A 144,179-nucleotide genomic window follows, 5' to 3' on the forward strand; every position below is an offset into this window, starting at 1 on the left:
TTCAACAAGGTGCTAATAGCATTCTTTAGAAATGTTGGCCCATATTGATAGGATAGCATCTTGCAGTTGATGGAGATTTAAGGGATGCACATCCAGGGCACGAAGCTCCCGTTCCACCACATCCCAAAGATGCTCTATTGGGTTGAGATCTGGTGACTGTGGGGGCCATTTTAGTACAGTGAACTCATTGTCATGTTCAAGAAACCATTTTTCCAGTCTTCAACAGTCCAATTTTGGTGAGCTTGTGCAAATTGTAGCCTCTTTTTCCTATTTGTACTGGAGATGAGTGGTACCCGGTGGGGTCTTCTGCTGTTGTAGCCTATCCGCCTCAAGGTTGTGCATGTTGTGGCTTCACAAATGCTTTGCTGCATACCTTGGTTGTAAAAAGTGGTTATTTCAGTCAACGTTGCTCTTCTATCAGCTTGAATCAGTCGACCCATTCTCCTCTGACCTCTAGCATCAACAAGGCATTTTCGCCCACAGGACTGCCGCATACTGGATGTTTTTCCCTTTTCACACAATTCTTCGTAAACCCTAGAAATGGTTGTGCGTGAAAATCCCAGTAACTGAACAGATTGTGAAATACTCAGACCGGCCCGTCTGGCACCAACAACCATGCCACTCTCAAAATTGCTTAAATCACCTTTGTTTCCCATTCTGACATTCAGTTTGGAGTTCAGGAGATTGTCTTGACTAGGACCACAACCCTACATGCATTGAAGCAACTGCCATGTGATTGGTTGACTAGATAATCGCATTAATGAGAAATAGAACAGGTGTTCCTAATAATTCTTTAGGTGAGTGTAAATGGGCCATACAAAAAATACAGTGAAAAGCTGTTCCATGTAAAATGCGCTCAAAAGACAAGGGGGCACCACCTCCGATTGGAGAGGAAAAAGTTCAGTCTCCGGAAGAGCAAGAACTGTGAGGCTGACGAATAGACTTCTTCAGGATGTGGTCACAGCAGGAACAGTAGACAGTTTCAAAAAGGGTTTAGACGAATTCTTAAAAGTAAAAAACATTAATGCTTATGAAAATGCTTTGGGATTCTCATCCCCACCTATCCCTTCGTTGAACTTGTTGGACGTATGTCTTTTTTCAACCGTATTAACTATGTAACTATGTACACAGACCCATTGAAATGAAATGGTCCGGATTCAGTGTGGGCGCAATGTGTTCGCATCACGCATTGTACCCGCGCTGAATACTCGCTCATGTGAAAGGGGCCTAAGTCTTTCAGTGCAATAATTTTTGGTTCCATCAAATTAAGATCTATATTTGCAATTCACTCGTAGTCACTGACCTCCTGGCCGTGAGATTCATGCTGATTCTTGTAGCCCAACTTTTCTCAAATCACAGCTTTAACAGCGAATTGAATTGGTTCCTTAGAATCAGGGTGCATTTCTCAGAAATGTATGACTTTGTCAGCATATTCACACCATTTACTGAGAAGTTCATTTAGAGGTGACACTCAATATGTCTGCACTTATTGTTGTTTGTTATCGCAAAAATGGCCACCACGACAATACAGAAATATGCCAAAAGAAACAGAACTATGATACTTTAACTACTGCTCTAAATGTACTAATATGTGTAGTAAACAATTTAGGTGGAAATTGTCTTTAAATGGGTTATCTCATGGAAGTTTAAATATGGACATCATAGAGAGGGCCTCCTACTTGGACCTCCCTCTGTTAGCCACGTGGAGAGGCAATAACATGCAGATTCTTTTGTTCTAGTTGAACCAGTTGTTTCATAGACAGCTATTTACATGTATTAGAATGTAATACTAGAGCTCCCCTGATGCGACAGTCACAGAGGAAATAAACACTGTGGTCTCTGGAGATGGACCTGCAATAGACTGTGAGAAGAAAATGCTTATATGTAAGCTCCCATGAGATTTTTCTACCATAGTAACAAAATGGCTATAAAGTCAACTGAGCTTAACGTTGCAAATTCCCCAACCTCTCCCTATTTGAAGAATATCCAAACAGATCACAAAAGGAAGTCAATTTGAATTGACAATTAAAACATCTAAATCTGGTCATGAGGACCATATATACCATCAGGACCTGACCTTCTTACTAGTATAGCGCTTTTTGATGGCAGTCATCTGGATACCTATTTGTGTTAGGTACCAGATAAACGGGACCATTAAGATCGGACCATAAGAAACTTCAGACACTATTGAAAATGCCTTTGTTTTGTTGCTCCACATTTTTAGCACAGGTTGACCAAAGTGGATCTTTAGTGTGACTTCTCGGTATACTATTACAACAGATAAATGGTTTCACAATTCACTTTGCAAAGAACTCAGGTCTCCTGTGTCTAAGTGTAATAATATTTAAGATTCCTAATGATAAGTACAATTTAGCAAAAGCTTTTATATTGCTAATTTCCGTTAATTTTTGACAACGTTTTTTTTCCATCCCTACGGAATTTCTGACACTTTATGATGAATGCTAATGAACAGATAACTACCAGTATAATTGTGTTCGGTAGTAAAAAGGGCAGTTGAATGGAATCTGGTTCTCGTGGATGCTGAAGCTCTTTAGCCAATTAACTGAAGGGCAAGATTAAAAATGTAGTGCAAAGTGGTAATATTTAATATACGTGTACTTCACAGATGAAAGCTGGCTGAATATCTTAGCATGGGGGCATTTAAAAGGTCAGCAACCAGAAATCACCCAGCTGCTTGATCTACAGCAGTGGGTCCCATTTTAAGTCCTCAAGGGCTCTTAACAGCTCAGGCGTTTTGGATATTTCTGATTGAGCACAGGTGGTAAAGTCAAATTGACATTGATTGAACCATCTGTAATTATATATGGATATGCTTAAAATCTAGACTCTGAGACCTAAGTTATATGGGCACGTATATATGAGAAAGAGAGATAAAATACTATTAATAAAGAGAATAATAGTAATTCCAATTTTTTTAAAAATAAAATTGGAATGATTGTTAATATTGGGATGATATTGCACATATTCTGTCTCAAGTGGAAATCATAACACAAGACAAGTCTGTGTCTGTCTGTCTGTCTATCTGTCTCTCTAGTATCTATAACATTTTCTATGCTTTTAAACAAACTCTGTTACAATAACAGAATATTGTGTATGTAGATAGAAAGATAGATAGGAGCCAAAAGCTTCACTGAGGACCTGTCCTCTGCATTGGGAGGTGGTGGTTACGCATTATGGCAACCTCCTTTTGTGTGAGTTGTCTGTTATATGGTAGGGATATGACATATTTATTAAAAAATACCCTTCTTTATGTATTTTTGGTGTGCCCACTTTTTTGCCTACCATCTTTTTTACTATGTTAAATGCTAAGTACGGCAGTGTAGCACCCAATCTTTGCTTTATCATTTAGGTTGTGCACCCACTATTTGGTTTTGCTATTCTTTGCATAGGTTATCAGTATCTAATCGGTGGGGGCCTAACACCAGGGATCCTGCGGATCAGCTGTTTCATAAGGACACCGGCGCTCAAAGTAGCGCTGCGGTCTTCTCCCTGCCCACCAAGCACAGCACCATCCATTTAATAGCGGCTGTACTTGGTATTGTAGCTCAGCCCCATTCAGTTCAATGAGGTTGAGCTGCGCCTAGGCCAATTAGGGTCCATTCACACGTTTGCAACTGTTTTGCGGCCCACAAATTGCGGATCCGCAAAACACGGACACCGGTCATGTGTGTTCCCCATTTTGCGGACCGCACATGGCCAGCACTATAATAGAAATGCCTTTTATTGTCCGTGTCTGCGGACAAGAATAAGACATGTTCTATTTTTTTGCGGGGGTGCGGAATGGAAGTGCGGATGCGGACAGACACTGTGTGCTGTCCACATCTTTTGCGGACCCATTGAAAATGAATAGGTGCGGACCCATTTTGCGGACGTGTGAATGGTCCCTAAATGTGAGATTACATGACCTAGGGAAAGTTGTGAGAAAGCTGTAGCTCGACTGCGAATGCCAGTGCTTTCTCAGACAAGTGATTGGCAGGGGTTCCAGGTGTCGGACCCCCAGAAATCAGATGCTGTTGACCTATCCAGAAGATAGGTCATTAGTAAAAATATTTTGGAGAACCCCTTTAAGGAATTCTATTTATCTGTGTAGGATTTAAATTGATATGAAAAATGTCTATTTTTGGTATCAGTTTGCATCCACTGCATTGCATCAAATAATGACGTTCTGGTCTAATATACAGGTAGAAACCGTACAGACAGTTTAGTAAGGAGCCATTTAGCAAATGTATTAATGGACATGTATGCATTAATTCCCCAGGTCAAAAAGAGGGACATTTAAGAATCAAAGAGGAACAGAGGGACTTGGGTCAAAAAGAGGGAAGCTTGGTAGGCATGTTTTATACCACTAGGGAGGAGGCAGGGTATTTCTAAAGTAGTTGTACATTGTCTTGTTGGTGATGTTGTAATATGGGCATATTGACTTTGCTCCAATACCTAATTTCTTATAAACTAGTATGGTGTAACAACCACAAAACCAACTAAACCTAAAACAATACACACATACTCTACATGGAGGCAGGGAGATGGTAGAATTACATGATCATTTGTTTACTTTTAAAAGATTTTTTTCTCTTTAGTTGTGCAGAAGTGGAATAAATCATTTTCCATCTTCATCGTCCAATGTCCTCACCACATAACACATTTTGATAGCACATTCCCCTAAAGGAAATCCAAATTTAGGACCTAATGTTATCAAATATAGATTCTTTCTGTCACTGTATGATGTGAAAAATGTATTGACAACGTTGGGAAGGTAGGACAACTTTTTTGTTTGTGTCCCCAAAACAACAATTTCTCCCCTGTGCTCCTGGTATTCTAAGTTGTTATTCAATTTGATCTTAAATAGTATAGTATCGTTACAAAAGAAAAATCACAACCACTCTTTAGACAGCTGGATATTTGAAGTATGTCTGTTAGGCCTCATGCATACGGCCGCTGTTTTAGTCCGCATCTGAGCCGCAGTTTTGGCTGCTTGGATGCGGACCCATTCACTTCAACGGGGCCGAAAAAGATGCGGACAGCACTCCGTGTGATATCCGTATCTGTTGCTCCGTTCCGTGATCCGCAAAAAAAATATAACCTGTCCTATTCTTGTCCGCGTTTAGCGGACAAGAATAGGCAGTTATATTAATGGCTGTCCGTGCTGTTCCGCAAATTGCGGAACGCACACGGACGCCATCCGTGTTTTGCGTTTTTCGGGTCCGCATGCGAGCCGCAGTTTTTGCGGCTCAGGTGCGGACCCATTCACTTCAATGGGGCCGCAAAAGATGTGGACAGCACGCCGTGTGCTGTCCGCATCCTTTGCTTCGTTCTGAGGCCCTGCAAAAAAAAATATAGCATGTCCTATTCTTGTCCATTTTGCAGACAAGAATAGGCATGTCTACAATGGCCCGCCCGTTCCGTTCCGCAAAATGCGGAAGGCACACGGGCGGCTTCAGTTTTTTGCGGATCTGCGGTTTGCGGACCGCAAAAAAAAAGTCACGGTCGTGTACATGTAGCCTAACTGATGGAAATAACTGATCAAATAACTGTGAACTTGGCCTTATATGTGGAAAATTTCAGCCCGCACAACCCCTAGCAGGTGCAGATTGCTATGGCGAAATAGAAATATAAATGTAAAAACACAAAATGCAATCGCACACTGCAACCAGCACTCTGCCTTGCCTTTATGCTGGATGTTGAATAAGGCATTGGTGTACATTTTGGCCTTTAAAGTGGGCTCAGCATGCATGTGAGTACTTGCATCCCTGGATCCGATGAAAGCTGTAATGGCACCGGACGGGGTTAAAAGCAGAGTGTGCTTGGCATGCATGCTGTACCTGCGCTCCCTGGACTTTATGTGGCTGTCATGGCCCATAAAAGGTAGGAACTAGTGTTAGGGACCACTCATGAAGGCAACCTTGACGCGGTGAGTGGCTTATTACGCTTTGGCCAAAATGTACACCAATGCCTTATTCAACATCCAGCATAAAGGCAAGGCAGAGTGCTGGTTGCAGTCTGCGATTGCATTTTGTGTTTTTACATTTATATTTATATTTCGCCATAGCAATCTGCACCTGCTAGGGGTTGTGCGGGCTGAAATTTTCCATATTTTTCTCTTTGTAGTACGTATTGGAGGCGTGGCGATCTCCAAGCAGTCAAGCACACCTGTCCAGAATCTGCCCCCTGGAGGCTGGTTTTAAAGTCAGTATAAAACTGAGTCTGCTTATACAGCACCTACCAGTAACCATTAGGTTTCAGTAGAAGTATAAAGTGGGCTCAGCATGCATGTGAGTACTTGCATCCCTGGATCCGATGAAAGCTGTAATGGCACCGGACGGGGTTAAAAGCAGAGTGTGCTTGGCATGCATGCTGTACCTGCGCTCCCTGGACTTTATGTGGCTGTCATGGCCCATAAAAGGTAGGAACTAGTGTTAGGGACCACTCATGAAGGCAACCTTGACGCGGTGAGTGGCTTATTACGCTTTGGCCAAAATGTACACCAATGCCTTATTCAACATCCAGCATAAAGGCAAGGCAGAGTGCTGGTTGCAGTGTGCGATTGCATTTTGTGTTTTTACATTTATATTTCTATTTCGCCATAGCAATCTGCACCTGCTAGGGGTTGTGCGGGCTGAAATTTTCCATATTTTTCTCTTTGTAGTACGTATTGGAGGCATGGCGATCTCCAAGCAGTCAAGCACACCTGTCCAGAATCTGCCCCCTGGAGGCTGGTTTTAAAGTCAGTATAAAACTGAGTCTGCTTATACAGCACCTACCAGTAACCATTAGGTTTCAGGAGAAGTATAAAGTGGGCTCAGCATGCATGTGAGTACTTGCATCCCTGGATCCGATGAAAGCTGTAATGGCACCGGACGGGGTTAAAAGCAGAGTGTGCTTGGCATGCATGCTGTACCTGCGCTCCCTGGACTTTATGTGGCTGTCATGGCCCATAAAAGGTAGGAACTAGTGTTAGGGATCACTCATGAAGGCAACCTTGACGCGGTGAGTGGCTTATTACGCTTTGGCCAAAATGTACACCAATGCCTTATTCAACATCCAGCATAAAGGCAAGGCAGAGTGCTGGTTGCAGTGTGCGATTGCATTTTGTGTTTTTACATTTATATTGGCCTTATATGTGTTGTGTCTAAATGATTGTGTATTTTTATTCAACCTTCTGCTGGTTATTGTAAATTTATATATTTTTTCTCCTCCATACTGGCTAGGTTCCTTTTGGTGTAATGTTGGATTTGTGCACCATGCCTCTTCGCTTCTTCCTCGTCCTCCACAGAATGCAGTCTCACACAGAAAATGAAAGAACGATACTTCTGCAGAATCCGACCTTCATACACTTCCTCCTTAATAGTTAGGCCTCATGCACACGACCATTACATTTTTTGCGGTCCGCGAATCCGCAAAAAACGGAAGCCGTCCGTGTGCCTTCCGCAATTTGTGGGACGGAACGGGTGACCCATTGTAGAAATGCCTTTTGCCCGCAAACGGACAAGATCAGGACATGTTATATTTTTTTTGCGGGGCCATGGAACGGAGCAACGGATGCGGACAGCACACGGAGTGCTGTCCGCATCTTTTGCGGCCCCATTGAAGTGAATGGGTCCGCACCCAAGCCGCAAAAACTGCGGCTCAGATGCGGACTAAAACAGCGGTCGTGTGCATGAGGCCTTACTGTTTTAAACTTAGAGGTTTCTGAACGTTCCCAGAGAACTAGCAGAAAATGAACAGGTACCCACAAAAATATGAGTGCAGCGAACAGGTTAGTTGTCTTTCACCAATGAAGAGTTAAGAGAAACAATATAAAATGTTGTAAATTGATACCTTTTAGTAACACCATCAATGGTCTTTAACTCAAGAGGTACACTCTTCGAATTTATAAATCACACAAAGAAAGGAGTGCAACCACATCCATTTTTTTAAAGATTAAAAAAATAACATTTTATTTATATTATGATAAAAAGACATGTATTATAGTACATAGATATGTGTACACAGGGGAAAATTCACAGATATAGATCACCCATTCAACAGACCCATAGCACTAAATTTAAGCCGAGATCTACCCCCTTGTATAGTACTCTCCGGGAACTCCCAGACAAATCACGTGAAGGGGATATGGATCAAGGCTAATAATTAAACTGCACGCATGCTATCTATATGGATAGTGTGCCTCACTTCTGCGGCCCTAATCTGCAGATTTAACAAAGCCGAAAGGTGCACTACATAACTGTTTTACATACCAAAATGCAGGGGCTGCTGAAAAGGTGAAATGGCTCCTCAACGCGCGTTTCGCGTATAGTTGCTTCCTCAGGAGGAGTTGATACCTTTTAATGGCTAACTAAAATAAATGATGTTATGAGGCAAGTTGCACATGAGAAGTAACTAACTTAGTTTATAGGACATTCTGTGATCTCTTGACATGGTCATATCTTCTTCCATGGGCTCCATCATGTGCTTATCATGGTAATGTTAAAATGATTATTAATACGTACTGTTCTCCACACAGCAGTTATTCTTGACCTTACTAACCTAGTTGAAAGCCCTAAACATGTTTCGCCACTCCAGAGGAGTCCCTACTAACTTGGTGTAGGGGAAGTATAAGGGTCCATTCACACGTCCGTTGTTTCTTTCCTGATCTGTTCCGTTTTTTGCTGAACAGATCTGGACCAGATCTGGACCCATTCATTTTCAATGGGTCCTGAAAAAAAATCTGACATTGTGCTGTCTGTTCTTTTTCAGGACCCATTGAAAATGAATGGGTCCAGATCTGGTCCACATCTGTTCAGCAAAAAACGGAACAGATCAGGAAAGAAACAACGGACGTGTGAATAGACCCTAACATTGACTTATTCTTGTCCAGAGCTCTATTCTCAGACTTGTTGACTGCTTCACCAGGAATATTTAAAGGGCATCTGTCTGCGCTTGGCAGCTAAAGGCATCTGTGTTGGTCCCATGTTCATATGTGCCCGCATTGCTGAGAATTATGTTTTTATCTTCGCAAATAAGCTTTTAGGTGCAATGTGGCGTTGCCGTTACACCTAGGGGCTTAGCTGTCTCTGCAACTGCTGCTCCCTCTGACTGGGCCAAGTGTGATGATGTTGTTCCTGCTTGGCCCTGTCAATCAAAGTGCAGAGGGTGCGGCTGTTTCAGAAAGAACTGAGCCTTTAGGTGTAATGGGAACGCCCCCATTGCTCCTAGAGGCTCATTTGCATATATTAAACCATAATTTGTCTCAGCAATTGGACAAATATGAACATGAGACCAACCCAGATGCTTTCAGCTGCCAAGTGCACATGCAACAGCTCAGTCAGTTTCAGGGGCTCACCCACAGGGGAGTCCAAAGGATATGGACCCCCCCAGAAGCAGTCTGAGATAAGTGGGGATGGCGGGGCTGTGGGAAATGAGCGCTTCCATTGTGGAAGTGCTTATCTCTCTACATTCATCTGTATCATCGTCCTCAGTTGATTGCTGCGGCGGGAGCGGTGTCTCACTGTCACGAGTTGGAGGTCCCAGGAGAGACCTCCTCATCGTCAAGCAATAAACAAACTGAACTCAGGTACAGACACACAAGAGTTTATTGCACAAACAGAATCCAAGGAGGGAAACACAGGGAAATAGAGAGCTCTATGTACCGTCCGCACAGTGGGAGGAAAACCCCCACTGCGCCACTGTCTAGTAATACTCCAGAGGGGCGTGACTAAGCAACTCCTGGTATTTACTAGAGCCCCAGATGGTAGGGTTAGGCTTTGCCGCAGGGAGCTGCCAGGGTCCACCCTGGAGCGTGAACTAGACAGTGACAACAGGAGCAAACGGACAACAGGTACCAGAAGGTACCGACGGTACATAGGCAAACATAACAAACAGGCAAATACAAGCAGGCAACTAAAAACACAAGCAGGAGTTCATAGCACGGAAACAGGAGTGACAATGAGCAGAGGAGGACTTGCTCCACCAGTAGTAAACTGCATGGCCTTGCCCATGGCACTCTGCTGTAAAGAAAGGTGCAGCAAGGGCTTGCTGAACAGAGACATATGAATGCAAACTAGGTGACTAAAACATAACTGGCAGAACAGATAACAAAAACACAGGAAAGAGGACGGGAATGAACAAGTAGGAAACCCACAGAGCACAGACAGATAGACAGACACAGATCCCATGGGTCAGCAGCATGGGAGAGTGAGTACAAACTAGGAGCAGGACAAGACAACACACGCCAGGAGAGCTGACCCAGAACTGAGGAAACCTCAGCCATATACAGGTTCCATGGGTGCAGCAGAGAGGCCACACCCATGGAGCAGACAGAGGATTAACTCCTAATAGGCACACAGGGGAGTTAACCCATAAAGAACCACAAACACACAGGAACGGAGCTGCAGCGAGAGAATAGACAGAAGGTCACAGCCAAAGGTAACGACTGTGACACTCACTTTCTTGATACTCTGATAGGCTTAAGACACTGAAGCCTATCAGAGGCTGCCGCACATGTGGCGCAATGATGTTATCATCGTCGAGCCTCATGAGCCAGGCAGCATACAGTACGGGAAACAGACTGGAGGAGGCCTTTATCGCATCACTGCCAGAAGCATGGTGGTAAGTATTGGTTTTTATCATTTTTTATTTGCCATAATGCTGTTTGTTGGGTACACTAAGGGGGGGGGGGGGGGGGTTGGTGAGGAGCATTATGGGGCACTATATAGGGGCACTATAGGGGCATATACTGAGGGCACTAAGAAGTAGTATTTTATACTGGCACATTATGGGAGACACTATGGGGATGGGGGGAGGAGCACTATGGGGGCATTTACTGGGAACACCATATAGGGGCATTTTATGCTAGCACATTATCAGGGGGGAGAGGAAAACTATGGGGGCATTTACTGGGGGCACTACATAAGGGTATTTTATACTGGTACACAATATGGGGGCACTTTGGGGACATTATCACAACTGGGTAAACCAAGAGGGGCTATTTTTGGTACTGGCACACAGAATGGGGCATTTTAAAAAAATAGGTTACATTATTAGGGGGCATTTTTTGCACTGGCACACATTAGGAGGCATTTCTAATGAGCTTTATTACTACTGGGGGATTATGGGGAACATGATTACTAGAATGGGCACTTTGGAGCACTAATGGTTCTGCCCAGGGGGAATAGAAGGTCGCGATTAGGATCTGGAAGGGGGGGGGGGGGGGCAGGAATGACCAGGTTCCAAAGAATGTCATGATTAGGAACACGTTTGTTCGAAACGTGTAGACGATTATTTGGAACACGGAGGTGATTCTGTCACTGTATGGATCTGGATCTGTGCTATTTTGAATAAAGGAACCTACAACGCTGTTTAACTTCGATGCTGGATTCATCTCTTTATCCCTACAGGTTCCAAAGAACCCTGGTCCAGCTATACTGCTTTGGGTTATTGGTTGATTACAGTATTAGATTTTCCTGTGTGACCCATCTGCTTAGACAGCACCGGAACCAGGCCCCTTGTCTTCCTGCTATTACCAAAATCCATCTTGGTAAACATCTCTGTGGAAACCTGAGATTCCCCAGAAATGAGAATCACTGAGCTAGCATATAAAGCAAATTGTATTAACTGGAATCCTCATTTTTTTTTTTTTTTTTTAAATTTTTTATTGGGAAAACTACATAACGTTTACAATAAAAAATTTATTACAATCTCTCAATTCTTAGTAACCCAAGTAATTATATGTGCGTATATTCCACTCATCTTTTCAAAATATTTAGAAAAACCCTCCCCTCCCTCCCTCCCAGTTTGTGGTGCGTCAAAGTAGGACCCCTTATAAATAAAACAACTTGATCTCAGCTAACCAGACCTCCAACCACCCCATATCCTGGTCCATTGGTATTCATTTTCCCTCCGTCTATATAAAATTTTTTCGTAGTTCTTTACCTTATCGATTAAATTTATCCATGTGTTTTTATTTGGAGTGGATCGGGCAAACCAGGTGCGGCTGATCAAAACTCTAGCCAACATGAATACTCTACTCAAGAAAATCTTTTGATAACTATGAATTTTTAATTTGGAGAGATCATTGAGAATAAATACTTGTGGTTCAAAAGGGATTAGAATTTTTAATTTACACATAATATAGTTATTGATACCGTTCCAGTAGTTTATAAGTTCTGGACAGGTCCATATTATATGGAGAAAGTCTGCTCCTACAGTGTCACATTTGGGACAATTGGACGTGTCTCTTAACCCACATTTGTTCATCCACAGTGGAGTAATATATAATCTGTGGCAGATATAAAATTGTATCAGGACATGGTTAAAGTTCTGGGATAGTGAAGATAGATTCCCAAAAATATTATCCCACCCTTCTATTTGTACATTCGGACAGTCCGCCTCCCACGCTTTTTGTCCTGGAGAGTGTATATCACTAAACCGTGCTTTAATTAATAACTTATATATATTTGAGATTTTTATTCTAGAATGTGTACCTCCTACCCAATCATTCAGAAAGGAAACATTATCTATATCCAACAGCCGCTTATCATCCAAGCTGGATAACACAGAACGCAATTGGAAATACCTAAACCATGAAAGATTTTTTAAATTTTGTGTCATTTCCATATAGGATTTAATTTCTCTATCTTTAGCTACCTGTGAAATATATAAAATTTTATTCTTCTGCCAAAATGTGTCAGCTGCAATTTCATCCAGCCTTTTTAAATACAAATTGTGCCAAAGAGGCGTAAATGTAAGTGAACCCTTAACTTTCAACCATGTCCTAGTTGTAGCCCACACCTTAAGGAGTAGTTTTATAGTCTCTCTATAGCCTTGCTCATAACTCTTCAATAGGCCAGATTCCAACAAGGAAAAAATATTATTGTGGGCATGACTAGTTACCAACTTCCCCAGAAGTGCGCTATGCTCTGATTCATAGCACCTCAAGAGCTGGGCTGCAATAAAGTATCCCTTAAAGTAGGGGAGATTTAAACCCCCACACTCCACTGATCTATACAAATACTCCAACTTAAGTCGAACTCGCTTTCTTCCCCATATTAAATCATTAATTAGACTCTCTATAAGTTTAAAATGTTTGTCTTGTATCCAAATAGGTGTATTCCTGAGCACATAGAGCAATTGTGGTAATATCACCATTTTAACTAGTGAAACTCGATCAGCTCTAGATAGGGGAAGTTTCAGCCAAATTCCTATTTTAGCTCTAATCTTTACCATGATGGGAATCAAATTAAGTTCTACAAAATTTTCGACCCGAGGCGATATCGTCAAACCCAAATATTGGAAGGTATCAACAATATCCAACTGTGTAACAGGAATCTCTTTCTGTGGTCGGGGGTCTATTGGAAGCAGACTAGTCTTGGTCCAGTTTATAAGAAGACCAGACACCTCACCAAATAATTTAACCATTTGAATAATCCTAGGGAGAGTGGTTTCCGTATGGTCTATAAAAAACAGAACATCGTCTGCATATAGTGAGATACGATCTTGTGTTCCCAGCGTACCAAATCCTTTGATCTGATCGTCCTGCCTAATGGCCATCGCAAGGGGTTCGATATATATATCAAATAGTAGGGGAGATAGTGGGCAACCCTGACGGGTGCCTCTATTTAACTCGATACTGCTACTCAAAATTCCATTAAGACTCAATTTAGCCCTTGGAGATCCATACAACAACCTAAGAGTGCGTATAAACCTCTCTCCAAAGCCCATCCTAGCAAGAACCTTCCAGAGGAAGCGCCACTCCACCCTGTCAAAGGCCTTAGAGGCATCTAATGACAGGATGGAGCGGGCGGTCCCCCCAGGGGCCTGGATATTAGAAAAGAGCCGGTGTAGATTATAATGTGTACCCTTATTTTTCATAAAACCGCTCTGATCCGGATGGACTATGGAGGAGATGACCCCAGAGAGCCTTGTAGCGAGGACCCTCGCCAAAAGTTTTACATCTGCATTAAGCAGTGAAATTGGTCTGTAAGATTCTAAATCTAGAGGGTCCTTGCCTTTTTTTGGAATTAATATCACTGTAGCCTCCATCATTGAATCCGGCAACCTCCCATCCTCCACTGATTCAGCAAAGACCTCCAGTAATCTAGGAAAAATACAGTCCCCATATTTGCTATAAAATTCATATGGAAGCCCGTCTGAACCAGGAGTAGAATTGGGTGAACATAATTTAATAGCTCCCTCAAGTTCCTTAATTGAGACCTCCAGTTCTAATGCTTTCTTTTGGTTCTCACTAATAGTTGAAAAGTTGATCCTATCTAGGTAAAGATCTATCTTATCGTCTGTAATATTAGAATCAGCCTTATACATATCAAGAAAATAATCAAAAAAGGCCTTCTCCACCGGACCCTGACCAATAGCTATTCTACCATCCCTCACTCGAACCCTCTCTATATGTTTTTTAGGTTGTTGATTGGAGATTACTCTGGAGAGTAGCCTACCGGGTCGCCCAGACTCTGTAAAATATTTTTGCCCTTTAAAGAAAAGATTCTGTTGAGCTTTATCCAGTAAAAAATTAGCATATATTTGTGTAGCTTTTTGCATATTTTCCCTATTTTTCTCCGTCTTATTTATATGAAAGGATTCTGTCGCTGTGATCACATGTTTCTCTAGATTCTTCTGTTTTTTCCCATATTCTCTTCTAAGATTCGTGATATTACTAACCATCAATCCCCTCATGTAGGCCTTAAAGGTATCCCATACCACTTGAATTTTTGCCGAGCCGTCGTTGATATCCCAGAATCGAAATTTCATTTCGAATTATTTCATGTGTCTTTATGACTGATAGCCAGTAGGGGTTTAATCTAAAGGGAGGTTTTGATATATATCTAACCTGAGAGAAACATAGTTCAAGTACTAACGGGGAGTGATCGGATATTGACCTTGTTTCATATTTCATTCGTTTTATCAATTTCATATATTTGCTATTTATCAGTACTAGGTCAATTCTAGACAATGATTTACCTGCTTTACTAGAACATGAAAAAACCCTTTTCCCCTGTCCCAGATATTCCCAAGCGTCCTCAAATCCAGCCTCCAGGCAGAATCGTGCGAGGGGGGACCCCTGAACCGTACTGTCCCCCTTAGCACTCATAGAGACCCTATCACGTAAAGGATCGATGACACAATTAAAATCCCCAATAATCAATGTTGGACATTCTGGCCATTTATCCATGAATACTAGAAGAGAATTAAGAACCAGCAGAGAAAATGGCGGAGGAATATAGACAAAGGCCAAAATACATAACTCTCCCCCTAACCTGCAGTATAGAAAAATAAATCTTCCCTGTTGGTCGACAGAGGATGCCTCGCAAACGAAGTCAATAAGTCTATGTATCAGCACCGTAACCCCTCTCGAGTAATTGGAGAGGGTAGAATGATACGTATGCACAGCCCATCCCCTGTCGACCACTCTAGTGGTCTCCTCAGTAAGATGGGTCTCGAGCAAACATATTATTGCTGGTAGATGGACCTGAGTCAAGTCAAAAACCGCTTGTCTCTTACCTCTTTCCCCCAAACCACGTACATTCCAGGAAAAAATTCTAATCATCGTCATCACCAGTGGTTAAATGGAAGATTAGGAGAGAGGGAAAAAGGAGAAGACAAGATGAAAAGGGAAAATAATAAACTGAAAAAAAGGGAACCACACCTACTTTGACGCACCACAACCCAACCCCCCCCCCCACCCCTCTCCCACAGGCAACCCACCACATATTGTAGTAGATTTCTTTCCTAAGACCAACCCTCGACCCTCCCCCCAGTCAACCACCCCCCCGCCGCCATTTTGAAGCAAAGAAGACTCATTTAGGGGTGTGAGCCCCCTATATTACTAGTTATTCCCGTCATTTCATAACCCAATTGAGTCATTGATTGTTTCGGTCAATCCAGTCCGCGGCTTCTTCTGAGGTATCAAAAAAAAAAGTTTTATCCTCAAAAATAATCCGCAGTTTGGCCGGGAATATAAGAGAATATTTAATATCCCTCTCTCTTAACTTCTTTTTAACAATCATGAATGTGCGTCTCTTTTCTTGTATTTCTTTCGAAAAGTCAGGAAAAAAGGCCAGTCTAATCCCATTATAAACAACCGGTGAGGATTCCCTCGCCCTTCTCAAGAGGACATCTCTGTCCCCTGAAGTCAGTGACTTAGCAAGAATTGTCCGAGGTTGTCTCCCTGGAATTGGTTTTCCTCCTGGGACCCGATGAGCTCTTTCAATCATGAAAAGAGGAGAAAATGATTCTTTACCAAAGTTCTCAAGAATTAATTTCTGTACGAATTCAGTTGGATTTTTTCCTTCCTCACCCTCTGGAATGCCTATTATTCTCACGTTATATCTTCGTGACCTATCTTCAAGGTCCACTACCTTTTTCTTCAGGAGATTATTTTCCACTTTAAGTATAGAAACTTCCGTATTTATTTTTTTGGATTCCTTCTGTATAAAAGTAACAGAGCTTTCAAGGGTGTTGAGTCTGACTCGCATTTTGGTCAATTCCTCTTTTATTAGTCCCACATCAACTTGAATAGATCCAAGTTGGGTTGTAACCACCTGTATCAAATCTCCGTTCTGTTTAACCGCTAGGAGTATTTCTTCCAGCGGGGACGAATTGTCATCAGGGATAACTTCCCCCATTATTCCATCCTCCTCCTCAGGGTAACTAGCGCCTTTTTGTATTTCTCGCTCAGTTACCTCCAATTCATAATTCTTTTTTTCAGAGAATTCCTTTTGTCCGCCCCTCGTATTGACCCTTGGGGATTTCAGAAACTGGTCAAGTTTTGTTGGTTCAGCCGTTCTAGACCCCTGTTTCTGACCTGATAGATCGGTCGAACGCCTTGGGGCTTTTGGGCCCATATCTTATTCCTCCTTTTTTTTTTTTTTTGTAAATTTTTTTCTTTAAATATTTTTTTCTTGGATATTTATTTGATTTTTGATTTATTTATTTTTTTTTCCCTTATTCCGCCTCCTTACTCTCCTGTACTCTCCTATACTCTCCTTACTCTCCTTCTTTCTCTTTTTCTTTTTTTTTTTTTTCTGTTCCTTTTCTTTTGCTTTTTTTTCCTTTTTTTCTTTTTTTCCTTATCCCCCCTTTTTTTTTTTTCAGTGCCTTCTTCTTAGTTCTTGTTTTTTTTTTTTTTTTTAAACCCTTTTTTTTTTTCGCTCCTCCCTATTTTTTTTTTTTTTTTTTTTTTCTTTTTATGTCCACTCTTCTTTATACTCTTTCTCCTCTTATTTCCTTTTTTTTTTTTTTCCCCTTCTCCAGCTTATATTTTAGACTTTAAAGTTAGCTTTCTTGTGATCTTATGATCAAGTGCAGCTTATAATCATATGTAACCATACATACACAACTTACTCAAAGTCCATTCAAGGTTAGTTGGAGTCAGCGGTCATGGGGAGGTTAATCACTAGAGGAGAGAAACTTATAGCTTCCTCAAAATATGAGGGAACAGCAGGTTACTCACTGACATCAGAACCAGGGGGGGTAACGGATCAGGCAGGAACCGGAGGCACACTCAATGGAGGTAGAGGAGAGAAAACCTCCAGACAGCAAACTGTTTGCAATGAAATGGAGAGCAGGAGAGGAGGCAGGAGCGGCAGCATCAGACACGGCACAGTCAAGAAGGAACCGGAGGCAGCCTGAACCCAACAGCCGATATCGGCACCGTAGCAGGCTTTGGGCAAAGAGCAGCAGCGCAGATCACGCGGTCCCGGTCACAGAGAAGGTAGATGTAGAATTCGGCACACAGACGCCGGCATACTCAAAGCGGCAGCGAGGTAGCAGAGCAGCGGGGAGAGCCGGGAGCGTGACGTCCACTACGTCATCACGTCTTCACGAACTGGAATCCTCATTAACTGTCAGCATTTCATCTTTTTTCATGAGAAGTCATAAACCAACAAAGCTGCCAAATGGATTGTCATCAAATATTCAAAATTTTCCTTTGTGATACTACATAGTTACATGTTCTTTGGCAGACATTTTTGACCTGATCTTAATGAGGATTTCTATGTGTCTTTTTATTGCCAGGATAGGATGGTCATTTTGTTTACAGGAAGAACTGTGCTAAATTGACCAGTAAATGTCTGACATAAATGATAAAGAGTAGGCTCTTCCACGCTAAAACTCAGCCTATTGATTTTGTGATTGCCCTAGTAGAACACACTCGACTTATTGGTCATTCACATCCCTCTACACCCCCTCCCCATTCTAACAGGACTATTATAAGTTGACCTTCTGAATAATATCATAAATAACTTCTAATGCAAAATGTAGTCTTGGACTAGGTGAAGAAAATGAGATGCCTGCTCCGAGCCATTTGGAAAGTATTGTTATTCATACAAGATAATGAAGTTGAAGAGTGAATTATGAATCAAATATTTGTCTAAAAACTGACAAGGGAGGTTGTTTATGACCAGGGGTGACTAAAAGCATGAGCTGGTGGTATCTTCATGGTGTTATCTTAGTTTGCTAATCAATATTAATGCATTGTATTGGAGTTTGGATGAAAATGGCTGTGTACATTTACACCGACAATGATGGCTGACCTTTTCAGTGCTTATACTTACAAATTGTAGTTCTTTACTGTCACTCCTAATTTCCCAGCTACAATAGCAGAACATCCATTTTTGTTAGTCATGGACCAACTAATATTTTCAGTAAACTGATATGAAATGAAAGTGAGTTTCCAGAGCTTAAACTTTGTTGGCCTGTCCTTAGGGTTATAGGATAAGTACCTACCTAGTACCATAGCTAAGCCCCACCAAGTAACCTATTGCATGTGCGCTTGGCTGCTGAAGGCATCTGTGTTGTTTCCATGTTCGTATGTGCCCGCATTGCTAAGAAAAATGAAGTTTTAATTTATGCAAATGAGCCTCTAGGAGCAACGGGGGCGTTGCCAGTTACACCTAGAGGCTCTGCTCTCTCTGCAACTGCGGCGCCCTCTGCACTTTGATTGACAGGACAAAGAGTGATGATGTTTTCCCTGTCTGGTCCTGTCAACCATATTGTAGGTCTTACTGTCACTCCTAATTTTCCAGCTACAGTAGCAGAGCATCTATTTTTTGTAAATCATGAACCAACTAATGTTTCCAGTAACTGATAGGAAATTAAAGAGATTTTCCAGAGTTTAAACTATGTTGGCCTGTCCTTAGGATTATAGGATAGGTACCTTCCTAGTACCACAGCCAAGAGCCATTGACTTGAATAGAGATGCAGTACCAGGCACAGCCACATGTATGGATGGCCCACTGTGCACCCCTTTCATTCTTATGACAGGTGGGGTCCTGATCAAAAACTGCTGGTCTAGGCAAACCTAGCACATTATAAATATAAGCCATGTGGGTCCTAAAATGATATTTTGTTTTACAGTGTTCACTGGTATGGGTGACTATGAAGAAGATTATGTGACATTTCCTATCTAATAATATAAGAACTTAAGGAATCAGGCGATTGCTGATGTATCAGTAGTACTGACCAACAACATTATCTGCATGGAGTTTGTATGTTCTTCCGTTGTTCCGGTGGCTTACCTCCATGTACTCTGGTTACCTCTCATTCTCCAAAAACATTTTTGGGGAATTTAGATTGCTTACTTTGATGGGGACAGTGAGTGATAACAATCTCTGCGCTGTGCTGTGGAATATGTTAGCACTATATAAAAATAAACTAAGGCCTCATGCACACGACAGTATTTTTTCACGGTCCGCAAAACGGGGTTCCGTTGTTCCGTGATCCGTGTACGTTTTTTCTTCCGTGTGTCTTCCGTGATTTTTGGAGGATCACCAGACATAAAGGAAAGTAAAAAAAAAAGTCGTTTTGGTGTCCGCCTGGCCGTGCGGAGCCAAACGGATCCATCCTGACTTACAATGCAAGTCAATGGGGACGGATCCATTTAACGTTGACACAATATGGTGCAATTGAAAATGGATTCGTCCCCCATTGTCTTTCAATGTAAAGCCAGGAGTCCCTATCGGAGTTTTCTCCAATCTGATGGTATATTTTAACTTGAAGCGTCCCCATCACCATGGGAACGCCTCTATGTTAGAATATACCATCGGTTTTGAGTTACATCGTGAAAACTCAGATCCGACAGTATACACAGAGGCGTTCCCATAGTGATGGGGACGTTTCAAGTTAGAATATACTAAGAACTGTGTACATGACTGCCCCCTGCTGCCTGGCAGCATCCGATCTCTTACAGGGGGCTGTGATCCGCACAATTAACCCCTCAGGTGCCGCACCTGAGGGGTTAATTGTGCATATCACAGCCCCCTGCAAGAGATCAGGTGCTGCCAGGCAGTAGGGGGCAGACCCCCTCCCTCCCCAGTTTTAAATTCATTGGTGGCCAGTGCGGCCTTCCCTCCCCCCCTAATTAAAATCCCCCCCATCATTGGTAGCAGCGGAGAGTTCCGATCAGAGTTCCGATCAGTAACTATGGCAACCGGGACGCTACTGCAGTTCTGGCTGCCATGGTTACTTAGCAATTTTAGAAGCATTATACTTACCTGCGCTGTCTGTGACCGGCCTGCGCTCCTCCTACTGGTAAGTGAAAGGTCTGTGCGGCGCATTGCTTATAGCACAGACGTGTCACTTACCAGTAGGAGGAGCGCCCGGCCGGCCACAGACAGCGCAGGTAAGTATAATGCATTAAAGAGGGTGTCTGGTTCATAGGAAAAGGTCAGAAATTGATAGAAACAACACCAAAATGGTTCGGGAACAGCATGAGGAGGATGTCTGGATGCATCTTGGACTCCCAGGTCGCTTCTGGGAATGATGTTGTCCGAGTAGTACGCCACTTTTACAGACTGCCAATAATACGTGCCAAACAGAAAATCAAAAAAAAAATTTGAGGAAAAATTGTTAGGAAACACTCTTTGCTGTATATTTACTTGTATATAAAGTATACGTGCTGCCAAAAATTACAAGGAAGAGGCACTCCGATTACAACCTGTATATCACATAAAGGAGGGCCTCATTCACATTGTGGTACAATTGTTCAGATAGTGGGACTCCTACACTCATAAAGCCTATGTACTAAGTGAAAGGGCTGTCAAAAATTACAAGGAACCGGTACTCCAATACACCCTTTATTAAACATAAAGGAGGGCATCATACACACCCTCGAAAAAGTATGATTGATGGCCTGCTGGTGACCCTTAAAAAAATGAGGAGCAAGGGCCTGCTGGTGACTATCTAAAACATTAGGGGCGAGGGTCTGCTGCTGATCTGACCCTCTAAAACATTAGGGGTGAGGGTCTGCTGCTGAGCTGACCCTCTACAACATTAGGGGTGAGGGTCTGCTGCTGATCTGACCCTCTAAAACATTATGGGTGAGGGCCTGCTGCTGAGCTGACCCTCTAAAACATTAGGAGCGAGGGCAGCCTAATAAGCATGTTTATATGATGGAGGAGGAGGACGAGAAAAGGAAGATAGAACCATATACCCTATTTTGTGGTGGAAGGGGTGCATGGTAATACAGTGTATTCAATACACTAGAAAAGCCACATTTAGGGTCCATTCACACGTCCGTTTTTTCTTTCCTGATCTGTTCCGTTTTTTGCGGAACAGATCAGGACCAGATCAGGACCCATTCATTTTCAATGGGTCCTGGAAAAAATCGGACAGCACAATGTGTGCTGTCCGTTTCCGTTGTTCCGTTCCGCATGTCCGTTTAAATATAAAACATGTCCTATTATGTTCCTGAAAAATCGGATCCTGGTACAATGCAAAGTCAATGGTTCCGCAAAAAACGGAAGACATTCGGATGTCATTCCGTATGTCTTCCGTTTTTTGCGGAATCCGTTCCTGGAAACATATAGCAAATATTTTTTTTTTTTTTTTTTTTTTTCTCAAAGAAATCCAAACAACTTTATTTGATTATTGAAATGTATACATGTTTCCGTTTTTTGCGGATCCGCAAAAAACGGATGACATACGGAAACATTTTCAGGTACAACGGATCCGCAAAAAACGGACCGAAATTCGGATTATAGAAAAATACTGACGTGTGAATGTAGCCTTAAAGTGCCTTTATGTTCAGCTGCTTTCCTCTGGTGGAGTAGAGAAGTCAGGGGAAATCCAGGCCTTGTTCATTTTGATAATTGTCAACCTGTCGGCATTTTCAGTTGACAGGCATATGCGCTAATCAGTTATTATGTCCCCAGCAGCACTAAATACACGCTGTGAAAAAACCCTAACGGCAGGGTAGGCCAGCAGCTACAAGGCGTAGAGCGCCAGTTCGTGCCACGTGTCCAGCTTTGACACCCAATAGTTGTAAGGCACTGAGGACGCTGACACTGTCTGCTATGTACTCCTTCACCATCTTTAAAAGCTTTTCCCTCCTTGTGACACTAGGCTGCGCATCAGGGTGAGGGTGCTGGCAGGGTGTCATGAAACTGTCCCAGGCCTTGGAGAGTGTTGCCCGGCCTCTGTTGGAACTGCTGTGTGTCCCCCTCATCTCCCCTCCTCAGTTGCCCAAGGAAACTATGTACTCTGCCGCCAGCGTTCTCGGCTGGAAATTTTTGGAGCAATTTTTCAACAAGGACTTTCTGGTATTGCACCATTTCCACCAGAGGAATGAGAGATGAGAAGTTCTCTTTGTAGTGGGGGTCGAAGGGTGAACAACCAGTAATCGGTGTTGGCCAAAATGCATATAACGCGAGGGTCACGGGAAAGGCAGCATAACATAAAGTCAGCCATGTGTGCCAGAGTCCTAACAGACAAGACTTTGCTGTCCTTATCAGGAGGATGACTCTTAATCTCCTCATCCTCTTCTTCGGCCTATTCCCATTGAACAGATGGAATAAACCTACTATGGGTACTACCCTCTGTAGTGAAGGCAACCGTCTCCTGTTCCTGCTCCTCCTCATCATCATCCAATTCGCGCTGAGAAGACGAACTGAGGGAGGTCTGGCTATCACCCTGTGTACTGTCTTCCCCAATTTCCACCTCTTCCACATGAAAAGCATCTGCCTTCATTGTGAGCAGCGAGCGTTTCAGCAGACGTAGAAGTGGGATGGTTATGCTGATAATAGCGGCATAGCCGCTTAACACCTGGGTTGATTCCTCAAAGTTGCTTAAAACCTCACAGAGGTCAGACATCCATGCCCATTCGTCGCTTGTGAAGAGCGGAAGCTGGAAAGGCGACGACCATGTTGCAGCTGGTATTCCACTACTGCCTTCTGCTGCTCACAAAGCCTGGACAACATGTGGAACGTGGAGTTCCAGCATGTGCTCAAGTCGCATAACAGTCCGTGAGCTGACAATTGCAAGCGCTGCTGCAGCGTTGCCAGACTGGCGGTAGCTGTAGCACACGCGGCGCACCTTCACCAGTAGCTCAGGAAAATTGGGGTAGGTTTTGAGAAACCGCTGAACCACTAAGTTGAACATGTGGCCTAGGCATGGTATGTGTGTGAGCTTGCGGCGATGTGCTGTTTGTCACCTACGCAAATTAGTTTCAGCACGGCTTGTTGACTCTTCCCCACTGCAGCGCTACACTGGTTCCAGCTACTGACTGGTGCTGCAAGATGAGAATTCAGAGGTGGAAGTGGAGGAGGAAATGGAGGAGGAGAAGGGGAGGTTGCAGCCACTAATGTAGGTGGTGGCGGAAATCCTGATGGAAGTAGGGCCATCGATCCTTGTCGTCGGTAGCACCTGTGCCATCCCAGGGTACGACTCGCTCCCGGCCTCCAAAACCTTCACCCAGTGGGCTGTGAAATGCAGCATCCCTAGCCAAAAGCACTTGTCCATGTGTCAGTTGTTAAGTGGACCCCCCCAATAACTGCGTTGGTCAGGGCACGGGTGATATTACAGGACACTTGCTGGTGTAAGGCGGGGACAGCACACCGGGAAAAATAGTGGCAGCTGGGGACTGAGTAACGAGGGCCGGCCGCCGCCATCAGGTTGCGGAAAGCCTCACTGTCCACAAGCCTAAATGGCAACATTTCCAGAGCCAGCAATTTGGAAAGGTGCGCATTTAGTGCTATGGCCTGTGGGTGGGTGGCTGGGTATGTGCGCTTTCGTTTAAAGGCCTGGGGTATGGACTTCTGTACGCTGCGCTGGTGTCACGGCTGTCATGGTCTGGTTGTAGTAGACCGTGACACTTTTGCGGTACATGCTTGTTGCTGGTGGCAAAGTGTTGTTAGGATGATTTTACACTTCCCCTTTAAGGCTCTGTTCCTTCCCATTTTGGTTTTTTAAGGGTTAATGGGGTGTGCAAGGTGGAGCTGGGTGTGACCTCATGGCTCTTCTTATACTGGAGTTGTGAGAATGAGGTTAGTTGTATGTCTGCCATTGTATGAGTAGGAGCTTTGGTTCTTTTCTGGATGTGTCACCTGTCCATGAGGGCCTCCTTGTGGAACATCAAGGTCTTTGGCAAAGTCATCCCGATGTTTCCCCATGTCCCCTTACCCTTCCTTACCTGTTTAAGATGTTTGGTGTGGGTTATGTACAGGGTGTTTGTTGTATGTCCTTTGGTGTTCCATGTCTGGTCTATTTGGTGTCTGTAGTCCAGCATGGTTGTTTGACAATTCCACCTGTCTGTCTGTGCCTGCGGAAGTTGGCTCCATGGTTTCCCGGAGGGGTGAACCACAAGTCAGCAACCTGTAGTTGTTCCACCCAGTCATTGTGGCAGGTAAGTGGTGGTTGTTCCAGTGGGTGTTGATTGCGCTGGGCTCTTACCTGCCTTTATGTGTTTATGCTTTCTCTCTGCTCCTTCATTGTTGCTAGGCCTGTGGGAGACTCTGATTCTTCCGTGTCTTGGAGGAACCAGTTGTCTCTTTCTCCTTACTATACCATCAGGGATTATCAGGGCGAATTAGGGTCCACGTTCCGGGAATGAGCCCTCCCTCATAAGGGTTGGCTCATACAGTCAGGAGGTCAGGAATTGTATTTAGGGTTGCATAGGGTTGACCTGATCCCTTATCCTGGCTTCCAGGCCTAGTGGCATGGTCTATATAGACATTGTGCGGTAGGGTTTTTTCCACCACTCCCCACCATGACAGCTGGGACACATCAGTGGATGTGCTAGCTGATGGTGCTTGCAAAGGTCTAGCTGCAGGGCGGGAGGCATCCGGGCCTGCATCTTGGACAGGGGATTGGCCAGCACGTAACACAGGAAAAGAGGAGGCAGTGGTGTGACCCGCAGATACTGATTGTGGACCCAGGCATTCAGCCCACCTATTAGGGTGCTTTGATACCATGTGGCGGATCATGCTGGTGGTGGTGAGGTTGTAAGTGTTCACGCCCCTGCTCATTTTGGTACAGCACAGGTTGCAAATGACAATTCTTTTATCGTCCGCATTTTCCTCAAAAAAGCGCCAGACTGCGGAACATCTACCCCTTGGCTAGGGACATTGCTGCAAGGGGGTGCTTCGGGGAACAGTTGGTGTGATTGGTGTGGCTCGCCTTCTCCATTTTGCCACCCCACTGCCTCTTCCAGCCTGTTGCGGTACTGTGGATCCCTCCCCCTCTATACTACTGTCCTCGCTCGGCTTTCCACCCTCCCAGGTTGGGTCAGTGATTTCATCGTCCACCACCTCCTCTTCCACTTCCTCTTCCTCACTCTGGTCATCCTCCTGACTTGTTGAACTAACAAGAACCTCTCTTATTGACAACTGTGTCTCATCCTTATCATCAACCTCTTGATGCACTAATTGCCTTTGACTTATTGGCAACTGTGTCTCATCATCATCATCCACCTCGTGAAAAACTAATTGCCATTCCCCACCTTCATCTTCTTCTGACTGTGGATGCTCAAGAGTTTGGGGACTTCGAGAGTGGTGCCCTGCGCTGCCCTGAAAACTGGGACATGAAGCTAGGTAGCCACTTCCCCGTCCCTTACTGCTCTGGCAGCAGGCACAGTTTCACCGCGCCCAGGGCAAAGGCCTCTGCGTGCACCATCAGCAGCACTGCCATTTCCCTGTCCCTTACTGTTCGCCTTGAGGATATTAAATGGTATATATGCTTGCAAGTATGTCACACGTACAGTAGCGCAGGTTTTGTAAGTGTATGCGCAAATAAATTACACTGAATGTCACAGATATTTAGGATGCGCAAACGTTATACAGGAGATGTAGCGCAGGTAATGTCGCTGTCACCAGCGGCGAATTTTTTTTTACTGAATGTCACAGATATTTAGGATGCGCAAACGTTATACAGGAGATGTAGCGCAGGTAATGTCGCTGTCACCAGTGGCTAAGAAAAAATGACACTGAATGTCACAGATATTTAGGATGCGCAAACGTTATACAGGAGATGTAGCTCAGGTAATGTCGCTAAAGTAAGTATAGGAAAAAAACACGGCACTCCAATCTTCAATCCAGTCATATATTTATTGACTCCGAACCAAAGCAACATTTCGACTTCACAAGTCTTTTTCAAGCTATACATACATAGTGCAAGTGAACACAATTTATACACCCATTTACACAGGGATTGGATAAACAATTATCACAAAAAAAGGTCAACCCCTCCCCCTCATCAATGTGCTCATAGTGACGTCATCATATACTCATCACATCATATACCTATCCCATTGGTGCATACTTATATCATTAACAGACACTTACATCAGAGCTGTATTGCTAGTACTCTGCAGGACCTCACGAGGAGGATGGCGTCTCCCAAACCCCATCGCGCTTGCGCGGCTTCTGTATATTGAAAGGCGGCCAGGAAACAGCCACTTCTGCTCACCTGACCGGAAACTGAGTTCTTCGTCAGGACGATGTGGCCAGCGTCTGTCAGCTGACTCACCATGCACACGCAGGCGTCCTGCTAACATAGCAACCCCTCGGTCCAAACCATCGCAAATTTATTCCAAGTGCACTCAGATCCTTTTAATAGCGTGAGTGTATTCGGAGTGCGCCACCCCCCTTGTCCAGTCCATTAACAAGAAAAATGGAATGCATATAGATACATACATATAGTCAACAGCAGATTACCCTTTCTCAGCCAAGGTCTGGCCAAATATATAGGCTCATCTAAACAATCAAGCCTACAACTGCACTGGCCCCGCTGGATATGCAAGGGGGTGCTCTATAAAGTAAGCTAATTATTGACCCTCATATGACCCCTGTCCTCTAAACCATGTGGTGTAAATGTCATAAGATATCTAAAGTGCGGAGACGCCTGGATATTTAGCCCCAAACCATGGGGTGGGGGGAATCTTTATAGGGCCTATCTATATACCCGAGGACCAACATAGAGGATCCAATTATTGACAGCGTTCTCCCCAATGGTTCCCTGCACCGGGGAGTACCATGCTAACCAACATTCACATCCGGGGACAAAATTGAGGAAATCTCCTCGTAGGGGGGTTGCCCCAATGTAGGCTCCATTTGGGTCCAAATCCATCAGAAGGACCCCACCCCATGTCCCCTTCATACATATTAGCATTCAATCCATCCACCTCCTCAGGATTACATAGTGCCCATCCCCTCATTCCGAATATCCTAAGCTTGCCTGAATAAAGGGTGTATGACCCATTATGCCCATAGACCACAAGGTAAAAAGAAGAAGGGAACATAAGTGGCACCTATATATAGTTCATTACCCCAATTGCATATAACCCACAGTCCAGCGTTGTTTTCAATCGTTCAATAAGCTGGGTCCTTGACTGCATCTGCTGACTAGTGTTGAGCGCGAATATTCGAATAGCGATTTTTTTTCGCGAATATCGGCACTTCGCTAATTCGCGAATATTTCGAATATAGTGCTATAAATTCGCTATTTCGAATATTCGTTTTTTTTTTTTTTTTTTTTTTTAATTGTTATATTTTTTCCTTTCCCACTTCCCTAAAGTTGTTCTTACCTGTCCTTTGGATTCCTGGCTTCCTGGCTGCTCCAGTCAGTGCCCGTTGCCGCTTCTGCCGCCTTCCGTGCTCATGGAGCGTCCCCATCTCCATGGGAACGTCTCCATATACTAGAATGTACTGTCGGATTTGAGAATTACGTTGAAATCGCAATTGCGATTAATATAACACTGAAATAATCGCATTTGCGATTTCAACGTAATTCTCAAATCCGACAGTACATTCTAGTATATGGAGACGTTCCCATGAGCATGGAATATAGCATTACTAAGTTAAAATCGCAAATGCGATTATTTCGTGTTATATTAATCGCATTTGCGATTTTTTTTTTTTTTTTTTTACTATGGTTGGCTTCAATGGTAGAATTAGCGAATATGACGAATATATTCGTTATATTCCACAAAACGAATATACGAATATATTCGTTATATTCCACAAAACGAAGATAACGAAGTATTCTGCATCTCAGTTATATCTACCTATTCATCAACTTCGCAAATTCTAGCAATCATATAGGAAAGTTTACTATAGAGACAGATAAGTATAATTCGCTATGCGATTATATTACTTTGCTTTTTTATATAAATAGATTATAATTATCAGGTATTATAATTATTCTATTTATATAAAAAAAAAAGCAGTCATATAATCGCATAGCGAATTATACTTAGCTGTCTCTATAGTAAACTGTCCTATATGATTGCTAGAATTAGCGAAGTTGATGAATAGGTAGATATAACTGAGATGCAGAATACTTCGTTATCTTCGTTTTGTGGAATATGACGAATACATTCGTATATTCGTTTTGTGGAATATAACGAATATATTCGTCATATTCGCTAATTCTACCATTGAAGCCAACCATATTAAAAAAAAAAAATAAAAAAAAACGCAAATGCGATTAATATAACACGAAATGATCGCATTTGCGATTTTTACTTAGTAATGCTATATTCCAGGGATCAGCAACCTCTGGCACTCCAGCTGTTGTCAAACTACGACTCCCAGCATGCTCCATTCACTTCTTTGGGAGTCCTGAGAACAGCCATGGAGGTGTGCATGCTGGGAGTTGTAGTTGCACCACAGCTGGAGTGCCGAAGGTTGCTGATCCCTGCTATATTCCATGCTCATGGAGCGTCCCCATCACCATGGTAACGTCTCCATATACTAGAATGTACTGTCGGATTTGAGAATTACGTTGAAATCGCAAATGCGATTATTTCGTGTTATATTAATCGCATTTGCGATTTCAATAGGAGAGTAGCCTTTAAGTTTAAAAAAAAAAAAAAAAAAAAATAAATTTTTTATCGCATATTATTCGCGATAACTATCATAATGACGAATATTCGATTTCGACGAATATAAAACGAATATTCTATCGAATATTCGCGAATTTCGTCGAAATCGAATATGGCACCTGCCGCTCATCACTACTGCTGACTTCTACCTATGGCTCTGACTTGTGTCATACAAAAATCTGTGAAGTGTAAAAAAAAGGAATTTAAAACAATGAACACGACTCATCGTCGGGTAACCTAACTTCTGTTACAATAAAAACACTTACTTAATCCCAATAACCTGAGTAGTATCAGAAGAGGGTGCCCACCCTGAACTCCCTGTTGAGGCCCTTGGGTTCAAAGGTATCAAGCTCGAAGATTCACTTAAGCTCCAGACGTTTCAGGAGTCGTTCCCGGTCTCCCCCTCTACAAAGCGGGGAGATTCCATCAATAATCCGGAACCTCAATTGTGCCATATTGTTTCTATACCTATAAAAGTGTTCCGGCACTGGAAGTTCCCCCTCTAGATCTCCTGTCTGTGTCTGCCTTTTAGCCAGAAGTTTCCAAATCGAATACTGGTGATGATTTAACCTAAATTTACAGGCCTGCGTAGTTTCTCCTACGTATAGTTGTCCAAAGGACACTGTAACATGTAAATAACATAATCAGAGGAACAGGTGTAAAAGTCCCTGATCTTGTATTGCTTACCAGTGCGTGGATGAGAAAAAAAATCCCCTTTCAACATACTGTTGCAATGCAACAGTTGAGACAAGGGTAACATCCCTTCCTAAGTATCTGTGTCTTCTTTGGGCTCTGCACCTCGGAATGTATAAAGCTGTCACCCAGATTCTTGGACCTCCTATAGGACATCAGAGGAGGAGACTGAAACTCCTCTATGTCCGTAAAGGACCACGCCAAGATCTGCCAATTCCGTTTAAGTATTCCCGCTATCCGTCCACTCATGGTTGAGAAAGCAGACACAAATGGTACCCTATGCTTATCAACCTTTTGACTGAGTGTACTCAGTAGTTGTGATCTTGCCTGCCATTTAACTCTATCCTGATGTCTCTTAATCAAATTCTTGGGATATTTTCTGTCAGTGAATTTGTGTGCCATCTTCTGTAATCTGTCATCTACCAACTCCTCGTCTGAGACAATACGTCTCGTCCTGAGAAGTTGGCTGTAAGGGAGAGATTCCAGCATGCCCTTGGGATGTGCACTATCAAATCTCAGCATGTTATTTCGATCCGTCGGTTTCACATATAAGTCCGTCTGTAAGCCCTCTGTTGTCACATTAACCAGAGTGTCAAGGAACTGTAAAGACTGTGTAGAGTCCACCCTCGGAAATTTAAGCTGCACATGTGTATGTCATTCGAACAGTTATGGAATGCTTGCAGATATTCTTCCGTCCCTGTCCATACCAGGAAGATGTCATCGATATACAGTTGCAAGAAAAAGTATGTGAACCCTTTGGAATGATATGGATTGACATACTTTTTCCACCTGCACTGTGAATGTTTACATGGTGTGTTCAATAAAAACATGGTAACATTTAATTCTTTGTGTGTTATTAGTTTAAGCAGACTGGGATTGTCTATTGTTGTGACTTAGATGAAGATCAGATCACATTTTATGACCAATTTGGGCAGAAATCCATATCATTCCAAAGGGTTCACATACTTTTTCTTGCAACTGTACCTCATCCGACCCCTCACAAATCGGAAAAGGGAGGATGGGTATATAGATGACTCCTCCACGTATGTCATATATATGTTTTCATAAGTTGGGGCCATATTAGACTCCATAGCGGTCCCCCGACATAGGATATAAAACTACTCCTCAAAGCGGAAATAATTACATGTCAACAAAATTTCAGGGAACACACAAACTCACATAACTCCTCCGGATGATTAGTTGATCCCAATGACCATTGTATCGCCTCTAGACCACATTCATGTTCAATGCTGGTATATAAGCTAACAACATCAAAGGACACTAGCCTGTCTCATTCACTAAATGTGATATCTCTCAATTTATTAAGGAAGTCGGTTGTGTCCCTCACATAAGACGTGGCCCCTGTCACTAATGATCTCAACAGTTTATCCAGAAAGATAGCCGCGGGAACAAATACGGAGTCCGTCCCCGCGACTATCCATTATGTTAGGTTTTTGAGAAAAGAGTTATTAAATCTTTGATTTGAGAAATTGTATCATAAATTTTGTTTACTTTGCAAGATTTGTGGCTTTCTAGACCAGGGTTGTTTCGATAACAAAATTTTGATTCGCTTTCGGTACCATAAAAAAGTATTGCAGTTCTCGATACCATTCGATACCACGCAAAAAAAATAAACCACCAAAAAAAGCTGCGTGCACTCTGCATTTTATGGAATGTCCGCCCCATAATAGAACAGTCTGATCCTATTTTTGGGGGGACAAGGTGACAAAATAAATGGCGAATAGTGCAGTTTTTATTTTATTTTTTTCTGTTTCGGCGTTCACCGCATAGCACTTTTTAAAAATATTTTAATAGTTTGGACTTTTCAGATGTGGCGATATGTAATATGTTTATTTATTGTTTATATATTTTATATGTAAAATTTGGAAAGGGGGTGATTTATACTTAATATCTTGATGTTTTTTTTTACTTTTTTTTTTTTTTACTTTTTATTTAATAAAAATTTTCCACCTTAGGGGCCAGAACCTGTGATCTTTTAATTAATTGTCCTATTCACCCTAATATAGCTCTATTAGGGTGAATAGGACTTCAGACTCTCCCTGCTGCCCTGTTCATAGTGCACACAGCAGCAGGGAGCTCACCATGGCAGCCAGGGCTTCACTGCTTGGGCTCCGATCGGAACTGCCACTACCACAATGAGAAGGAGGGGAGGGGACCCTCTGGCCACTGCCACCAATGATTTTAATACTAAGGGGGGTTGGGGGTTGCGCTGCGCCACCAATGATTTTAATATTGGGGGGTTAAGGGGAAGGGGCGCACTGCGCCAACAATGATTTTAATATTGGGGGGTTGAGGGCAGGGGGCGCACTGCGCCACTAATGATTTTAATACCGGGGAGGAGGGGGGGGGGAGGCGGGTGCGGCACCCAAAGGGGTTAATTGCCGCTAATCGCAGCTCCCTGCTAGCACCTGCCTCCAGTATTTGTATTAAAGAGGACCTTTCATCTGGCAAAAACTTCTGAACTAAGTATCATGATATGTACAGCGGCGCCCAGGGATAATAGTAAGTGCAGTGAGATCCCTGGGTGCCGCTATACATATAATGATACTTAGTTCAGAATTTTTTGCCAGATGAAAGGTCCTCTTTAATACAAATCCCAGATCTCACTGCACTTACTATTATCCCTGTGCGCCGCTCCGTTCTCCCGCTATGTCCTCCGGTGTCTTCGGGGACTTGATTATACTGGGCGGCGACTGCCCTTATTCTCCTGGGTGTCTCCTTCTCCCAGGCTGTAGCGCTGGCCAATCGCTACAGCCTGGGTAAAGGAGACGCCCAGGAGAACAAGGGCAGTCTTCGGCCAGGATAACCAAGTCCCCAAAGATACCGGAATACATAGCGGGAGAATGGAACGGCGCCCAGGGATAATAGTAAGCAGTGTGAGATCCCTGGACGCCGCTGTACAAATCATGATACTTAGTTCAGAATTTTTTGCCAGATGAAAGGTCCTCTTTAAACATTTACTTTCATTGGTGGCGCAGTGCGCTGGCCCCTCTGTCCTCATTGGTGGCGGTGGCAGTGGCAGCAGCGGTACAGGGGGAGGGAGAGACTGCTTCCTTCTCAACCTGCGCTGCTGAGGAGAACATTGTTCTCTGATACTAGGCTGGGCAATAGCGAAGCCTAGTATCGAAAAAAGGCAAATCCTGGTATTGAGGTCGATACTAGGCAAAAGTATTGATTGGGTATCGAAAATTTGATACCCGAAACAACCCTATTCTAGACACATCATAACTCAGAACCCAGATTGCCAATACACCTTTATTATGCCATTTATTAATCCTAGAGTGCTGCCTTTTTTTAAAGAGGCACATGTATGACTATTTCACAGGGAGACCAGTCATGGGATAAAGCTGTTGGGTCTAACTAGACACAGTATAAATGTGATCATTCGTAACAGATGAGTTTCAAAACAGCCTGCTGTCGTTTCCCCCTGGCTGTGTTGAAGTTGGTGGTGCAGATGATACGCTGACCGGATAAGGTGGCGGTAGAGGAGGAAGTGGAGTAGGAGGAGGAGGCAACGAGAAATGTTGTGCAATTCTCAATGGCGGTAGGACATGCACCAAACTGCTATCTGCCTCAGGCGCCACTGAATTTACCCAGTGTGCAGTTAGGGAGATATAACGTCACTGACCGTGCTTACTGGTCCATGTATCGGTGGTTATGTGGACCTTACCACAGATGGAGTTGCGCAGTGCACACCTGATTTTGTCCGCCACTTGGTTGTGCATGGTAGGGATGGCTCACCTGGAAAAGTAGTGGCGGCTTGAAACCACGTACTGTGGGACAGCCACCTCCATAAGGTTTTTAAAAGTCTCCATCTCCACCAGACAGAATGACAGCATTTCAAAGGCCAGGAATTTTGAAATGTTGGCATTCAGAGCCAAGGATCGTGGGTGGGTAGGGGGGTACTTCATCTTTCTCTCCAGTGTTTGTGGGATGGACAGCTAAACACCATGGGACAGTGTGGATATGCTTGGGATGGTGACAGTGGTGGAGGTAGTGGTGTTGCTGCCGCATCTTCTGTTTGAGGGGTGGCAGGTGCCACTGTCACCCCAGAGGGGAAGGAAGAGGCCGAGACCGCAGCAGAAGAGGGAGCAGGAGGAGCCTGAGATCTTCCGTGGTTTTTCAGGTGTGTATTCCACAGCAGCTTTTGCTTTGCATTTAGATGCCTGGTCATGCAGGTGGTGCTCAGGTTTAGAAAATGTATGCCTCGCTTCAGGCTCTGATTGCACAGCCTGCAAACCACTTGCGTCTTGTCGTCAGCACATTGTCTGAAGAAATGCCACACCAGTGAACGCCTTGGATCTGGCTTTGGTGTGCTCAGTCCCTGGGTGCAGTGGGTAGTAGCAGGCGTACTGGCTAGAGGACGGCCACTCTGCTTTTGCACCCTGCTTGCCCCTTTTCTCTGCGGCTGCCGCTGTGTGAACACCACCTCTTCCTCTGAACTGAACACATCACTCGCATGACCTTGATTCCATGTGGGGTCTAGGACCTCATTATCTTCCACCTCATCTTCCACCCACTTTTCACCCCTGCCCTCTTTGCCGGTATGCACACTGCAGAAAGCTGCAGCAGTTGGCACCTGTGTTTCGTCATCATCAGAGACGTGCTGCGGTGGCCCTCCCATGTCCACATCCGTGGACTTAATATCTTCCACTTCTGGGGCAGAGCTAGGTGGATGACCCACGGAAACCCCGCCAACAGAGTCATCAAAAAGCATAAGAGACTGCTGCATGACTTGGGGCTCAGACTGCTTGACTGATTTGCAAAGGGGGTGAGGTGAAAGACAGATGCCCATGGGCTGCAGGTGCCAACTCTGCGCTTTCAGCAGGGGACCGGGTGGGAGACAATGTGAAGGAACTGGAGGCATTGTCAGCCACCCAATCTACTACCACCTCTGCTTGTTCTGGCCTCACCATTCATACACCAGTATTCGGGCCTACAAAATGATGCTGAATGTCCTGTCGCCTACATGAACCTGAGGAAGGTGTTTCATTTGGGAGTGTAGCTGGCACAGATTGGGCACGTCCTCTCCCTGTAACAGGAGCTCCACCAACCCCAGAAGCACCACGACCAGGGCCACATCCCTTATTTGATGCTCTCCTCATTCTTTGAGGTCACCCACCGAAATAACAGACAGATTAACTACATTCATTTTCCTGTCACATATGCAGTGCAGGTGTACCTCACACTAAAAATGGGTATATGTCACCCACAGATCTAACAGACGGATTGACTATATTATTTTCCCTGTCACATATGCAGTGCAGTAGTACCTCACACCAAAAATGTGTATATGTCACCCACCGAACTAACAGCGAGATTAATTATTATATTTCTGTGTCAGGGGTGCAAAGTTGTTGTATTGCACCCACAAAAATCACTATAGGTCACCAACAGTATAAATAGCCAGATGAAATTAGTAACACTCTCCCTCACTTCAGCTGCCTGCTTCCTGTCCCTGCACTACTCAGAGCTGATGGGCGGTGCTACACGTGATCCAGCTTATATAGAGGCTTGGTCACATGATGCACTGGCCATTACTAGGCATGGCTGTGATGGCTTCTAAGTGCCCACAGCTTTAAAGCTTGTTGATTGGCTGCCCTGCAGCCTTTCAACAAGCTTTATTAAATGTCAGAACATCGAACTCAAACACAAACTTTTGCAGCAAAGTTTAGTACGGACCTGAACTTTGTATTTCGGGTTCTCTCAACACTAATGATGGGTAAACATCCAGATACAGTGCTGTCTACAGATGGAACTCTGATATGAGGTAACCAATTTTTCACATGAAGCATAGCCTGAACTCTATGAACTGCTGAGTCCCCTGCATATAAGGCATCTCATTAAGCCAGTCACTAACCTGCCCTGTACTGATGAGGGGCAAGAACCTTGAAACAGCCGTCTATAAATGGGTCTTACATATCTTTATTAATCCAAGGCTACCAGTTCTGAGTGCTCCAAGGGATACTGAAATATTTACATTATTCTATAGATAGGATGATCTGTTGGGGTCTGAGCCCCAGGAGTTCCCCCAATCACCAGAGCACAGGGGGCAGTCGGCTCTTTATTGTACTATGTCAGTTCAGCCCCGCTATGTGTCATTCACTTGAATGGCCAAAACAGTAGTATCATAAACAGCCACCTGATGAGGCCACTCTGAAGATAAGTCATCAATAAAAATTCCTAGAAAGCCTCCTTAGGCTTCATGCACACAGCCATGTCTGTATTTCCGTCCACAAACAACAGATCTGCAAAGTACAGATGCCTTCTGTCTGCATTCTGTGTTTTTCTCACTTTCGTGAGTAGAAAGGACCAATGTTGTCCATGATACAGACCACAAAAGGACATGCTCTATTATTTACAGAACGGCTACACGGATCAGCAAAATATATACAGATGTGTGCATGGTCCCATAGAAATGAATAAATCAGTGTGCTATCCACAAAAAACCGCAGATAGCATACATCTGAAAAATACAACTGTGTGCATGAAGCCCAAATCTGTGTTCATTGAATCAGGAAAAGAAAAATTGGGGGGAAAAAAACTAAATTAAGTCACTGGTAGGACTTAGATCTTTAAAATGAGTCCTTTTCATTATCTCACAGTTCTCGCATGATGTCCGCTGCTGCTGACATACAACAGCTTGTAATAAAGGCAAAGATTTATACAGAAGCAGGACCACGGAAATCATACAGCTGTCGGAGAAATCCTCCATACCCTGTAATGAAAGCTCACGACTGCCATTTCTGAACAACACGAGTTTACATTTGCTTGGAAACTGCCTGACTCACTAGAACCATAAATGAAAGACATTTTTGCATAAAAATGTAGTTGTTTTACTTTTACTTTATTATGTCGTCATGTACTGCAACATCTGGTGTGGACTGGCCCACATGAGGACAGCAGGAAACTCGGGTGGGTCCAAGTTTTGATACAATAAGGAGTCAATAAAATCAAACAAACACAACCCAAGGATCTGACAGCTCAAAGTAGATGACCATGTCCACAGTGATGCCCTGTTCTCCACCAGTTTGGATGCGCGCTGGACGGGAGGTGACTTAGTCTTGGGATAGCTGCAGTCAATTGCTATCTATATCCTCTGAGGTCAGCAACTGGCTGCAGCGGTCACAGGACAATGCCACTTTCACTCTGGCGGGGACCCAAAGCAGCCACAAATGGAGGCTAGCATGGAAATGGCAGGATTTTGGGCAGGTGAGTGTTTTTATTTTATTTTGACACAGGCTGTCCACACCACTGTATATAGAATGATCACTTACGGTGGGCAAGATTGCTCAAATTAAACTTATATAGAAGACCCTATAATCTCCTTGTTACTTTGTCCCAATTCTTGCAGGTTTGATTTGGAGTGTATCCTACAGCGGAGCACCAACCTGTTACTACCAGTAGGCCAACCTAAAATCTGCAGACATTGTTCCAATGCCGAGTGCAGGAGTGCTCACCATTGAGCCATATCATTAAAATTCAGGATGGTTCATTGCGGACTGTGCTAAGAACTGAAGCGCAGCTCTGAGATACCGATGACTTGCATTCAGCAGCATACTTTGACCCCACTGCTCATAAGTATTTTATGTATGTGTCTTTGTTCCAAGACCTTGAATTTAGCTCCATTACTTTTAACAATATACAATGAGCCTAGGAGGGGAGAGGGAAGGGAGTGGTAGTAGTGGGGTGGATGGGGGTGATAGCCCTCACGCTGGCAGTCCTCACTCTGGTGCTCCATGCTTTGGGGCCTCCTGCCTGCTGGTAGGTGGGGTGCCCTTGGTGTCACTGAGTTTTGAGCTGCAAGGCAGATCTCTCTCTTGATGTACTCCTGCAGTTTTACCACTTATTGGTCTGTAGAGATCACTTTACTGCAGTTATCTCCTTATCATTGCAGGCAGGTTTAGAGTGACTGATATCATCTCTGTGTATAGATAACTCAGGATCATCCATTCACAATAGGTCATTGTCAAAGCCTATCTACTTCTTGCTGGTAAAATGACCTCTGCTCAGGGCAAGCAGTATGCCTAGAAAACTCTCCCATAGAAGTAAATTAGGTCCCCTCCTATCCATTGTTTTCATGGTCCATATGGCTTCCATAAAGCAATTCTGCATTTGCTTTCTAAATGCTGTTAAGAACAGCTCCGTCAGTGGCCCATAATAATGTTCAGGAAATAAAATAAAAAGAAAAAATTTGAAAAAAGGATATGTTTTGCTATCTGGTTTTAACTTGCAGAAAAAAAAATTGGGCCACACATGCATTAAAATGCCGGATCTGTCTCTCCTGTGTCGTCCGGAAATACGGATACGGCATTTATTTTTTTTCATATTTTTTGCGGTCTGAGCATGCGCAGACCGCAAAAATTGATCCGTTTTGCCATGACACTCAGGGCTGGATCCCGCATTAATGTATTTCAATGGAAAAAAATGCCAGATCCAACATTCCGTCAAGTGTTCCGGAATTTTGGACGGAGATAAAACCGCAGTGGGCTGCGCCATTATCTCCATCCTGAAAAGTCAAAAATACTGAACTGAAGACATCCTGATGCATCCTGAACGGATTGCTCTCCATTCAGAATGCATTAGGATAAAACTGATCAGTTATTTTCCGGTATTGAGCTCCTAAGACGAAACTCAATGCTGGAAAAGAATAAGGCCCCTTTCACACGGGCGAGTTTTCCGTGCGGGTGCAATGCGTGAGTTGAACGCATTACACCCGCACTAAATCCGGACCTATTCATTTCTATGGGGCTGTGCACAAGAGCAGTGATTTTTATGCATCACTTGTGCGTTGCGTGAAAGTCACAGCAAGCTCTATTTTGTGCATTTTCCATGCAACGCAGGCCCCATAGAAGTGAATGAGGCTGCATGAAAATCGCAAGCATCCGCAAGCAAGTGCGGATGCGGTGCGATTTTCACGCACGGTTGCTAGGAGAAAATCGGGATGGGGACCCGATCTTTATTATTTTCCCTTATAACATGGTTATAAGGGATGGATGATGGTGATGGATCATGTGACGGACCATGTGATAAACGTAGTGACGTCATCAAAGGTCTTATTCCTCACAGAACAAGACAGAAGAGATGCCGGCTGCGCGAACAAGTGGATTAAGGTGAGTTAAACTTTTAAAAAAAAATTTAACCCCTCCAGCCCTATTGTACTATGCATTCTGTATTCAGAATGCTAGTATTTTCACTTATAACCATGTTATAAGGGAAAATAATAAAGATCGGGTCCCCATCCCGATCGTCTCCTAGCAACCGTGCGTGAAAATCTCACCGCATCTGCACTTTCTTGCGGATGCTTGCGATTTTCACGCAACCCCTATTTACTTCTATGGGGCCTGCGTTGCGTGAAAAATGCACAAAATAGAGCTTGCTGCGATTTTCACGCAACGCAGAAGTGATGCGTGAAAATCACCGCTCATCTGCACAGCCCCATAGAAATAAATGGGTCCGCATTCAGTGCAGGTGCAATGCGTTCAACTCACGCATTGCACCCGCGTGGAAAACTCGCCCGTGTGAAAGGGGCCTTAGTCCATAAAGTTTTCTAAAGAGGCATAGGTATGAGGCACACGGGCTTGCTCACTTTCCTCCTGGACCTGCTTAGCATATTGCTATTCTTTGGATCTATCATGGAATCAGAAGACATCAGTGTCAGTGTGACATACAGTGGAAGCAAGGTATGGCTGGACCTATCCCCTCTGCATTGCAGGCTTTTATTGGGCATAATCCCAACACAGTAGAAGAGGGCTGATCTTATAGAAATTGAAGGGAAATACACATCTAGTGTGACGGGTGTTGGCCCTGGGCCAGGGCCTTCAACAGCAGGTGGTTACGGTTCCTGGTGAAACCTGTCATGGCTGTCACCAGCTTCTGTTTGCGGAGTAGTACTTGCCCCGAGGTGACAGTAGCATAAGGAAGTCACAGAGTGGCACAATGACAGAGTGTGGAGGTGGCAGCAGTATAAGGAGCCACTGAGTGGCACAATGACCGAGTGTGGAGGTGGTAGCAGTATGAGTAAGCCACTGAGTGGCACAATGAGAGTCTGGAGGTGGCAGCAGCAGCAGTAGCAGAATCAGGAGAAGGCCACCGAGTGCCATATGACAGAAATGTGGAGGTGGCAGTAGTATGAGGAGGCCACCAAGTGGCACAATGACAGAGTCTGGAGGTGGCGGTAGCATGAGGAGGCCACAGAGTCATACAATGACAGAGTGTGGAGATGGCAGCAGCAGTATCAGGAGGAGGCCACAGAGTGGCACAATGAGAGAGTGTGGAGGTGGCAGCAGTATGAGGAGGCCACCAAGTGGCACAATGACCGAGTGTAGAGACGGCAGCAGTATGAGGATGCCACTGAGTGGCACAATGACCGAGTGTAGAGACGGCAGCAGTTAGTATGAGGATGCCACTGAGTGGCACAATGAATGAGTCTGGAAGTATACAGTAAATGCATACAGTAAATTTACTTCCAGCGCTGAATGCTTCAGCTCTGCTCCTCTATATCTTCCAAAGAGTTTCCAATGATAGGGAGAGGAGAGGGGTGGAAGCATTCAGCACTGACAGAAGATGATATAGGCAAGGACTCTTAATACAGAGAATAGAATCTTAAAATAAATCATAGTAAACCCCTTATTGAAATAAGTTAATTATGCATAGAGAGGAAGTGGCTGTGGCAGAGAGAGCACAGGCAGGCTGAGAAGCCAGCCGCTGCATCTTGCTGTAACCTGTATTCATGGTTGAGTATAATCATGAAGACAAATTATCCTTAGCCACGTGCAGTTAGTGCTGCTAAGGGGACACTTTAAAGGGAGGTTTTTTTTTTTCTCAATAAAATTGCTCATATTTCCCTAATAAATTATGTCTTACAAAAGTTATGAAAATCACTGTCTCTGTAATTCCTTAAAGGGATTCTGTCACCTCCCCTAACCCAAAAAACGATTTTAAAGCAGCCATGAAGCAAAGCTTACCTTGATTAGGCTGTGCTCTTTTATCTTGTAATCCATCCAGCAGTTTCTGCAAAAAACGACTTTGATTGATATGCAAATGTATCCTGAAGGTGCCCAGAGGGGCGTTTTGTTCCTCTTAGAGAGCCCAGTACCGCCCCTCTTACAGTGCCCAGCCTGCCTTCCTTGCACTGTCTAACCGCCCCCAGCCTGCCACAGCCTCTCCTCCCCCTCCCTCACGCCGAACGAACTCTCGCACAGGCGCAGTACCCACTGAGGGCTGCGCCTGTGCGATCAGCAGGAGACTGAGGGCAGGAGCTTCATCCTTGTCACTGGGCATGCGCTGAGCCCAGTGACGTCCGATGCTCGCTCTTCCCTGCTGACTGAGGGAAGAGCGAGCATCGGACGTCACTGGGCTCAGCGCATGCCCAGTGACGAGGATGAAGCTCCTGCCCTCAGTCTCCTGCTGATCGCACAGGCGCAGCCCTCAGTGGGTACTGCGCCTGTGCGAGAGTTCGTTCGGCGTGAGGGAGGGGGAGGAGAGGCTGTGGCAGGCTGGGGGCGGCGGTTAGACAGTGCAAGGAAGGCGGGCTGGGCACTGTAAGAGGGGCGGTACTGGGCTCTCTAAGAGGAACAAAACGCCCCTCTGGGCACCTTCAGGACACATTTGCATATCAATCAAAGTCGTTTTTTGCAGAAACTACTGGACGGATTACAAGATAAAAGAGCACAGCCTAATCCAGGTAAGCTGTGCTTCATGGCTGCTTTAAAATCGTTTTTTGGGTTAGGGGAGGTGACAGAATCCCTTTAAGCTGAAACAACAGTTATACTTTTAATAATTTTTATAATTAAAAAAAATATATAGAATTGGATAACGTAAAGTTTTCCAGACGGTTATGGTTTTATATGCAAGCACACTGGAGAGAACTGATATCTCTGGAAGACGACAATTTTAAACTATTTTGTTAAAGAAAAACATAAAGACAATTTTCAAGAAATTTTTCGAAATAAAACTCAGTTGGACAATTAGAGCTTTCAGATGGAGACATTTTGGTGCGAAAGCACAGTGCAGAGACTCACTTTTTTGGGAAGACAAGACAATTTCTAATAATTTTGGTGAATACCATGGAACCTTAAAACAATTTTCTGCATATTTTTAAAGAAAAAAATGCAAAATTAGACAAAATATCGCTTGCAGAAAGCAATGGTATGCAAGCACAATGGAAAGAATGGATTTTTGTAAGACAAGACAATTTTCATCAATCTTTTAAAGACAAGACAATTTAAGGAACTGTTGAAACTGTTGGCACTGTGGAAAAAAATACCACATTGGAGATTCCCACAATTCAATCTACCTAACTAACTAAATATATCTTCCCAGTCCCTAATACTGTCACTGTAAGATCTCTTTCACATGAGCGATATGGATTGTGTCAGAATCTATTCAGGAAAAAACTGATGGATTTACACACAAGTTAAATCAGTTTTTTTCTGCAATTGCGTTCAGTGTGTGCATCTTTTCCGCCTGGATTGTATCCAGATTGCACGCCTTTTTCATAGACGTGAAGAAAAACTGAAAAAGAACATCTACATCTACTGGCAACGCATTGCATCCGGATGCCTTCTGTTTTTCACGCAAATGCCATTCACTTCTTTGGAGCAAGGGCTGCGTGAAAAACGCACAATATAGAACATGCTGTGATATACCCTGAATGAAGAGATGATGCGTTAAAAACGTACACAGACTCATTGAAATGAATGGGACAGGATTCAGTCTGGATGCAATGCATTTGCTACACGTATCGCATGGAAAACTCGCCTGTGTGAAAGAATCCTAAGATGCTAAACTCACTGTATTGTGTGTTCAATTACTGTGTTTATCCAGGGGTGCGATCTCCATGCACTCAGCATCTTTTACCTCCAGGTCATGAACAAGATCCAGGGAGTAGACCGAAACGTGGGCTGAGATTTTGTTTAATTGCTGGATAGATAAATAAAGGAACAACAAAAAGTTATACACGTACTTCAGTGCGCGGTGGTTATATGAGCAATTATTCACGGAAATGTTCCTTCCACATAACACCAGCTTTGCCAAGTCGGTGTGCCAACCAGAGCATTTATAATTAATTGCCATGTTTGGGACAGACACATGGCTGAGCTCATTATGCTGTCTCTGTTTGGGACCTTACATAGTGCCTATATACAAGTCAATATCCTCCCTCCTGATAGGCTGTGACGCTGACTGCAAATTATTATGTAAAAGTAAATTTGAGGCACACAATTTTTCACGATTTGCAAAAATTAGGGTATTTATTCATTAGCATATATTGCTATCATCCGTAGGCCCAATCTTTTTCAATTTACACACATATTGGCAGAAACCGATTTCTGCCAATATGTGTGTAAATTGAAAAAGATTGGGCCTACGGATGATAGCAATATATGCTAATGAATAAATACCCTAATTTTTGCAAATCGTGAAAAATTGTGTGCCTCAAATTTACTTTTATATATATTGGCTATTTATAGCCCTTGATTGGCACCTAAACGCTAAGGGAACAGAGTGCGGTTCTCAAAACTCTTTAAATGCAAGTTTTTATGGGCATGGCATGGCCCAGGCCAGGGGCATGTGATCCTCCCTCTTCATATTTCCCACCCTGTTTCCCTAACTAGCGTACTGAATTTGATATGTAAAATGGCGTTTTGCGCAATTCATCTGAAGTAAATACCCAAAACTTTGGCTTTGTTTGGAAGTAGAATTTTGGGGAATTTCTTAACAAATTTCATACGTCTAGAATCAATTTGCTCATCTGTAACACAGAGGCATATGGAGCTTGTTCTTTATTGTTCAAGGCTACCAGAGCCAACCTGTCAATGTGCATTGGCAGCTTCTGATTAAAGGATAACTATAGAAGGTCTATCACTTTAGGCTTGGTATCTTTGGATTCTCTGGGAGCACCTCTGGGAACTGCTCCTATGTCAAGAATAGTCACCTGCCATGCATGGAGAGCACTCTGAGGCTTTCACTATTCACTGCTATGGGACTCCTGATAATAGCCAAGCCACATGTTCTAAGTGTTCTCAAAAATGTTGGAAAGGGGCTTAAAAAGGACCTTTCACTACTCTACAAACTAAAAACTAACTAGATCATTGGGCAGAGCGGCGCCCAGGGGTCCCCCTGCACTTACTAGTAAGTCTGGGCGCTGCTCCGTTCGCCCGGTATAGGCTCCGGTGTCTGCGCTCCCTCTGACTGATTTCTTGTAGGAGGCGTGTCCCTTGCTGTAGTGCTGGCCAATCGCAGCGCACAGCTCATAGCCTGGCTTACTAGTAAGTGCAGGGGGACCCCTGGGCGCCGCTCTGCCCACTGATCTAGTTAGTTTTTAGTTTGTAGAGTAGTGAAAGGTCCTCTTTAAAGGGGCTCCAGCTGCTAGTTCTTCTGTTTTTATCAGTCTTTTTTTTTTTACGTAGATAGTGATATAAAAATGTATCTCATATTTTGCTTTTGTTTTATAAGAAAGTATGCTTTGAGATAAGGTGGACATGCTTCTTCATATCTGACAGTCATTATGTATCCTCAGAGATACATGCTTTACCTTTACCTCTAACCTTCTTCCCAGTCATCTTTTTTGAAACACAGGGGAATGACAAAATAGCAGGAATAGCAAAAAACAAAAAAACTGTTAACTTTAAAAGCTGCACCTGCAAAGAGGAGTCATGGTAGGCCCAATGTCAAGAAACAAGAACAGATGAAGAAAATATTACACAAACTCTATTCAGTAAAAAAAAAGTCACAAAACCATCTCATTGCAAAATGCTTGTATCAAAAGCAAATAAAACACTGGTTAAAGTGAATCAACATTTGGACACATATGATTGTTCAACAGCTAATTCTCCCTACTCCCCCATAGATATGCAAGCTGCATGCTTCCCTTTAAGCCAGGCATGAATGTGTATGCGGGAGTAGGGAGAATTAGCTGTGAGTTGAACATCCTATGAGAACAAAGAAATTAGAACAGAAAATTTGTAATTCAACATGCCTGATGCCTTGTAGAGGAAGATTTGGGAGACACCCATATACAGGTAGTTCGCCGGTCTTACCAAAATCAGCAGGTTCAGTTGACTTTGATCTATACTGTATGTATGTTTATCTTAAAGGGATTGTCCAGGATTTTTTATTTTTTTTATAATTTCCCCCACAGCCAAAAGCACTTGAGGAAAAATCCACACATAGGTTCCAGCAACATAAGTCTAATGTGTATGACCACTTTAGTTCACTACAGAAATCAATTTGTGTTATGGTCACATAACTCACCACAAGCTCATATGGAGCTACATTGCTCATAGAAGTGTATTTGTCTCTAAGGTACTAATGTCATACCGAGGCATACGAAACTTTATACAGAATGTAATCAAAAGTAAATCCTAGCATGCTCCATCAGAAGCCCTACTAACTTCTAGGAGAGAATATCCTTGCAATATGGCACAGTTTGAACAGTACATAACAGTATACCCAACCACAAGTACTTCTCTTAGTGCAGCCTCTGTGCAGACAGTTCTGCCAATGTAAGAGGGCAACATTTGTTAAATATAAAACCTAGAGATAAGCAAATAAAGTCTGAAATCAGAGCAGATTATTTTTTTTAAACCTTCTGATACCGACAAAGCACAATTTTGTGTGAGAGAAAGAGAGAGGGAGACCTTTCCAAGCAACCTGAGCACTTTTGATTCAGGTAGCATTTCTTCAGACATGAATTGTATCGGATGGGCAATTCGGCCATTTCAGACCAGAATCAAATTTTCACAAATTCGCCTATTCCCATTAAAATCTTATGTTGTTGAATTCCGGCCAAGCTCTCAGTGTTGGACAGATGGGCATGGCACCATACACCTGCGCCACGCATTCATTAATCTTTTAACAAACGTCCCATGGAAAGAGACAACTGGTTCATGGGACAACGTGTACGACACAATGAGCCACTTCGGGCTCTGGAGCACAGATGATCATCCTCTTAACATGTACAATTTGCAATTTTGATGACATGCCTTCCCCTTGTGTCTGCGTTACATAAATAATGCATAAGATGATCACTCCATCTTTCATGCTACATGTAAGAACATTACACATCTGGCCCACTTCCATGGGCATCAACAATACACAGACCTTTACAGTGAAGGAGTCATACCATGGTGAATGAATTGATCTGCACAATTCTGACTTGTCATCCTCGGTGGCAGAGTTGCTTAGACTCACTGGAATTTGCTTTGATGCAACCATTCTACATAAATGATATGCATGGTCATTTGATTGGCTTTGGTCTGCCTGCCAACTGGCTTCTTCTGAAATCTGAGAGGATCATTATTATCAAAAACATCTTGCATGCTCTATATTAATGTTATGTTGTACTGTACTGACATCTTTCAGCTGTTTTTCTAAGGCTCTATTGAGCTCTTGAAAGTTGGCTACTACCATATTGTTTCAGAAAAATGTTGCATTTTGAAAATATTAGATGTGCTTTTTATAGAAGCAAAATATATATTAACCATAATTAGATTCATTTCAGTAAGGGCTCATGCACACAAACATATTTTTGGTCCTCATCCGATCTGCATTTTTCATGGGTCGGACCCCTTCACTTCAATGGGGCCACAAACTATGCGTGCTGTCCGCATCCGTATGTCCGTTCTGTTGCCCCCTCAAAAAAATAGAACATGTCCTATTCTTGTCCATTTTATGTGTAGAATCATCTAATGTCTTTATTTATACATAATAATTGAAGAATGGAGAGCTTGGCTCCTTTAATGTTTAAGTAAGTGATACTAACTTATGTTTTCATTGTTTAAAATAAATGGCCTATCCTTAAGATAAGCCACTAATATCTCATTGGTAGTGATTGGACTCTCAGTATTCCTGCCACCAGCTGTCTGAAGAGGCAGCAACACTCAAGTGAACACGACAGCCTCTTCATGCTTTACTTCATTTTGGGGACAGTTCATGCTCCCGATCGCTTCTCTGCCGATTATTAAAGCTTTGTCCCTTTCACTTGAATGGGATAAAGGTTCAATGCACAGTACAGCCTAACTACTAAAGAGAATCGTGATCAGGAACCCAATTTTTCATGTAGGGTATACAGTTGGGGGTTCTGGCACTCTTTTCTAATGGTGAAAAACATTAAAAGAACCTATAAATATGATATGTGTATTTATTTTCACAATTATTATAAAATGATATTTTTTCGAATTTTAAAACACTATATATTCTCCATCTCTATAAAATAAGAATGTTATAGCTTGCCTTTACCCAGTGCTTCCATCCTATGCAAACTCTAATATTTGAGCTCAAGAATGTAAGAACACCAATTGTCCTATTACATATTATACATGGTAATACTGTTTACCGTTGATATTGCATTTTGCCTCGCTGCTGGTAGGTTAATTGCATGTTTTTGTAACCTCCGAGGAATTATTTCCGCTAAAAAAAGGTATAACAAGATGTGACATCCATTCGCTGCTAATCAGTGTTCAAGAGCAACATCTACATGTATCTCACCATTTTCCCATGACACTGACCGAATTGTGAGGAGAAAAAAAATTGCTGGATATGCTTAAATTTTTATAGAAAAAAGGTAGAAGTTTGCGGAAAAAGCTTTCACGTAAACTAAAGAGGAAAAAAAATAACCAAATTATACACTTAGAGTAAATCTTTGCCTTGAGAGACAGGAGGTCTCATGTGATTTGAATGCCAACCACAAGAGACTACCAGACTAGCTGCTTTCAGCTAAATGTACTCTCATATTAATATTTTAAAATGCCATAATGTCTCTCTGAAATTCTCCGAGGACCGATGCATCAATTTGCAAGGTCTTCGCTCCAAGAAAGAGAGGCAGGCATAATCTTCCATTAGAAAAAATAGTTCATTATGTCTGGCTTCTCGTGAGCACATAAATGGTGTCCCTCGCAATCTTAAGTTGCAAATCCTCACTTTAATGTGAAGAAAAACACCATGCCCTGGAGCTTTATTGTCCTACCGTTCATTAGTACAAAAAGGTTTGTTGTGGTATGAAATCTTGAGCGTGTAGTAGTAATCAATCAGCTTTCAAACATCTTTCCTCTGAGCTAGAACCATTGCAAATAAATCAATTAAACAGAAGTTTCTATATCCATCCTGCTGCAAATGCTGGGGAATAGCCATACATCTTGGGGTAAAGCTAAGGCCGTCATTGGGGGGGCACTGTCTTAGGAAAATCATGTTTTATAGCTGCTCTGTCGATTTTACTTTGGTTTGGAAAATAATACTGTGAGTTTATATTAGTATATTATTTTATGTTAATATGGTTTATGTGTTTGCTGCATGATTTATGCCAATTATATGATCGGACTACTATGAGTAGTAATTATAATAAAACGGGTCAAAACTAGCATCAGGGTTTTAATATTATGCTCATTTCACATATGGGCCCAAATTGTGGAATTCTGTTCTTGCATGAGTACAGAATACTGGAATCCCCAGATCCGGCATATGGATATCACCAGCACCCGAAGGATACGATTCCATAATTTTGCTAGACAAAATACCACTGCAGGAAGTGGTAGTTTGCACTTTTGTTTGCTGGAATCTGTGATTTTTTACTGGTCTATTTTCAAATGGACCTCAACAAAACCAGATGGGGCCATTGACTAGTAGAAGGTGGAAACAAGACCCATCAACTTCAACTAAAGATCAGCAAATTGATTCTACACGAATCAAATGTATTATCAGTTTTGCAAAAGATTGTAATTCCAAAACTTTTGTGCTTTGTCCCGCACAAATTACTCAAAATGGCAGCTATAATTTTACAGACAAAAAGACAGAGAAGAAAGCATCTGCTACCAAGAAAATATATTTTTTAGAGGGGGGAAGTGTGTTAATAAGAAGGATGTTTATTACCACTGGCTCCCATACATTTACCCTTAGGCATGTATGTCACTGTCACTTTGACAATACTAAGGGTGTCTTGCCTTCAAAGAGAATGAAAGGGTTTGGATACAGTCCTTGGAAACCTCATAGTGTCATACATGACTTTTCAGGGCAATCAGGGCAAATCTGATGACTGATTCAACTGAATAAGACCCAAAGTTCATTCATCTCTAACTTCAACTTTTTGTACTTACAAAACCAAACAAATCTAGAGCAAAGCAAAATTAACTTTTGATTATCATGGACCTATTTGCCATAAAGTGGAAAAAAGAAATCCTTCCTGATCACCACAGTCCATCAGACAGATCCCTGGAATAACCAACCAGTAACGCTGTATATTGAGCTTATATTGGTCCTTCATGGCCTGATTTTTATTGCATTCTCTAGATAACACTATTCTTACCATCAAAAAGCAATACAAACCAGACAGAATAAAGACTAGTAGCAGTGTAGATACAGGTCAATAATAATGCTATGGAGCCTAAAGGTCCTATCTGTCTCAAAAAGACTATGAGAAACTGTATATACACTCATAAGTAGTACATGAGCTTTCTTGTTTGCTGTATGTGGCAAAAATTCTAAAAATGTATGAATTAATTGATCCATATTTCTTAATTTGGTATGGACTAGTGATGAGCAGCATAGGTAATATATTTGCCATAAATTTGCAAATTCTAGAGTTCGTGATCTACTGTCATTATTTTCTTGATTGTGAAAATCGGCAATGTAATATGCGCATATTGCGCGCGCAATACAGGCGTGGCTCAGTTTTGCTACATTTTTCAAGCTGCTAGAAGTTTCCTGAGACTGGAGAAAATGGTTGGCAGCAACTTTCGTGACTGTGAGGAGAAACTCCTAATCACTGTAAGTAATTTTACATTACAGCACTGTTTTAGATTACATTTCGCATGCACGGCAGAACAATAGCTTTATATGCAGATAGAGTGTTCCAATATATTCGCAATTGCGCAAATCAACACTAATGATGTGCATATTTTTGGCGCAATACATGAAACTTCACATTTTATCATGTCTGAGTAGATATTACTGATTGGTGCACTAAGTAACCAATCCCTATCACAGCACAGTAATTCCTATCAGCTACACTATATCACTATCTAACCTACACTGACTATCTCCCACTAACTGTCTGTATTATATATATGAGCTAACTAACTAACTATCTAATGTAATTGAATAAGGATCCAGATGATTTAGCAAAGCACAGAGCACAGAAATGTCACTGCTCTCTCTCTCAGAACTGCCAAAAAATGCAGAAAATGGCTGCTGGGGAGTTTCTTATATAGTAAGGGGTAGGCAACTTTCCTATTGGTTGCTAGGGATGCTGCCAAGCTCTGCCAAAGATATTACAACCTTCTCATTGGCCCACAAGCAAGAAGCAGGAGGGTACTGATGAAAAAATCTAGAATATTAGCGATTATGAAGATATATCACTGTATTCTAGATCTTCGCGAATTCTCAAAGTGCCGATATCCGGGATAAAAATTTGCTATTAGAATATTCACGATCAACAGTAGTTTGGACTAGAATCTGTTTTAAAATGTGCCAAAAGTCAGTACTGTATATTATAGGAGTAAATGTGCCAAAAGTCAGTACTGTACATTATAGCCGTAATATATTAGTATGTGACTTTTTGGCTTTTTTTTTATTGGAGTGTCTGGTTGGTTTGAAACCAAATTTATAAAATGTTATACGTGTTTTTTTTTTTAAGTTTATCAATTTTTCAGTCTAAAGTCTAATTATAAGTATTAAAAAAGTTCTGTCAGTTTGTACCTAGCCGGGGGGCTTGAGTACACTAGAGATATATTTTGATAGATCTGGAAAAAACCTAGACAGCCCTCCTATGCCGTATCAAATTTTTAGACCTATTTATGCTCCAAAAATAAGCTACTGCACCTCCCTCGGTGATGGGTGTTGCTTAGAGGCAAAGGGGTTATGGCTGAGCAGAAATGAGCTTGGCTTTAGATGTGACAACGTATGCCCAAAGTATGACAACTTATAGGTGGTATAAAGTTATACCAAGTACCAAAGCGGAATAATTCCTTATGGATGCCATAGGTATGGCCTGTCATGTGCCCAAGGAGATTCTGGTATTTTTAAAAGTATGAAAAGTACTGAAGACCATTTAAAAATATCAGAACCCCAATGGACAATAGACAGAGTCTAAATAGACTAAAGAACCCTTTAGGGTACTTTCACAATAGCGTATTTGTTTTTTTGGTATTGAGTTCCGTCATAGGAACTCAATACCAGAAAAAGAACTAATCAGTTTTATCTTAATGCATTCTGAATTTAGAGCATTCCTTTCAGGATGCATCAGGTTGCATCAGTTCAGGCCCTCTGACGTTTTTTTTAACGGAGAAAATACCTCAGCATGCTGCAGTTTTCTCTCCGGCCCAAAATACTGAACACTTGCCGGAATGCCGGATCTGGCATTCATTTACATTGAAGTGTATTAGTGCCGGATCCGGCATGAACTGTCCCGGCAAAACAGATTCGGCTTTCCGGTCTGCATGCGCAGACTTTTAAAAATGCAAAAAAAAATGAATACCGGATCTGTTTTTCCAAATGACACCGGAGAGACGGATCCGGTATTTCAATGCATTTGTCAGACTTATCCGCATCTGGATCCGTCTGACAAATGCCATCAGTTTGCGTGGAATCCTCTGCCGCAAGTGTGAACTTACATGGGCACACAAAGCAGGCAATTATTGGAAATTAATTATTTGTTCCTGATAATTGTCTTCATGTCATAGGAGTTGAGCGAAGTGAAGCGTCCGAAGCAAATCAGAATTTCCTTGCTCTTCGTAGTAACGAATCAGTTTTTCTAAAAATGGAAGCAGCACGTGTTAGAAAGTGAAAGCAAGTGTAGAGGAGACAATCCAGGGAACATAAGATCACCCATACTGCCAGTGCAGTCATCTAATCCGCAGGTAGCCATCCCCTGTGATTGACACAGCTAGGTAGAGCCCTAAAAATACCTGATCCAATGCGCTCGCTGCCATTTTCCTGTGAGCTGAGCATAGGGGGAAATGTAACAAGATGCTCATTCACTAGGAAAAGTGTTGCTGCAAACTCTTAACAGAGAGTGTAGGACAATATTGGATAGGGAGAGTGTAGAGAGAGTGCAGGGATAGCATAGGAGACTGCTGAATTGCAGATTCTGCTACAATTTACCACTATGTACATAGCCTTCTGTCCTGTGTGGGGGGCCTGGTTTGATCCTTGCTATGGAGCCCTTACTTCTCTATGTATGCCACTGGTGGCCAACCCCTTTAAATAAAATGCATGTTTTCCGAATGTATACAGGGGAGTAAACCACTGCCAGACACCTCTGAGAACAAAGAATTGGGCTTGTTCTTAGTTATCATAAATATGATGGACCACGCTAATACCTGCCCCTCCCACTAACCCCTGCTCTTTTGAAAAGTGGGGAAAAGCTCAAAAAAGTCCAAAATTATGGAACAATTATGGTGTTTAATCTATAATAGTACATAAAGAAATTGCAACATATGAATGGGAGTGTACTACTATATGGTGCATATGGAAGAAAACGGTAATAATTAAATGTGAATAATTGTACGGCCCTTTTTTATATATCCAGATAATTTAGTCCGGTCCAGATTTTAGATGAAGAGGTGAACTCAATTTAAAGAGTAATCCATGCCTCTTTTCAAAAATACCACTGAAGAAGAAACCAGTATAGGTTTCGAAACGCGTATGGTGACATTGGTGGCAACACATTCGAATCCAATTGGAAAAGAACCCTTGCGTTAAAGAACAAAGATACCAATATACAGCTAATTAGGCATCTCGGAACTCTCAGTCCGCATGCGCGATGAAGTAAGTGTCGAAACTAGTGCTGAAGACCAGCTAAGAGATGAAGCAGCTGTGAGAGACGTGCAGCCACGTATGCGAGACTACTATTACAAGTGACTCTTGGTGTATACTGATTGATAATACATTGTGCGAAAACCGAACATGCTTGCATACAAAGTGGCAACACTATTGGAGGAATCTAAACATCTCAAGGGACTGCATTAATCAGCCGACAACGGGACATTAAATACTCAAAAAATTTCAGGATTGTCCTTGTATATAAGACCGCCATATAAAGAGTAAAAGCAGCTGTGTGAGCTCCGCAGAAGCTAGGATAAAGGGACCGTGACTATCATTCAATGACAGGATTTTAATTGTTTTTATATGTAATCCATGCATGGTGAAACTACAGTCGTGGCCAAAAGTTTTGAGAATGACACAAATATTAGTTTTCACAAAGTTTACTGCTAAACTGCTTTTAGATCTTTGTTTCAGTTGTTTCTGTGATGTAGTGAAATATAATTACACGCACTTCATAAGTTTCAAAGGCTTTTATCGACAATTACATGACATTTATGCAAAGAGTCAGTATTTGCAGTGTTGGCCCTTCTTTTTCAGGACCTCTGCAATTCGACTGGGCATGCTCTCAATCAACTTCTGGGCCAATTCCTGACTGATAGCAACCCATTCTTTCATAATAACTTCTTGGAGTTTGTCAGAATTATTGGGTTTTTGTTTGTCTACCAGCCTCTTGAGGATTGACCACAAGTTCTCAATGGGATTAAGATCTGGGGAGTTTCCAGGACATGGATCCAAAATGTCATCGTTTTGGTCCCCGAGCCACTTACTGTAGGTTATCACTTTTGCCTTATGGCACGGTGCTCCATCGTGCTGGAAAATGCATTGTTCTTCACCAAACTGTTTTTGGATTGTTGGAAGAAGTTGCTGTTGGAGAGTGTTTTGGTACCTGTGGCGAAACCAACCTCGCCACTGGGTTTTGGAGAGGACTGTTTAAAAGCCTCTTGCCTCAGGATTATGGCCCATAGTAACTGTAAAGGAGAAGACAGACCGGCCGCACAGCTTAAATCTGTCTGTAGAATTGTATTTTATGTTATTATGCGTTCGGTTAAATTGTATGTTATGTGAGGGCACCCAGATAGCTAATATTATTGTATTCGTGTATTCTGAGTGCCATTCACCTAATGATATGCACTCAGACTTGAGCTATCTGGGGATATGTTAAATGTCTGTGTTTGCTGTGGGGGTGTGCCATTGTGTGTTTGGGTGGTGATTCCTGTCCTGTTGTCTCCACGTGTGTATTGGTGATCTCCCCTTTGTCCTGAGAGATAATTGGATTGTGTTCGGTCGTCTCCGGGACAGAGGGGAGGAAACCATGATGCATTGTGGGGATATGTTGTATCTGCAACAAACTGTAATAAAAACCAGGCTGGGTGTGCCAGCACTTCAGATCACTGCTTGACCCTCAACACGGAGCCTTGTCTCGTTATTGGGGGGATTCCCTGTATGCTGTTGGAGACTGATTGCCAGGAGTGTAAGCTGACGGATACGCTTTTCCTGTTCGTCTGACTGACAGCTAGTTGTGAGGTTCCAGTTTGGAGTGCTATTTTGTATCCAGTTCGGGAGGTTGGTGTTCTGCAGTAGCTGTGCCTGTCTCTCGGAAAGGGGCATATCGCCTGAACGGATCTTAACCCCTTGTCTGCGGAAACGGGTGCCGTTACATTGGTGGCAGCAGCGGGATCGTTCCTACAGCCAGAAGGACAGCTACAGGAGACACCATTTCTGTGGATTCTACAATTTAAGGGCAACGCATGTCTCAGTACAGTGACCCTAAAAGCACCAGGATGGAACCAGCAGTGGAGTACAGATACTCTGTGGAGGAATTTGACCGTATGATGTGGTTGCGGCTGAACTTCTTCGGACCCAATCCAGGTGAGAAATACGTGAAGTTCGTGAGGAATCTAGTGTCTACGACCCTACTATACCGGGCAGAAGGTGACGGTCAGCTGCCACGTTGGGTGGACCTCCATCGGAGGTTACGGTTGCGGGACAGTGGGAGCCTAGTCTCCATTCCCCAGCGGCAGTGTGAAGTGCAGGGAGAGGAGAGCAGCGGCCTCCCTCCCCAGCGGCAGGCTGAGTTACAGGGGGCAGAGGTAGTTGTTCCTGCCCCCCAGCAGCAGAGTGATGTGCCGGGAAGGCAGTGTGAAGTGCAGGGAGGGGAGAGCAGCGGCCTCCCTCCCCAGCGGCAGGCTGAGTTACAGGGGGCAGAGGTAGTTGTTCCTGCCCCCCAGCAGCAGAGTGATGTGCCGGGAAGGCAGTGTGAAGTGGAGGGAGGGGAGAGCAGCGGCCTCCCTCCCCAGCGGCAGGCTGAGTTACAGGGGGCAGAGGTAGTTGTTCCTGCCCCCCAGCAGCAGCATGATTTTTTGGGAATTGGGAGCCGAGTCTCCATTCCCCAGCGGCAGGCGGAGTTACAGGGGGCAGAGACAGTCGGTCCTGTCCCCCAGCGGCAGAGTGTCCTACAGGGAATAGAGAGCCCAGTCTCCTTTCCCCAGCAGCAGGACACTGTATTGGGAGCGGAGGCGGTCGGTCGCACTCCCCAGCGGCTGAAAGTATGTATGGGAGAGGAGCTCGTTACCCCCTCTCCCCAGCGGCAGCTTAACGCACCAGGGGGAGACAGTAAGCCCCACAACAGTGCAGATGGGACCGTGGTCTCTGCACTTACAGCACAGGGGGTAGAGACAGTCGGTCTCCCCCTCCAACAACCAGGCTCCAACCAGGCTTCTTCCGTGGTAGCGCTGGCACCAGGGCTGAGTACCGCTGATCCCTGCCCACAAAGCAACCTCCACTCCAAACCAGGGAGCAACACAGAGACCGGGAGTACCAGCTTCCAACATCACCTTGGTGGACTTACTGGACAGAGACAGGCTAAGAAATTCAGCAGGTCCAGTATTGGGTTGTGGGTGGGCTGCCAGACTAACTCAGGTACCGACCGGCGTGAGGTCAGGTATCTGGTTAGTCTTCCCTGGGGGGGGGAGATGTGTGGCGAAACCAACCTCGCCACTGGGTTTTGGAGAGGACTGTTTAAAAGCCTCTTGCCTCAGGATTATGGCCCGTAGTAACTGTAAAGGAGAAGACAGACCGGCCGCACAGCTTAAATCTGTCTGTAGAATTGTATTTTATGTTATTATGCGTTCGGTTAAATTGTATGTTATGTGAGGGCACCCAGATAGCTAATATTATTGTATTCGTGTATTCTGAGTGCCATTCACCTAATGATATGCACTCAGACTTGAGCTATCTGGGGATATGTTAAATGTCTGTGTTTGCTGTGGGGGTGTGCCATTGTGTGTTTGGGTGGTGATTCCTGTCCTGTTGTCTCCACGTGTGTATTGGTGATCTCCCCTTTGTCCTGAGAGATAATTGGATTGTGTTCGGTCGTCTCCGGGACAGAGGGGAGGAAACCATGATGCATTGTGGGGATATGTTGTATCTGCAACAAACTGTAATAAAAACCAGGCTGGGTGTGCCAGCACTTCAGATCACTGCTTGACCCTCAACACGGAGCCTTGTCTCGTTATTGGGGGGATTCCCTGTATGCTGTTGGAGACTGATTGCCAGGAGTGTAAGCTGACGGATACGCTTTTCCTGTTCGTCTGACTGACAGCTAGTTGTGAGGTTCCAGTTTGGAGTGCTATTTTGTATCCAGTTCGGGAGGTTGGTGTTCTGCAGTAGCTGTGCCTGTCTCTCGGAAAGGGGCATATCGCCTGAACGGATCTTAACCCCTTGTCTGCGGAAACGGGTGCCGTTACAGTACCATTCTTTATTCATGGCTGTGTTTTTGGGCAAAATTGTGAGTGAGCCCACTCCCTTGGATGAGAAGCAACCCCACACATGAATGGTCTCAGGATGCTTTACTGTTGGCATGACACAGGACTGATGGTAGCGCTCACCTTTTCTTCTCCGGACAAGCCTTTTTCCTGATGCCCCAAACAATCGGAAAGAGGCTTCATCGGAGAATATGACTTTGCCCCAGTCCTCAGCAGTCCATTCACCATATTTTCTGCAGAAGATCAATCTGTCCCTGATGTTTTTTTGGAGAGAAGTGGCTTCTTTGCTGGCCTTCTTGACACCAGGCCATCTTCCAAAAGTCTTCGCCTCACTGTGCGTGCAGGTGTGCTCACACCTGCCTGCTGCCATTCCTGAGCAAGCTCTGCACTGGTGGAACTCCGATCCCGCAGCTGAATCCTATTTAGGAGTCGATCTTGGCGCTTGCTGGACTTTCTTGGATGCCCTGAAGCCTTCTTAACAAGAATTGAACCTCTTTCCTTGAAGTTCTTGATGATCCTATAAATTGTTGATTAAGGTGCAATCTTAGTAGCCACAATATCCTTGCCTGTGAAGCCATTTTTATGCAACGCAATGATGGCTGCACGCGTTTCTTTGCAGGTCACTATGGTTAACAATGGAAGAACAATGATTTCAAGCATCACCCTCCTTTTAACAGGTCAAGTCTGCCATTTTAACCCAATCAGCCTGACATAATGATCTCCAGCCTTGTGCTCGTCAACATTCTCACCTGAGTTAACAAGACGATTACTGAAATGATCTCAGCAGGTCCTTTAATGACAGCAATGAAATGCAGTGGAAAGTTTTTTTTAGGATTAAGTTAATTTTCATGGCAAAGAAGGACTATGCAATTCATCTGATCACTCTTCATAACATTCTGGAGTATATGCAAATTGCTATTATAAAAATTTAAGCAGCAACTTTTCCCATTTCCAATATTTATGTAATTCTCAAAACTTTTGGCCACGACTGTATACATATTTTTAGCATATATGTTCAAGGTTTTATATGTGTCTATATATGTTTACAGATTTGTGATTTAATAAATAATAGATTGATATTAAAGCCGGCCATTGATTGTATACTCCAATATGGTGTTATTGGTCATAATTTGAGACTTTGCAATTTCACAATAGTCGTGATAAAAACATTGACAAATGCCTCTATATTTTTGGTCTATTTGTAATATATTAAGATGTTTATGGTTTGTATTTTCAGTGATGTTTTGGGTTTACATAAAAAAAAAAATACATAATATCATTAATTATTGAATCAATGAGTTGTCCTAACTGGACCTTCTTTGAATAAAGCCTTCCCAAGTATCATGTAGTAGACACAGATCACACTTCTCTAACATTATGTGATCAATTGTGATCATCATCAGCAGTTCCATGTGGCCATTCAGTTAATTGATCGACCGTGTATCTAATACATAGTTGAGTTAAATCACGTTGGAAGGCTTTTCCCTTTGACTCATAAAGGGGATCTCAACAGAAAAACACCATGTGTGACATTATAACCTAATAAGGGAATGTCCAGATAGGACGACATCTTCATAATGTATCAGCTCAAGATTAGTCTACTACTTCTCAAAGAGATTCGCAAAGTATCTAACAACTCAAAAATTATTGGTTCAAAATGTATTCTGTTTCAAAATATCTTTTTCCCCAAATGGTAATATTTTTTCCTGTCTAGTCTTCCCAAGGATATCTGGCAGAGCTCCATCGATGCTTAAAGGTTTAACAGCAATGAAGAGGTCTAGACTGTCTTCTCCTTCTGTATGGCATTACCACTCATCAAATCCACAAAGGCTAAGACTAGATTTGCAGGTTGGCAGGTCTCGTAATAATACCATCTTCAAGGAGTTGTCCTTGTAGACACAATACTTGTGTAATGAATGGTACAATGCAAACGGCTAAACATTTTCTTTTCATTAAGCAGATGGTACTTTTATGTGAATAAACCCCCTCTTTCTATGTCTTGATACCCTGTCAGTTCTATGTGCTTGTTACTCTCTGATAAGGATGCACATAAAATCCCTAATAGACATAAAACACCTGCTCTGGATGGAGATAAACAAAACAGGTTGGAAATAGGAAAGATAATACACTTATGATCTTGTTAGAGCAACTGATGAGCACTTTTTATCTGAAAGCAACGAAGGACTCAACAGATGCATCAGTCTATGTAGACGCTGGAAGCTTTTAATGGTCACTTATGAAAGGACACAAATACTTAGGGAATCGTTCTTGTAAATATATTTAGTACACCTGGGTGGATTCACAGGTGCATGCCCATTCTTTTGGCGGCCACTTGATACATGTTTTGTTTGACCATTTGGATTGTTAGACTATTTCTAAGATTTAGTCATTCTTAAAGGGGTTGTGCCACTTCTGCAAGTGGCATTTATCAGGTAGAAAATGTTAATACAAGCCATTTATTACTGTATAGTGATTGTCCATATTGCTTCCTTTTTTTCCATCACATTATACACTGCTCATTTCCATGGTTAAGATCACCCTTCAATCCATCAGCAGTGGTGGTCGTGCTTGCACACTATAGTAAAAACTGCCAGCCTCTTTGGTGGCCTAGGCTGCGGGAGGACACATCGGCTGGTGCTTTTTCCTATAGTGTGCAGGCACGACCACCGCTGCTGGATTGCAGGGTGGTCTTAACCATGAGCAGTGTGATGTACCAGGTTCTCCATAGGTAAGCTAGGCAGAGGCCTCTGCCTAGCAGTGAGTCCGATGACGACACTGGCACTAATGGGCGGGCTTTAGAGCTGCCCTAGCCTGCAAAATGGCTAGGGCAGCACTAAAGCCCGCCTATAAGTGCCAGTGACGTCACCAGGAACACTGCTAAAAGGAAGCCTCCACCTAGCAGTGTAAAAAATAAAAAAAAACAGCCCTTGTCCTGCGCAATACTGCGCAGGGCGAGTGAGAGCATCGGAGCATGAAACAGGGATATGTCCAGGTTCAGAGCTAAACCCGAACAAACCCTTTAACTTTCTCTACATGCTGCAGTTTGCTTTCCGTCCTGGGATGCGGAGCAAGACTGATCCGTCATGACCCACAATGCAAGTCAATGGGGATGGATCCATTTTCTCTGACACAATCTGACACAATAGAAAACAGATCCGTCCCCCATAAAATCCTTATTTTCAGGCTCCCTCATGGCTCTCGGGGACTCGGTTCCCTGCTTGCTGGTAGTGTTGGGCACGAATATTCGAATAGCGAATATTAATCGCAAATATCGGCACTTCGAGAATTTGCAAATATTTAGAATATAGTGATATATATTCGTAATTTTGAAAATTCGAGATTTTTTTTTCATCGGTAACCTCCCCTCTTGCTTGTGGGCCAATGAGAAGGCTGCGATGTCTTTGTCTGAGCTTAGCAACATCCCTAGCAACCAACAGGAAAGTTGCCCACCCCTTACTATACAAGAACCTTCCCAGCAGCCCTTGTATGCAGCATTTTGCAGATCTGAAAGAGAGAGAGCAGTGTTATTGCTGTGCTCTGTGCTTTCCTGTGTCAATATTACATTAGATCAGCGGTTCTCAACCTAGGGGTCGCGACCCCTTTGGGGGTCGATCGGCCCTTTCCGGGGGGGTCGCCTGAGGCTTCCTATTAGGGCTGCATGATTGTAGCGTTACATTACCCTACTTCGTGAGATTTCCCTACCTCCTGACTTCCCGTCGCACTGCTAATGACGTGAAGAGGCGTTCCTGAGTTTTGACGATCTGCGCATGCTCAAACCAACAGTTTATGGAAAATCTCATCGGAGTTCAGCTTCACACGGGACACTGCGCATGCGCCGACCGGAGTTAGCCGCGCTTGCGCACTGGGCCGTAATATTTCCCTACTAAGGCTCTCCTGCACATGCGCAGTGTCCCGGTGTAAAGCTGAACTCCGCTGAGATTTTCCATAAACTGTCGGTTTGCGCATGCGCAGATCTTCAAAATTCAGGAATGCCTCCTCACGTCATTAGCAGTGCGACAGGAAATCAGGAGGTAGGGAAATCGAGAGATTGTTTCACACAGGAGTAACATACTTTACACGCAAAGACAGTTATGTGCGCAGTTTAGGACACATGAGGGGACACATAGGGCCATGAGGGGGACCAGCATAAGATGCTATATGTCTTATGCTGGCCCCCCTCATGGCCCTATGTGTCACAGCACACATCCCCTATAACAGCGTACTTCACAGATCCACCCCATAACAGTGCCATCCACAGGTCCCCCATAAGTGTCCTCCACAGATCCCCCATAACACTGTCCTCCACAGATCCCCCATAACAGCGTCCTCCACAGATCCCCCATAACACTGTCCTCCACAGATCCCCCATAACATCGTCCTCCACAGATCCCCCATAACAGCATCCTCCACAGATCCCCCATAACAGCGTCATCCACAGATCCCCCATAAAAGCGTCCTCCACAGATCCCCCATAACAGCGTCCTCCACAGATCCCCCATAACAGCGTCCTCCACAGATCCCCCATAACAGCGTCCTCCACAGATCCCCCATAACAGCGTCCTCCACAGATCCCCCATAACAGCGTCCTCCACAGATCCCCCATAACAGCGTCCTCCACAGATCCCCCATAACAGCGTCCTCCACAGATCCCCCATAACAGCGTCCTCCACAGATCCCCCATATAACAGCGTCCTCCACAGATCCCCCACAACACAGCGCCATTCACAGATCCCCCACAACACAGCGCCAATTACAGAACTACCTAACACCTTGTAATAGACTGGCATACATCCTGCATATCAGATATTTACATTACAATTCATAACAGTAGCAAAATTAGTTATGACGTAGCAAGGAAAAAAATGTAATGGTTGGGGGTCACCACAACATGAGGAACTGTATTAAGGGGTCACGGCTTTAGAAAGGTTGAGAACCACTGCTTTAGATAGTTATTTATTTATTTAAATAGTTAGTTAGTTAGCTTATATATATATAATGCCGATAGTTAGTGGGAGATAGTCAGTGTAGGTTAGATAGTGAAATAGTGTAGCTGTAAATAGTCAGACCTGTTAAAATGTAAAGTTGCACATATTGCGCCACATTTTTCGCATCATTAGTGCCGATTTCGCAATCACAAATATATTGGATCACTCTATCTGCATATAAAGCTATTGTAATGTTCTGCCGAGCCAACAATTTTCTCCAGTCTCAGGAAACTTCTAGCAGCTTGAAAAATGTAGCTATAGTGACCCACGCCTGTATTTCGCATACGCATTACGTGACTATTACATTGCTGATTTTTCGCGATCAAGAAAATAATCTAGTATTCTGAAATATATGATGAATATTCTACTCAGTGTATAAAACACATCCCTGACAGTCCTATCATGTACGATACAGCCTGCTGTGCCTGATACACAGTCTGTTGTGTGCAATACTGCCTACTGATCTGTGTATCTAATCCCATCTTGTATGATACTATTTGGTGTGTATCTAAGCTTATCATGTCAGATACTGTCTCTGTGTGTGTCTCTATATCTAAAGCTATTATCTGTGATACGTTCTACTGCTCCTGAATCAAAGATTCTCATGTGTGATCCTGTCTGCTGAGCCATGTATCTAATCCCATCTTGTATGATACAGCCTGCTGAGCTGTGTATCTAATCCCATCTTGTATGATACAGCCTGCTGAGCTGTGTATTTAATCCCATCTTGTATGATACAGCCTGCGGAGCTGTGTATCTAATTCCATCTTGTATGATACAGCCTGCTGAGCTGTGTATCTAATACCATCTTGTATGATACAGCCTGCGGAGCTGTGTATCTAATTCCATCTTGTATGATACAGCCTGCTGAGCTGTGTATCTAATACCATCTTGTATGATACAGCCTGCTGAGCTGTGTATTTAATCCCATCTTGTATGATACAGCCTGCTGAGCTGTGTATCTAATTCCATCTTGTATGATACAGCCTGCTGAGCTGTGTATCTAATCCCATCTTGTATGATACTGCCTGTTGAGCTGTGTATCCAAAGCCTTGTGTGCACGACCATATCAGTTTTGCAGTCTGTAAGTTGCGGATCTGCTAATTAAAGATACCGTCTGTGTGCGACCCACATTTTTTTGCAGAGCCATTGACTTCTATGTGTCCGAGGTCTGCATTTTGAGGACCAGAATAGGACATGTTCTATTTTTTGTGGAACTGACATAAAGATTTGGAAAACACAGAGATGACGTGAACCGCCATAGGGCTAACTAAATGGGACAAAGTCCTCAAAAATAAAAATACAGCCACAAAATGGCATATTTTTAAAACCATCGTAAAATTTAATTTTGAGATGTACATACCTTATGGGAATAAAAGGTTAAGGAACAAGATAAAACAAATGTGAATAAATATAATTGTAAAGAAAGCAATAAATGACAAAAATAAAGTATTTAAATCACTAAGGGCACTTTCACACTTGCGTTTTTCTTTTCCGGCGCTGAGTTCCGTCCTAGGGGCTCAAATCCGGAAAAGAACTGATCAGTTTTATCCCAATGCATTCTGAATGGAGAGTCCGTCCCTCAGGATGCATCAGGATGTCTTCTGTTCAGTCTTTTTGACTGATCAGGCTTTTCAGAAAAACGTAGCATGCAGTATTTTTACCTCCGGCCAAAAATCCTGAACACTTTGACTGAACGCCTGATCAGGCTTTTTTCCCATTGACTTGCATTAACGCCGCGTGTTCAGTCAAAACGGATCCGGCTTTTGCATGTTAAACCCGAAAAATAGGAAAAAAAAGTTAAAGTCCATAAATGGCGGATCCGTTTTTTCCAATGCATTTTTCCATTGTGATCGAAAGCCTGATCAGGATTCAAATGTAATCAGTTTTCACACGTTTTTCCGGATCCGGCGGGCAGTTCCGGTGTCGGAATTGAACGCCGGATTCAAACAACGCTAGTGTGAAAGTAGCCTAAAACAGGAGGGGAGCGAGGAAGCATTGAAAAACTATAGGGAAAAAAATAGAATATGTAAAAGACAAATAAAAGCAGCCAAACTAGAGACCAAGAGATTAATTGCCAAAGAGAGTAAAATTAACCCTAAAATGTTCAATTATATAAATATGAAGGTGTCGGCCCTTTACAGAGGGGTTGCAGACAGTAGTGTTGGGCGAGCATGCTCGGCCGAACACTTATTTACTCGAGCATCCCGATGCTCGGCACATCGCCGTGTTCGGCTCGAGTCTCCTCCCCACACGTTTGTTAACTGCTATGCAGCCAATAAACATGCGCAAAGGTACTGGCACTCATTGTAATGTCGTAGCCATGTTGGCTACTGGCATTACAGTGATTTGCTGATCGAAACGCGTCATCGAGTGCTATATAGCACCCAATGACACGTGGGAGAGCTGCAGCAGAAGGGACAGATAGTGTAGGTACAGGAATTGGTTTGTTTGTTAGGCAGGTTTTACTAGTGAAAGGTGTTACAGACCAAAAAGTTATTTTAAGGACTATTGTTTTATCTGGCTGCCATATATATATATTATTAGCACAACTTGCGTTAAATTGCGTGCAATTGTTTGCTGACTGCTGACAGTGACACAACCTCTGCTACATCTGTTGTGTTACATCTGCGCATCCTAAATATCTGTGACATTCAGCGCAATTGTTTGGCCCCTGCTGACAGTGACACAACCTCTGCTACATCTGTTGTGTTACATTTGTGCTGTGAAATTCAGCCATTATTTGGCCGCTGGTGACAACGACATTACCTGCGCTACATCTCCTGTGAAACGTTTGCGAATCATAAATATCAGTGACATTCAGTCTAATTTTTTCGCAGCTGATGCAGCGACATTACCTGCGCTATATCTCCTGTATAACGTTTGCCCATCCTAAATATCAGTGACATTCAGTCTAATTTATTTGCGCATACACTTACAAAACCTGTGCTACTGTACGTGTGACATACTTGCAAGCATATATACCATTTAATATGCTGAAGGCAAGCAGTGAGGGACGGGGAAGTGGCCGTGCTGCTGATGGTGCATGCAGAGGCCGTGGCCCTGTGCGCGGTAAAACTGTGCCTGCTGCCAGAGCACAAGAAACACACTCATCCACAATACCTAGCTTCATGTCCCCAGTTTGCAGGAGCGGCGCAGGACACGACTCTCGACGTCACACCACCCTGTCTTCCACAAAGTACAGTCTCAGTAGCCAAGAGTCTGGTCAACAGAATCCTCACCCTGATCCTCCTTCCTCCCACCATGGAGAGTCTTGGCAAACAAGTGATCCCACACTCGGATATTCAGAGAAGCTGAGTTGTACTCCAGTCTTGGTGTGTGCTGGAGTTAAGCTCCTTGTCTGGCTTTACCATCTGTCCAGTGAGGGCCACCCTTGTGGTCATAGATGTTCTTATGGTGTCTCACATTTTTTGCAGCTATGGGTGTCCTGGGTTCCTGTGTGGTTTGTGGTGTGTGCTGTGTCCTTTTAATGTTGGTGTGGACACCAGCACTTGTGCACAGGTTCCGGTCAGTGTGTCTGTGGCAGGTAAGTGTGTTACTGGTTTCACTTATCTGCCATCTCCTTATAGCTGTATGTGTCCCCCTCTCCTAGCAGTCTGGCCTCAGATAGAGACTCTTGTTCCTCCATGACTAGGATGAACAGGTCGTCTCTCCCCTGCTCCTAAGTGAGGGATTTCCAGGGTATGAGCCGTCCCACCATTGGGGTCCGCTCATACGGTGAGGAGTCAGGGAGAGGATTAGGGATGTTGTAGGAGGTGACCTGCTCCCTTATTAATCCTTTTGACCAGGCTGATCCCCTTTACCCTTTGACACCGCACGGTGGGGGGTTTCCCCCACTTCCCGCCGTGACATGCTTGTGGCCAGGGACGCTACATTTCACTGACGGCACACTGGGTGAACGTTGTTTAAGCCAGGAGAGAGTCTTACCCTGGTATTGCACAGGTGCTACTGACGACAGGGATTGGGGCCCTACTTCTATCAGGATGTCCGCCACCACCTACATTAGTGGCTGCAACCCCCCCTTCCCCCTTCTCCTCCTCCACCTCCTCCTCCACTTCCACCTCTGAATTCTCATCTTGCAGCACCAGTCAGCCATCAGTCAGTAGCTGGAAGCAGTGTAGCAGACTGCCACAGAGCTGTGGCAGGGTATAAGGGACTAGACTGAGCTGTGGCTCTTGCCACTCAATATACAACCAGACATGGTTGTGTCTGATAATGGCCGTAACTTGGTGGCGGCTTTGGAGCTCAGCAAGCTCACACACAAACCATGCCTAGCCCACGTGTTCAAATTAGTGGTTCAGCGTTTTCTCAAAACCTACCCCAATTTTCCTGAACTACTGTTGAAGGTGCGCCGCGTCTGTGCCCATTTTCAAAAGTCGTCAAAAACTGCTGCCGGTCTGGCAGCGCTGCAGCAGCGCTTGCATTTGCCAGCTCACCGACTGTTGTGCGACGTGAGTACGCACTGGAAAGCCACTTTCCAAATGTTGGCCAGGCTTTGTGAGCAGCAGAGGGTAGTAGTGGAATACCTGATGCAACATGGTCGTCACCTTTGCAGTCAGCTTCCGCTCTTCACAAGCGACGAGTGGGCATGGATGTCTGACCTCTGTGAGGTTTTAGGCAACTTGGAGGAATCAACACAGATGGTGAGCAGCGATTACGCTATTATCATTGTAACCATCCTACTTCTGTGTCTACTGAAATGCTCGCTGCTCACAATGAAGGCGGACGCTTTGTATGTGGAAGAGGCGAAAATGGAGGAAGACAGTACACAGGGTGATAGCCAGACCAAACTCAGTTTGTCTTCTCAGCGTGAATTGGATGATGATGAAGAGGAGCAGGAGACGGTTGCCTCCACTACAGAGGGTACTACCCATAGCAGGTTTATTCCATCTGTCCAGCATGGATGGTCCGAAGAAGAGGATGAGGAGATTAAGAGTCATCCTCCTGATGAGGACAGTGAAGTCTTGTGTGTTTGGACTCTGGCACACATGGCTGACTTTATGTTATGCTGCCTTTCCTGTGACCCTTGCGTTATACGCATTTTGGCCAACACCGATTACTGGTTGTTCACCCTTCTTGACCCCCGCTACAAAGAGAACTTCTCATCTCTCATTCCTGCGGTGGAGAGGACTAGCAAAATGCAATACCAGAAGGTCCTTGTGGAAAAATTGCTTCCAAAAATTTCCAGCTGACAATGAGTATATAGTTTCTTGGGCAACCAAGGACTGGAGACGAGGGGAACACACAACAGTTCCAACAGAGGGAAAGCAACACTCTCCAAGGCCTGGGACAGTTTCATGACACCCCGCCAGCACCCTCACCCTGATGCGCGTCCTAGTGTCACAAGGAGAGAAAAGTTTTGGAAAATTGTGAAGGAGTACTTAGCAGACTGTGTCAGCGTCCTCAATGATCCCTCTGTGCCTTACAACTATTGGGCGTCCAAGCTGGACACGTGGAACGAACTGGCGCGCTACCCCTTGTAGCTGCAGGCCTGCCCTGCCACCAGCGTTTTGTCAGAGCGGCTGTTTAGTACTGCTGGGGGCATAATATATATGAATATGCTGACAGGTTGACTCTTATCAAATGAACAAGGCCTGGATTGCCCCTGACTTTTCTACTCCATCAGAGGAAAGCTGCTGAACATAAATGCACTTTAATTGTGGCTTTTATGGTGTATTGAATACACTGTATTCCCATGCACCTCTTCCACCACAAAAAAGGGTATATGGTTCAATCTCCCTTTTCTAGTCTTCCTCCTCCTCCTCCATCATATCAACATACTTATTAGGCTGCCCTCGCTCCTAATGATTTTGAGGGTCAGCTCACCAGCAGCCCCTCACCCCTAATGTTTTAGAAGGTCAGATCCGCAGCAAACCCTCACCCCTAATTTTTTTTAGATGGTCAGCTCAGCAGCAGACCCTCACCCCTGTTTTTTTTAGATGGTCATATCAGCAGCATGCCCTCGCCCCTAATTTTTTAGATGGTCAGATCAGCAGCACACCCTCACCCCTAATGTTTTAGAAGGTCAGATCAGCAGCAGACCCTCACCCCTAATGTTTTAGAAGGTCGGATCAGCAACACACCGTCATCCCTAATGTTTTAGAAGGTCAGATCAGCAGCAGACCCTCACCCATAATTTTTTTGATGGTCAGATCAGCAGCAGACCATCACCCCTAATTTTTTAGATAGTCAGATCAGCAGCAGGCCCTCGCCCATAATTTTTTAGATGGTCAGCTCAGCAGCAGACCTTCACCCCTAATGTTTTAGAAGGTTAGATTAGCAGCAGACCCTTACCCCTAATGTTTAGATGTTCAGATCAGCAGCAGTCCCTCACCACTAATGTTTTAGATTGTCAGATCAGCAGCAGACCCTCACCCCTAATTTTGTAGATGGTCAGATCAGCAGCAGGCCCTCGCCCCTAATGTTTTAGAGGGTCACCAGCAGGCCCTTCCTCCTAATGTTTTGAGGATCACCAGCAGGCCATCAATCATAATTTTTCAAGGGTGTGTATGATGCCCTCCTTTATGAGTAATAAAGGGTGTATTAGAGTGCCGGTTCCTTGTAATTTTTGGCAGCCCTTTCACTTAGTGCATAGGCTTTATGAGTGTAGGAGTCCCACTACCTGAACAATGTACCACAATGTGAATGAGGCCCTCCTTTATGTGATATACAAGTTGTATCGGAGTGTCTCTTCCTTGTAATTTTCCCTGCACTTGCACTTTATATACAAGTAAATATACAGGAAAGAATGTTTCCTAACAATTTTTCCTCTAAAATCGATTTTATCTTCGGTTTGGTGCGTATTATTGTCAGTATGTAAAAGTGGCAACTATATTACATTTTAAATTTATAATTAAATATTGTTATGTCCACTGTATTCACTGAAGAAAATAAACTGTCAAAAAATGAAAATGAAAATAAAATGAAATGCAGAATGTAAAAGTAAATTCCCCATTAAAAGTGTCCTGTCTGACCCAGGAAGAAGTACAGCGGTGTCTTAAAAAGATTAAAATAGACAAATCGCTAGGACCAGATGGCATACACCCCCGTATCCTAAGAGAATTAAGTAATGTCATAGCCAGACCCTTATTTCTGATATTTAAGGACTCTATAATAACAGGGAGTGTTCCACAGGATTGGCACATAGCAAATGTCTTGCCAATATTCAAAAAGGGTCCAAAAACAGAGCCCGGAAACTATAGGCCGGTAAGTTTAACATCTGTTGTGTGTAAACTGTTTGAAGGTTTTCTAAGAGATGCTATCTTGGAGTACCTCAATTAAAATAAGCAAATAACGCCATATCAGCATGAGGGATCGCACATGTAAACAAATTTAATCAGTTTCTATGAGGAGGTAATTTCTAGACTTGACAGCGGCAAATCAATGGATTTCGTATATGGGTGTACTTCTCCAAAGCATTTGACACTGTACCACATAAAAGGGTTAGTATATAAAATGAGAATGCTTGGACTAGGGGAAAATGTCTGAAGGGTGGTAAGTAACTGGGTCACTGTCACTAGTGGAGTACCTCAGGGGTCAGTATTGGGCCCTATTCTCTACAGTATATTTATTAATGATCTTGTAGAAGGCTTGCACAGTAAAATATAATTTTTTGCAGATGACACTAAACTACTGTGTAAAGTAATTAATACGGAATAGGACAGTATACTGCTACAGATGGATCTGGATAGATTGGAGGCTTGGGCAGAGAAGTAGCAGATGAGGTTTAACACTGACAAATGTAAGGTTATGCACATGGGAAGGAATAATGCAAGTCACCAGTACATACTAAATGGTAAAACACTGGGTATCTAATAACTATGTATAAATATATCAGGGGTCTGTACAGAGATCTCCCCCATTGTCTATTTATCCCCAGGACTGTGATTGTGACAAGGTGACATCCTCTGCGTCTGGAGGAAAGAAGGTTTGTATTCAAACATAGAAGAGGATTCTTTATGGTAAGAGCAGTGAGACTATGGAGCTCTCTGCCTGAGGAGGTGGTGATGGTGAGTTCACTAAAATAGTTCAAGAGGGGCCTGGATGTATTTCTGGAGCGTAATAATATTATAGGTTATAGTTAGTTATTAGAGATGGGTTGTTGATCCAGGGAGTTATTCTGATTGCCTGATTGGAGTCGGGAAGGAATTTTTTCCATAGCTTCTACCTCACAGTTTTTTTTTGCCTTCCTGTGGATCAACTTGCAGGATGACAGGCCGAACTGGATGGACAGATGTCTTTTTTCAGCCTTATAAACTATGTTACTATGTCAGTTCCACAAAAGATAGAATATGTCCTATTCTGGTCCTCAAAATGCAGACTTCGAACCCTTAGAAGCCAATGACCCTTAGAAGCCAATGCAAAAAATATGCAGATCATACACGTACAGTATACTTATTTAGCAGATGCACATCTTGCAGACCGCAAAATGGATACGGTTGTATGCATGAGGCCTAATCCTTTTTTGGTCCTGCCCGCTGAAGGGTTTATTTTGGCCTATCATGTGTGATACTCAGTGTGATACGACCTTGATCAGCCCAGGGAACATGGTCCGTGTGCAGGCAGCATCTCCCAGGCCAAACGCACTCTCTATCTGACCCAGGGGTATGTACACTTAGGATGTGAGTGCACCACAAATGCCCCATGGTCAGATACAGTTTGGTTGTATGATACATTACTGTGCAGGTCAAAGAAGTCGCGATCAGCCTGGAAATTGTGGCCGACACAAGGACTGTGACATGGATTTCTGGACCGATCACTGTCATTTGCATGAGCCCTATCACTCATACTGAGCCCCCATAACAGTGTCATTCATAGTGCCCCCCTAACACTGACATCCATAACAGTGACCTCTACAGCAGCCCTTATAACACTGACATCCACAGAGCCCCCATAACAGTGACATCCACATTACCCCTATAACACTGACATCCACAGTGACCCCTACAGTACCCCTATAACAGTGACATTAACAACGCCCACATAGCAGTGACATTAGCAGTGCCCCCATAAAAGGTGCCATTCACAGTGCCCCCATAACAGTGACCTCCACATCGCCCCCATAACTGTGACATCCACAATGCCCCATAACAGTGACATTCACGGTTCCCCCTTAACAGTGACATTCACAGTGCCCCCATAATAGTGACCTCCACAGTGCCCCATAACAGTGACATCCACAGTGCCCCATAACAGTGACATCCACAGTGCCCCATAACAGTAACATCCACAGTGCCCCATAACAGTGAAATCCACAGTGCCCCATAACAGTGACATCTACAGTGCCCCATAGCAGTGATCTCCACAGTGCCCCCATAACAGTGATATCCACAGTGCCCCCATAACAGTGATATCCACAGTGCCCCATAACAGTGACATCTACAGTGACCCATAACAGTAACTTTCACAGTGCCCCATAACAGTGACACCCACAGTGCCCCATAACAGTGACATCCATAGTGCCCCCATAACAGTGACATCCACAGTGCCCCAAAACAGTGACATCCACAGTGCCCCATAACAGTGACATCCACAGTGCCCCTATAAAAGTGACCTTCACAGTGCCCCTATAACAGTGACCTCCACAGTGCCCCTATAACAGTGACCTCCACAGTGCCCCTATAACAGTGACCTCCAGAGTGCCTCCATAACAGTGACCCCCACAGTGCCTCCATAACAGTGAACACAACAGTGCCCCTTAACAGTGACCTCCACAGCACCCCTATAACAGTAACATCCTCGGTGCCCAAATGCAATCCACAGTTCCCCTCAAATGCCATCCAGTACCCCACTGCCATCCACAGTGCCCCAAATTCCATTCAGTGCCCCCATTTCTATCCAGTGCCCCTATTGCCATCTACAGTGCTGCCAAATGCCATCCCGTGCCCCCAGTGCCATCCCCAGTATAGTGATCAGCCTCTGTGGCTCACATCGAGTTGTGTATGAGTCAGTACAGGCTTCACACAGAAGACTGTTGGTGGTCCCGGCACATGCGCAGTAGTGTGCAGGCATTGCGACCAGGGAAGGCCAGCAGGAGGTGGTGATGATGCACTGCCTTCCTGCTTCTGAGGTGGTGCTGGATCGAAAGAGCTGAAAACCCGACATGAGTGGTCACATGACCATGAGGAGGATTGTGGAAACGCTGCTGCGGTTGGGGGTAAGTATGGCTGTCCTAATCTTCTCTCCACAGGTTAGATTTAGCCCTCAGTTTTTAGGTAGGACCGGAGAACACCTTTAATAAAATGAGAAGAAATGCCCACTCAGCCAATCACTGCCTTTTGTCGGCATCCTGACATGCTGGCAGATTAGACACCGTGGTCCAAAGGTTTAGAATAAAGGAGTTGGCCAGGACTAACATAACATAATATAATATAATAAATATAATAATATAACATAATAGACAGGCTGTGGCACTTACTGGGGCATTGCTGCCCTCTCTATATTATGCAGACACAGTAACTTGTCCATATATGTAGCTACACCTGCTGAACCCCAGGATCTGGAACCCAACCAATGACAACCCCTTCTAAGCATAGTCCAAAAAACCACCTTAAAGAGCATCTGCCAGCTTGACTCTCTGCTCTGAGCACTCCCTTGGTTGACAGGGCTAGATATCTCATCAAGGTCTGTATTCTTGCGCCGTGGCTCAGTGACTCGCTTGCTCACTAAATCTGCTGCTTCTCAAGCTAGATGAGATATCTAGCACTGTCAATCAAAGAGCGGCGGCGGGAGTGCCCAGCTCAGAGGTGTGCTACAAAAGCAGTGCTCCAAGAGCTCCGACTGGCCCCCTGGTTGCTGAAACAGCTTATTTGCATATTACTAAAAATGATGATATTTCCCCAAAGGTTCTATGTACAGATATAACAATTATCATTTTAATCAGCATGACCAACCCTACCAGGCAGTATGTCTGGTTTAATAGGGTTGATCATTTTGACAGATGCTCCTAAAAGGGGTTGTCTAGAATTTTTATATTGATGGCCTATCCCTGAGAGATAGGCCATCAATATCTCTTTGGTGAGTGTCCAACAACCACGTCTTCTCTGAACAGTTCACAAGTTGCTCTGAAATAGGCACCGGAACTACACAGCTCCATCTATTGTATGGCGAACAGAGCTGATTACCATCACAGTCTATGGGAGCATGACTGCAGTAACCGCCTCCGTCCACTACACAATGGATGGCGCCAAAGCTACTTTGGAACAGCTGGGTATGGAAGGTACAGGGTGCAGGACCCCACCAATCAGATATTGATAGTCTATCCTAAGATAAGCCATCAATATAAAACCTCTGGTGAACTCCTTTAATTACCAAGTGCCCCAGCGTGACAGGGATATCAGATTGTAAGCTCCATTAGGAATGTTCTCTATACGTGAATACAATTATATAGTAACATAATTATAGTAACACTTAAAAGTAGAATGATTGTATTCAGGTTTCTCATATGTAATTTTGTTTTTCATTATTATGCGGAAAAAACAGATTTACATCAAGAATTCTGTCCCAAAGAGTAACAACATTCTGCTTGCTAGATGCCCGGGCTAAAATCCTCCCCGTGCACAAGGATTCTTGGAAAGCATCGTACCACATTAGGAGAAGATTTCCCTTCCCAGGTAACATGACTGGAATGGAAGTAAGTGCCATAATAGGAAACAAATGGGAATGTAGATGTAACAAGTCATTCTGTCAGATTGTAGAAGAATGTGCTCAGAGCTTTTCACCGAGCAACCTCAGATTACTGATACATAAAGAATGACTGAAAAGAGGTCACAGGCCCAGAAAAGAGAGTAGTCGGCATTCAGATATTTGTGTTCTCGCTTTACTCAATGTATACAGTGGATAAAATACAGAACGTCACTGCCAAGACCATTGGAGACAAAGATGGACGGTGGCATGTTACTGGAATGGTATTTGCATGATACTCGAAATGTATAAAATACATTGGCACAAAGGATAGATAGATAGATAGATAGAATAGATAGATAATAGATAGATAGATAGATAGATAGATAGATAGATAATAGATAGATAGATAGATAGATAATAGATAGATAGATGGATAATAGATAGATAATAGATAGAAAGAATAGATAGATAATAGATAGATAGATACATAGATAGAATAGATAGATAGATACATAGATAGAATAGATAGATAGATTACAGATGATAGATAGATAATAGATAGTTAGATAGATAGATAATAGATAGATAGAGAGAAAGAATATAGATAACAGACGATAAATAGGTGATAGATAGATTATAGATATATGACAGATATATAGATACAGATATAGATAGAAGATAGAATATAGATATATGACAGATATGGATTAGATAGTTAGATAGACTATAGATAGATAGATACAGTAGATTATATAGACCATGATCCACTTTGTGTTTTTTATACTTAGCAGAAACTATTTTGTGATTCCTTTATTTTACTTTACAAAGAAAAAAACTTTTACCCACTATAAATCTTTTTGGTTTGAAGCAGTTTAGTCATTTTCCCCTAGCGGTATAGCCATTACCATTTTGTGACTTTTAGATGGTTATAGTCATGTCCAATTTTGTAATTTGCTTTCAACAGTAAAATAACAATCCCACCAAATCCGGATTGATTCTGTTCAGTTATTGCTTTATGAAAGTTGATTTCTTTTGTTTATCTCTCTTTTTGCTCTTGCGGCGATAATAGCTGAATTTCATATTTCGGCTTTGGGCAGCTGTTTGGATATTTGTGTAGCCAGTGACTGAATACCTCATTAGAAGTATGTGGTTAACAGAAGAGAACCTGATTTACATGTTCATGTTCCTGACTTGTTCAGTCCTCTACAGCTTAATCACACACACTCCCGCCCCATTGCTTTACCAGAGGGGAAGTGATGGACGTCCCTTGACTCTCGTCATGACCCCCTGATAATCCTGTTTCACACACAGGCTCCCTGCTGTATAAAATACAAAAGCTGCCAGTGTAGTTCTTTACCTCTAGTCGATATTCTGACAGACTTGATCTAGCAAATTAGTATGCTGCGGTAGGGGCATGACAAAAGACCCTTTTGACACACTCTGAATCAATACAAAAGCCAATGGAGCGCCATTTCACTGCAGTTCTGTTATTCTCCCCTCTTGCTGACCCATCTCTATTTTTTCATTTATTTGACCTTGTCGCAGTAAAAATAGAGTAACACGATAATGAAAGCAAAGAGAATCTCGAATAAATAAAGCAGCCAAATAAATGTATCAAAATGTTTGTTTTTTATTTTTCCTATTATATGAAATTGTTTTTTTCCATTTTTTATTTTATTATTTTATTACTTTCTATATTTTTATTTTAGTCTTATTCATTTCATCAGTCCCTGTCACTATTGGGGCTCACAATCTAAATTCCAAATGAACAAATCCCTGCACGGCAGCAATGTCTAAATTGTTGTGTAGTACAAATGGCAGAATTCTAGTTAGATATTACCTAGACCAGAGCTGGCCAACCTGCGGCCCTCCAGCTGTTGCAAAACTACAACTCCCAGCATGCCCAGTCTGCCTACAGCTATCAGCCTACAGCAGGGAATGGTGGGAGTTGTAGTTTTACAACAGCTGGAGAGCCGCAGGTTGGCCAGCCCTGACCTAGACTAAAGGTCCATTGAGCCAATTACTGCTATGACCCTGATGTTCGAAATCTAATAATAATTAGGACATGTACACTGGCCGAAAATTCCTGGGATGCTGAATTTTGGGTCTCTATCTGTTTGCGGTCTTGAGGGGATGACAGGTCACATGGGCAAGCTGGACAATCACGGGCTAGTGAAGTGACCATTGGAGTGTCAGGCATTGGTGACATTATTACCAGCGGCTATGACATACCACTCACCTGATGTGTCATCCCAGTCAGATATGATCAGTAGAGTTGAGCAAAGTTTTGAAAAATTCGATTCGGCAGCTTTGATGAAGCTTGAGAAGAAATCTGATTCATTACGAAATAATTTGTCACAAATCGCTATGTTAAAACCCCATTCAGCCAATCAATGGGGCCGGTAATATGCTAGTGCAATATGGCCTTGTGGGTTTAAAAAAGAAAATCAGTCACTTCATCCGCTTGCTCGCGCACACGCATCACACTCAGCGCAGGTCCTTTGGCAGTCTTTTTCAATCAAGAGAGGAGCGGACTGCCTCTGCGTGAGGTGAGTATTTATTTTTTTTCGGTCCTTTCTAAGACCTCTTTCACACGGGCGTTGCGGGAAAAGGTGCAGGTGCATTGCGGGAAAACGCATGATGTTTCCGTGCGAGTGCAAAACATTGTAATGCGTTTTGCACTCGCGTGAGAAAAATCGTGCATGTTTGGTACCCAAACCCGAACTTCTTCACAGAAGTTCAGGTTTGGGATCAGTGTTCTGTAGATTGTATTATTTTCCCTTATAACAAGGTTATAAGGGAAAATAATAGCATTCTGAATACAGAATGCATAGTACAATAGGGCTGGAGGGGTTAAAAAAAATTTAAAAAAAGTTTAACTCACCTTAATCCTCTTGATCACGAAGCCGGCATCTCCTTCTATCTTTATCTTAGCTGTGTGCAGCAACAGGACCTATGGGGAAGTCGCTCTGGTCATCACATGATCCATCACATGATCTTTTACCATGGTGATGGATCATGTGATGACCTGAGTGACGTCACCACAGGTCCTGTTGCTACACAAAGCTAAGATGAAGACAGAAGGAGATGCCGGGCTTCGCGATCAAGTGGATTAAGGTGAGTTAAATTATTTTTAACTTTTTTTTAACCCCTCCAGCGCTATTTTACTATGCATTCTGTATTCAGAATGCTATTATTTTCCCTTATAAGCATGTTATAAGGGAAAATAATAATGATCGTGTGTGTCGTCTAGCAACCGTGCGTGAAAATCGCACCGCATCCGCACTTGCTTGCGGATGCTTGCGATTTTCACGCAACCCTATTCATTTCTATGGGGCCTGCGTTACATGAAAAACGCTGAATATAGAGCATTCTGCGATTTTCACGCAACGTATAAGTGATGCGTGAAAATCACCTCTCATGTGAACAGCCTCATAGAAATTAATGGGTCGGTATTCAGTGCGGGTGCATTGCGTTCAATACTCGCCCGTGTGAAAGGGGCCTAAGACAACTCCAGCCACCATCTTATTAGTTACCATGAAGCGCAAGGAAATTCGGCTTCATTTAGAATCAAATTTCTCCAAAAATTCTGACCTGAATTAAAGGTGTTCCAATTGCCCTTGAAAGTCATATACGACACTCTGAGGTCTGGTAGGACTGTATTTAACCCCTTTTAAGCTTTTTAACGGCAAGACAACAGCAATAGTAATGTCAAAGTGACTGACATATATGACTGTGGGTAGAGGGATGGTAGCTGGTGGTAACAGACTCTTTAATAACACACTGCACATTTTTAATACTTCCAAAGTCCAAAATGTATTCATGTAAAGGACAGATGCCTGCCAGTGTTCATGCACACATGTTTTTTTAACTTGTTTGAAACGTTGAAATAGTTTTGTTTTCTTTTCAGATTTTTTTATTTTTTATTTGGACAGAGTCTACTACCAAATACTGCAAATGTGAGTCAGACCATTATGGCAGGTACAGTAGTCCGTGATCTACTTAATGATTTTAAGAAACTTTAAAGTATTTCACAGTGACTCAGAAAAAAATAATGTCAAGCAGTGCACTAACAGCACCAGTATTAGCGTTGAGCGAATCGAGCTTCGGATCCTAGATCCGAAGTCAATACGCTCCAAACTTGGTTTTAATGCTGTACAGAGACGGGTCTCATTACAGTACAGCACTAAAATGTATTGGCTGCGGCGAGGTGAAGCAAGCTATTTCCAAAGTTTCGCCAGACTTCGGTGAATAAGTAATTTGAATGCTGTACGGAGACGAATCGCCGTGCAGCGTTCAAACAAAGTTTTCAACTAATCGACTTCAGATCTATGATCCGAAGCTCAATCACTGAACAGTAACCAGGATTAATATTGTAGAAGACTTCTGTCTGTGATCATGAATTATGTGATGTAGATTGGCCTGATACACATCAATAAAAATTGAGTACTATAGCTTTCAGTGTTGCTGTAGCAGTGTAGCGCTCACTTCAAATGGCTGGCAGCCAATTACACACTGACTACACCATTAACTAAATCTAACTAGTTATGGCACTAAACTCTTCCTGACACTAAGCTAGCTGTATTCTGTGTTTAAAGATTTATTTTTTCACTTTTTCTGCCAGATGTCCTAAAATATTAATTTTCAAGGCCAGAGTACGCATGGATTCTCTGGTTAGTATCTTATATAGTGCCTTTGATACATATCAATATCATCCCTCCTGATAGGCTAAGGCTGACTGGAAGGCATTATGGGCAAGTCTTTCAGCCAGAGCATGTGATCCTTCTTCATCACATGGAATTGTGGAAATCACCGGATCAATAGACATGCTAATGATATGTAAACAATAAAGAAATGAAAACAAGATATTCAAAACATCTGTTTATTCAGTATCGAGAATGAGCACACAGTCAGAAATACATGCACCTACAGGCCTTGGCCTGCTATCGATGGGGTTATTAATGATTGTCTGAGGAATGTTCTGCCACACTGAATGCACGGAAATCATCAAGCACCACTGCTGGCAGCTCCCTTTGCAACTCCCCACGATGATATCCCAGATATCCTAGATGGGATTCAAGTCCGGAGATGCTGCAGGTAGTACGTTTACGCCACGCAGGCCGCTCACAGTAGCACAAGCAACATGCGGCCTGGTGTTGTCCTGTTGAGAAACTGAGAAATGGCTGTACCTCTGATTCCATTACCAAATCAGTGTAACACCAAGCTGATAGTGTACCTGACATAACGACTAGAAGGGCCTAGCTACTATGTATATTACACCATAATCCCAGGAGTAGGACCGGTGTGAAGTCCCCTCTTTAATGTGTTGCCCACGTGCAGGGGCGTAGATAAGGGGGGTATAGGGGGGTTCAAACCCCCCCCCCAGAGTGTCTGTCCTCCTAACCTGCCAGAGAACGGCCCGGGCGTGCCGCTGCCTGCAATAGCGTTGCGGGCAGTGCGGCACACAGAGAGGTGATGGAGGCAGTAGGGCAGGGCCGGTCAGCGCAGGGGGGCAGGTACGGCGGCACAAGTAACTCACAGACACGCACAGGGCAGCCAGGCAGGGATGACGCTGATGATCACATGGCATGCACGCTGCCTTCAGGCTCCGCCTCCGCCTGTCGTATGTCTGGACCCCGGCCAGCTTCCTGCCTGCGCGTGCCTGCTACTCCTGGGCGGCGGCTGACAGAGCACAGAGCCTGGAGATCTCAGAAGATTAGAAGAGAGAGAGAAGAAAGAAAAAGAAGTAGCTTGAGAGAGAGACAGAGACTCTGGAGCACTAGTGTAAGTAAAAGTAATAGTTAAAAAAGAAAATCAAGAAGATTCAAAGCCCACCCCCACAACACCCCCCCACACCAGGCTACAGACAGTGTCAATTCATATATTTAGTCCAGCCCAGAGACTCTTATGAATTGAGGGACCTGGCCACCACCATGCTGGTCCACATCACATATTTTTAGTCTCTCACACTCTAGTCTCCTCAACAATAAAGAAACGCAATTTCTTATGGAAATTAAAAGAGTTAGCTAGCATGTGATGTGTCATGCGTGCCATAGACTGTCACTCCAGACTGGAGTGGGTAGGTACCAATTACGAGTCTTTTTAAAACATGTTTTTTCCATATGGTGTCAAACAACTAAATCGGTATTGCTCAAGGTAAAGGATTGGTTTAGGAATGATATGGCTGGTATATTTTTTTCAAACCCTGGTGTGTCTGCTAGATAAAGTCTTATAATTTGAGAAAGCTGAACCCCCTATCCCCAGGAAAAAGAATTATCTACGGCCCTGCCCACGTGGTCTCCAGACCAATCTTTTGATATCATAGAGTCTGACACAAAAGACTTATCGATTAAGAGGTGAGATCTCCATTGCAGCCTTCATTGCTGTCTTGCTGTACTGGATGTCTGACTCATAACCCAATGTTGTGCAAATGCCTTCTGTTGCTTTGTTAAACACTGTTTGCCGCCCTAGGCTTGGGATGTTACGTCCAATTTCACTTGCGGTACAGAATGGATCACTGCACACTTTTTTGGTAATCATACAGTCGATCCATGCAGAGGTTCACCTCTATGCACCTCTTACTGTCATTCCAGATCATCATTGTTTTTCCCAACCACAGGGACACACAACTTTAAACAGTGTTTAGCCTTGGCCTTATCATGCAGCGATCTGCGGGGGGTAAACCAAGGTCCCTTAGTTCAAGGATTTAATACCTCTCAGCTTGAGACAAGTGGTGATAACTGGCATGATAATGATCTCATCTCAAGTTATCTCATATGACTTGATTTTGGGGGTTTCATGTGGCTAAAAAGAACATTTCTTTAAAGGGAACCTGTCACCGGGATTTTATGTATAGAGCTAAGGACATGGGTTGCTAGATGGCCGCTAGCACATCCGCAATATCCAGTCCCCGTAGCTCTGTGTGCTTTTATTGTGTAAAAAACCTGATTTGATACATATGCAAATTAACCTGAGATGAATCAGGGACAGGACTCATCTCAGGTTAATTTGCATATGTATCAAATCGGTTTTTTTACACAATAAAAGCACACAGAGCTACGGGGACTGGATATTGCAGATGTAATGTGCAGATGTAGCTTAGTATAACTGCAGATGTAGCTTAGTATAACATACAAGCTTCTGCTTAATCCAAATACTAAGTGCAATGAATACGTATATACGATATAATTTGCGTATGAGTAATTGTCCTATGGATACTAAGTTTAAATATGTACACCATATGTTGGTATATATGTCCACAAGATTGTAATTGTCACTTTTTTATTGGTATTGTCACACAGTTTGATAAAGGCCTTCTGGGCCGAAACGTCACTTTGAAGCCGCACGTCAAAATAAACACAATATCAATTGACACAAATACAACTGGAGTTTTGCTATTTTATCACCCCTCACTCATGCCACAGATTGGAGCTAGGTGCTTGATCATCTGCAGATCTTAGAGACACTTGCTGCTTCCTCGATTTGCATAACCTTACGGCATGCCCTTCCTGGTGTTGCAATTTCAATGTTGAAGAGTGTATTTCATATTTATTTATTGATATATATATATTCAAAATGTCAGGATTGAGAAAGGTTCTAAAAGTGAGCTAAATATCTCCATAACATCTTGTCTTGTTTTGCTTTTTTGGAGGTTTTGGATCTATCTATCTGTCTTTCTAAATATATCTATGTTTTTAACCAATTCAGTTGCCAGACTAAAGCCTCATGCACACGTCAGTGAAACACGGACCGTGTGATACCGGCCTGGATTCCTGCTGAGTGCAGGAGCGCACGGCGTCATTGGTTGCTATGACGCCGTGCTTTTCTTGCTGCCGCCGCAGTACAGTAGTACACTGGTATATATCATACCAGTATATTACTGCACTGCGGCGGCAGCAGGAAAAGCACGGCGTCATAGCAACCAATGACGCCGTGCGCTCCTGCACTCAGAAGAAATCCAGGCCGGTATCACGTGGTCCGCTATTCACGGACGTGTGCATGAGGCTTAAAGCTGAGATTAGCACAGCAGAGAGATAAAGAAGAATACTCAAGTGTGCCAGTTTATGCCAAAACCTGCTGGAACCAAGAGAAAGCCTGAATATTGTCTGGATGCAAGTTTATTCAAGTATGGGATTGTTCACACAACCGTGCCGTTTTTTGTTGTCTGAAAATTGCGGATCCCCAAAAAACGGATGCCGCCCGTGTGCCTTCCGCAATTTGCGGAACAGAACAGGAGGCCCATTATAGAAATGCCTATTCTTGTCCACCAAACGGACAAGAATAGGACAGGACTCATAATTTTTGCGGGGCCACAGAACATAGCAACGGATGCGGACTGCACACAGAGTGCTGACCCATTAAAATGAATGGTTCCGTATACGGACCGTATGCAGAGCGCATAAAACGATCCGTATACGGAATGCAAAATACGTAAGTGTGAACGAGCCCTAAAGCTGTTGAACGTTATAAAAGTCTCGACTTATTCTCCACCTTCACCATTACTCTCCCCTTTATTGCTTTGGAGCCTAACCCTGGGGAGCGACAGTATACAGGTAGGAGCACCGTGATACACACAGAGAACTATTGGGGCCGCACCACACCGCTAGGCATTCCTATCGGCCCTGGGCGGTGGCACGTCTTCCTTCCTTCCTTCCCTCCTTCCCTCTCTCCTTCCTTCCTTTCCCCCTTCCTTCCTTCCTTCCCTCTCTCTTTCCTTCTTTCTTTCCTTCCTTCCTTTCCCCCTTCCTTCCTTCGCATTGGTGTTCTCTATGACATATATATATTACATGATTCTAGTCACAATGATGTGCTGGTCACATGAACGTCAGCCCACTGTGACGTAGGCACCTTGTGATACCCCACATGAACACTGACGAGTTTGTGGGGCAATCACACAGACATGAGCAGTGTGATAACCAGAACGCTACGGATGCCATGTTCACACTCTTATGTATTGGACTGATACTTGTCAGTGTCTTAATATTCCTTGTCTGTTTTTGCACAAATGGTTTACATCCACTTTCTAGTCATTCTATCTATCTAACTAGAGATGCTTCGCTGAATTTTACAAAAAAATTTACTTTGTGATGAATTACTTCAGTACGAAGTAAATTTGTTTGTAAGTAGCGGGTGCAATGACAGGGAGCTGTGATAGCTCAGCTTCCCATCATTGTACCCCTCAGATGCCGCGTTTATACGAAAATAGCTTAATTTTTTAAAAATCATACTTACCGCCTTCATTTGCTTGTGACGGGCCGGCCGCGGCCCTCTTTCTTAAAGATCTTGTGCAAAATCTTGCGCGGCTCCAGATGATGTTGTTACGTCGGCCGGCATGGGGATGTCATACTTCACCATGCATGGGATTTTGGCTGAGATCTCCACTCAAGATGATGGCGGCGGCCGGCCCATTGCGAGCAAAGGGAGGAGGTAAGTATGATTTCTTCAGTTTTTTACACTATTTCAGGTTAAATCTATTCTCTTGTAAATTCTTTTATTTTGCAAAGTTTTAAGATAACAAACATGAGAGTAACGTAAACATAAAAACGCATTTATATAAATAATGCCAATCTATTCTCTACCACGAAGCATGAGGAAATTCGGCTTGGCATCGAATCAAATTTATCCTGAAATTCGGGTTGAATTCCACTTCGTTGGATTTGTTTTGCTCATCTCTATATCTAGCCATCTATCATCTTCCAATATTTTACTGTACGTCTGTACACGTTTCTGTATAACATCGCAGCAATTTGGAGCTTTGTTACCTCTGCATATTTATTTCTGTAAAGAATGGGCAAAGTGGCCACTGAGCTGCATTTATGCCGGAAAGTGTCGAGATCCCTGTCTGATCCCATTGTGGTCAATGGGGACCCGGCGGTTCCTGGCATAATCTGGCTATGCCGGATGCAGTGAGCTACGGAACAGTTTGCCGAATTTCAAAACACTGATGTGAACGTGGCGTCATTTGGCAGGACAAGCTATCATCGAAGTTCGGCAGTTGCTGGAGTACAATCCATTCCAGCTCAATTTGCTCGCAACATACTGTAGTTTCTAAATGTACTGTTTGCTCTCATTGTCCCGTTTCATCTCCCCCTTCTTCTTTTATTATTATTTTACATTTTCACTTATCAAAGTAGCAAAAAACCGTGCTAAACCTTGACCTACACAATTCTACCGCCATACGCTCTGAGCTTCAGCGACTTCATCTTATCGCATCTTCATCTAACTGTATCGCATTCCATCTCATCCCCATTCTTCCACACGCTGCGCTATATTATATGATTTCTGTATGAAGTTTTAACACAATAAGGATGTCATCAAAATGTATACATTTCTAACGAAAAACGATATGAATTCATGCCATTTACCTGCACAAAGACTTGAGGGTTCTCTCTGTATTGCCTTTGAATGTGGATATAAACACTCTAAGCTCAGGTGTCCTTGAGAAATAAGGCGAACGAATATGAAAAGGTGTCATACACTGGAATAAGAGATCAAACTTTCAAAACCAAAGTGAATGTCCTTGAATGTTTCCAGTATTTTCAGACCTAGATGCCGCTTGTGTTTCCTTGAACTGCCTTTGTCATGCCTACAACCCAAGTCACAACTGTTGCAGTCTTTTCCCAAGACAGATACGGGAGACGAGATCTCAGTCTTATCCAACTTAAATTGCGGACAGTCATTGCTTAATATTTCACATTACACTTCAATTAAAAGGGATTTCATCAGTGGAACCATCGGACATTTTGCACCTTCACTAAAATGCATTTATGCAGTCATTGTAATTCCATTGTTGACTTGCGGCCATCACTTTGTGAAGGGAAATATGTTATCCTGTAGAATCAGCATATTGAGTGTGATAACACCTCTGCTGAACCAGAACACATCGCCTCGGCTCCTTCTCCTGTGAGGGGGAAAACACTTTTCAGCACAATCTCGAAAATGTCTCCACTTTACCTTCTCATTTCACATTCTATTGACAAATTTCGGAAAGTTACTTTCTTAGGTTTTCAAAAATTCAAATGACTGGGATTGTCTGAAATGTAAACGGCTGGAGGAGACTTTAGTGCAATATTTCATAGGTCGTCTTACTGTTGACGCACAAAGACAGGGCAAAAAACTGATCGTCCCCATTAGTCAAAAAACTGGGGGTCATTTAAAACCTCCAGTCTTAATAAAAAAAAATAATAATAATTGCCAATTTATTAAAAGAGTAAAATGTAGAAATTTGCAAAAATGTACTGCAAAATGCCATTTGCGCCAAAATTTGTGATTATTTTAGTCTAGGAAACTGGCAGGGGTGCACCACCAATGAGGCCATGTGAGGCGATCACCTTTAGCAGCACCAGGTTGGGGCAAGAGGGGGGCAATGGAAGGGCCATGGGCAATGAACGCTTTCATTGTGGCAAAGAGGTAAGGTTAAGAAATTGGCATGGGGGGGCGGGCATTTTAGTTTTCGCCTCAGGCAGAAAGGCTAGGTGCACCCCTGGAAACCGGAGCAAAATTTTTGTAAAGGACCCCCATTTTACTGGGCATCCTGGCACCTTTACTCGACTTGCGATATATTTGGCTTGCTGAACAATTTGTGGTTTTAATCTAATTGGTCCTGTACTGAATAATATCTACACATGACCACTAACTCTACCTGTTCAGCTGCCACACTGATGCCTCCACCCTGTACTGGTTGTCCATCCACTATAGAATATAATTTAAAGGGATAGTCCCAGGAAAAATATTTTACATTTTTCAAGCCAGCACCTGGATCTGAATACTTTTGTAATTACATGTTATCCAATGAAATCTGTCTGTATAGCGCCACCTGCTGTTTTCTCTTTTTCACTGAGACGGAAGCACATGCTCAGTTCTATCCTTCAGCTGCCACCAGCTGCAGTAGGAAGGACATGCCCCCACGAGACACGTCCCCTAACCTGACAGCTTGAAATACAGTAGATCTAGCAGAACAATTGGAGCAATGAATGGGGAGATCTGTGGATCCATGTGAGGTACAGGGCTGGTTCTAGCTTTGATAGAAAGGGGTGCTCATGTACTAGATTATGTATGATTTTCATTTTTTACATTATTAATGGGATGTCTCACGTACACCCACAAAGCTCTGAAGCGATGCATCACCTTATGGCCGCTATCAGACGAGCGTATTGAAATTCGTCAGTATTCTGGCTCAGGATCCTGATGATACACCATCAATATTGTCATCAGCATTGCTTCCGGATTTCATCAGGATTTACATGCGCATTTCTTCCTTCCTTCATTATTTATGCACTGCCCATATTAGGAAACAAATCCGCTCAAAACTCGGACATGCTGCGGATTTCAAATACTGACGGAAATGAAAAGCCCATGTGAAAAGCTCTATTCACTAGCATTAGCAGCGGATTCTGGTACATTAAATCCGGACTATATATACGCATTGCAAATACGCTCGGCCTATGTCTCCTCCCTCATTTCTGTCTTCCTTCTGCATTTTGTTGCCAATAATTTAAAGCAGTTCTCTGAGATTTTGATATTAATGGCCTATCCTCCGGATAGGTCATCAATATCTGATCCGTGGGGGGTCTGACACCCGGGACCCCTGCTGATCAGCTGTTTGAAGAGGTCTCTTCAAAGAATACCCAACAGAGTGCCATACATTGCATAATGGCTGTGCTTGGTATTGTAGCTCAGGCTCAGGAGTTGTGCGTAGGCCATGTGACCAATAAACGTAATATCACTGGCTTAGGAAGAGGTGGCGGTGGTCTTCAAATAGCTGATATGGGGGTACCTAGAGTCAAACCCCCACCAATCAAATATTGTTAACCTATCCTGAGGACAGGCCATCCATATCAAAATCTCAGACAACCCCTTTAAGAATAACATCCTCCGTGATTCAAACCTCTAACTCTTGACTTCTCTTGATCTTTGGAATGCACTCTCTCTTTAATTGTTGATTAGTTTGTTACTATGTAATGTCCAAATGTGCCTGTACATGTACCCTCTGATTTGTAAAATGTTATGGATAAATTACATCTATATTAATAATTGGAATTACTGGTATTAATATTATTATTTGTACTATTGCATAGCAGTCAGAGCTCCGACTCCTATGCATAGAAATATAATTAAATTATACAATTTTGGCGAAATAATACGTCCTTTTTCAGGTCGATATTTATTGCAGCAGTAACACATATCTATATACACTCACCTAAAGAATTATTAGGAACACCTGTTCTATTTCTCATTAATGCGATTATCTAGTCAACCAATCACATGGCAGTTGCTTCAATGCATGTAGGGTTGTGTTCCTGGTCAAGACAATCTCCTGAACTCCAAACTGAATGTCAGAATGGGAAAGAAAGGTGGGCTACAACAGCAGAAGACCCCACCGGGTACCACTCATCTCCACTACAAATTGGAAAAAGAGGCTACAATTTGCACAAGCTCACTAAAATTGGACTGTTGAAGACTGGAAAAATGTTGCCTGGTCTGATGAGTCTCGATTTCTGTTGAGACATTCAAATGGTAGAGTCCGAATTTGGCGTAAACAGAATGAGAACATGTATCCATCATGCCTTGTTACCACTGTGCAGGCTGGTGGTGGTGGTGGTGTAATGGTGTGGGGGATGTTTTCTGGGCACGCTGTAGGCCCCTTAGTGCCAATTGGCCATTGTTTAAATGCCATGGGCTACCTGAGCACTGTTTCTGACCATGTCCATCCCTTCATGACCACCATGTACCCATCCTCTAATCCCTAACCCTAATCCTCTGATGGCTACTTCCAGCAGGATAATGCACCATGTCACAAAGCTCGAATCATTTCAAATTGGTTTCTTGAACATGACAATGAGTTCACAGTACTAAAATGGCCCCCACAGTCACCAGATCTCAACCCAATAGAGCATCTTTGGGATGTGGTGGAACGGGAGCTTCGTGCCCTAGATGTGCATCCCTCAAATCTCCATCAACTACAAGATGCTATCTTATCAATATGGGCCAATATTTCTAAAGAATGCTATCAGCACCTTGTTGAATCAATGCCACGTAGAATTAAGGCAGTTCTGAAGGCAAAAGGGGGTTCAACACCGTATTAGTATGGTGTTCCTAATAATTCTTTAGGTGAGTGTATTTTAATATTTACTAAAAAAAATTATAATAATATAAAAAGTTTCTTTTTTTTTTATTAACTTTGAGACTAGAAGCTCAGATCTTTTGACTGCATGTGTAATGCTTTGAAGTACATAGTATTCCAAAGCATTATAGCCTGCTAGTGTAACCGACTAGCAAACTATTAGGCTATGCTTCTAGCATCATCTAATAGAGCCCCTGGCTGCCATTATTAAGCAATCCCTACCCCTTGTAATGATATCATGGAGCGTCGATGGACTGACAGAGGAAGCCCCTTCCATCTGTCAACCGGCTTACATGCTGTGGTCCTATATGCCACTGCATCTAAGGGGTTAACTAAGTCTTAAGGTGCCCCCATGCTGCTCACTCCCTGTCACTTAAAATAAAAAAGGGATAGTCCCAACCCCACTATGATTGGGTGAAGCAGCAGAGCCCTATCTGTGTCTGTAACAAACTGCCTGGGAGAGAGGAGTGGAGGATGGGAGTGGTAGATTTGGACTTGAGAGGGGTAGTAGTATTCAGAATGGCAATTCTCCCAATCCAGCTCTCCCTAGAGCCATGCTTTTCTCCCCTCGGGGCACACCCTGGTCTTGGAGTTCTTTCTTGGTGGTTATTGCAGTGATGTTAACTGCTTTTGCAGGGTGCAAGGAGTGTGGATTAAGTGGCTGGCAGATGATGGAGGAGTCAGTTACAAGGCCAGTAGATATAAATATATAAGTCTCCCTTTACTAAAGTGCAGAATAGGAGTAGTAGTACATCCAGCTCTATCATGAAGTTCAAAGCAGATCACAATGCAATTCCTCCCCAATAGCAATGTATGGATAGAAGCAGTGATAGGGGTTGTAGTACTCCTTCTCTCTGTCTTTCCAAAGTCTCTCTCTGCAGAACCTAAGGCTGGCAGTGGGGTTTTTTGTAGATATTTCTGTAATTCCCAGGCTGAGGGGTACAGAATCAAGACACGGTTGGCCAAACAGTCTTGAAGCATGAAAGGTTCCTTCTCATAGCACCAAAGTCTCTCTGCCATAAACAAATGACTCCTGTGCATGGCCTTGTAGATTCCTGACCTAATTTCTTCCCTTTCTCTCTCTCTATGGGGCACTTTAGTGAAGCAATTGCTCTTTAGGTGTAGAAATATAAGAAGTGAGGATCCTCTGAGCTCAGGCCTAGGTCTGAGGAGTAAGCACATGTAGATCCTGTCTGTTCCTCAGCTAGACTCTCATTGTCACAAAAATCAGGGGGCGAGCTCAGGTCAATCTCCTATCAGCCTAAAGGGATTGAGTCAAGATGGTAACCCTGACTTACCCATACAATGCTGTTTAGTATAGAAATATAGCAAATCAGAACTTTTTACTTAACAGTTTAACATTACAACCATCAACCTTTTGCGGTGACCCTATTGTGGGGTACTGTATGTCCTAGTGGCACATCAGACATGACGAGGCAGTGCAGTAGCAGGAAGAGGATCAATTATTTCACATTGTGTTTTCCCTGCACATACAATATGTAGCTGCTTTAGTATTGAAAATTCTGTCCAAAGCTCTAGAATGGATCAGTTTTACTCCATCCCAATATGCAACATGTGATCTACGAGATATGTCTAGCTTTCCAGCTGTTGTCTACGTACATGGCTTTCTTGTAGCAGTCCAGCTGAGTTCTAGATTTACCCTTCTGTCTAATCAGCAACTAAAAAAATCATATAATAAAAATGTCACTGCAATTTTAGGTAGGCTCTAAAGAGGACCTGTCGACTGTGATATTAGGTTTTATAAATAAGTATTCCCCATAGAGTAACACTTCTGGAGCATCTTTTCTTAAAGCTTTGTACCAGCCCTCTAAATATACTGATAACTGGGCTTTACCAGGTCAATAAGGTGTGTCCGTACCGTCTGCCACTGCTAGCACTAATTGGACAGTTGTAAAATGTGTATCGAGATACATTAAAAAAGGTACGTGGCATATATTTCTGATTGTCTGACTATTTGGGCAGGATCGCCAAGTACAACCCCCTCTTTAATGCCGACTCATGAAAAAGAGCAGATAAATAGTCTAACAAGTCAGTGAAGTCTGGAGGTTTCCAGTGAAAAATGACCAATTACCTGCCGTACAATCCCTTTAATCGCATAGCACATACGAGTCCATTTGGCTCATGTTTATATAACCTGTTTTATCATAAAAGGCACAATGTTTTCTGTTTATATTCCACAACTTTTGGGGGTTAGGGGGTTAATTTTAAGTGCATTAACGCCTCAGGTTTGTCAGGAAGGTATGCAGATTATATCCATCAGACATCGTCTCCAGTAAGGGCAATTAGAGAGGAAGCACACGGGCTGCTCACCGCTGCACCAGACTTTATTACATTATTACATATATACTTGTATACTAATTATTAGCCTGTTTATTGTAACAACTGGATACTTCCCATTGGTTGTCACACACTCTTCAGGTATCGGAGCAGTTCAGTAAAACTAGCTACATAAATATGTAACTATACACAGTACCCGTTCGATTTGTATGAGTGCTTTACACACGGTATTTATCACCTATCTATCTAATAAACAAGAAATTCCTCGGCACTCTCACGGAAGTTCACCAATGCAATGACCCTTGCATTGGTGAGTAATAGTGATGAGCGGCAGGGGCTATATTCGAATTTGCGATATTTCACGAATATTTTGTTTAATATTCGTCATATATTCACAAATTTCGAGAATTCGAGATTATTTTATTGAATGCGAAAAATCGTGTAATGAGAATTCGTAACGTGAAATACAGGCGTGAGTCACTTTGGCTACATTTTTCAAGCTGCTAGAAGTTTCATGAGTTTCTCCTGAGACTGGGGAAAATGGTTGGCACGGCAGAACATTACAATAGCTTTATATGCAGATAGAGTCAAGTGCTCCAATATGTTCGCGATTGCGCTAATCGGCAGTGATTAGAATATTTTTTCGAGCAACTTCACATTTTAGCAGGTCTGACTACAGATTACTGATTGGTGCACTAAGTATTGTTGTGAACATGACATTGCTTCCTTCTCATTGGCCCACAAGCAAGAAGCAGAGAGGAATCATGTGTTCAAAATGCCAAATATTCTATATAACGAATATATAGCACTGTATTCGAAACAATTCGCAAATTCTCGACGTGGCGATATGCGCAATAAAAATTTGCTATTCGTGCTCAACACTAGTGATTAAAGAACACTATACTGAACATCCCTGGGAGTGCCATTGAATTTCTTTTTTTATTAATATGGAGGCTTCATCGTGTCTCTAGGCACTGGTGCACATCTCTGCTTGAATTCAGAGGTGCTGCTCTTAATTATTCTTTTGGTGGATATCTATCTATCTATCTATATAATCTATCATCTATCTATTTTCTATCTAAAAAAAGATGAAAAACGGACAGCACTCCAGGTAAAAGATAGTGGTGTTTATTCACCCATGTGGATGGCAACGATTTAGCTCATACAAGAGCCTTTTTCAAGCCATTTTCAATCTATTATCTATCTTCTATCTATTATCTATCTATATTCTATCTATATCTATCTATCATCTATCTATCTCTATCTATCTATTGTGGGGGTTAGCTCACTAGTAGGGGCACAGCAGTCAGAGACAGTGACACAATGGCACAGTTCACACAGGGGTTGCCTGTTTTCTTTATTTTCGTCCACAAACAAAATATAAGGCCTTTACATTCAGGCAAAGATACAAAATAAATTCCTGCTCGGCTGAGCACTAACTAAACATAAAATGACCCTTTCTATACGGGCGGCCTACTACCAGCCACACGACACAATTCAAAATAAACTCAGTGTCCTTTTGTTGCTTTAGCAGACTTCAGCAGCAATGGTGAAAGCCAGTCAGTTCAACCAGTCCCCACCCAGACATGCTCATAGTGCAAACCTTTATAGCCCAGAAACGAGCTGAGATCCATCACCTGGCTGAGAGCTCTATATGAAACCCGTTCTGGACAGGAAGGGAATGAGGAGCCCCACTACCAACCTGCATCCTCATTCCATTAAATCCAGGCCTGACAACACCATTTACCAAAGTCCTCAGCAAACTGTTTTGCTAAGGCAGACCAGCTTTTCCTGGATTTCTGATATCTCACCCAGTTTCCTAGTTGAGATATCCACCTCCTGTAGCATAGTACATGGTATATGAAAGAAACCTAGGGGAAATATAACGATTCGCTACTACTTTTCCAGTCACTCTCTCACATACCCTCCCCCTTTGTTCGAACCTGTGGGGCCGAACACTTTTACTCACCAAACAGTGTGTTCTGGATAGGGCATCGGCATTCCCTTGCAGTTTGCCTGACCTGTGCTCAACCAAAAATTTAAAGTTTTGTAAAGTCAGAAACCACCTTGTGACTCTCGCGTTTTTCTCCTTGGCCTGACTCATCCATGTAAGGGGGGAATGATCTGTCACCAACCTGAACTGTCGACCCAACAAGTAATATCTTAGAGTCTCTAGAGCCCATTTAATTGCCAGACATTCCCGTTCAACAATACTATAATTTTTCTCCGCAGGAGTAAGTTTTCTACTCAAGTATGTCACGGGGTGTTCTTCTCCCCCAACCTCCTGTGACAGGACTGCCCCTAAACCAACATCAGAGGCATCAGTCTGTACAGTAAACACCTTTTTGAAATCTGGGGTCATCAACACTGGTTGTCTACAAAGGGCCGACTTTAACTCCTGAAATGCACTCTCAGCTTCTGTGCTCCATTTTACCATGGCCGACTTACTTCCCTTAGTGAGGTCTGTCAAGGGTACTGCTACACTAGCAAAGTTTGGGATAAACCTACGGTAATACCCCACAATTCCCAAAAAGGCTCTCACTTGTTTTTTGGTTAAGGGCCTGGGCCAATCTTGGATGGCTTCTACCTTATTCACTTGAGGTTTTATTACACCTCTCCCAATTATATACCCTAGATAACGTGCTTCCTCAAGACCTAAAGCACACTTCTTAGGGTTTGCTGTTAACCTGGCTGCCCGGAGGGAATCCAACACCGCCTGCACTTTTGGTAAATTACTTTCCCAGTCATCACTAAAAATGATGATATCATCTAAATAAGCAGAAGCATATCTACGGTGAGGTTTAAGGATGACATCCATTAACCTTTGGAAGGTTGCTGGAGCCCCATGTAACCCGAAGGGCATGGTGACATACTGAAAAAGGCCTTCTGGAACAACAAAAGCAGTTTTTTCTTTAGCACTGTCAGTAAGGGGCACTTGCCAGTACCCCTTGGTTAGGTCAAGGGTAGAGAAATACCTTGCATGGCCAAGTCTCTCAATTAATTCATCTACTCTTGGCATTGGGTGTGCGTCAAACTTTGACACTTCATTTAATTTTCGGAAATCATTACAGAACCTCACTGTACCATCTGGCTTTGGGATTAGGACTATGGGATTGGACCACTCACTTTGTGACTCTTCAATCACCCCGAGTTCTAACATCTTTTTTACTTCTTCAGATATAGCTTGTCTCCGAGCTTCAGGTACCCTATATGGTTTCAAGTGAACTCGTACCTGTGGCTCAGTGACTATGTCATGTTTGATAACTGAAGTGAGCCCAGGCAAATCTGAGAACACATCAGTGTTTCTTGAGACAAATTCTTTTGTCTCCTGCATTTGAAACTTGGACAAGGATTCTGAAATATGCACACCTACAGTATTATTACAAGAATTGTTTATCTTATTTGCAGACAACTCTGGGGCAACACTGCAAGGGGAACTCACTGCTGACAGAGTCTCTCTGTCCTTCCAGGGTTTGAGCAAATTTATATGATACAGCTGTTCAGGCTTTCTTTTACCAGGCTGGTAAACTTTATAATTTACCTCTCCCACTTTTTCTATTACCTCGTATGGCCCTTGCCACTTAGCCAGGAATTTACTTTCTACAGTGGGCACTAGCACCAACACTCGGTCACCAGGGTTAAAGGTTCTAACTTTAGCTGACCGGTTGTAGACACAACTTTGTGCCTTCTGAGCCTGCTCTAAGTGTTCTTTGACGATGGGCATGACAGCAGCTATTCTGTCTTGCATGAGAGCAATATGCTCTATTACACTTCGGTAAGGGGTGGGTTCTTGTTCCCAAGTTTCCTTAGCAATGTCAAGGAGACCACGTGGGTGTCTGCCATATAAGAGCTCAAATGGGGAGAAACCTGTTGAGGACTGCGGTACTTCCCGAACTGCAAACATCAAATAAGGTAACAAACAATCCCAGTCCTTTCCATCCCTGCTAACCACTTTTTTTAACATGCCCTTCAGTGTCTTGTTAAATCTTTCAACTAGACCATCAGTTTGAGGGTGATAAACGGAAGTACGCAGGTGTTTAATCTTCAAGAGCTTACACATTTCTTTAGTGACCTTGGACATGAAAGGAGTCCCCTGATCCGTAAGGATCTCCTTTGGTATGCCTGTGCGAGAAAACATGTAAAAAAGCTCTTTGGCAATAAGCATAGCAGAGGTGTTTCGTAAAGGCACTGCCTCAGGATAACGTGTGGCGTAATCTAACACCACAAGTATATGTTGATGTCCCCGTGCAGACTTTACAACAGGGCCTACCAAATCCATGGCCACCCTTTCAAATGGTACTTCTATAATTGGCCAGGGGACCAGAGGACTTCTAAAATGTGACACAGGAGAGGTTAGTTGACACTCTGGGCAGGATTCACAAAACCTCTGTACCTCAGAAAAAATCCCTGGCCAAAAGAAACGCTGGAGGATGCGTTCTCTGGTCTTTTCAGACCCAAGATGACCTCCCAGCACATGCTTGTGTGCTAGATCCAATACCAGTCTGCGATATGGTTGGGGCACCACCAGTTGCTCAACAATTACCCCACGTATTTTATCTACCCGGTATAATAGATCCTGGTTAACAGCCATATGGGGAAACTCACCATCAGCACCTGGATACTGTGGTACACCATTTACCACCTTCACATTTTCCCTTGATCGTGTCAAAGTGGGGTCTCTGAGCTGAGCAGACCCAAAATTGTCACGAGACACCTCTAAATTAGGCATATCAGGAACCTCCCCCACATCTTCAGTATCACCAGCTAGAACGGCTAGAGGAAAATTATCAACTTTGTCAGTGGTCACCCCTACTGTGGGAACCTCAGAATCTGGGTCATATGGTTCAGGGGTTACCTCAATACATACATTATCAGTCAGATTTTCTCCACAGGTTACATTTCTGCTCTGCCACAAGTCCCAGAACAGGGGAAAGTCTCTTCCCAGTATCACACTATGCATTAGTGATTTAACCACACCCACTTCATGACATGAAACACCACAGGGAGTTTCTATTGTGACCCGAGCAGTTGGGTACTCTCTGGTTTCTCCATGTATGCATAGTACCCCAACAGTATGTCCACTGTATGTCCCAGGGTTTACCAGAGAGCCGTGTACCAAGGTCACCAAGCTCCCAGAGTCCAACAGCGCCTCAGCTGTACAACCTCCTATGGACACAGTACACATTTGAGGTTCTAACTTAGACACAGTTTCTGCAGAATACACGGGCTGTGCAAACAGAGAAATACGTCTGGACATATTGCAATCCATTGGCTCAGTTGTGAGGGGGCAATTAGCAACCACATGTCCAAATTCATGACACCGCCAGCACTGTACACGGTACTGTTCCCCATTTTGGGACCCTGGCCTGGACCTCCAGGTCCCAGCGGAACGTGGCCCAGCTGGCTCCCCCTTTAAGCCATCTCCCCTTAAAGCATTTCTCACATCTCTAGCAATTGGTACAGTATTACCAGTAGACTTCGGGGACCTGCTGTCCCTGGGGCTGGCATACCTGGACGACGCTTGGAGTATGTCCTCTGTAGCACTGTACTGCTCCACGAGACTCACCAATTGGTCAGCCGTTGTAGGTCCTCCTTGTCCAATCCAGCGCTGGATCTTGGGGGGTACTGACCTGATGAACTTATCCAGGACAACTCTCTCTACAATTTGACCTGGGGTACATTCCTCAGGCTGCAGCCATTTTCTCACAAGATGGATCAGATCGTGCATCTGTGAACGGGGTGGCAAGCTCTCAGAGAAAGTCCAGTTGTGCACACGGCCTGCACGCACATGCATGTTTACTCCAAGTCGAGCCAGTACCTCACCCTTAAGTTTTGCATAATTTCTCGCATCTGGCTCACCCAAATCGTAGTAGGCCTTCTGCGGTTCCCCAGTTAAGAAAGGCGCCACCACATCCGCCCACTGGTCGACTGGTAACTTTTCACGCTCTGCTACTCTCTCAAAGACCATGAGATAGGTTTCCACATCATCTGTGGGCGTCATCTTTTGGAGTGAACTTTGTACCGCAGCCCGTGCTGTTGGTAACGCTCCCCGGCTTCCTGACACGGCAGCATTTTCACCGGTAAGTCGCAAAGCCGCCATTGCCTCACTCAGCACCGCCATTTTCTCCATTAATTGGCGATTCATCTCATCCTGCCTGGCCTGTGCCTGGTGCTGTCGTTTGTCAGACTGTGCAAAGTTTTGCTGCTGCTGCAACATCAGCTGTTGCTGTTGAAGGATGGCTTGTCCAAACTGTTTGCCAAAGTCCTCCATTACACCAGACGTGAAGTGAACTGGCAGGTCTGTGCAACAAACTTTTTAGGTGTTTGTCTCTTTAAGACTGCATTTTTGGATCCAAGTGCCCGCATCCGACACCATATGTGGGGGTTAGCTCACTAGTAGGGGCACAGCAGTCAGAGACAGTGACACAATGGCACAGTTCACACAGGGGTTGCCTGTTTTCTTTATTTTCGTCCACAAACAAAATATAAGGCCTTTACATTCAGGCAAAGATACAAAATAAATTCCTGCTCGGCTGAGCACTAACTAAACATAAAATGACCCTTTCTATACGGGCGGCCTACTACCAGCCACACGACACAATTCAAAATAAACTCACAGTGTCCTTTTGTTGCTTTAGCAGACTTCTGTAGCAATGGTGAAAGCCAGTCAGTTCAACCAGTCCCCACCCAGACATGCTCATAGTGCAAACCTTTATAGCCCAGAAACGAGCTGAGATCCATCACCTGGCTGAGAGCTCTATATGAAACCCGTTCTGGACAGGAAGGGAATGAGGAGCCCCACTACCAACCTGCATCCTCATTCCATTAAATCCAGGCCCGACAACACCATTTACCAAAGTCCTCAGCAAACTGTTTTGCTAAGGCAGACCAGCTTTTCCTGGATTTCTGATATCTCACCCAGTTTCCTAGTTGAGATATCCACCTCCTGTAGCATAGTACGTGGTATATGAAAGAAACCTAGGGGAAATATAACGATTTGCTACTACTTTTCCAGTCACTCTCTCACACTATCTATTATCTATCTTCTATCTATCATTTATCTATCTATCTATCTATCTATCTATATTATATCTATTATCTATCTTCTATCTATTATCTATCTATATTCTATCTATATCTATCTATCATCTATCTATCTATCTTCTATCTATCATTTATCTATCTATCTATCTATCTATCTAATATCTATCTATTATCTATCTATATCTATCTATCTACCTATATCTATCTATCTATTATCTATCTTCTATCTATTATCTATCTGTCTATTTTCTATCTATCTATATTCTATCGATTATCTATCTGTTTTCTATCTATCTATTATCTATCTATTTTTTATACATTCCTGTTTTGCATTGTTATTCATTGTATACTTGTTGCCTTTTAGTCATGAAGAGGTAAATGAATTTGACCCTCTTTGTGAAGGGTTTGTATCTTAAATTAAAAAAAAATCTCAAGAGACTACAAATCCCCCTGTCCTGAGCCCTCCATCCTCGCACATAAAATGTTACATGTGTCAATGAGGGCAGCTTATAAAGTTGATGTTTAATTACTTCTCTTTGTTCTCCACTCCACAACACAATTATTTGCTTTTCATGAGCAAAGCTAATCCTTCATGGTCTAAATTACCCTAATATTCAATGTTCAGTCCCTGCCTCGCTCCCAGTGGGAGGTTGCATGGTAGCATCTGTGCCAGCATATGTTAGGCAGCCCTGAGAGGGGTCACTAACTCAATTTGTCAGAGCCTATCCTATCACCAAAGAGACAGCCCCAACACATATTCCACAAAATACTCTTCTGTCTTTGCCAATAAACTTGCCTCACTGAACCTTAACCTTCTCACATGCTACGTTATTTGTAGGTTCTCATCCTCTTATGGCGTTTCATCACCTAAAGATTTTCACAGAGCAAATGTGTTATTTAACGTGTTTTTTCTGTATGAAGTCTCTTCTTTTTTCTCCTAGCATGCCAGAATAATCAGTCACAATTCTTTTTCTTTTTTTTTTTGCATCTGTGTAGCTTAATAAAGAATCAATATAACTTCAGCCCCCAAAGGAATGGGTCTGCCCTCTGCACAATGCAGCCCATGGTTCAGCTGACACGGAGAGAGTATCATGAAAGGAAAATGTACACAGGCATTTATGTCAGCTGTCTTGCTACTGATTAGACCGGAGGAAATATTTGATTACAAGGAGTGAGGAGGAGTCCGTGGATCTATTTCTCGCAAATACAATTTGCCATCTGTTGTGAGCTGGTGACAAGAAATGAAGTTCAAAATGGAAGGACTCATATAGAGCACAATATTCTATGCCTTATGAATTCAAATAAAGTAACCTATAAGCAAGAGCGTTGGACAGTAGATATACAAGTACAGTACAAGGGTTGTACGAGGCTTAAAGGGGTTTTCCGAGTTTTTTTTAACTGATGACCCCTTCAGGATGGGTCATCAATATCTGATCGGTTGGGGTCCGACATCCGGGACCCCTGCTGATCAGCTGTTTAAGAAGCCAAGAGCGCTCATAGTAGCGCCACAGCCTTCTTGCAGCTTTCCTTAACAATGTGATGTCACGTTCATTGGTCACGTGGCCTAGGTGAATGGGGCTGAGCTGCAATACGAAGCACAGCCACTATCAACTGGATGGCACTGTGCTTGGTGAGCAGAGAGTGGGGCCACTGCAAGCGCCGATGCCTTCTCAAACAGCTGATTGGCGGGGGTCCCCAGGTGTCGGACCACTGCCAATCAAGTAAATCTCATAAAACCCTTTTAAAAGGACCTTACTGTAAATATGTAAGTTACAGTTGCCTTAAAGGGAGTCTGTCACCTCCATATGGCCATATACAGTGCTTACATTGCCCTATAGCACACCTATACATGAATGTAATGGTACCTTTGTCTTTGTCTTTAGACTTGCAGAAGCTGGAAAAACTAACTTTGTACCCAGTGTTAGTACCCAGGCTGCCCTGCCTTTTTTTCATTGTTCCCCCGCCCCAGCCTCTGCATATGCCCGCCCTCCTATTCCCTTGCGTCATCCTAAGGTCCGGCCAAGATCCCGCGACTGTGCACTGCCTCGCCGGGCCAGAGCATGCGCACTGCGATGCCCATTGTTGGCACGGCATCGCTTTAACTACTGCGCATGCTCCGGCAAAAGGAGCAAAACCAGCCGTTCGCCGGAGCATGCGCAGAAGTTAAAGCGATGCCGTGCCAACAATGGGCATCGCATTGCGCATGCTCCGGCCCGGCGAGGCAGTGTACAGTCGCGGGATCTCGGCTGGACCTTAGGATGACACAAGGGAATAGGAGGGTGGGCATATGCAGAGGCTGGGTCAGGTGAACAATGAAAAAAGGCAGGGCAACCTGGGCACCAACACAGTGAACGCCGGCCCTGGGCAGTTGCGAGTGCTTATTTGCATATCAATCAAAGTTTGTTTTTCCAGCTTCTGCAAGTCTAAAGACAAAGACAAAGGTACCATTACATTCATGTATAGGTGTGCTATAGGGCAATGTAAGCACTGTATATGGCCATATGGAGGTGACAGATTCCCTTTAAACATTAGTCTACAATTGATCACAGTTTCAACCAAATCAATCTTTGTGTAGACAATCGTCCTTGGAAAAGAAATCAGTTGTATTTGAAATTTTCATCTGATCAGTTTGTGGACGTTCTTGGATGAAAAATCATTCTTGGAAAGAATGTTCCTAGAAAGATCTTTTGCCCATCACTCGGTTTCATTGAACATCTACGGCAAGTTTGAACAACTTCAAAGGCCCTCAGACATATTACTGCATTGTTGGCCTGACCCACAAAGAACAGCAGGTTCCAACAATTTAATATGTGTGGGTAGCTCCCGACTCTTCCCGTCAGATGATGTTGGGGAAGAGAAAGATCAGGAGAAATTAATACTTTCACCAAATCCTTTTGTTCCCCCCGGATAAAAGCCACCTCCAGAAGTGTCTAGTAGTGTCTTTTTCTTCTTTCCCCATTAAATACACATACTAAATCTGGGCTGATTGTGCATGTCTATGAGGGAGTTGGGAGAGAACACTCTTGAATAACGGAAACCAGACGGATCCATTATGCAGCCCATAGACTTCTATTATGTTTCAAATGCTTTATTGAAAATTTACAGCATTAGAAAAATATCACGTGGCATCATTGATATACGTAGTAGGTACATACAAATTAACAAAAACAAAGTAAACAAGGTAGATTACTTGAACAATAATCAAATGGAGATCCTACAGTGGTCAATTGCAAGGAAATGGTGCAAATAGTTACAGCCAAACTTAATCAAGTGGCCCACGAGCTCCGCCTAGCTAAAGCCACCCACAGAGTACATAGGGTATTACAACGCTATACTTTGTCGCACATTGGCGGAGTAGGAGGAAGAAACCCAGGGTTCCCACAATTTTTCAAAGGGCTCAAATGCGTCCAAACTAATGGCTGACAGTTTTTCATATAATAAGATCTTATTAACTCTATCTATAAGTGCCTGGAAACTTAACGTGTCAGATTTCCATTTAAATGCAATATGGATTCTAGCAGCTAATAAAATGTGTTGCAATAGTTTGAACTTGGCAGAGGTCAGCCAAGGAGGCTTATCTCCTAAAAGACATAGGGAGGGAGCGGGCTTATAACTGCAGCCTAACACTGTGGAAATCAGTTTGCCTATTTTGGACCAAAACCGTTGGACATGTGGGCATGTCCACCAGATATGGTAAACTGTACCATCCTCTGTGCATCCTCTAAAACATACGGAATGCATAATGGAATACCTCTAAAGGCATTCCGTTATGCTTTCAGTCATGGAATTGCGTTATGGTCCGTGGTAACGGAATTCATAACACAATATAGCATATACCCGAACTTCAAAACTTGAAGTTCGCTTATCCCTAGCCGTGACATGTTTTATGCTTTTTCATATTCCAAACCTTTCAAATATTGTCCCTCATCAGGAGAAGATGATGTTTAAACACACATGGTGTAATGGGATTAAAAATAAATAAATAAAACAGTGGCTTGTTGGAGGGACCAAGCATCCCAAAATTATGCATTGACAGTAGAGATGAGTGAAGTTTGGAAACATTTTATTCGGCAGCTTTCGCCGAAATTCTCCAAGTAATTCAACTTATTACAAATTACTTTTCATTGTATAGAATGGTCGCAATGACAGGCAATGGTGATCACACTGCCCCCATCATTTAACCCCCTCAGAAGCCACGTTCAATGCTGATTGCGGCATCTGAGACTTACATTCAGGTGCTCAGAGGGTTGATCCAGGGTTAGAAAAAAAAATACTCAGCTCATAAACTTGATCACTGAGAGGCTGTCTGCTCCTGTCTTGATTGAAGAAAACCTGCCAATGATGATGTCACCACGCACAGCCAGCATGATCAAAGTGTGACGTCTTCACGCAGGTCTTTTGGCTGGTTTTCTTCAATTGAGAAGGAACAGGCGGCCTTTCTGTGATCAAGTGGATGAGGTGAGTATAATTCTTTGATTTGCAGCCACAATTTTAGGAATAATTGATTTGTTACCACATAGCTCGAAGAAATTTGGATTAATGGCAAATCAAATTTTTCCTAAACTTCGGATCGAATTCCACTTTGGATGCTTCGATTTTCTCAACGCTACTTAACAGGGTCGGAATGCCTGCCCATATGACACGCACAAATATTAATTGTCATAAAGAAAAATTCTCCCTTTTAATTGGGAGCAGCCGCAGTGCAGTGTGGATATGGAAAGGGTAGAGTATTAGAGGCACATAGTAGCGGCAGCAGAAGCAACACAGTATGGAACATGCAAGTCATTAGATCAGCTGTCTTTGGGTAGTAGTAGTAGTGATGGTAGTTGTTGTAGATATGTAGCGTTAATAGTGGTGGCAGTAGAGAATAGCAAGGAGTAGCAATTGATCCAGTAGAGGCAGCAACAGCGATATGGTACATGTAGGCAGACAGGCAGAAGCATAATTGATGCAGCAGCAGCCCTATGGAACATGATGGTAGGCAGGCAGCAGCAGTGGCAGCAGCATGATGGAGGAGGCAGCAGTAGCAGCAGTATGGAACATGTTGGTAGGCAGGCAGCAGTCGTGGAATGATGGTGGCAGCGGCATGATGGAGGCAGCTGCAGGAGCTGCCATACAAAACATAATGGTAGGCAGGCAACATGATGGTATGCAGAACGGCAGACAGAAACAGTGGCAAGATGAGGCACTGTCAGTTTGCCAGATGTATTTATTGGCCTCAGCCAGAGGAGTGTGAAACTCCTCACCAATCCAAGATTGGTTCAATTTGACATGTTTTGGACACTAGTGGAGGACAACTTGGTCTGTTTAGATGTCACCACACCCCTTGCGGCACTGAAAACCCTCTCCGAAATGTCACTGGAGGCTGGGTAAGAAAGAAGAAAGAGAGCGTGCTATGCCAGTTCAGGCCACTGTTCAAGTCTACCTGCCCAGAAACCCATGGATCAGGGAACAAGATATGGGCTGGAGACAGGCCAGAGTGTAGGTAGGCCTGAACCTGGAAGTTCAGGTGGGAGATGTTGTGTTCTGTCTTCATACACGTTCACACAGTGTGCAGTCTAACATTAAGCATAAACCATTCCTGTCTTCCAAATAAGAGGACTGTTCTTTGTAGTCTAACTTGTTTATTGGTAAAACAGGATTGTTTGATTGGTAAAACTATAAGAATACAAATAGCAAGTATGAGCACATGGTAAAATGGCTGCCTATACATAGGATTACATGTCTAGCTAACAGTAGTAACAATTTCTCTGAGTAACAATTACAATTAGCTGAACAGGTCATAACACAATATCCCTGAAACAAAGGTAAATCTTTCACCAGATTTGATTTTACAAGGATGGTGAAGTTTAAGAAGGAGATATGCAAAAGGCTGATGAGTCCTGGAGACTGGAGACTTCTCTTTCCCAGGATGATTTTTACTCCCACAATGCAGTGCACCACCCACAATGCAGTAGTCTTTTTAACAGAAAAACAAAGTGTAATACAACTTAGCACAGCTATATGGTGCTATAACCACACTAACCACTTGAGAAATACCAAGACTCTGGCAGAATGAACAAGAATTATTTTCTAACCCTGCTGGGCAGAACATGTTGGCTTGCTGTTTGGCCTCAGCCTTGCGCTGCACATTAAAAAACTGTTCCATCATTTTGAAGAGACTGAACTGGCTGCTGCTGGGTGTTCTGGTGCTTGTGAAGGTGGTAGGTGGGTGACTGCAGGGGCTGAGAGGGGCCTCCCTTTCAGACTCGCGGGCAGCAGGTGTCTGTGTCACGGATGTAGTAGGGGAGAACACCAAAAGACAACAAGAAGGAAGGGAAAAGACACTAGGCCTCACCGCTAGGGAAGGAAAAGGGTCACCTCCTATAAAACCCTGCTCCTGGCCCTAACTCCTATCCGTATAGGCACCTCTCGATGGTAGAGATGCGCATACAGAGGAACCTAGAAAACCCTGGTGGCCCTCAGACGCCCTAATATTAATGACAGGGCAGAGACAATTCGCTCCTTCCCTGGTGAAGGAACCAGCGTCTCGCTGAGGCCTAGTAAACAACAAAGGTAGGGGGTTATACAAAACACAACAAGCGGAACACTTAACTTCTGAGGCTGATGGATGATGGACGAACAGGATTTCACCATGAACCACACTCCAGATCTTCCAAAAACCAAATGAAGCTATCCAGAGCAAGGAGTGATGGGTAAAGTCAGACTAAATAGGGGGGGGGGGGTGAAGGTCCACACCTGAACAGGGGTTGTGGACATACCAGCAACACACAGACAAAGTGAAACCAAAAGAGGCTGTCAGATAACTAATGTGCAGATATTCTTTCAGACCTTCTCAAACCTGTCACCGGCGTGACAGTCTGCTCGCCAAAAGCTGCAACAAGCTGCGTACACAGTGGTTCCTGGTAATAACGTACCAGGAAACTGAACTATGTCTGAACTATTAAAATATTATTATAAATTTCACGTGCACTGATCGCAGTAATGGAAAAAAGTTATGGCTGTCAGAAAATGATGATGGGAAAAATGTAGATTATTATTATTATTTTTTTTAAATAGTAGATATAAAAAATGAAGTTTGGTATCGCTGTATTCATATTGAGCCGCAGAATAAGGATGTTATAACATTTTCAGAACATCGTGATGTCAAAACCTAAAAAACCTTGGGGTAGTTGTATTTCTTATTATTTTTATTTCAATTTAACCCCACAAAGAATTATTTTTTCCCATTTTCAAATAACAACATGGTAAATTGAATGGTGCTCTTAAATAATACAACTTATCCTCCAAAAATAAGCTCTCATATGGCTATATGAATAGAAAACTTCAAAAGTTATCACTATTGCAACATTGTGAGGAAAAAACGAAAATGCAAAACGCTTATAATATGCTCTGAAAACAATGTGAACAATGAAAAATTTTCAAAAATGGACCAAGAATAAATATTTAAATGTAGACATTAAAATTTTAAATAGCTCTGTTCTGTCCAATGGAAATTTACTGAAAGAACAGGAATTATTTTTAACCCTTTTATGACCATGGGTCATTGATGCCACAGTGTCCAGGTCAAAATTTACAAATCTGACATGCGTCACTTTATGTGGTAATACCTTTGGAACGCTTTTACTTATCCAAGCCATTCTGAGACTGTTTTCTCGTGTCACATTGTACTTCATGACAGTGGTAAATTTGAGTCAATATATTTCACCTTTATTTCTGAAACAATCCCAAATTTACCCAAAAATTTCAAAAATTCACCATTTTCTAAATTTCTATTTCTCTACTTTTAAAACAGAAAGTGATACCTCATAAATTAAATAAGTCACTTTGTGATGCTTGCATAGTGGAAACCCCCCATAAATGACCCCATTATGGAAACTACACCCCTCAAGTTACTCAAAACTGATTTTTAAAACTGTGTTAACCGTTTAGGTGTTACACAAGAATTAAAGGGATTCTGTCACCTCCCCTAAGGCAAAAAACGATTTAAAACCAGCCATGCAGCACAGCTTACCTGGATTAGGCTGTGCTGTTCAATCTTGAAATCCGTCCAGCAGTTAGTTCAAAAAACGAGTTTGATCAATGAGGAAATGCGTCCTGAAGGTGCCCAGAGGGGCGTTTTTTTCTTCTGAGAGAGCCCAGTCCCGCCCCTTTTTCAGTGCCCAGCCCGCCTTCCTTTTACTTCCTAACCGCCGCCCCCAGCCTGCCACAGCCTCTCCTGCCTCTCCTCCCCCTCCCTCTTGCCGAACGAAGTCTCGCACAGGCGCAGTACCCACTGAGGGCTGCGCCTGTGCGATCATCAGGAGACTGAGGGCGGCAGCTTCATCTTCGTCACTGGGCATGCGCCGAGCCCAGTGACGTCCGATGCTCGCTCTTCCCTGCTGACTGAGGGAAGAGCGAGCATCGGACGTCACTGGGCTCGGCGCATGCCCAGTGACGAAGATGAAGCTGCCGCCCTCAGTCTCCTGATGATCGCACAGGCGCAGCCCTCAGTGGGTACTGCGCCTGTGCGAGACTTCGTTCGGCAAGAGGGAGGGGGAGGAGAGGCAGGAGAGGCTGTGGCAGGCTGGGGGCGGCAGTTAGAAAATACAAGGAAGGCGGGCTGGGCACTGAAAAAGGGGCGGGACTGGGCTCTCTCAGAAGAAAAAAACGCCCCTCTGGGCACCTTCAGGACGCATTTCCTCATTGATCAAACTCGTTTTTTGAACTAACTGCTGGACGGATTTCAAGATTGAACAGCACAGCCTAATCCAGGTAAGCTGTGCTGCATGGCTGGTTTTAAATCGTTTTTTGCCTTAGGGGAGGTGACAGAATCCCTTTAAAGAGATGAAATTTCTAAATTTCAGATTTTTGGCAGATTTTCCATTTTAATAATTTTTTTTCTTTAACACGTTGAGGATTAACAGCCAAACAAAACTCAATATTTATTACCCTGATTCTGCAACTTGCATAAACGCCCCACATGTGGTTGTGAACTGATGTAAGGGCACACGGCAGGGCGCAGAAGGAAAGGAGCGCCATATGGTTTTTGGAAGGCAGATTTTGCTGGACTGGTTTTTAGATGCTATGTCCCATTTGAAGCCACCCTAATGCACCCTTACAGTAGAAACTCCCAAAAAGTGACCCCATTTTGGAAACTATGAGATAAGGTGCCAGTTTTATTGGTACTATTGGGGTACATATGATTTTTAATTGCTCTATATTACGTTTTCTGTGAGGTAAGGTAACCAAAAAATGGCTGTTTTGGCACATTTTTTATATTTTTCAAAAGATTCATCTGACAGGGTAGATTATTTGCTATTTTTATAGAGCAGGTTGTTACCGACGCAATGATATCAAATATGTCTACTTTGTTTGTTTGTTTCAGTTTTACATAATAAAGCATTTTTGAAAAAGAAATAATGGTTTTGTCTGTCCATTTTCCAAACGCCACATTTTTTTTATTTTCCTGCCGATCGTCTTGTGCAAGGGCTCGTTTTTTGCAGAAAGAGTTGAGGTTTTTATTGGTACCATTTTTGGGTACATAGGATTTTTTGATAATTCATTATTACACCCTATGTGGCAAGGTGACCAAAAAATTGGTTGTTTTGGAACAGTTTTTATTTATTTATTTATTTATTTTTACAGCGTTCATCTGAGGGGTTAGGTCATGTGACAGTTTTATAGAGGAGATCATTATGGACGTGGCAATACCTAATATGTATACTTTTTCTTATTTTTTTTGAGTTTTACACAATAATAGCCTTTTTGAAACAAAAAAAATGATGTTTTTGTGTCTCCATAGTCTGAGACCCATAGCTTTTTTATTTTTTGGGCGATTGTCTTAAGTAGGGTATCATTTTTTGCAGGATAAGGTGACGGTTTTAATGGTACTATTTTTGGGGGTATATGCGATTTTGATCGCTTGGTGTTGCACTTTTTGTGATTTAAGTTGACAAAAATGGCTTTTTTGGCACAGTTTTTTTTTTTTTTTACGGTGTTCACCTGAGGGTTTAGGTAATGTGATATTTTTATCGAGCATGTTGTTACGAACGTGGCGATACCTAATATGTACACTTTTTTTTTATTTCACTTTAACACAATAATAGCCTATTTGAAAAAAAAATGATGTTTTAGTGTCTCAATGTTCTAGGACCTATATATATTTTTTTTTTTACGTGATTTTCTTATGTAGGGTCTCATTTTTTGCAGGATGAGGTGACGGTTTTATTGGTACCATTTTGTTTGACATATGCCTTTTTGAAAGCTCGGTGTTGCACTTTTTGTGATGTAAGGTGACAAAAATTGCTTTTTTGGCACTGTTTTTATTTTTTTACGGTGTTCACCTAAAGGGTTAGGTCATGTGATATTTTTATCGAGCATGTTATTACGGATGCGGCGATACCTAATATGTACACTTTTTTATTTATTTCACTTTAACACAATAATAGCATATTTGAAAAAATATATATGTTTTAGTGTCTCCATGTTCTGAGAGCTATAGTTTTCTTATTGTTTGAGCGATTTTCTTATGTAGGGTCTCAGTTTTTACGGGATGAGGTGACGTTTAAAAAAAAAAATTATGGTGTTTATCGGACAGGTGGATCATGTGATATATTTATTGATCCGGTCGTTTTGGACGCAGTGATGCCTAATACAGTCCTGATCAAAAGTTTGACTACTTGAAAAATGGCAAAAAATCATATTTAGCATGGCTGGATCTTAACAAGGTTCCAAGTAGAGCTTCAACATGCAACAAGAAGAAATGGAAGTGAGACAAAACATTTTTTGAGCATTCAATTTAATGAAAACAATGAATAAACTGAAACAGGCTGTTTTTCAGCTGATCAAAAGTTTAGGACCACACCTCCAAAAAAAAAAACTAAACCCCCCCCAAAACAGAAATCCAACTTCCAAACATGAACTCAGTAATGAGTATCTCCGCCGTAATTGTTTATCACTTCAAAAATTCGTTTCGGCATGCTTGATGCAAGCGTTTCCATGAGGTGAGTGGGAACATTTCTCCAAGTGGTGAAGACGGCCGCACGAAGGCCATCTACTGTCTGGAACTGTTGTTCATTTTTGTAAACTTCCCTTGCCATTCATCCCTAAAGGTTCTCAATTGTATTTAGATCAGGGGAACACGCAGGATGGGCCAAAAGAGTGATGTTATTCACCTGGAAGAAGTCCCTTGTCCTGCGGTCATTGTGTACTGTAGCGTTGTCCTGTTGAAAAACCCAGTCGTTACCACACAGACGAGGGCCCTTAGTCATGAGGAATGCTCTCTGCAACATCTGGACATAGCCAGTGGCTGTTTGATGCCCCTGCACTTCCTGAAGCTCCATTGATCCACTCATCAGAGAATAAAATTTTCTTCCACCTTTGAATGTCCCATGTTTGGTGCTCTCTTGCAAAGTCCAAACGAGCAGTTCTGTGGCGTTCAAGGAGACAAGGTCTTTGAAGACGTTTTTTGTTTTTGAAGCCCTTCAGTCTCAGATGCCGTCTGATGGTTATGTGGCTGCAGTCAGCACCAGTAAAGGCCTTAATTTGGGTCGAGGATCATCCAGTGTCTTGACGGACAGCCAACTGGATCCTCCGGCTCAGTGCTGATGACATTTTTTTGGGTCTTCCACTTGACTTTTTTGTTCCATAACCGTCACAATCAATTTAATTCAAAATGACTTACTGCGTCCCACCTCAATATAACATTGAATCCACATCTTTGCACAGATTTGGCCTTTTAAAGGCATGTGGTCCTAATCTTTTGATCAGCTGAAAAACGGAGCCCCCTTCCTCTATTAACCCCATGGATGCCGCTTCCGCGGCATCTAGGGGGTTGAAGCATAGAGCTGACACTCGTTGCTGATGGCAGCGGCTCAGGAACGGAGCCGCTGCCATCAAATACAGAAGGGGGTCCGCATCGTGGGCAGGATACATGGATGGGGGGGACAGCATCAGGGGCAGGATACATGGATGGGAGGGGGGACCACATCAGGGGCAGGCGGAGACAGATGCCGGCAGGGAGAGTGCAGGGCTCACAGTGGAAGTTGGAGGCAGGGCGCACAGGGGGGGTTGGAGGCAGGGCGCACAGGGGGTGCACAGATGGGGCACGAAGCACACACAACCTGCAGAGTGCAGATCAGATCCTGGAACAGGCACTTTAACACTGCCGGGATCCGATTGGTTAGTCTGCACAGACTAACTAATCGGATCGATTGCTGGCAAGGGACCACTCTGATTGGTCCCTTGCCGACATTACTGCACTGTATGCTGTCTGTGACAGCAGCAGTGCAACGACAGAAGCTTTAATCCAAGTGTTTTGCAGCGCTTGGATTAAAGAGCTGCCTGACGTCTATACACGTGCTAGCTGCACGGGGCATGTGCAAATAGCACGTATATAGACGTATTGCAGTCAGCAAGGGGTTAACGCTGTAGTCATGGATCCCTTAAAAAAAGAATGATTTCTATACTTCAAGGGTAAAATCAAAAACTATACAAATATTTATTTAATGCACTTACATATTCATACATTAGCATTGGGGCTCACAATCTAAGCAGTGATAAGCAGCAGGGGCAATATTCGAATTTGCAAATTCATGATCTCCGGTCATTGTTTTCTTGATTGCAAAAATCGGCAATCAGAAAATTTGCGATACGAAAATTTGCGATACGAAAATTTGCGATCAACACTACTCCTACAGTCAAATATATTGCAGACTTCTCATTGGCCCACAAGCAAAAAGCATTGAGGGATCATGGGTTCAGATGAAAAAAAAAAATAGAATATTCGCAAATACGAATATATAGCACTATATTCTATCAACACTAAATCTAAGTTCCCTATTTGTATGTCATTTGGAGTGCGGGAGGAAACCAGAGTACCTGGAGTACCCCCACACAAACACAGGGAGAACATACAAACTCTATGCAGATGTTGTTGTTGGTTAGATTTGAACCCCAGCGCTGTAAAACACCAGAGCTAACCACTGAGCCACCATGCTGCCCAAATATATACTTTGAACCAGATGGTATTTGCTTTCGGCCTCTTGCCCACGAACGTAAGGGCTCCGTGCCCATGCTTTGGACCTCATACGGTGGTTCCGCAATACACAGGTTACCAGCCTTGTGCATTCTGCATCACAGATGCGGACCTATACACTTGAATGGGTCCACAAATCCGGAGATGCGGTGCGAAATTAAACAGAAGCACGGAACGGAACCCCGCGGAAGCACTACGGAGTGCTTTTGTGGGGTTCTGTTTCATGCTTCCGTTCCGCAAAAAGATAGAACTTGTCCTATATTTTTGCAGAACGGATGGATCGCGGACCCCATTCAAGTAAATGGGGTCGCGATCCGCATGAAGCAGCCCCACAGTCAGTGCCCGTGCATTGCAGACCGCAATTTGCGGTCCCCAGCACGGGCACGGGCAGCACACGTTTGTGTACAAGAGGCCTTAAGCATGTGTTATGGTCAATACCAGATGGGCTGAACCTGGTGGATGGATTGAACATGGCCGCAAGATTATTACCATATTGGACCGGAGCCTGAAAACTAGTAACCGCCATATAATATGTTGGCCAAACAGTTGCTGGCATGGGGTTTGGCTGTTTAGGTGCGTGGTATAATATGCCAATTATTTCTGTTGTGGCCTGCAATCTCCTGAAAATGCCCTCCACATACATTGACCACCATATACATTTTATCTACATTTACCTTTCATCCTGAAACTACATATGAAGAGTACCTCGTGGTGCAGCAGGTGACTGGCAAATAGATCCAACAAACTGTTAAAAGAGGAGAGAAAATGTCATGGGACATTCCCGGAGTGACACAAGATGCCCCCTCACCCCACACCTTAGCTGCAAACCCACTTCTTCAACCCCAACTGTTCTACTGCCCTGCCATTTGCTTTTTCTCTTTTTCCACATAATCTAATACCTATGATATGTCCTCAGGAACATCCAGCTTCTCATCTCTCTGCATTTTGTGGACTTTTCTAGGACATGGAGACTGCAAAGGATGATTTGGAAGAAGAAAAGCCAGCAAAAGATGATGATGGTGATCACTGCAACCTAGCCCTCTTAAGGCCTCTTTCACATGGGCTTTGCGGGAAAATGTGCGGGTGCGTTGCGGGAACACGCACAATTTTTCTGCGCGAGTGCAAAACATTGTAATGCGTTTCACAGAAGTTCGGGCTTGGGATCGGTGTTCTGTAGATTGTATTATTTTCCCTTATAACATGGTTATAAGGGAAAATAATAGCATTCTGAATACAGAATGCATAGTAAAAGAGCGCTGGAGGGGTTAAAAAAAATAAAAAATAATTGAACTCACCTTAGTCCACTTGATTGCGAAGCCGGTATCTCCTTCTGTCTTCATCTTAGCTGTGTGCAGTAACAGGACCTGTGGTGACGTCACCCCGGTCATCACATGATTCATCACATGATCTTTTACCATAGTGATAGATCATGTGATGACCGGGGTGACGTCACCACAGGTCCTGTTCCTCCACACAGCACAGAAGACAGACAGAAGAGATGCCGGGCTGCGCGATCAAGTGGATTAAGGTGAGTTAAAAAAAATATATAATTTATTTTTATTTTTTTAACCCCTCCAGCGCTATTGTACTATGCATTCTGTATTCAGAATGCTATTATTTACCCTTATAACCATGTTATAAGAGAAAAAAATAATGATCGGGTCTCCATCCCGATCGTCTCCTAGCAACCATGCGTGAAAATCGCACCGCATCAGCACTTGCTTGCGGATGCTTGCGATTTTCACGCAACCCCATTCATTTCTATGGGGCCTGCGTTACGTGAAAAACGCACAAAATAGAGCATGCTGCAATTTTCACGCAACGCATAAGTGATGCGTGAAAATCACCGCTCATGTGAACAGCCCCATAGAAATGAATGGGTCGGGATTCAGTGCGGGTGCAATGCGTTCAACTCACGCATCGCATCCGCGCGGAATACTCGCCCGTGTGAAAGGGGCCTAAGGGGTGCATAAAAAAGAATGATTTCCATATTCTACTACTTACTACTTCCATAGTCAACTACATGGAAATGGAGGGACTGTAGTACCAGTAACTTGGCCAGCACATTCAGCTGCTGCGCCATTGGATGAGTGCATGCATACTGTTGTCTTTTTGCAATCACCTCAATGATCAATTGCTGTCAAAACAAGTAATGAGTAGAGTTAAGCGGAGACCTGAATGTTCGGGTACGAAGGGTTCGGCCGAACTTCACAAAAAAGTTCGAGTTCGGGTCCCGAACTTGACCCCGAACCTGACCCTGAACCCGAACCCTATTGAAGTCAATGGGGACCCGAACTTTGGAGCACTAAAATGGCTTTAAAAAAGTCATGGAAAGGGCTAGAGGGCTGCAAATGGCAACAAAATGTGGTTACGAGCATGGCGAGTGGATAGGGAAATGACTTCAAATAACATAAAATACATAAAAATAAAAAATAATAATCTTGATCTATGAGGACGAGGTCGATATGGAGTAGGAGGTTGAGGAGGCGGTGGATGTAGCGGTGTAGGTGGAAGTGGCGGTGGATGAGGTAGCCAACACAGTTTTTTGGGTTTTGTTTTTTATTTTATTATTTATTTATTTTTGTTTAAATTTGGGAAGACTCCAAAACATTGGAAAATATAAAAAATAAAACAAAGATAATGTGCGCTAGAGTACAACAATGGCTGGGTGAGGATGGTATAAATGTCTATTCTGCACAAGGTATGGACAAGTCCTGTGGGATCCCTGCCTGGTTCATTTTAATCAACGTGAGCTTGTCCACATTTGCTGTGGACAGGCGGCTGCGCTTCTCTTTGATAACTCCCCCCTGCCGTGCTAAACAAATGTTCAGACAATACACTGGCTATAGGGCAGGCCAGCACCTCCAAGGCATAAAGAGCAAGCTCGGGCCATGTGCTCAATTTGGAGACCCAGAAGTTGAAGGGGGCAGACCATCATTCAGTACGTGTAGGCGTGTGCACACATACTGCTCCACCATGTCGCACGTCCACATGATGTCCACGATCCAATTGGATATCTTCCCTATCAATTTTCAATGTTCTTTTATGGGCCTACCATGGTGATCACGGGTAACGGGGAATCAGGGTTCCACCCCGGAGAGGGATCCTGAGAAAGGGAGACCACATCCAAGGGAGGTCAATGGCCAGAAATGTGATTGAGGGGAAAGGTGGGACAAGTTGTTAAAGAGGAAGGATCCAATGAAAGGAGGGGGCGCGTCAATTAAAGACAAATTTTAGAAATGAAAGCACCTGTCCCCTATGCAGAGCAGGGGTTTTTCATCGGCAAAAATGGGTTAATGTCACCCACCAATGGAACAGATGATTTTACTAAAATTGGTTCTCTGTCACCTATGCAGAGCAGGGGTTTGTATACGGCAAAAATGGTAAAATGTCACCTGAGAATGTAACAGACGATTTTATTAAATTTAGGTCCCTGTCACCTATGTAGAGCAGGGGTTTATTCATGGCAAAAATTGTAAAATGTCACCCAAGAATGTAACAGATGCTTTTCCACCCTGCTCCCTCTTTTGCTGTGCTGGTGCCTCTGTGCGACTACCGCCTCTTCCTCCAAACTGCACATGTCACTCGCATGACCTTGATTCCATGTGGGTCTAGTACCTCATCATCCTCCACATCATCTTCCACCCACTCTTTACCTCTGCCCTCCTTGTCGCCTGTGTTTCGCCATCATCCGAGACGTGCTGCGGTGGTCCTCCCATGTACTCATCCTGAAACATAAGTGGTTGGGCATCGGTGCACTCAATATCTTCTACTTCTGGGGCAGGGCTAGGTGGATGGCCCACAGAAACCATGCCAGCAGAGTCATCAAAAAGCAGAAGAGACTGCTGCATGACTTGGGGCTCAGACTGCTTGCCTGATTTGCAAGGGGGTGCGTTAAAAGACAGATGGCCATGGGCTGTAGGTGCCTACTCTGATCTTTCAGTAGAAGACAATGTGAAGGAACTGGAGGCACTGTCAGCCACCCAATCTACTATCGCCTGTATATGTTCTGGCCTCACCATTCGTAGAGCCGCATTCGGCCCTATAAAATAACGCTGAAGGTTCTGTCGCCTACTCGCACCTGAGGAAGGTGTTTTACTTGTGCGTGTAGCTGGCACAGATCGACCACGTCCTCTCCCTGCAACAGGAGCTCCACTAATACCAGCAGCACCACGACTGGGGCCACGTCCCCTATTTAACGCTTTCCTCATTCTTTGCGTTCACCAACCAAACTAACAGATGGTTTATGTCAGGCGACAATGTAATCACCAATAGGCAGTGTCGGTGTTATAAAAAGGAAATTTTTCTTGAGGTCACACAACAGTGTGACAGGCAAATTTTATACAATTACGTCACAATTTTTTTTTTATTGGTCAACCAACAATGTAACAGCAGTATTGACTTGTTGTATTGGACTGTCAGAAATGCAGCAAAGGCCTCAAATGTATTATCCTGCACAAAATGGGTGTTTATTTAAAACCAGAATATAACAGCAGTATTTAACGCTTGTATTGGACTGTCACAAATGCAGCAAAGGCCGCAGAGGTACTTTATGGAAAAAAAATATATGATTTTTTTCACCCACAATTAAGCAGATGGATTTAACTGATTACTTTTTAGCAAAAAAATTTGATTTATTTGGATTGTACTTTACAGAAAATGTTGCCCACTGTTGATGTATATGTTGATACTGTTGATGTATATGTTGCCCACTGAACTAAAAGAACAGGGTAAAATTATTGTCCCTGGCACATATGCTGTGCTGGTGCACTGAACTTGCAGAAAATGGCCGCCGCTGCACACCTAACTAACAGACGGATAAAAGTTATTTTTCTCTGTCACTGGGCTCAGGGCAGGGTACAAAGATTGTGCACTGCACCCACAAAACAAAATCTATGTAGATCGCTGAGTTCAATTGGAGTTCTGATCACAGATTCTGTCCTATTCTCTCCCTCACACCAGCAGCATCCTTTCCCTAGAGGCTGGGTCACATGCTACACTGGCCAATCACAGCCATGCCATTAGTAGGCATGGCTGTGATGGCTTCTAAGGGCACACTAGTTAAACTGCTTGTTAATTGGCTGCTCTGCAGCCTTTCAAAAAGCGCCATTAAATCGCCAAACTCAAACCCAAACTTTTACTGAAATGTTCGGGTTCGGGCCCGGGGTCCAAAAATTTTATAGTTTGGGTTCGCTCAACCCTAGTAAAGAGGAGAAGGAGGAGCATCAGGAGCAATAGACGACATTGAAGTCGATCGGAAGGATTATCAGCTTCTTTCTGCTGACGTAGACGAGCCCTGACTGCTGGACAGGGGGTGCAGGCCAGTGGGAGATGCAGGTTTTCCTTTGGAGGGCCCAGGCAACTGTCTGTTGGCCATAGTGTACAGTAACTGTACCAGTAATTTAATGGATTAACTATGAATGTCGCAGCAGTTGAACAAGATGCACGCGGCGATATATTAGACCGCTGTTTAATACTGAGGCACAGTAATTGTAAATATAAAATAATTATATAGGTTAACTACGAATGTGTCAGCAGTGCAACAAGATGCAGATGGTGATATATTAGACCACCCTTTAATACTGAGGCACAGTAATTCTAACCTGCGGATTGGCTGGCTGCATGGCATTATGGGTCATATCGTGTTCCTGAGCTTCTTACTTTCACTTTGTAACACGTGCAGCAGCCATTTTAGAAAAAAAATATGATTCATTACCGCGAAGGCGAATTTCCTCGCGCTTCGTGGTAATGAATCATATTTTATCTAAATCAAATATTTTCTAAATCAAACTTTTCCTAAACTTCGGATCCATCTTTGTTTCGGATGCTTTGATTCACTCAACACTAGTGCGTATATAAACAGTCGCCGGGATCTTTCCCCATTGAGGTATAATTTTTGGATGCTTGGTCCCACGCATGTCCAACAAGCCACTGTTTTTTCCCAAATAACGCTGTGTATGTTTAAACATCATCTACCCCCAATAAGGGACAATTTTGTAAAAGCAAAACCCATGCAGTAGTGCGGTGTGTTTATAAACACGCTGCTTTTTTAACGCTATCATTCCTGCTTTTAATGATAGCTATGGATGTCAGTGTTAGGGCTCATGCACATATCCGTAGTTTCGGATGCGGACACATTGATTTTATTGGGGTCGAAAAACATGCAGACAGCACGCGGTGTGCTTTCTGCATTTGTATGTTTGTTCCGTGGCCCCGAAAAAAAAAAAATAGAACATGTCCTATTCTTGTCCATTATGCTGACAAGAAAAGGCAGTTCTAACAAAGGGGAGAAAATACTGGTCCGCAAAATGCAGAACACACATGGCCGGTATCCATGTCTTGCAGATCCGCAATTTGCGGACCGCAAAATCAGCTATGGTTGTCTGCATGAGCCCTTACTCCGACGTTATTTGCTATTGCTGCCATTGTGTTAAAGAGCAGTATTGAGCTTACGCCAAAACTTTGAATGCTGTTGAATTCGTTTTTTAAGAAAGAGCAAAAATCCCTAAATAGGTGAAAAAAAAAAAGATAACTAAAAGATATAAAAGAACTTTCATATACCAATGTTTAGGCCAATCGGAGTAAATTTAACTCTTCTAGAATCAATTCAGACACAAACCACATTGCCGATCAGGTTTTCAGGATTTCCTTAGTATTGAGCAGGTGATATAATTACTGTCCATCCATCAGGACTTAGCACAGGTATTGATCCTGTGGGATATTCCCAAATCCTGACCGGCAGGTGGGCCCTGAGGACTGGAGTTGGGCAACCCTGCTCTAGAGGTATGCAGCACATGTTGCCCATAGGTTCCAAGGCAAAAAATAAATACATTTTCTACATTCTACATTTTCTTGCAGGTAGCCCATTGTACAATGTCCTTAAAAAGTTGGTTTTTTGCAGGGGATGGTCTAAAACTAGTAACCACCCTCTTGTGTACGCCCCTGCTTAATGCATGTGTGTTAGCGATAGCTTCTCAACTGATCAAATCAATGGAAAAGAAAAACCAAACCTAATTATGCAGAGTCAGAATCCGTGTTCTGACATCATTGCTCATCGGTTATAAGGTTCAGCATCACTATATTTTATTATAGTTTTATGTCTCAGAATATTTCCCATCTTCCTTAAGTAATGGCTCCGCACATGGCCTTAGAAGCCAAACCTTATTTTTAAAACAGCACATAATCAAAATGGCATTCACTGCTGTATATAACTCCATTAAGACCAGACAGGATCCTCTTATTACTATTTATGTTGCTGGCTGTAGCCTTTATATCTGAATGGATGTTGTGGGCATTATTTAAGATTGTATTTTACATGCTTTTAACTAAAATGCTAAGTAAACTGTCAGCACTGTATAAAAATAAATTACAGCTACAAATAAAAATATTCACTTCTGCTTCCAGGCTGTCAGTGTCCTAATGCTAAATGTTACTTTTCATCTGTAAGTTATCAAATGTTACTCTTTAGCAAATGCGTGGCCAATTACACAAAGCTGTTCGATAAAAGTATGTTAATCCAGTGCAGTATCTCAATTGGTACAAATACAGCATATTATCCCCAAATAAGTAGGCTTTAAAACGCTGTGGAATACTGTGATTTATCTCCGGACCTATCAAGTTCATCAAAGTTTCTTTTTAACTAACACAAAATGTTAAATCTTCTGTGTTATAATTTATGAGTAAATCAATTAGAAAATGTGACAATTCGATCAGAATTTTTTTTAAAAACTTCTGATTCTAATGAACCAGAATTTTGTGTCTACTACATTATCTGTAGTCATAGAATTATCACTGTTTTCTGTGGTGTTACATAGGACTGCAGCAGGGGCGGACATGGACAGCAGAGGGCCCCTGTGCAAGGAATGTACCTGGGCCCCCCCAAACCACACATAGATATAAACATATACGAGCAAATGAAAAACATCTTGTTAATATGGGTCAATACGCTTACAATATGTATATAGATTTTTTTCATACTAGGCCACGCCTCTAACTTTGCCCAAAGCATAACTATACACAACCAGTCCCCTTAATGCCCCCACACAGTAATTATTCCCTCTTTCTTACCTGCACATAGTAGTAATACCTACTTTTAATACTGGGGGGTGGGGGGGGGGGAACGCACTGCGCCACCAATGATTTTAATACTGGGAGGGGTGGTGGGGAGGGTGCAATGCGCCACCAATGATTTTAATTCTGGGGGGTGGAGGGGTGGGCACACTGTGCCAGTAAATATTTTAATACTGGGGGTGGGGGGGAGGGCGCACTGCGCCACCAATGTTTTTAATACTGGGGACGGCGCACTGCGCCACCAATGACTTTAATACTGGGTGGTGGTGGCACGCACTGCACCACCAATGATTTTAATACTGGGGGTGGGAGGTAGGGCGCACTGCGCCACCAATGATTTTAATACTGGTGAGGGCGCACTGCGCCGCCAATGATAATTAACATTTAATATAGGAGGCGGGTGTATCGGCGCAGAATCACATAGCCAGCACCCTGCCTCTGACAGGGAGCTGCAGTCAGCGGCAGCAGTTAACCCCTCAGGTGCGGCACCTGAGGGGTTAACTGCCGCTGATCGCAGCTTCCTGTCATATAGGCTGGGCACCGCCTCCTGCATTTGTATTAGAAGTTAATTATCATTTGTGGCGCAGTGCGCCCACCCCTCCTGCTCCCGTCTCTTCTTATTGGCAGCGCACTCATGTTCTGTGATAGAGTGCCGGACGCATTATCGGCATATCGGCAAGGTTAGATGGCGATACCGATAACTTTTAAAAATCATGAATATCACATGGAGTACTGTGTACAGTTCTGGGCTCCTGTGAACAAGGCAGACATAGCAGAGCTGGAGAGGATTTAGAGGAGGGCAACTAAAGTAATAACTGGAATGGATGGACTACAGTACCCTGAAAGATTATCTTATATAACACCACTATCTGTGGTGTTATATAGGACTGCAGTTACCATCTTCTACATTATCTGTACTCAGAGAGTTATCATGGTGTTATATGTTGTGTTACATAGGACTGCAGGTAACACTACTACATGAGTATTGTACTCGCAGATCTGTGTTAACCAGGACTTCAAAAGAGAAGGATTTCGGGTTCTCATTTCTGTGGGCAGGCAGCAGGGAAAGTGAGTAGGATGCTCAGCTGCATAGCTATAGGTATATCTAGTAAGGAGAGAGAGATTGTGATTCTGCTTTCTGCACTGATTAAATAAAATGGATCCAAACCTGGGCACAAAAATGGTGGAAGGCCTTAAAGTGTAACCATCATTTCAGGCCATTTTTCGCAAAAAGCAGAAGTTGTAATGTGGGTGTACAAGAGAAATAACACTATTTCTGCACATTATATGACCTCTAGTATATGCATTTGAGTTTTTTTTTCTTTCATTCTAATTTCCTTCTGAGTTAGTGGGTGAGGACTAGCTGGTTTCATGTCTACACATACACAGAATGTGGAAAAGTAAAACTTTAGAAACAACAGCAGTAATGATGGTCTTAATTCAACAGAAACAAGCGGTTTAGATGTGAATCCAGCAGAAAAACTAGACAGTAAACTGCTTACAAGCCAGTAGAAGTCTGACAGTTTTTCTGCCTCTGCCTATCTGTAGTAGCCCTCTCCTCTTCTTCCCACTCTCCTCTCCATAGACTTCTATCTAACCTGATCCTTCAGTGAGCAGGCAGCCCCTCTTCACTGAAGAAATATCTGAACAGTGAATTGAAAATTCTGCTGCGTTTAGACGTCCTGATTGTCGGGCAGATTATTGGGGAGGAACGTTCCCATGAATGCTCGTTCCCTACAATCTAAAGGTGCAAAACTGTTCATGCAGTCAAGTAAATTATCGTTTTTGGGCAGCAGATTGTTCTGCCTAAACAGCAGATTGCAACTTTTTCCCGCTCATGCCAGGTCTAAAAAAGTAGACGTGATGACGGCGGGGAAGGGGATGGGCCGGTAGGACCATCTCATTTACCATTTTCTTTGCCTAAAACAGGCCTGTTCTAATTGTTAGACGGCAGGAGGCCAGATTAAGACCGGCATCTAAAACACCGGTCTTAATAAATGTGCCCCTTAACTTTTATAGTCCTGGAGAAAAGGACTGAAAGGAGGGACATGATTAAACCCTTTACATGTATTAACTAACTTTGGGGAGCTAATTTTTTATTTTATTTTTAATAAGAAAAAACACTAGAACAAGTGGACATAACTGGAAATCAGTTGGAAGGAAACATCAGAAGCAGTGACAGAAAATCTTATTTTACTCATAGAGTATTGTAATGATAAATACTTTTGTGTCACAGATAACAAAAGTATAGGAAATGCTTGTACATGTGAATGGACAGTCAGCAATAAGCGAATACACCTGCCTGGTATAAACATATCTCTATCCTAAGAGAAAAATAAAAATGACTCAATGGACCATGTGGTCCTTTTCGTCGATCATTCTTTTTTGCCTCTTATATATTCATTTTAATAATAAAAGATCCAGCTTAATGAAACTATGGTTAACCCACCAGATAGGCGCAGGTCGGAGGACAGTAAATATTCTCCAGTAGGAGTGCAAGTCTATTTTTGTGCATGGGCCTATATTAAGCATGTCACTCATCACTAAGATGTCAAAAAACAAAACTAAGCATATGACACATATTATATGCAATATGGAATAACATGATGTATCATTTTCATACTCTGAATGATCCTATCTCACATATTCTTACCAATGTTGTGACTGCTCCTTAATCTAAAGCAATTTTCATGAAAGGTTTTATGATTCTTCAAAGTAATGCCTCAAAATTACGCACATAAGAAATTGGGAATTTTCTTCAATTTTCTAAAATTGCTCAGTCATTTACTAATGGGGTAAACAAAAACCATTTCCTAAATGTATACACACTGTACATAAGGCAAATGTAGTAACAGCCAAAGAGCTTGACCAGAACAATCTGATCTCAACTACCCGTGGCTTTCATCAACTTTTTTCCATTAAGGTTCTGTAATATAATTATGTTATTTTTCCCAACCATGGGGAGTAGACTCTGTATCTAATACTTGGTCCCATTACGCCATAGATATTATTAGCTGTAGCTGATAAGATAATTGTCTATTTGCCAGTGCTGAATTATATATCCATTTGTTCAATATGCGCTTTCTAGCTAGAAGCAGAATGATGTTGATTAATTGTTGGTCCCCTGAAGGTTTTATCCAGTGGAGAGACATTACTTCAAACACCAAAGGTCTGATTTCACATGCAGACCTTCAATTTTAGGTCTGATTTCACATGCAGACCTTCAATTGTATCATGAAAATCACAAGAACTTACAATCTCCTGACAAACAGAATGAAATTCCCACCATGTTCTCTACATGTGGGGTCTCCACTAATTGTTTCTTTCTTGAACCTACTTTTAAGTCAAGGTGAAAAGAATAGCCGGTTGATTAGCTACAATTTCATTTTATGAAAACTGATAATTGGATCAGGAATTAAGATTATATATATATATATTTCTTACATTTACAGACTATGTCTATCTGAGTATAACATTACTTTTATTACTTTTTCCCGAGTGCTTACAAGCAGGGAAGAAGGATCAGCAAATCACTTTGCCTTTGCTTATTAAAGGGGTTATTATCAGAGATTGTTTAACTGATGAGGATACGTAGGTCATCAGTATCTGATCAGTAGAGGTCGTGCAGGATAAACCCAAAAATTTCTGAATTGTTTGGAAATTTGTAATTAATTTGATTTGTGAAGAACCGACTCACGTATTAGTAGGGGCAAACTTACCTACAAATCTGTCTTGTCACTTGTCATAAAGTTAGAATATGTCATGGAATCTTTTTTTAGCATTAAAGAGACTTTTGTATTAGAAAGGAATTACAACACATGACGTGACTTCAAAAATTATATATTTAAAACCATCCACCCATTTTTTTTATATAAAAGCATAGAATATACACACATAGGGCCAGATTTATCATGACTCTGACAGCTCATTTCACTTTAACATATGGTTAAAGTCAGTTTTTGCCAAGTCAGATTTATGAACGGCCCTTTAAGACTGTAATAAATGTGGTTTGACGGCAGCAGTTTATCCGTCAGTAAGCAGCTTTACAAAAGTCGCACATCTTTACGAAAAAGTTGCACGTTTTTATGAAAAAGTCGCATGTTCTATTAAAAAGTTTCATAAGATAAGCATGGTCCTCACTGGAGTGAAATTGCAACTTTTTTGTGACTTTTTAAATAGTCCCAATAGTAAATCTGTCTAGAGATTCATTTACATAAGAAAACACGCCCACTTTCAGAAAACTGGCGAGCATAGTGCAGAGCAGAAAAAAGTTTGTGCGCAGTTTTAGCGTTTGGGACTTTTTTGGGGACTTTTTCACTCCATTATTCTGACCTGAGCTAATGATAAATCTGGCCCATAGTCTGTTAATATGTGATTGATGGAAGTGTCCCTTTAAAGTGTGCCAAGATGTGGTATACAACCCCTTGATCCTGCTATGGGCAAATGGTGAAGTCTTGACAACTAGTCAGCTAGGCTTTTTTCCTTGCATGGCTTCCAAATGGGCGTAAAAACCATCATAGTTGATTATTTGTATATTAAATGTCCTTTACTAATGAAGCAAGAGCATCATATCATAAACTTCTCAACATTGAGATTGCAACACCAAAAAAGACAAGCCATAAGATTATGCAAATCGAGGAAGTAGCAGGTGTAGCTAAGGCTACTTTCACACTAGAGGTAATATTTCCCTCTATTGTGGTCCATCATAGGGTCTCAGTACCTAGAAAAAAAGTTTCAGTTTTGTACCCATTCATTGTCAATGGGGACAAAGCGTAACTGAACAGAACGGAGTGCTCCCAAATGCATTTTGTTCCATTTAGTTGCGTTCCCATACCGGAGAGCAAACCACAACATGTTTTAGTTTGCTTTCTGTCCTGGGATGCGGAACAAGACGGATCCGGCATGACCCCCAATGCAAGTCAATGGGGAAGGATCGTTTTCTCTGACACAATCTGATACAATAGAAGATGGATCTGTCCCCCCTTGACTTTCAATGGAGTTCATGACGGATCCATCTTGGCTATGTTAAAGATAATACAACCAAATCCGTTTCCTAATGGATGCAGACAGTTGTATTATCAGTAACGGAAACACAATCCTGATAAAGGTTTTTATTTTTTATTTTTTACACTCTACACTATGCTGTAAAATTGACCTGTTATCTTCATTCTCCAGGTCAGTACGGTTCCAACAATACCACACTTGTATAATTTTTCTTGTTTTTTAATACTGAAAAAATTTTTACTCTTTGAGGAAAAATTGGTTTTTTTTCATAACCATATTATGACCTCTATAACCTTTTTGTAGCTATGCGTACGGGCCTGTGTGGGGGCTCATTTTTTGCAGGACAATCTGTTCTTTTTAGTGATACCAATTTTAAGTGTGTGCGACATTTTGATCACTTTTTATTATTGGGTAGTCGAAGTGACAAAAAATTGCAAATTGGCTGTTTTTTTTTTTTTTTTTCCCGCTACGCCATTTGCCGTATGCCATTAATATTGTTAGATTTTAATAGTATGGGCATTTTCACACGTGGCAATGCCCATGATGTGTTTGATTTTTATTGGTTAAGTATTTATATTTTTAGGAAAGGGGGTGATTTGAACTTGGTTTTTTGATTTTTACTTTTCACCTTGGGTGACAATAACTGGCAATTATTCGATTGCTCATAGCCATTTCTGAAGACTTCATTTGCACTATATCAATACAAGGCTGCCACCTAGTGGCCTGTTTTGATATATATACATCTAATTGACTCTGAAGCCTGCTTGAGGCTTCGGTCAATTAGAACAAGGTAACAGATGCCCCGATCTCAGCCGGAGAAAGCTGTTGCCGGACCAGAAGCGAGTGACTTCCGGTTACGGTCTGCGCAGATGACTACAGCATCTGAAGGGTAAGATGTATGCTATCAGCCTTATGGCTGATCGAATACATATGCTGCTGGTCTATGCTATTTAAAGGCGCTATCTAAGGCGCCCGCTGCACGTGCAAGCAGGCGCCATGTTTAGGGATCGGACCCATGACATACAGCTACGACATGGGTCGTTAAAGGGCTAAGGTGCTTTGGTGGCCGGGCCCCTGTGTTTGTGACACCAGCACCGTAAGGTGCAAATGTTGAGTGTAGTAGTAGAAATGATGAGGAGTTGGTTGTAATCAAACAGTTGAACATTTACTGAATTAATTGTATTCAGGTAGTCAGTACAGATACAGTTCATTTGTATGGCATGAGTGATGATTCAGAAATAGGTTCAGTAGTATTCCTTTTATCAGGTTTTGGCAATTGTCAGTTAAGGAGTTCTATAGTACTTTAGCTTCACAGACGAATAATAATTAGATTTACTTTAAGTCCCCTTTCTATAGCACTCAGGTACTAAATATGTTTTCTACTTATCTTGATTTATCCAATAAGGGTGTTTCTCCCTCGTGGCAGGTAAACTCTCTGCGACATTGTTTGCAGGATGCTCTCCTGAAGAATTAACGTTCACTATATCCCGGGAGGCTTCTAGTGAATAAGGACAACTTGGCGCCTTTGCAGTGTCCTGAAACACACTTCTTAATACTGTGATCGTGTTTCATGTAAATTGTGCTTATATATGAGTTCCATAGACCAGACTCAGCTCTAACCTTCATTAGGCTTGCTTTATATTTAGACGTAGACTTACTGTCCAGTGCTAACCTGCTGTAACTACTCTTAGTTTGTCCTTTCCAGGATTAATCAGGTCCCAGAAGAAAGAAATTGCAGCCGCATCGTGGATAAGGCCTGTTTCTCGCCTCCATACACTTGCTTTCCTCTCTCACTACAATACAGTACACTGGAATGCCTTGAGCTAGACACACCCCAAGCTATGTAAATGAGTGGCGCCAGCACCACTTAGGGGCGAATGGGTGCAATGACATTGCCAGACTGATAATAGGAAACACCATACATTGCAAATACATTAGATAAATAGGCAGATATTTAAAGTATCCCTTTTACACACATATGTGGGACGCTGCACTTATACTCGATGCTGAATAAATCAAGATATTTTTAACATATTTCTTCCATTTTTTTTATCATTTGCATATCATTAACAACATTCTATGATTTCCATAATTCCACAACCTTTCCTTTTTGGTGTTGCCATTTCAATATTGAGAAGTGTAAAATGCCACTGTGACACTTTGGAAAATTCACCAGTCACCATAATTTTTTTTTAAATCCTTAAAGTAAAGCAAATTGTGATGGGAAAAGTTGTAGCATTAAACCTTCTGAGCTGCTAACACCACCTGTGTTGAAGAAAAAAAAAATTATAAAATGGAAAATCTGCCAAAAAGTGAAATTTTTTAATTTCATCTCCATTTTCCTTTAATTCTTGTGGAACGCCTAAAGGGTTAACAAAGTTTGTAAAATCAGTTTTGAGTAACCTGAGGGGTGTAGTTTCTACAATGGGGTCATTTATGGGGGTTTCCACTATGTAGGCCCCACAAAGTGACTTCAGACCTGAACTGGTCCTTAAAAAGTGGGTTTTGGAAATTTTCTTAAAAATTTTAAGAATTGCTTCTAAACTTCTAAGCCTTCTAACATCCTAAAAAAATAAAATGACATTTCCAAAATGATGCCAACATAAAGTAGACATATGGGGAATGTTAAGTAATACATATTTTATTAGGTAAAACTTTCTGTTTTAGAAGCCGAGAAATTGAAATTTGGAAAATTGTGAATTTTTCAAAATTTTTGGTAAATTTGGGATTTTTTCATAAATAAAGGTGAAATATATTGACTCAAATATATGACTATCATGAAGTACAATGTGTCGCGAGAAAACAATCTCAGAATGGCGTGGATAAGTAAAAGTGTTCCAAAGCTATTACCACATAAAGTGACGAATGTCAGATTTGTAAATTTTGACCTGGACACTGGGGCATCAATGACCCTTGGTCATGAAAGGGTTAAACAATAGATCATTTTCTGATTATACATTTCCTTTAAAAACACACTGCACTATCAGATTTTAAAAAAAATCATTTTTTTGGTGGCAGATATCTTCTCTGTCTTCCTATTTGTAAAATAGTGGCTGCCATTTTGAATAAATAAAAAAATGAAATTAGAATGTTTGCGGAAATATTGTAACAAATTTGATTTGTCAATGAATCTACTCTTCTGTTCCTGCATGGTCTGTGTTTGGATCCTGCTTTTTGCACTCTGAACTTCAGATCTTAACTTCAAATCTGCCTTCATGTGCTCCTTCTGAAATGTTTTTCCCAATTGATCAACTGGTTCCAACCCACAGCTCTTACTGGCCAACAAGTTTATTTTCTGAACAGGGGATCCAACCAGTTGAGTCTGAACTCTGGAACTATTGCTGAGCTCCCTGGTGAAAAATAGGATGATCCCTAAAACTCTGCACCTCACTATAGACAGCAGACCTGTTTCTGTCATAAATTTCCACTTTAAGGGTCCATTCACACGTCCGGCGTGTATTGCGGATCCGCAATACACCCGTCTGGCACCCCCATAGAAATGCCTATTCTTGTCCACAATTGCGGACAAGAATAGGACATGCTCTATTTTTTCCGGAGCTGTGAACTGGAAGATCGGGGCTGTGCTCCGAAAATACGGAGCTCTCCGCATCCATTCAGTCCCCATAGAGAATGAATGGGTCCGCACCTGTTCCACACAATTGCAGAACGGGTGCGGACAACACTTGCTGAGGTGTGAATGGAGCCTAACAGTACACCTCTCTAAAAGTCTGATTGTAATTTTTTTTTCAGAGATTCATTGCCATACTACTATGGTACTCTGGTGACTTTTTGGGCAAAAAACACAAGGCCCCCATCAGGTGCTGCTTGACATCGACATGCTTCTAAGGCCTCTTGCACTCGAACGTGTGCGCCCGGTGGCCGTGCTGCGGACCGCAAATTGCGGGCCGCAATGCACGAACATCCACCGTGGGGCAGCCGCAGCGGATCGCGGACCCATTCACTTTAATGGGTCCGTGATCCAGCCGTTCTGCAAAAAGATAGAACATGTTCTATCTTTTTGCGGAACAGAAGTACGGGACGAAACCCCACAGAAGCACTCAGTAGGGTTTCCGTAGGGTTCCGTTCTGTGCTTCCGTCTCGCACCATTCCGCATCTCCGGATTTGCAGACCCATTCAAGTGAATGTGTCCGCATTTATGATGCAGAATGCACACGGAATTGTGCCTCTGTATTGCGGATCCAAATATGCGTTACGCAATACGGCCACGAAGAGCACATGTTCGTGTGCAATAAGCCTAAAAACCTAAAATGTCTCCCTTCTTCTAGAGCTGAATAATCAGCCTGTATGGAACATACAACCTTGATATTGCAACAGATTTTTTTCAAGTAATGTCACCTGAACACAGTTTTTTTCTTTTCATCTCCAAGTTATTTGTATAAGTAGCCACTGCTGATGACTAAACATCTGTCATCTTTTTAGCTGTAGCTCTATGGCACTTTAGAAGAGGACTTTAAATACTTAGACTTATCATAAATTATGGTTATTATCGCCTTTTATTTTTTAAACCATATTCAGGAGCTCTCTATGATGGGAGAAATATGAAAAACTGTACATTTAAAGAACAAATAAACCTGCTATTGAACATCAAGACTAAAGAATATGTGCTGTTACAATAAATCATACGTCTGAAATAACTAAAGTGTTTGTATTTTATATTTAACTAAATCTGTCCAGCATGATCTCTGTTCCATCATTTCACTTGAAGTTGACTCGTCTATAACAGCACAATTGAAAATAGAAATTCAGGACAGGACTGGTGTTGGGCGCGAATATTCAAATCGCAAATTTTAATCGCAAATATCGCCACTTCGAGATCTATAAAAATACCATATGACCTAACCCTTCAGATGAACACTGTAAAAAAAATAATAAATAAAAACGGTGTCAAAAGCCATTTTTTGTCACCTTACATCACAAAAAGTGTAATAGCAAACGATCAAAAAGTCATATACACCCCAAAATAGTGCCAATACAACCATCATCTCATCCTTAAAAAAATTAGCCCCTACCTAAGACTATCACTCCAAAAAATAAAAAAAACTATATGGAGATACTAAAACATTATTTTTTTTTGTTTAACAAATGATATTATTGTGTAAAACTAAAATAAAAATAAAAAAGTATACATATTATTTATCGGCACGTCCGTAACAACCTGCTCTATAAAAATATCACATGACCTAACCCCTCCGGTGAACACCGTAAAAAAAATTAAAATAAATACGGTGTCAAAAGCCATTTTTTTTCAGCTTACATCACAAAAAGTGTAATAGCAAGCGATCAAAAAGTCATATGCACCCTGAAATAGTAACAATCAAACCGTCATCTCATCCCCCAAAAAATGAGACCCTACATAAGATAATCGCCCAAAAACTGAGAAAACTATGACTCTCAGAAAATGGAGACACTAAAACATGATTTATTTATTTTTGTTTCAAAAATGATATTATACTGCTGAAAAAATTGTGACCCTAATAGACATAATTGGGGTCCTTTATCAAACTGGTGTACTGTAGAACTGGATTTCCAAAAGAGCTGTGAAATATGAAAGGTGGAATCTGATTGGCTGCTATAGGCAACTAAGCTAGTTCTACTTTAGACCAGTTTGATAAATGACCCCAAATGTTTCTATAGTGTCTACAGCAGCTATAATGTCCCCTAGAGTTCCCCCAGTAATAATAACACCATATATTGTGCTCCAGGCAATAATCCCTGTATAGTGTCCCCAGAAATAATAGAATGGCCCCTACAGTGCCTCCCCAATAGAAAGGCCCCCACGCTGCCCCCCACACAGTAGTGTCCCCCACACAGTAGTGTTCCTCACACAGTAGTGTCCCCCACACTGTAGTGTCCCCCACACTGCCCCCATACAGTAGTGTCCCCCACACTGCCCCCCACACAGAAAATTTTCCCACACTGCCCCCCACACAGTAGTGTCCCCCACACTGCCCCACACAGTAGTGTCCCCCACACTGCAATTTCCCCTACGCTGTCCCCACACAGTTTTGTCCCCCACACTGCCCCCACACAGTAGTGTCCCCCACATTGCCATCCCTCCCATAATAATTTGCCCCCCACTGTGCCACACAGTATCATCATATTCCCACCCCCCCCCCACATCCTCCTGTGTGCACCCTCTTCATGTCCACCAAAGTTGGCACATTATAAAATAAAATAAAAATTTGCCCCCACACAGTATCCCACCATATTTTCCACCCACACGTCCTCTGTCCTGTGTGCACCCCGGCCCCCTCATGTCCCCCAAAGTTGGAACATAAAATAAAAAAATATATAAAAAAAACCCTAAAAGCTAAATACTTACCTGCGCTTGCTCGCAGAGTCCCAGCACTGTGCTGCTGAGTCCCAGCACAGGCGCATGCGATGACGCCATCACGCGCGCCTGCGTCGGGATTTCACTACCTCATAGGCTTCAAGCCTACTAGGCCTGAAGCCAATGGCGGTGATCGGCGGTGGGGCAGGGAACTATGCGCTCCGCTCCCTGCCCCCCCTGCAGTATGCGGGACTGGGTCACGGTGTCAGTGCTTCAGCAATGAGCGCTTCCATCTGTATTGATGGAAGTGCTCATTGCTTCTGGGCCTGCTGGCACCCCCGTCAGAGCCGGCACCGGGGCGCCATGCCCCCCCCCCCCCCCGGGCATGCCATTGATGGGGACATCTACTGGGTGCATTAAGAAGGGGCATTTATACTGGCACATTATGGGAGACACTATGGGGGCATCTTATACTGGCAATTTATGGGGGAGCTATATAAGGGTATATTATGCAGGCACATTATGCGGGCTCTATGAGGAAGGAGCACTATGTTGGCATCTACTTGGTGTACTATATATGGTCATTGTATACTGGCACATTATGGGGGACACTATGGGCAAGGGTATAGTAGCACTATGTGGGCATTTACTGGGAGAATTATATAAGGGTATTTTATACTTGCACACATTATGGGGCACTATGGGAACATAAGCTCAATGAAGGCACTAAGAGGGGGGCTTTTTTTGTACTGGCACACAGAACGGGAACATTTTTGTACTAGTGCCCATTATTAAGGGGCATTTTTGTACTGACACACATTATAAGGGACATTATTTGTACTGGTGCTCATTTGAAATGGCCATTGTGCCCCTCCACAGTAATAGTGCTCCCCAAAGTCACGCCAGTAGTAATAATTCTCTGCCAGAGTGCACTTAGTAGTAATAATGCCTCTACAGTACACCAAAAATAATGTCCCTACTGTGCCCCAGAAGTAATAATGCTCCCATAGTGCCCATAATAATAATCATGTTCCCTATAGTCCCCCAGTAGTAATTGGGGGACATAATGTTTAAGCAATTAGGGTCAGGGACACTATTTGCTAGGAACAGTTATTTTAGGGCAGTGTGTGCCAATAATTATTGAAGGGCACTATCTGTGTGGTACTAGTATTATAAGGGGTTTATTTCTGCTGGATAGTATTGGGGAACACAGCGGGCACAGTATTGGGGAACACAACGGGCACAGTATTGGGGGCAATTTCTGCCTGGTACTAGTATTTTTATGGGGACTGTTTTTTCAGTATAGTATTGGAAGCACGGTGGGCATAGTATTTGAGGTGGCAGGATGGGGTGATCAGAAGATGAAAGAATGATGGAAAAGTAGAAACCTAAGATGTCTTTTTGTCAAACTTCAGAGACGAGCGATGGGTGAAAACTCATCATGGAGGTCTGGTCTGAAAGGAGAAGATCAGGAAAGAGACGGTCTACATCAGAGGAGACACCACTGGATGAAAGAGGTATGTGGTGCTGTATTCTCCTGTATGTTTGGTAGCACTAAATATAATGTGTATGCAAATATGTCTTTAGTGCTAAGTACAAAATGTGTATAAAATGTTATTTATACATTGTATTTATTTATTGGCAAATGGAGGTGTGACAGGAGAGAAGCCAGGGCAGGTAGTTAAATGGGCCAGGGGTGGGTAGTGAGTGGAGTTAGGTGGGGACCAATTCAGAGTCTTGCTATGGGGCCCAATGATTTCTTTGTATGCCCCTGGCTGCAGGGAAAACACTGACCCACTATGTTACCATATGAAAAGCACTGTCAGTGGTGAGACAACCTATTAAGTTTTCACTTTTATTTTATATGCAAAATATACTTATATGCTATTGCTTATATGTGCTACCACATTGAAAGCTGTGCAAAGAAATCTGCATGGGCACCAACAGCAAAAGCCAGACCTAGGGACATTTAGTGACACCATTCCTAGTGATCATGCAACTGCAACCAGCGAAGACCTTCCAAAATAATGAGTTAAGTGAATAAAATAGATCTTTCTCCCTCCCTTCCATGATTATCAATGTATCTTTAATGTGAAAAGAACTTCCCCAAATACAAAACTGCAAGATCCACCAATTATATATATATATATATATATATATATATACACATACTAGTAGAAGGACTTGGCTTCGCACAGGTATATTTCATCTACTTTATTTAATGTTTGTGTGTGTCGTTAAAATATATTGACAGTATCCACTATAACAGTGATATCTACAGTACCCCACCCCTTTAACAGTGACCTCCACAGAGGCCTACCCCCTTAACAGTAACATCCACAGTGCCCTCGCCTTTAACAGTGACCTCTACAGCATCCTGCCCCCTTATCAGTGACCTCCACAGCAGCCCGCCCCTTTAACAATGACCTCGACAGCAGTCCACCCCCTTAACAGTGACCTCCACAGCAGCCAACCCCTTTAACAATGACCTCCACAGCGGCCACCCCTTTATTAGTGACCTCCACAGTACCTTATCCCCTTAACAGTGATTTCTATAACACCCCGTCCCCTTAACAGTGGCCTCTACAGCAATCTGCCCCTTAACACTGACCTCCATAGCGGACTGTGCCCTTAACTGTGACCTCCACAGCAGCCTGGCCCTACGGTGGCCAGAGGTCCGGTTTTAGGCCTGGGCAGACAGAGGGATGTCCTTTTGAACAGATCACTCTCAGACAGCAGCACTGTGCTGTCTGAGTGTGAGCTGCAGTGAGTAAGTCACCCTCCCTACAACCCCTGCAGCTGACAGAAGTTGATTTGTACCTCTATTTTTCAATCCCCATCGGGTGCGAAGTGGGAGGGGGCGTGGCTTAGCGGGACCTGGGGGCAGGGTTTTTAAGGCCGTCTTTTGAGTGTGGCCTGAATGGCCACCCTACCTGCCCCTGAACTGTGACCTCCACAGCACTCTGTCCTTTAACAGTGTCTTCCACAGCGCCCTGCCCCTTTAAAGCTGAGCTGCAGCAGTGAAGAAAAATGACTAGGTTGTTATGGAAACCTGGTGTAAAACTGTGTGTATGTGGAGACTAAGGACCTTCTATTGGCTGATAAGGGACATGTGACCGTGTGTATGGCAGTTGGGATATGAGGAGAAAGACCTGCAGGCTTCTATTGACTAATTCAGGTCATGTGATGTGCCCGGTCTAAAACCTTCCCGGACACCTGATGTACCTGTGTGACAAATTTCGTGATTGTAAATGCGACGGTGCAGATTCCTTTAGCGGACATATATACACACACAAACATACACTTAGCTTTATATATTAGATATATATAGCAAATAGCCATCTTTTAGGATATTGACTCTCTTCGTACATTCAGCAGAATCATACATACGTGATACAACACACTTCCGAAATCTAATAGGTGATATCCAACTTCCACCACACATTTGACGTACTGAGTCTATACACCTCAACCTCACACTCAAAGGGCATTGAGTCGGTTAAGAGATGTCTGGATCACATCTCCTATACCACAAGGTGCAAGGAATTTTTTATTTCATTACTTGAGATTATATTAACTTGTAACTATTTTATGTTCCAGGATGATTTCTTTATTCAATTACTTGGGACCGCTATGGGGTTAAATGTGGCGCAAATTATGCAAACATCTTCATGACAGACTTGGAGGTTAGATTCATCTATGTGAGCCATCACTTCAGACATGTTCTGAGGTGGTGGCAATACATAGATATTTGCCTCCTTTGGACAGGTACATCACCAGAATTGTACGAGTTTAAGGAATTCTTGAACTCTATAGATTCTGAGGTTAAATTCACACTGGTTGCATCAGAGTTGGAGATCAGAGATGGAAATCATTTGAACACTGATTTATAAATAGTGATGAGCGGGAGGCGCCATATTCGATTTCGCGATATTTCGCGAATATTCAAATGAATATTCGTGTTATATTCGTCGAAATTGAATATTCGTAATTATTCAAATTATCGCGAATAATATGCGATTTATTTTTCGCGTATTGCGATTATTTATCTTGATAGTATAAGGCAAAGTTCCTATGCTAATTGACTATGGCTAGGCTAATATGTGAATTTTACGAAATTTCGGAATATTGCTCTAATTTCGTCTCTTAGAATATTACGAATATTCTAAAAGATGAAGTTAGAGCAATATTACGAAATTTCGTAAAATACACATATAGATTGTAATTTAGCTAATATAGTGCTATAAACCCTTTTTTTTCCTCAAATTTTTTTTTGCCTCTTCTGAACTTAAGTTTTGTAAAATATGTACACTATTAAAAAATATTACTATAGCAGTATATTAGCTTAAATACAATCTATGTGTATTTTACGAATATTCTAAAAGACGAAGTTAGAGCAATATTAAGAACATACGCAAAAGTCGAAATTGCGATGCGAGTAATATAACACGAAATAATCGCATGAAGATTTCAACTTAGCACAGCTATATTCCATATTATATATTAATCGCATCGCTATTTCAACTTAATGCTATATTCCATATAGGTTAATTCTAGCCTAATAGGCTAGAATTAACTAATATGGAATATAGCAGTGCGGGCACTGACTGGAGCAGCCAGGAAGCCAGGAACCCAAAGGACAGGTAAGAACAACGTTAGGGAAGTGGGAAAGAAAAAAATATAACAATAAGAAAAAAAAAAAAACAACGAATATTCGATTTCGCGAATATATAAATCGATATTCTAAATATTTGCGAAATCTCGAAATTGCGATATTCGAGAAAAAAATTCGCAATTCGAATATTCGCGCTCAACACTATTTATAAAGACTACAGATGAAAATACACTACTCCAATATAATAGAAATCACCTGAAGCCTATGTTAAAATGTCTCCCCTTCAGCCAGCTACTGAGGGTAAAGAGGATTGTGGGAAGTAAGGTGACCTTTGATAGACTGGAGGAAATGTGGGACAAGTTTATCAAAAGAAGATACCCTAAGAAACTTGTGAGGACACACATAAGGAAGGTTACATCTCTCTCTAGAATAACCCTGTTACAAGGGACACAGACTCGGGCTGAAAATTCAACCGTATCCCCTTCGTTTCCCCTTTGAGTACTAAGGTGGGAAATATTTTGAGAAAACATTGGCCTATATTAGGCAGTAATTTTAAACACATATCAGAATTAAATGTTCCTCCTCGCTTGTCCTACCATAACACACGCAATTTAAAAGACCAATTAGTACACGCGGATGCAGGTACAACAAAGCGTACATTTCGGGCCTACTTCGGCTCTACCAAAACGGGATGTTACCCATGCCATAACTGTGTGAAATGCCCCCTCATTCTAAAGGGGTCTTCTTTCACACATCCTAAAACCGGGATAGTTTACAACATTAAACAATTTTTAACTTGTGATTCGAGGCATGTAGTCTATCTACTTGAATGCCCCTGTCACCTCTTCTATGTAGGAGAAACAATGTGGGGTGTCAAAACGAGGCTTAATCAACATAGATATACCATTCGTGAGAAAAAACTTGATTTGCCAGTATCTAAACACTTCACTGAGGCTAAACATACAAAAAAGGATCTACGTTTCAGAATTATAGACCAGGCTACCATGCACAGACGGGGTGGGGACAGAATAGCTATCCTTAAAAAAACGTGAATTATTCTAGATTTACCATTTACAGACCTTGAAACCCAATGGGTGGAATGTGAAATTTAGAGTGCCTTAGTCCCAATGCCTTTGATATACTTCTCGTCTTAATGAAATCCCTGTGTGTGTCAATCCTACTAGTATCATTTATTCACCAGGATGTAGAGCTTTTTTTTAATGATTTGCGAATGTACAGCGGACCAGAATTAAATTAAATATGCTATCTGAATGTACCCCTGGATGCCCTTTGTCTCATACATAAGGCAGGTGACACTCACAGGTGGCGCTTCGCTTTTAAGGGATGTTTGGGGTGAGGATACCATATGGTGTGGGAGTCTCGCCCCTTTGGGCAGAGGGGGCTATTATACCTACAATTGTGGCATACCGTTTATCCTGATAGGAGATTTTAAGGGTGTAGTGGATGGGGATTGATGACATGGATAATGTCTTCAATCTCAAATCCGCAATGGGTGTGACACCATATCGTGTTTCGAATATAGACATCCCTTATCTCGCTGGGTATAGTACAAATATAGGGTTAATGACCCATTTTGATAATGCGTTTTGGTTGCCATATATTCTGTTTATCTTGTTTCTTTAGTTACCGCAGTTAGGACATTATGGTCCGCTTGGTCATATTTAGTGAGTAGTATGTGTGCAGCGAGCTCAATTTCTTGTAAGGGCAGAGACGCTGGATCGTCTCCCCTGACGTATAGGTGGGTTGATCCGATGTTCTCGCGAGGCCGGAGCTCTGCGCACGCGCATCGTGCATCATGGAACGCCAAGGGATCAACAGATGGAGGGAATTAGTGTGGGTGAGCGCTTCATGAATTATGATTTACCACTCATCTACACTTTATTTTGCACAGGTGCACTTTAGGTTTTTCATTATAAAGAATGAATTATTATTATGGAATTTTACTAATATATATATTTAATAATGAATTATGGAATCATGCCATTTGCACGGAGATTGATTATATATATATATATATATATATATATATATGGACACTAAGATGATGCTATATATTGTAATAGAAATCATGTTTTTACTGATATTTCACATTTATTGATTGATGCAAATGATGTATACCTTGATGTTTTGAGTATTGAGCACTGTGATCCCTGCTTGACAAAGGCTCCATGGAGAGGAGCTGAAACGTTACATGGGTTGAATAAATGATCCACTTTTTCACTGAAGACCAGAGTGCTGCCTTGTGACTTTTTCTACTATTTTAACTGTGGATTGCTACTGTCCGGAATCCTACAGGGAACTTGCACCTGGCAACTTGGAGTGCTGCTATTACTACTTTGTCGTGTATATATATAGGTTTTGTTGCTGATCATATGAAGCTGCTATAATTACTGTTGAGCGCAAATATTCGAATAGCGAATATTAATCGTGAATATCGCAACTTCGCAAATTCGCAAATATAACGAATATAGTGCTATATATATTCGCTATATCGAATATTCGTCATTTTATAACATCTGAAAACATGATTCCTCCCTGCTTCTTTCATGTGGGTCAATGAGTCATTGGCCCACAAGCAACTTAAGCAGGAAGGAATCATGTTTTCATATGGAAAATAAAATGACGAATATTCTAAAAAAACAAATATATAGCAATATAGGGAATATATATATCCCCGACAAGCGTCCCCGTCACCATCGTGAAAACTCATATCCGATGGTATATTCTAGCCCACAGGCGTTCCCATGGTGACGGGGATGCTTGTCGGGGAGGAGTATGTGAACAACTGTACAGATTTGAAAAAAAAGATGAATATTCTAAATAACGAATATTCGCTATATTGACATATATTCATTTTTTAGAATATTCGTAATATTATAAAACACAAAGTTATATCAATATAGCAAATATTTATGAAATACACATACAGACTGCAATTTAGCTAATATAGCACTGTAGTATTTTTTTTTATTGTGTAAATTTTTTCCAAATCTGTACTTCAAAAGAGACAAAAAAAAATTGACTATAAAAAAAATACTATAGCGCTATATTAGCTAAATTATAGTCTATATGTGTATTTTACAAATATTTGCTATATATTCTTGTTTTAGAATATTACGAATATTCTAAAAAACAAAGTTATAGCGAATATTTGTAAAATACACATATAGACTGCAATTTAGCTAATATAGCGCTATAGTATTTTTTTGATACTATAATTTGCTTTGTCTCTTCTGAAGTTCAGATTTGGAAAAAATGTACACTATTAAAAAAAATAGTATAGCGCTATATTAGCTAAATTGCAGTTTTGTATGTGTATTTCACGAATATTCGCTATATTGCTATAACTTTGTGTTTTAGAATATGGTGAAAATTCTAAAAAATGAAGTTATAGCAATATAGCGAATATTTGTTATTTAGAATATTCGTTGTTTTTTTTTCCAATCTGTACGGTCGTTTGCATACTCCACCCGACAAGCGTCCTCGTCACCATGGGAACGCCTGTGGGTTTGAAAATACCATTGGATCGAGTTTTCGCGATCTCATGGAAAACTCATATCCGATGGTATATTCTAACCGACAGGCGTTCCCATGGTGATGGGGACGCTTGTCGGGGAGGAGTATGCAAACGACCGTACAGATTGGAAAAAAAAATGAGAATATTCTAAATAGCCAACCAATAGGAAAGTTGCCTTCCTATACAGTTGAAAGAAAATCGCAATGCGCTAATAATTAAATTGCATATTATTCGCTATAAATAGTAATGAATAATGACGAATATTCGATTTTGACGAATATAAGACGAATATCCAATCGAATATGGCACCTTCTGCTCATCACTATAATACTGTGATAAACTGCTGAAGATCACACTTACATTTTTCCTACTGTTGAGACAGCACCAGCATATTTCACATGGTGGAACAGAAGTTGTCGTCACTCACATTTCAGACACACTCAATTTACATAGTCGATGGCGCTTCCGTTTTTTTTTTCTTTTTTCTATTTGATACCATAATAGAAAGATCTGCTGATGTCAGTGTTATCCTTTTAATTTCATTTCATGGCCGTCTATTATCTATCTATCGTCTATGTCTCTATCTGTCTATTATCTATCTATCATCTATCTATCATCTATCTATTATCTATCTATCTATCGTCTATCCTATTGATCTTTGTAGCTACCTATCTTTTATCTATCTATCTATTATCTATATATTATCTATCCTAATGATCTTTGTATCTATCTATCTAAAACAAAAGATAACAGCAGCACAGTCAGTGGTATTGTTGGGTGTAATCTCTCTGGGAGTGTAGGCAAAAATCCACTAGTTGATCCTAAGACAAATGATGAGGCAGCACTCCAGGTTCAATGAAAGGGTGTTGAACACACTTTCACTGAACCTGGAGTGCTACCTCATCATTTGTCTATCTATCTATCTATCTATCTATCTATCTATTATCTATCTATCTATCTATCTATCTATCTATCTATCTATCTATTATCTTTCTATCATCTATCTATCTATCTATCTATCTATCTATCTATTATCTTTCTATCATCTATCCATCTGTCCTAGTTTTTATGTATTTATTTCTCTGACATATTCTGCAGCTCTTTACAGACATTATCATTGCTTGCTTTCCCTGTGGAGCTCACAATCTAATCACTAGCTATATCTTTTTATAGTACATCATAGATAGGTAGATATGTGCATATAATATATCATAGTTAGGTACATATCTCTACCTATCTACGATATAATATATACACATATCTACCTATATCAACATTGCCTTATATTCTAATTGAATGTCAAGTTGAAGCGAGGTCCTCAGCTTTCACCTCCACCGTCCCCCTTCCTCTCTCCCCATTGTATTGGCTCTCACTATGTCATATAAACACCTCCAAGCCATTGATTCTAATATGGAAGAGAATGGGGTAAAACAAAGAGGCTTTATCCACGGCCGGCGAGCGGCACAAGCCGCATGATAAAGCCGGCTCATCTTAGGTGCCATTGTTTCAAGCCCAGTTATTCTTCAATTCCTATTTGTGCAATGCTCTGGAAGAAATTAGGTTGCCATAAAGTCCATCTTAGCCCCTCGCAGCATCCAGCAATGAATATCGCGCTCAGCAGGACACAGTGGCACCTGGCTGCCCAGACACAGTGCAACATAAAGCCATCTGGGGCTAATTACAACAAGGTATTCTTTATAGACCAGATGGGACCGACAAACAGAAGCCCCTTCCCCTCCCAGTCATTTACAACATAATTCCTTTCAATGATATACTTAATCCTTCCACCAGCTCTGCTTTTCACACTGTTTCTTTATGTTAATTCAGCCGAGAGGCAGAGAATAGGCTGGGCTGGCAGTAGGACGGACACAACCAGACACAACCATCTATCCTTCCCTTAAGGGACTAATTGAAATAATTTATCCTGAAAGTGTTTCCACCGCATCGGATACAGTAACATTTTTCTTTAAATGCTGAAATTGTTCCTAAAGAAGGGTTAATGTGGCAGTCAATGTACGACAGCAGCTGAGGGACGTGCAGCCACCTGTTAGATGGGAGGTTTCCTAATGTGCCTCGGTCGCATTTAACCAGTCAAAGGGACCTCGTTTTTTTATATTTTTTTATTGCCATGCAGCCTCCCTGCATTCACAGACCTCAAGTCGTGGCCCCTGCTTTGTCATGGTGTGTGCCACACAGAATTTAATTGAATTACGTTGTAAGCCTATCCAGTTTGAATCGCTGCACTTTTGCTTTTGTGTCATTTGTCTTGCACCTTGTAAAGGGTTTGAACTGTGAAGAGCAGGAAGAGACACTAAGTGTCAACCTGCCCGTGTTAGGTGGCTTGACGTTGACTTTGCAGGTGGGCAATGGCACTTGGAAAGAGTTTTTTTTTCTTACATAGAAAACTAGGACACAATGGAAAAAAAGATTTACTGTAAAGTAAAATAGTAACCTCATTGTAAAAGTGCCCATCCCGGGGGCGGCGGGGGGGGGGGGGGGGGGGGATTTTTAGTAGCAAATGCGGATTTCATTTTAATTAGAGCCTAATGAAAAACATATTGTGTCCAGTTACTGCACCAAATCGAAAGGATTTGTACCATTTTTAGTATATAAACATTTTATAGTCTGTGTCTTACCCTTAATTCTTTCGGGTCTGAAGATTTTTCGATGGCCATAAACCCTCATTAAGTGTTCAGAAAAAGAAAAATACATTTTGAGATGTCAAACTTGTAAAATATAAATTCTAAAAAGAATGAGCTCATTATGAAACAATAATCTGTGCTGTAACAGTAAATTCTCCAAATATAGTGTACTTAACTTCCAATGACCTAGTAACGCCAAAATGTAAAAAATGAGGCACACATTTTTCAAAACTCATTGAATGTGTATGAATTTTTAATAAACATAAGTATATTGATTTTCAAATTCAGGAATTTGTCCACATTTTCTGAAAAGTGAGACTGACTGACTTTTCCAGGCAATTGGGGCACTTTTGTTTCAGGTCGATGTTATTCAGACCCCATACAAATCGGACGGCCGATTTGGCTGATTTGAACCTGAATCGAATTTTAGTGTCCTTTAAATTTGACACAATTTGACCACTCATTCCAGTGCTTGCTCTCCACAGGAGATCATGACCACTTTTAATTTTCACCCAAAAAATTGGGCATACTTGATGCACATTGCTATGCAACTTTTTGAAAATATGGGCCAATGTCTGTGCTCCTTGGCCCAAGCTACTCTCTTCTTGTTATTTCTCTTCTTCAGTCACGGTTTCCTTGCAGCAATTCTACCATGAATGACTGATTCCCAGATTCTCCACCAAACAGTGGACGTTGAGATGTTTCCGCTGATTGAACTGAGTGAAGCTTTTATATGGGCTCTAGTCTGATGTGTTGTTCAGCCTCATCTGAGGCTGGTGGCTGACTTTTTGGAGGTCATTCTACTTAGTCCCTAGCCTTAATTTTGGAAAGTAAATGTAAAGGCTAAAGGATTGATTATTCTTAACCCCTTTCACCTGTATGCATTTTGCAGCTTAAACTACCAAGCAATTTTTTTTCATTTTTTTATTGTCCCATTCCAAGAGCTATATCTTTTTTATATTTTTGTCTACCTAGCTATATGAAAGCTTGATTTTTGCAAGGACAAGTTGTAGTTTTTAATGGCACCACTTTGGGGTACACGGAAAATACTGGTTAACTTTTATTAACTGTTTCGGGGGGGGGGGGGGGTAAAAATTTAACAGCAATACTTCCATTTTTATTTTGTAAAGAGATGTTTACTTTGTGGCATAAACAACATGATAACTTTATTCTCTGGGTCAGTACAATTTCAGAGATAAAAATATGCATGTTTTTTTTCAAATTTTTACTACTTTTGCACAATAAAAACTCTTTAAAAAAAGAAAATGTTTTTCTATTGCCACATTCCAAAACTCATAACTTTTTTATTTTTAAATAAAAACATTAAATAAAATCACATATCAGCAGTTATTAATGGGTTAAAAATAGGTGAAGATTTTAAAGCAGAAACAAAAAAATGGCATTGCCCCTGAATTCCTATGTCCAGTAACTGTTTAGTGTTTTCTTTGCACTTAGCTGTTTGTGTTGTGTTAGGTTCCTCTTTGCCATTGGGTAGGAGTGGTGAGGGGAGAATCAGTAGTAACTGTTTTAAATGTCCTGTTTTATGATAAAAAAATCAGTCATTTTAGAAGATGCATAACTATGTGTAGGGTCTATGCCACTTCTTACATAACTTCTATGGGTTTATTGAATTGGCAGTGCCAATGTCAATGCCAGGATGGTCATATTATTTTCGGTCTGGAGGCTCAGAGAAGTAATTTTGGCCTTAGCCAGCATAGGTATATTTAATAATAATCGACTGTGAATAGTATAATTGATCATTGGACATAAAAGTCCACTCCAAAAGTACCATAAATGATAATAATGACAACTTTGTATCTGCTCAGATTTCCCCTAAAATTGAATATTTTGCCTCATATACCTGTTTAACATTTCAGCATTTTCCTTCTCCTGATCTCTGCATCTCTGCATCCTGGCAGGATGTATACATGCAGGACTTCCTGTTTACATCAGATCCTGATGGGTTTTCTTACCAAACCGAGCATGCTTTGCTCTATAAAATTTCAAAGGGCTTGCTCTACCCTAGTTAAAATGAGAAATTTAGGTGTAGGTGAAATGAGTTTAGGAGATTAGAGTGGAGGATGGGATAGAAGTTGCTGCCATGAGAATGGTTGGCCTCACAGATCACAGTGGCAATCTTCCCTTTGGCTCTCTCTCGGACTATTTACTGGGGCTAGTCTGGGGGCTAGTGACTACAGCACGCATCTTTTCTTCCATCGATCATAACTTGATGTTAGGGTTCCTGCCTGGTGGTAATTGGGGTGCCCTTTGATGTTAAGTCTCAGTGCAAGGCATGAGCACAGGTGCAAATGGTGGATTCAGTAACCAAGCCAGTTGGTGTAAATAAATAAAATTATTTTACTGAAGTGCAGAATAGGAGTAGTAATACATCCGGCAATGACGAGGCACAGTTCAAAAGTAAATCATAGTGCAAATCCTTACTCAATAACATGACTACTGCAGAGAGAACAATGTGGCAGATTGAGCAAGCTTTGTAAAACAGATCACAGTGCAAAGTATTGTAGGTTTGGTTAGAAAGCCCTACAGAATGCTGATGAAAATAGAAAGTTCTTCATGTAAACATCCTGCCAGGAGACAATGATGCCGAGAACATGGAAAGGAAAGTGCTGATATGAAAAACAAGAATATGACCCAAAATATGCAGTTGTTGGGGTACTCTGGGCTGATAAATAAATGTCATTGCAAAAATGGTGAACCCCTCAAAGGTCCCATACACATAAAAATCTGCCAATCCTATTAATTTCTGTAAAATTGGCCAACTTGTATAGGGGCCTCCCAAGTATCCCTTGACATCACATGGCATGTTGAATTTCAACACATGATATATCTGTTCTCAGGGAAGATAAAGTGCCCACAGAGAAGTTTGGCAGCAACTTAATCCCCTCACCTTACTGACAACACAAACATATTGGGTTGAGATGACTATGCATGAGTATGGAGAGATCAGGAGGAAAAGTTGCAAAGAATTGGGCACATTTATACCTGATTTGCCCTGCCAGACTGCCACAGTGCTGAATTATCTCATCATTTTTCAAGAAATTTGTCATGGTATTACCATTGTCAACAGTTTGGTGAAATGGGCAGTGGGTGTTGACTGACTGTACCAACTAATTGGTTTGACTTTGGTCTAGTCCTAAGGGGAATTATCCTACTAGTACCCTGGTTTTACCTTTTAACTCCTATACAGAGGATTTTGACTTTGCTGCAGGGGAGCCACCAAGCTGCTACCTCTTGGAATAGTCAATAGTCCAGGGGTCAGAGACACTGATGCGAGGCACAAAGTGCATCAGGTAATGCTCACAGTCAGTAAACAGGCAGAGGTCAAGGCAGGCAGAGTTTGTGCAATTCTGTGAAACTAATCCAAAGTCAGGGCAGGCAGCAAAATGTCAATACAGTAGACAGGCTAAGGACGGAGCAGGCAGCGGACAATCACAGTTGGTTAAAAGGCAGAGGTATAGTACAAAAGCAGAATGCAATACCCCCACTGGTAAACTAGCAAGTTAGAAACCTAAGTTCAGGTCCGTATATGCCATGATGCAGCCAGCCATAGGCTGCAGAAGAATTCGGATGTGTGCATGCTGGGAGTGTGCATGCACTTTATGGACAAGGTTTGCTCGCCGACCAGGGAGCCCCCGACTGTGGCCTACAGGAGAGGCATGAGGCTTCTGCACCTGAGACTGTTGTGGGTGAGGAAGAGGAGGGTCAGTGGGTCCAGGCCACCAGGCAGAACAGCAAGGGTGAGTAAGGTAGCACCTGTTCCAGCCCCACAGAGAGGAGCAGCAGTTGACATGGGCTGTCATGCTAACACCTGGATTCCCAAACCTTTGCAAGACTGATTAAAGGGATTTTACTTTGTGTAGAGACTAGAGACTTTTTATCAGCCCAAAAAAATTCTATATACTGTAACATCTATTTTTTTTTTTTTACTTGCCTCTACAGATTATTTTTGAAAAGATCTAATCTGCTGGAAGAAAGTAAACCAAATCATAAATATCTGACTTTGTTCCTTTTGTTGTAGCTATCACCGCTATGAGACATTTGCTGATTTTTCTTATTGTTATTGCTGAGATTGTGACCTAAACAGCTTTAACAAGCTCTGATTAGTCTTCAGGGTTGCCCCATGAGAAGCAGCTATAACAATGTTATCTACAAGCTCTAGTGCAATCAGCTACTCATCATTGACCTCTATTATATTTCTGCTAGATCAATGGAATCAATGGCCTCATAGGGCCTAGAAAAAAATACTCCTATCTGGCTGTATTGTGTTTGTATATGAAATATTACCTGTTACTTGGAATGTTATGTAAAAAAAGATGTAATTTGAAAATATTCGAAACTGCATGGTAATAAACTTGAATCTTTTCACACTGTGAACAGTGGGATAACAATTAAATATAATGAATATAGTATAGAGATGTTTGTTTGCCAGATATGTCAATATTTTACAATGTACATTTTGTTAAATTGTTGGTTTAGTTATTAAT

This window comes from Bufo gargarizans, chromosome 1 (genome assembly GCF_014858855.1).
Source record: "Bufo gargarizans isolate SCDJY-AF-19 chromosome 1, ASM1485885v1, whole genome shotgun sequence".
NCBI lineage: Eukaryota > Metazoa > Chordata > Amphibia > Anura > Bufonidae > Bufo > Bufo gargarizans.